Genomic DNA, 144,179 nt, shown 5'->3' with positions numbered 1-144,179 from the left:
AAAGAACTATAAGTGATCCAAGGGAAGCAGATGTGGCTCAAGCGATTGAGCTCCTGTTTACCACATGGGAGGTCCCTGGTTTGGTTCCCAGTGCCTCCTAAAGAAGACAGTGAGTTGGCGCAAATGACAGGTATGGCAAGCTGATGCATAACATAACAAGAGACACAAGAAGAAAAAATAATGAGATGCAACAAAGCAGGGAGTGGAGTTTCCCCATGCCTTCTAAAGAAGATGAGCATGACAGTGAGCTGACACAATGGGCAGGCACAGTAAGCTGATGCAACATGATGACACAACAAGAGGCACAAGAAGAAAAATAAAACATAATGAAAGACACAACAATGCAGGGAAGAGAGGTGGCTCAAGCAATTAGGTGCCTCTGTCCCACACTGGAGGTCCCAGGTTCAGTTTCCAGTGCCTCCTGAAGAAAAGAAACAAGGAAGATGAACAGGCACAGCAAGTGCAAACAATAAGGGGATGGGGAGAAATAAATAAATCTTTGAGAAAATAAAAAGAAGACATTCAAACTAGAAAGGAAAAAGTAAAACTGTTCCTACTCATGGATGACATGATCTTATATATAGAAAATCCAAAAGAAACTACCGGAAAGTTATTAGACCTAATAAATTCAGTAGTCACAAGCTATAAGATCAAAACACAAACACACACAAAAATGTGTGTTTACACTCATGTATTAGTCTGCCAAAGGGCTGCTGATGCAAAGAACCAGAATCTGTTGGCTTATATAAAGGGTATTTATTTGGGGTAAAAGCTTACAGTTACAATGCTGTAAAAAGTTCAGCTCAAGGTTACTTTCTCACCAGTCAGTTACCACATGTTGTAAGAAGATGGTGAATGATCTCTGGCTGGTCTCTGCCTTTCCCGCTAGGCTTCCTTTCCCTCTCGAGGGAGGCTCTTCCGGCCCAGCGTCTTTCTGATTTCAGCTGCAGGCTGGCATAGAACTTCCTTTATCAGTCTCGCCTGTTTTTCCCATCTCAGCTGTAAGCTATCAGGCAGAATGATTTGTACCTCCCCTGAGCTTCATCTATTTGAGCCTTCTTTCTGTCACATGGCCAGATCAAAAATGACAGAGCTCTCTTCCCATGTGTCTGTCTGCCTGTGTGAGTGTCTGTTTATATCAGACCCAGTAAGGGGTGGGGACTCAACCTGAGTCAAAAAACCCTCAAATCAATCTTAACTGGTAATCTAATCAAAGTCCCCTAAACAGAATTTAATATAATTAAAAGGTATCACACCCAGAAGAATAAAATACCTTACAAATATAATCTCTCCCTTTTTGGAATTCATAAAATAACCTCAAAATGCCACAACCCACAATGAACAATATGAACATGAAATCAAGAAAAGAATTCCAGTTATAATAGCAACTAAAAGAATAAAATACCTAAGCAAAACTTAACTAAAGATGCAAAGGACTTGTATATAGAAGACTACAAATCATTACTGAAAGAAATTGAAGAATACCTAAATAAATGGAAAGATATTCCATGTTCATGGATTGGAAGACAATACCATTAAGATGTCAATACTAGCCAAAGTATTCTGCATATTTTACTCAATTCTGATAAAAATTCCAACAATCTTCTTTGCAGAAATGGAAAAGCCAATCCTCAAATTTATATGGAAGGACAAGGGACCCTGAATAACCAAAACTGTTTTGAAAAAGAAGAACGAAATTGGAGTACTCACACTTCCTGATTTCAAAACTTATTACAAAGCTGCATAAGCCTACACATCTTTGGCCAATTGCTTTTGACAAGGGAGCTAAGTCTACCTATTGGTGAAAACAGTTTTTTCAACAAATGATTCTGGGAAAATTGGTAAAAGAATGAATGTGGACCTCTGTCTCATACAATATACAAAAATTAACTCAAAATGAATCAATGACTTAAATAAAACTCATTGAGGAAAACATAGGGAAGTATCTCCTGGAGCTTGTATTAAATAATGGTTTCTTAGACTTTACACAGAAAGCATGAACAACAAAAGAAAAAAAAAAGATAAACAAGACTTCAAAATTAAAAACTTTTGTGCATCTAAGGACAATATCAAGAGTGAAAAGCAACCAACAGATGGAAAATATATGTCTGATAAGGGTTAAATATCCAGACCATATTAATGACTTCTACAACTCAACACAAAGACAAGCAACACAGTTTTAAAATGGGCAAAGCAGTTGGATAGACATTTCTCCAAAGAAAATATGCAATGACCAATAAGCATTAGCCATTAGGGAGATGCAAATCAAAACCATGAAATACCAGCACATACCCCCTAGCATTACTACTATAAAAAATGGAAAATAGCCAAGCTTTGGAGAGGATGTGGAGAAATAGGAATACTCATTCATTGTTGATGAGAATGAAAAATGGTACAGCTACTGTGGAAAACAGTTTGGTAGTATCTCAGAAAGCTAGGTATAGAATTACCATACGGCCCTGTAATCCCACTTCTAGGTATATACCCTAAAGAATTGAAAGCAGGAATTCAGTTATTTGCACATTGATGTTTATAGGAGCATTATTCACAACAGCAAAAAACTGGAAGCAATTTAAAATGTCCATTAGCATAGGAATGGATAAACAGAACATGATACATACATACAAAGATATATTACTCAGCCTTAAATAGGATTAAAGTCCTGATTCATGCCATTACCTGGATGAATTTTTTTTTTTAAGATATATTTTTATTTATTTTTCTCCCCTTCTTCCCCCCTACCCCCCCCCCCCACCCCAGTTGTCTGTTCTTTGTGTCCATTTGGTGTATGTTCTTCTGTGTCTGCTTCTATTCTGGTCAACGGCACCGGGAATCTGTGTCTCTTTTTGTTGTTGTTGTTGTGTCATCTTGCTGTGTCAGCTCTTCGTGTGTGCGGTGCCACTCCTGGCCAGAATGAAATTTCTTTCACGCTGGGTGGCTCTCCTTAGGGGGCACACTCCTTGCGCTTGAAGCTCCCCTACACAGGGGACACCCCTACATGGCACAGCACTCCTTGCACGCATCAGCACTGCACGTGGGCCAGCTCCACATGGGTCAAGGAGGCCCTGGGTTTGAACCGTGGACTTCCCATGTGGTAGGCAGACACTGTATCCATTGAGCCAAGTTCACTTCCCCTGGATGAATCTTAAGGACATCATGTTGAGTAATTCAGAAACATGATCCTGGAATGGACATAGTAATGGAGGAGTAAAGGCTCAAAAGGACATTACTGGGACATATGAAAAAACTGGATTATAGACTGAAAGCTTTATATCAATGTTTAAGTTCCTAAATTTAATATTAATAGCTGCACCTAAAGTGGTTACATAAGTGGATATTCTTATTCTCTGGAAATGTAAATTGAAATAGTATGTGTTCAATGAACATGACATATACAACCTCAAATATCTGGAAAATTGATAGCTAGCTAGCTAGCCAGCTAGAGAGATAGATAATAGATAGACAGATGTATTGATAGATAGATGGATAGAGAGAATGATAAAGCAAATGTGGCAAATGTTAAAACTGATGGATCTGAGTATCAGGAGTGGGAATGTTGGAGTTCTGTGTGGGTTTTGTATTATTTTTACAATTATCCTGTACGTTTGAAGTTATTTCACAATAGAAAGTTTAAGAAAAAATAATCAGAATAATTTTGCTCCTTTTAAATTTTAAGTTAAGAGCTATTTTGCATGAGTGTAATCTGCACTAATATTAATCCTACCTTAATTAGAATCATTTTGCATAACATTTCAGATTATGATTTATCATGGACCACATTGTCTATCACTTTAGTTTGGTCTAATTCTGGACAAAACTTAGCCTTTACCACTAATAAAGTAAACTTTATTAGTTTTCTATCCTCTATAACAAATTACTACAAATTTAGCAGATTAAAACAACACACATTTATTATATCACAGTTTCCGTGGGTTAGGAGTCCTGGCACAGCTTAGTGGGGTCCTCTGCTTAAAGTCTCAAAGGGTGCAATCAGCTGGGTTGCGTTTTCATATCTGTGATATTACAGGGTCAAAGGGCACACATATTTAAATTTTGATAAGGGTTACCAATTGTCTTCTACAGAGATTACTCATTTACATTCCTACAAATCCCCTCTCCAACAATGGATATCATCAACCATGTAAATGAATTGTACATTTACATTCTGAAAAAGGGTTTCCTTTCCCTTGGCACAGACCTGTGCTTAGCTTTGGTCAACACCCTTATATTAAGGTGGTCCACTAGACCAAAGTTTTTATTTTCTGACAGGGAGGGATAATCTCTCAGGGAACATCCTGAGGAGTTCACCTTTTATGTGACCCTTCATTTGCTGGCTTCCTGCTTCTTTGGGATTTGCTGGTAGATCTTGGCTTAGACTGGGGCACTGGAGGAATCTGGCATAATTCCACTAATTCTTTGTAGGGATCAAAAAACGTGGCCAGATAATTAAGCCTGAAGTCAGAAAGAAAGGGGGAGGGAAGGAAGGAGGGAGGGGGGAGAGAGAGAGAGAGACAGAGAGAGACAGAGGGAGAGAGAGAGAACACAAGATAATTTTTTCACATGGTAATTTTGCTCAGAATTCTACCTTCCCAGGCAGTGTGGAAGTTCTCAACAGGTACCAATGCTCATAAGCATACAAAATGAATGAAATGATCAAATTAGCTATCAATATTAGCTCCTGGGTTCTTGGAAGACATCATCATTTTAGAAAGCACATTAAAGACAGAAATAACATCAGAAATGATATTCAAAATATCGAATGAGTTACAATTGAAAGTAAATGCAGATTTGGTGTAGGGAAAGAAGTTGGACATCGGTACCAGGCCCAATTTTCCACTTTAAGCTCATGAGCAGAGGCAGATTTACCATGCAGTTAATGAAGCTGAAGCTTTGGCACCCTCACTTTACATTTATATAGCAATATAGATATATAAATATTCTGACAGAAAACAAAAGGTGTCCAGATCAGAGAACACAGCATTTATTACTCACATATCCAGTTCCCCATGGGGGAAGCAATAAGGACCATGATTATTCACCTGTGTGCCGTCCGGTTGCACCACAGGAGAGGAATCCCTGAATCATCCTTTCCTGTGTTCTTCCCCTACAGACTTTTACTCTGGAATGTAGACACATCTTGGTGTGGCATTGGGAGTGGGGGAGTTATGAGGGTGGGAAGGTCTCTAGCTTCACCACACTGAATGTAAACAAATGGTTCCAGGAGAGAAGAGCCTCTAAATCTCTCTAGAGCAGCAATACATACTCTCTAGTTTATATGATAGGGACCATAAAAATAGTCCCAGAGAATTGTTTCCCAACAGCCCTTTCAAGGCCTGGGGGTGGGTGGATAATGAGTTCACACGGTAATACTTTTTTTTTTTTTTTTTTGTAAAGGTTTCACAAATAAGATTTCTGTATTCTTTTCTTTCAAGAGAACCCCCAAATTGTATGTTTCAGGTCCCACAAAATCTAGATTTGCCCCTTCTCACAACTGTGCCTGTGTTGTTTACTGAGGAGAAAAAAAACATGGTGGTGAAAGAAGCATAAAATAGCAATCTCAGTTTTCCTTCCTTCTTTTCTCTAACAGAATTTAAGCTTTCTCTCCTGCTCTTTTCCTGCTTCTCCTGCAGCCCTCTCAAGTGATGACTGAGTTTTTACTTCTTCAGCTCTCATACTGTGGTTCTAGAGATGGAATAGTTTCTTCTTGCTCCTCATTGCTGTGTTCAAAATATTTTCTCTCCTTACTCTCTAAAAATAGACATCTCTCATGATTTAGCTCTTGAGCTCAGTCTTACTTCTTTATATTTACTCCTATTAATTCTTCAGTATACAAGTAGATGACCTTTTCTTGGCCTCTCAATCTTGAAAACCTCTCCTTTGATTAACTTGTCCTCTGCCCTCAGGCTCCATGGCCATACTCCAGGTCTTGTCATCACCATTAAATGCAACTTCAGGCCCTCCATAATTTCAATTCCATTCATCATACTCCCTGACCATCACCTCTTCCACCTCTGGCTCACTCCCTTTTGGACCCACCATGACCACTAGTCCATGATTGTACCATCTTTTAACTCTCTCACCCACTTGAAGTCTTCATTCCCTTCTTATCCAGATTAAATGCCATAGTCACCTGTTGAGTCATTTAATCACTTCTTTGCATATACCCTCAAATCTCTTGTTGTCTCTCACTGTTTTATACTCAGCAAAAATCATAATATTGTTTAAATTCAAAGTTCTGCCTAGGCCACATCTGAACCCAGGCAGGCAAATATGGCTTTAAAAAAACCTCTTAGCCCCACTTTACCTGCCAACTATCAACCATCTGTACCCATTTCAGAAAATGGAGCACTAGAAAACACTGGGAAACTAAACAATCTACTTCTAAATAATACATGGGTCAAAGGGGAAGTTTCAAGGTAAATAGTCTGTTGGAACTGAATGAAAAGGTAAAGGCCACATATGCAAAAGCATTGCTAAGAGGCAAATTTATAACACTAAATGCAGACATTAGAAAAAAGAAAAAAATCTCAAATCAATAATCTAAGATCATACCTTAAGAAACTAGAATAAGAACAAAATAAACCCAAAGGAATTAGAAGAAATGAAATAAAAATGATAATAAAACTGAAAACAGAAAGCTAATTAGAGAAAATCAATGAAAGAAAAAGCTGGTTCTGTGAAAAAAGTTTTAAAAATTGACATATCTCTGACAAGCAAGACATTGACAAACCTTTGGTCAACAAAACTAAAAAAGAAAAATAAAGAGAAGATGCAAGTTACCAATATCGGGAATGAATCAGGGACTACCTGAGGACCCTACAGATATCAAAAGGAAAAGGAGAGAATACTACAAAGAAATCTGTATATATAAATTTGGTAACTTAGAGGAAATGGAATAATTCCTCCAAAAACACAAACTACCATAACTCATTCAATATCAAATATATAATTTGAATAGCCCTACAAAAATTAAGGATATGGAACTTATAATTTTAAAATTCCCAAAAGAAATCTCCAGGCCCAGATGGTTTCCCTGGAAAATTCAACCAATATTTAAAGAAGAATTAACACTAATTCTACACAATCTTCTCCAGAAAACAGAAGATACAGGAACACTTCCCAATTCATTTTGTGAAGCTAGTATTACTCTGATACCCAAACCAGACAAGGATACTACATAAAAAGAGACTACATACCAATATTTCTGATGAACCTAGAAGCAAAAACTCTTAAAAATATTAGCAAGTAGATGTCAGGAATATATAAAAATAATTATAAACCAAGACAAAGTGGGACTTATTTCAGGATGTAAGGATGGTTCAATATACAAAAATATTAAATAATCAATGTATCTACCATATAAACAACTAAAAAAGAAAAAATACATGATCATAGCAATCAATGCTGAAAAAGTATTTGACAAAATTCAATAGCTATTCATGATTAAAAAAACAACTTTCAGAAAATAGGAATACAGGGAGAAAAGAACATCTACAAAAAGAAACTATGATGTATATCATACTTAATGGTGAAAGACTGAATGCTTTCCCCCTAAGAGTGGGAATAAAGTAAGGATGTCCACTCTCATCACTCTTTTACAATAAGGCTCAAAGTTCTAGCTAAGGCAGTAAGGAAAGAAAGGGAAATAAAAATACAGATCAGAAAGGAAGAAATAAAACTGTCCCTATTTGCATATGACATGACTGACCATGTAGAAAATCCTAAGACATCTACAAAAAACACCTCCTAAAACTAGTAAGTGAGTTCAGGAAGTCACAGGATACAAGATAAAAGTACAAAAGTCAATTGTTTTCCTATATACTAACAATAAACACATGGACACTGAAATTAAAAATATATTTACGGTTCAAAAAAAGAGGAAATATTTAGGTATAAGTATGTTAAAATGTGTCACACACCATGCTGAAAACTATTCAACACTGATTAAAGATATTAAAGTAGACGTAAATAAATGGAGAGAAAGACTGTGTTCATTAATTGAAAGAATGTGTAAGATGTTAATTCTTTCCAAATTGATAAACAGGTTTAATGTAATTCCTATTGATATCCCAGTAAGATATTTTGTATGTATAGACAAGTTTATTTGAAAATTTATTTGTAAAGGCAAAGAAACTGGAATAGCAAAAACAATTTTGAAAAAGACGACAAAAATGGGAGGGATCCATCTGCCTTATTATTAAACAGATACAGTGGTAAGACTACATCATATTGGTAAAAGCATAGAAAACAGATTAGTGGAACAGAATAGAGAATCCAGAAACAGAACCACACAAATATGCACAAATGATTTTTGACAAAAAATGCAAAAACAATCCAAGGGAGGAAAGATTGCAATTTCAGCAGATGGCACTGGAGCAATTTGGCCAACCATAGGAAAAAAACAAACCTTGACCCAAGTCACACACATCATACAACAGTTAACTCAAAATGAATCACAACCTTAAATACAAAATGTAAAACTATAAAACTTGTAGAAAATAATATAGGAGAAAATTTTTGGGGTCTAAAGCTAGGCAAAGACTTTTTGAACTTGACACCCAAACAAAACCCATAAAAATAAAAAACTGCCAAATTATATTTCATCAAAATTAAAACTTTTGCTATGTGAAATTTCCAGTTAAGAAAATGAAAAGGCAAGTGACAGAGTGATATAAAACATTTTCAAACTACATATTTGACAAAGGTCTAGTATTTAGGATATATAAGGAACATGAGTAAAATGTATGGAGACATATTTTACAGAAAAGGATATGCAGATAGCCAATTATCACATAAAAATATGTTCTATATCATTAGCTATTAGGGAAATTAGTTAAAACCAAAAATTGAAACAATAATGAGATATTGCTACACACCTATCAGAATGACTAAAAGAAAAACAGTAACACCACCAAATGCTGGCGAGGATGTGGAGAAATTGGAACACTTAGACATTGCTGGTGGGAATGTAAAAATGGTACAGCCAGAAAGCTGCTGTGGCTCAATCAGTTGGGCTCCCGTTTAGCATTTGGGAGGTCCTGAGTTCACGTCCCGGGACCTCCTTGTGAATGCAGGCTCACCTGCACACTGCGGAGAACCGCCCAGCCCGCAGACGGCACAGGAGCACCGCCTGGCCCACAAGTGCCACAGAGAGCCTACTCAGCAAGGTGATACAACAAAAAGGGAGACAAGCAAAAACGCAGAAGAGCACGCAGTGAATGGACACAGGGAGCAGACAGCAAGCAAGCCTCAAGGTGAGAGGGGAAATAAATAAATACAGACACAGAAGAACGCACAGCTAATGGACACAGAGCAGATGGCATGCAAAAAGCCACAAGTGGGGGAGGAAACAAAAAAAATGGCAGTCACTCTAGCAAATAGTTCAGCAGTTATTTTAAAACTAAATGTGAAAGTAACACATGAACCAGCAATTGCACTGCTGGGCATGTGTCCCTGAGAAATAAAGATTTATATTGACATAAAACCTATATATGGATAAACTGGAAACAGCTCAGATGTCTTCAACAGGCAAATGGTTATACAAACTGCACTACATCCGTACTTTGCAAACTATTCAGCCAAAAAAAGGAACATGTTGGCAACAACCTGAATGAACATCCAGAGAATTATACTGATTGAAAAATCAGATTTCCATAGTTTACATACTATATGGTTCCCTTTTTGTAACATTCTTGAAATGACAAAATTACAGAAATGGAGAACATGTCAATGGTTGCTAGGAGTTATGGCAGAGGTGGGGCAGGAAGAATGGGTGTGGCTATAAAAGGGCAACAAAAGGGATCCTGTGGTGATGGAAATGTTCTGGATCTTGACTATCAATGTTAATATTCTAATTGTGCTATTGTTCTATAGTTTGGCAAGATGTTACCCTTGGGGGAAACTGGGTAAAGGGTACCAGGGATCTCTCTGTATAATTTCGAGAATTGTCTGTGAATCAACAATTATTTTTTAAAAATTTAAAGTGTAATCTAAAAAATAGAATAAAATAAACTTGAAATATTTTAAAAGATGGATCAATGATTTCCTTGGGTGGACAGATTAAAGGAAATTTAAAACTTTTCCTTGTGAATTTGATATACCTTTAAAATTCTCTGCAAAACCAAAGTACTTTTGTATTAATAGTAATATTTATAAGAAAGGATAGTCTGAAATCTAAGCAACCCATTTGAGAAACAGTGATAGCCCTATTTTATTATAAACAAACTAGTAAGCATTAAGAATATTATGTGACAATCTCTACAGGTCTAGGCCAGGTACATTAGAATCTAATACAAAATAAAACACTGCTGGTCACCATTGTGTTTTTGCTGTCTAGCCAAAATCTTGATTAGTGGACCCTTGTATCTGGCATTGTGCTTAGTTATCACATGCTGTTTCTTCAACAAGCATTTTGAACTTCGCTCCACCCTGACCTCAATTATATTCCTCCACAGACTCACACACCCTCAAGTAATGGAAAACACCTGTGACTTAATATTAGTTTCAATTGCTGGGTTCGGCTTTCAGTTGCCAGGCTCTTTTGCTTGAATTACTGTCAACTATTCTTTGACAGGAAAAGTGATGATGCAACTTTTTTTCTTCTTAAAAAGAAAGTGTTTTTAAAGTCAGCAGAATTCAGCATATATTCTGGTAACTCTTCTTTCCATTGATTTATGATTTATATTGCTCCTGGTGACATATATGTGGTTAGACTAGTGATTGTTCTTTTGTAGGGAATGTTATCCTTACTTTTTTTTTTAAAAAAATATTTATCCCTACACCTCCCACCTCTCCTCATGGTTTTGTGCTTGCTGTCTGCTCTCTGTGTCCATTAGCTGTGGTTCTTCTGTGTCTGCTTGTCTTCTCTTTAGGTGGCACCTGGAAACAATCTTGGGACCTTCCAGAGTGGGAGAGAGGTGCTCAGTCTCTTGTGCTACCTCAGCATCCTGATATGCAGCATCTCTTATTGTCTCTCCTCTGTGTGTCTTTTTGTTGCGTCATCTTGATATGCCAGCTCTCCACTTGGACCACCTTCCCTGCAGGCCAGCACTCTTGCATGGGCCAGCTCTCCATATGGGCTAGCTTGCCTTCACCAGGAGGCCTCTTGCCCTCACCAGAAGGCCCCAGGAATTGAACCCTGGGTCTCCCATATGGTAGACAGGAGCCCAATCGCTTGAGCCACATCCGCTTCTTCTTAGTTGCTTTTAAGAATATTATTTTTCTTTATTTTTTTTTTAAGATTTATTTATTTATTTCTCTCCCCTCCTCCCCATCCCGCTTACCTGTTCTCTGTGTCTATTTGCTGCATCTTGTTTCTTTGTCCGCTTCTGATTTTGTCAGCGGCATGGGAATCTGTTTCTTTTTGTTGCGCCATCTTGTTGTGTCAGCTCTCTGTGTGTGTGGTGCCACTCCTGGGCAGGCTGCACTTTCTTTCCCACTGGGCGGCTCTCCTTTCGGGGCGCACTCCTTGCACGTGGGGCTCCCCTATGCGGGGGACACCCCTGTGTGGCACGGCACTCCCTGCGTGCATCAGCACTGCGTGTGGGCCAGCTCCACACGGGTCCAGGAGGCCCGGGGTTTGAACCGCGGACCTCCCATGTGGTAGACGGATGCCCTAACCACTCGGCCAAGTCCATTTCCCTTATTTTTCTTTAAAATTCTTCAGTTTCTCTACCATTTATTCAGGTATGAAATTGATTTAATTTTTCCCGCTTGGAGTTATTTTACTTCCTGAGTATAAGGTTTCAAGTTTTTACATTTCTTTAAACTAACATTCCTATTAGACTTTGTCAAATCTTCTTACTTCATGTCTTTTTTTTTTTTAAGATGTATTTTTTTATTTCTTTCTCTTCTCTTCCCTCCCCCCCCCCAGTTGTCTGCTCTCTATGTCCATTTGCTGTGTGTTCTTCTGTGTCCACTTCTATTCATGCATGGGAATCTGTGTCTTTTTGTTGTGTCATCTTGCTGCATCAGCTCGTTGTGTGCGCCACTCCTATGCAGGCTGGACTTTGTTTCACGCTGGGCAGCTCTCCTTATGGGGCGCACTCCTTGCACGTGGGGCTCACCTATGCGGGGGACACCTCTTCGTGGCACGGCACTCCTTGCATGCATCAGTGCTGAGCATGGGCCAGCTCCACATGGGTCAAGGAGGTCCTGGGTTTGAACCGTGGACCTCCCATGTGGTAGGCAGACGCTCTATCCATTGAACCAAGTCCACTTCCCCTTCATGTCTCTTAATAACTCTTCCATGTTCTCTTTCATTCCCTCTTCCTTTCTCCCTCCCTTCCTCTCCCTAGGCTGCATTCTGTGAAATTTATCCCGGATTCTTCTGGTCTATTATCCAGTTTTCCAGTTCCCTCTTTAGTTGTGTTCAATCTGCTCTTCAACCCTTCCAGTGAATTTTTAGTGACTGTATTTTTCATTTCTACAGTTCTACTTTGTTTATATCAAAAATAACTTTAAAAACAATGATATATTTTCTTTTTATCACATTTTCATTTCTTTGACATCTTAAACTTATTAGACAATTTGAGTTGATATTTCTGTTATGTCAAGTTCTTAATAATGGCTAACTCTTTATCAGCTGACATTTTCCTTCGGAAGATTGTTTCCGTTTTTGAATTTTATATTTTGAGGAAATGGGTTCAGTTTAAGTGGGGCTTATTCATAAAAATTCTATGTAGCATGGTATGGCAGTTTGAAGTTCTTTTATGAACCCCAAAAAGGAAAAGATTATGTTCTTGAACTAATCAAGTGATGTCGATGTGGCGCCCTTTTGATTGGACTAATTCAGTGAGGTGTCTCAGGTTGGGTCTCCACAATCTTACTGAAGCTTTATATAAAGGGAGACATAGAAGTTGAGACACAGAGAAGGGAAGCTGCCATTTTTTGACCCTGCCATGTGAGAGACGACTAGAGGATTGCTAGCAGCCAAAACTGAGGCACAAAGCCCCCAAGAAGCTGGGCCTATGGAACAGCTCAAGACTGAAGAGATGAGTCATATGACTTATTTTCTACTGCTGGGCTCTGAAAAACAGTGAGCCCAGAGGGGAAGGCAGGGATCTCAGCCCAGATAAGCTGTCATGTTGCTTTACAATGTGGCAGGACACCAGGATTACCAGTAGCTGACTTTGGTGAGAAAGCATCTCTGATGGTGCCTTGATTTGGATATTTCATGGCATCAGAACTATAAGCTCTTATACTAATAAATGTTCCATTGTAAAAGCCAACACATTTCTGGTACCTTGCATTGGAAGACCTTTGGCAAACTAAGAAACATGGTTTTTAGGTGAATTCCTCCAAAGTAATTTTGCATCTATTTTCTTTCAAGCATCATAAGAATTTACCAGCCTGTAACCAGTTATCAAGTTAATTTTATGGCTTGGAGGTACTCAGAGCATGCAACTAAAATACACTCGAATGCCAAACCCACTTGGAGACAGACTTTTTCACAAGGGATGTTTTCCTTACCCAAAACTACTTGTGGCAACAAGCAACACAATCTTATGCATTGTAATCTCTCTTTGAAATATTTTCTAGGTCCTCTTGGTCTACAGTTTATAACTCTTTAAGGATTCTGATTCTCTGTGGGGATTTCAATTCTGATTCCTTGCTTTTTTGTCTCAAGACCTTGTTTTCATCAGTGACAATTATAACCCAAACTCTTGATTCCTGAAATCAGAAGCTCCCCTTCCCATTCACTTGCTGCTTTGTTTTTACTCCCGTCTTGTTTTGAGGTCTTGGGAATTCTTTCACTTTATTCACTTCTCACCTATGAACTTAATAGAATGTTTGCTATATTTTGTTCATCATTTCTAGCTTTTTGTAGTGAAAGATTTTCACATTTTCTAGTTTTCTATATTCCAAGAAATGACAGTTATTTTTTTGGTAACTAGAAATATTAAAGTAAATTTTGGAGGAAAAATCATCAACCTAAACCAAGAGTTTTTCTCAAAGTATGTTGCCTTTACTTTCTTGCCTTATATGTAAAATGCAGGCTATTCACTAAAGAATAATGAGTAGACCCAAATATTATATTAGCATTCAGCAATTTTATATTTTCCACCATGAAATGACAATTTCTGGACAAAGAATGTTGATCCTAGATGTTCTAAGTAGGTTGGGCGAATTACATGTTGAAAAGTTGGTGCTTAAAAAATCCTTATTAATCAGCAGCAACAGTGACCAAAACAATTTTTTATGAATCAGTTAACTCTTTTTGCCCTGAAAATTTTCACTACTTCATCCTGACTATGATGTCTCATGTCTATATTTCTTTTTAGCAAGCCAGGATAGTCTACCTTGGTGGTGTGAAGTGACACATGCAGTGCCTGCCTGGGTTCCTGGAGCAAGAGCAGCAGAGAAGAGAGTTTGGCAAAGGTAGGGAGAGAAGTCCAGAGTGCCCCTGGGACAGATGGCAGCTCTGTGAGCAGCCAAAAAAGACTCTGCTCAGTGGTTTTCATGTCTTCTCTTTCCAGTAGCATTTCCCTCTAATTCCACATGTTAATGGAGGGCATTATTTTAGATACTGGTTCAGGGTTGGATCTGGAGATTTTTTTCTCAGTCTTGGTTATATGTTTCAGGCTACCTTTCCCATGTAAGAAAGGGATCATCATTCCTTAGCAAGCCTATGCGTACTTCACCATCACTCACTGGCAGCCATACTCTGGATATACTCCCACTATATCCACCTTCTGAAATAGCCTGCAACCGAAGTCATCCAATGAAGCAGGCTCCATTCAATGCTATAGAAAGAAACAGGCAATATTGAATCCTCCTTCCTAGCGTAAACCACTGCCCACAGAAGAAAGACCCATTCTGAGGTGATAGGGCATCTAATTTGAATTGGTCTTCTTTCCAATAGGTTTTATTTTATTTTTTAAGGATTTATTTATTTATTTCTCCGCCCCTCCCACCAGTTGTCTGCTCTGTGTCCATTTGCTGCGTATTCTTCTTTTGTCTGCTTCTGTTGTTGTCAGTGGCATGGGAATCTGTGTCTCTTTTTGTTGCATCATCTTGCTGTGTCAGCTCTCCGTGTGTGCGGCGCCATTCTTGGGCAGGCTGCACTTTCTTTCGTGCTGGGCAGCTCTCCTTACGGGGTGCACTCCTTGCATGTGGCGCTCCCCTACATGGGGACACCCCTGCATGGCGGGGCACTCCTTGCGCGCATCAGCACTGTGCATGGGCCAGCTCCACCTGGATCAAGGAGGCCCGGGGATTGAACCGGGGGCCTCCCATGCGGTAGATGGATGTCCTATCCACTGGGCCAATTCTGCTTCCCTCCAATAAATTTTATATTTCAGAAGAAACCTTAGATGTAATAAAAAGGATTTGCTATTCTAGTCACTCCTTTAGGCATTGAGTTCTATCCTTGGGTCAATGTAAATTGACTCAAGAAAGCTACACATTTGGATGTATTTAAGAGCCCTTTCTGGCCACATTAAATATTAAGGTTGGTGCAAAAGTAACTGCAGTTTTACATTGTTGAAATTTGCTGTTTGATATTGTCATACATTCTTAAATAAATGTGGTTACGTTATACATCATTTTAATGTGCATTTCTCGCTTTATTTTTTTTGCTAACGACTTATTACTTGCTGTTTATTTTACATTTATTTTAGACTATGGAAACGATGTTAGACAAAAAGCAAATTTGAGTGATTTTCTTTTTTTTTTTTAAAGATTTATTTATTTATTTAATTCCCCCCCTCCCCCCCCTTCCCCGGTTGTCTGTTCTCTGTGTCTATTTGCTGCGTCTTGTTTCTTTGTCCGCTTCTGTTGTCGTCAGCAGCACGGGAAGTATGGGCGGCACCATTCCTGGGCAGGCTGCACTTTCCTTCGCGCTGGGCGGCTCTCCTTACGGGGTGCACTCCTTGTGCGTGGGGCTCCCCTACGCGGGGGACACCCCTGTGTGGTGCGGCACTCCTTGCGCGCATCAGCACTGTGCATGGGCCAGCTGCACACGGGTCAAGGAGGCCCGGGGTTTGAACCTCAGACCTCCCATGTGGTAGATGGATGCCCTAACCACTGGGCCAAGTCCGTTTCCCTGAGTGATTTTCTTATTTGAGTTCAAAATGGGTTGTAAAGCAGAGGAGACAACTCACAACATCAACAATGCATTTGGCCCAGGATCTGTTAATTAACATACAGCGCAGTGGTGGTTCAAGAAGTTTTGTGAAGTTGACAACGACCAATGGAGAGCAATCAAGGCTGATCCTCTTAAACTACACGAGAAGTTGCCAAAGAACTCAATTTCGACCATTCTATGGTCATTCAGCATTTGAAGCAAATCGAAAAGGTGAAAAAGCTCGATAAGTGGGTGCCTCAGGAGCTGACTGAAAATCCAAAAAATTTTCGTTTTGAAGTGTTGTCTTCTCTTACTCTACGCAACAACAAACTGTTTCTCCATCAGATTGTGATGTGTGATGAAAAGTGGATTTTATATGACAACTGGCAACAACCAGCTTAGTGGTTGGACTGAGAAGAAGCTCCAAAGCACTTCCTAAAGCCAAACTTGCACCAAAAAGTCATGGTCACACTTTGGTGGTCTGCTGCCGGTCTGACCCATTACAGCTTTCTGAATCCAGGTGAAACCATTACATCTGAGAAATATGCTCAGCAAATCAACGAGATGCACCGAAAACTGCAACACCTGCAGCCAGCATTGGTGAACAGAAAGGGCCCAATTCTCCACAACAATGCCTGACAGCATGTCACACAGCCCACTCTTCAAATATTGAAAGAATTGGGCTGTGAAGTTTTGCCACGTCTGCCATATTCACCTGACCTCTCGCGAACCACCTACCACTTCTTCAAGCACCTCAACAACATTTTGCAGGGAAAATGCTTCCACAATCAGCAGGATGCAGAAAATGCTTTCCAAGAGTTCACTGAATCCTGAAGCATGGATTTTTATGCTACAGGAATAAACAAACTTATTTCTTGTTGGCAAAATGTGTTGATTGTAATGTTTCCTATTTTAATTAATAAAAATGTGTTTGAGCCTAGTTATAATGATTTAAAATTCATGGTCCAAAACTGCAATTCCTTTTGCACTCATCTATAAATACATTATTGAATTGAGAATAGTTAGGTCAGTAAGTCAATATGGGCACAAGTAACTACTTTTCAAACTTTACTTTAAGCTCTTCCCAAGATTGACTTCATTGATTTTACAGAAAACTCAGAAGTGTATGATATATAGTTACTGTTGAGGAGATTTGTGATTTGTTTTGGCTGCCCAGCAGCAGAACTACTTTTTATGTTTGGGGAATTACTAACCTTATAAATATTTGGTTTGAATGGGAGGGGTGGGTGTATGCTTCACAAAAGGAGCTAAACATGCTAGCTACTTGCTTTCTCAGCTTCCTGTACAACTAGGGCAGGCATGTGACACTGGCTCTACCAGTCAGAAGCTGTCAGATGAGATTTGACTCTCCAGCTAGTAACAGAAGAAACAAGAGTTTAAGAGAACACTTGCTCTGCAGATGCGAGTAGCAGTCCAGTATTGTGGCACTGGAGGGAACAATTTTTCCTTAGACCAATCCAAAAACATGCTTCATTTTTCCTAGTGGCTTGAGCCTGTATCTTCATCCCTTCTGGAGATTCTTTGAGCTATCCCAATATCTGTTTAGTAAATTACTTTCTGGCTTGACTCAGCAGGAGATGGTATCTGTTTCTTGCAAGTAAGAACCCAGGCTGTTAGCTACTTGTTATACACTTTATTTAAGGTTTAATGAGGATTTAACATGCTGCCTCATTTTCAATAATGAGCACTACAACATTATTCATAATTTATAAAATTTTTTGACTGTTAGAAAGCTCAGAATCAAATTTAGAACTTGATCATAGCACTGAAAGTAACTCTACAATTAATAGCTTATTTGCATTTCCTTTTTTCTGTTCCTATTATATTAGTATTTTGATGTCATTGGTTGTAAGCAGCCTATCAGAAAACTCTACAGGTCTTTTCCAGCCTACTTGGGTTCCCCATATTCTAATTCCTTAGGCTGCCAGGTCCCTAGGACTCAGTTTCCCTTGCTTTTGAAGCTTTTACCACAGGTGTTTTTTGTTTTTGTTTGTTTGTTTGTTTCAGTTACTAGGGTGGGGGATTAACCAGGACCTCATATGTGGGAAAACAGCACTCAACCACTTGAGCCACTTTAGCTCCCACATTATTTTTTATGCACACATTTTTTTCTCAACAGAGGAGGTTAATGTAGCCTCTCCTTCACACTCTTCGCAGTTCCTTCACTCTCTTCTCTTTGACTCATAATAATAGCTTATTTAAGGGTCTTATAATTAAGAACCACAGGAAAATTTTTAGCAAAGTGTAAGCACCCAAGATTCTATAGTCCAACAATTTTTTGTACCTGATGTCTGATTCTTTCTGAGATGGTCAGTGTTATTAGGATTCTGCCTCCCTTTTAATTTTCAAGCTTCACCAAACACCCTGTTCCTCCTCTATTAAACTTAAAATTGTTTCTGTTATGAAATAATACAAAAATTTTAACTGCTCAACTGTGTTGAAAGCTTTTATTGATACTACATTAGATTGATAGTTGACCTTGAGAAGTGACATTTTTATTACTGTTTCTTTCTATCCATGAAGACTTCACTATTTATTTAGGTGTTCTTTAATGTCTTTCAATAACTTTGATAATTTTCTTCATAAATCCATTATACATTTTTCCCTTAGATTTTTTTCCAAGACCTTATTTTGATGAGGTTATGTAAATGTGATTGTCGATTGTTTATAGAGTACAATAGGTTTTTTAATAGCAATCTTATAATCCAGTAAAGTTGTTGAACTCTCATATTAATTCTCATAACTTGTTTTCAGGGCTTCTTGGATTTTCTATTTTTATAGCCATGTTGTCTGTTAATAATAACAGTTTGATTCTTCTTTTTAATCTTTATACCATTATTGACATTGATTGATTAGACTGATTGCATTGGCTAAGCTCTCTAGGACAGTGTTGCATAAAAACTGTCACCAGCCATCCATGTTTCATTGCTGATGTTAAAGGAGCTTCTTCTAATGTTCACAATTAGCTATTATGCTATTATTCAAAATAATTTTTATTAATATATGCAATTTCCTTTCTGTTAATAGTTACAATAGTTTTTGTCAAATTTTATCCACATCTGTTGAGATGATCATATGGGCTTTTCCCTTTAACCCCTTAAAGTAATTAATAGATTTTTAAAAATATTGAACTGTTCTTGCATTCCTGGGGTAAAGTCTATGTACATAATTCTCATAACATCCATGATTAAGTTTTCCATTGAAGTTACATTAAATCGATGGTTCTCAAAGTATGGTCCCTGGACCAGGAGCATCAGAATTACCTGCGAACTTGTTAGAAAAGCAAATTCTTGGGTCCCACTTGAAACCTACTGAATAAAAAAACTTTGAGGGCAAGGCACCTCCAGGTGGTACCCATATGTGCTAAACCTTCCACTGTGTTGGACTGTAATGATCTCAAGAAAAGCCTTCTCTTCTCTATTCTTTGGGCCCATTTGCATGGTAGAATGTACCTGTAAACCTGACGCCTGGCAGATTTGCTTTGTTTTGTTTTGGTCTTTTTATAAAATATAATATATACATAGAAAAGCACATAGAACTTATATGTATAGAATTATTTATAAACACACATTTATAAAGCAAATAGCAGTTTAGCCATCACCAGATTAGGAAGGAGAATAGTTCTCCTTGAAAGACCCTGGTGTAATCCTCCTCCATCATAACCACATCCCCTCCTGTCCCCAAAGGTTAGTATAATACTGAAGTTTATGGTAGTAGCTTCCTTGCTTCTCTACAGTTTTACCAACTGTGTATGCATCCCTGAATATAGTAGTATAGCTTTGCCTGTTTTGGGACTTGATATAGAGTCATGCAATTTGTATTATTTTGTGTCTTGCTTTTTTCACTTAATATTATGTTTGTAAGGTTCACTTAAGATTATGTTTGTATGTGTGTACAGCATGTTGCTGCACATCGCCCTAGTTTATTTTAACTGCTGATAGTTTTCCATTATATATCATAATTTAAAAAATCAGTTCTGATTTTGTGCCCAGTTTGGGGCAATTATGAACAAGGCTATCATGAACATTCTTATACTTATATACTGATGCAACACATTTATGCATTTCAGATTGCAGGGTCACAGGTTGTGTCAGGTTCCCAGTTGCCTGACAACTCTGAATGCACTGTTCAATATATGCTCTACAGTATACAACAATTTCTTTAAGCATATCTCCTGCAAAGTGGGGCAATTATTAACCTTTTCCAATGGTGGGTGTTGAAGGGACACTGCAAAAGAAGCTTCCTGAAATTTCTGGGTGGGCCATGGGAGGTGTAGGGGTTTTTAAAATTTCCATTTCTTTGGGCACTATTGAGGTTGAGCACTTTTTCATTAGCTAACAGGCCATTCTAATTTCCACATTTATTGATGGGGCTATTTAAATCTTTTGTTCCCAATCACTTCTCCTTTTGGCTAAGATCAAGTATAAATCTTTTGTTCTCTTTATCTTTGCTTCTCTTTTTGTCTTTGATTTGTAGGGGTTCTTTGTATATTTTGGGTACTAGTCCTTTGTCAATTATAAGTGTTGCAAATATCTTCTTCCTGTTTGTTTTCTATTTCTTTAATTAAATTCTGCTCTTCTCTTCAAATCACTTTTTAAGGATATTAACACAAACTTTTTTATTATATTAAAATCAGGCAATGGTTCGACAATAAAAAGGCTGCTTATGGAATACTGTTAACTTAAACTTTACTTACAGGATGTTAAATCCTTAGAACTAAGGTTTTCCCCAGAAAAAGATAAATGGAAATACCAATTGCTTTCCATTCTTGATATTTGCTACTTTGAAAGGTGGTTTACACAAATACTACATTTAAAAAAACGAGGATAAAACGCATTGCTTTTATTTCAGTATGCACCCACATTTTAGCATTTAGTGGCCCTTAACAGAAAAGTTGAAAAAGGTAGCAATTTGTCAGGAAGTCAAGCCCATCAATTTTAGGTATCTGCCGTGCATACTGAGTTGTTTCTTTCTTTCTCTCTTTTTTTAAAGATCTATCTATCTATCTATCTATCTATCTATCTATCTATCTATCTATCTATCTATCCAATCTTTATTATTTATCCTTCCCTCCCCCAGATGGTTCTCTCATCTGTTTGCTCATTGTTTGCTTGCCTTCTCCAGGAGGCACAGAGAACTGAATCCAGGACCTCCCACATGGGAGGCGAGTGCCCAGTGGCCTGAGCCACATCCGCTCCCCTTGGGCTGTGGCTTCTGTTCATTTACGTGTCTGCTCATTGAGGCAGGTGTGGCACCTAACCTGTTGTGGCAGGGTGTGGGTGTCTAGCTTGTTGCAGCAGGGTGTGGCATCTAACTCATTGCAGTGGGTGCAGCATCTGCTTGTCTTCTTTAGGAGGCACTAGGACCCAAATCCTGGACCTCCCATGTGGTAGGCAGGTGCCCAACGGGTTGAGCCACATCTGCTTCCCCTAAATTGTTTCTTAATCCTCCTGAGTACTGTGAAAGGCAGCTGCACCAAAATCAAAGTATGTACCGAATTCAAGGTTCTTTTTTCCCCAGCTGTCAGATTCCGAACTACTCTCAAATGCATTCCAAAGCTGACCACATGAAAGCCCTGTTTGTTTAAAACTTTTCCAATTTTTAAAAGCAAAAGCAATGGTAAGAAAAGAAAACAATTCATTCAGAAGGATTGTGTGTTCACAAGTGTCTTCATGTGGCCTTTCTCCCAAGTTTAACCTCCAAGGATTCGGTGTGAGCTGGCAGTTCTGAGTAACCCTGGTGATTTTTCTTTTCACTATATCAAAACCTGAGCTAAAAAAACACATCAGCTGATGATGACAGCAGACCGTGGCAGGGCTGAGGACCCAATTTTCATTTCCCAGGCTGGTGGAGTAAAGAAATGTGCTTCCAGAACTACCTGAGGGAAGTCAGAGACTCTTTCCAACCTTACCTGATGGCTTCTGACAAAAGCAAGGAAAGGTCATGGAAAGTGTTGGGTGGTGATGGTGCAGGAAGGGACTTCCGGAGGAGGAAGAAAAAAGCAGCACCCCTCAATAAGGAGAGGGGAGTGGGAAGAGATGGGGGACAGCCTGGAAAAATTCCTCACCAAAGGCCAGTTTCAGAGTGGAACTGAGGCAGTAGCAATCTCTTCTTCAGCCAAGGTAGTGGGAAAGGGGAGGGGACAGGATGATGGTTTGGAAGGGGGGAGTCATTTAGGACCTAAGGAAAAGAACCCGGGGGGTGCAGATGAAGCACCTACACACACCCAGCAGTCCCACAGGCTGTGACCTGAAACGGTCACATCTATTCTAATAAACCACCCCAATCCAGAGAGGGCTCTCGCAGGGAGGGAGGGAAGGAGGAAGGTAGGGGGAAGGGATGCGGAGGAGGTAGAGCCCCCAGGCCATGTAATCAGCAGCGAGGTCATTGTGTGATGTGTCTTTTTTTTTTTTAAAGATTTATTTTTATTTATTTCTCCCCCACCCCGAGCCCCGGTTGTCTGTTCTCTGTGTCCATTTGCTTCGTAGTTCTTTGTCTGCTTCTGTTGTTGTCAGCAGCACGGGAATCTGTGTTTCTTTCTGTTGCATCATCTTTCTCCGTGTGTGTGGCACCATTCCTGGGCAGGCTGCACTTTCTTTCGCGCTGGGTGGCTCTCCTTACGGGGCGGACTTGTGCGCATCAGCACTGCGCATGGGTCAGCTCCACACGGGTCAAGGAGGCCCGGGGTTTGAACCGTGGACCTCCCATGTGGTAGACGGACGCCCTATCCACTGGGCCAAGTCCGGTTCCCTGATGTGTCTTTTGACAGTTGAGTTAGATGTACCCCACCCATTGTGATGGGAACCAATTTAAATATACTTTCTTGATACCAGACGTTCAACTACATGGACAGTGATTACAATGATTATGTGGACAGTATTATTTGTTATAACACAGTTTAATTAATTCAAATGGACAAAAAAGTAGGATCATTTACAGTAACTTAAGATAAAATGCCTTTGAATGGGAGCTTCCTTTCTAGTACGTTGAGGTCTACAAGATACATTTAGAAATTTTACTACTGTGGGAAATGAAGAGTGTTTAAATCAACTGTGGTTTTTCTTTTTGATTAATTGCCTAGACATCCCTAGCACTGAAGTTCTTGCAGGACAACTTTGATGCTATATGAATTCTGCCATTTTTCTAGCATTATTATGGCTCTTGGTTCCACTACTACATTAGAACTATTAACTCCATTCATGTTAATTTTTGTTACAAATCTTACAAAGGGAGGTGTTTTGGGTATTTAGGTCCACATTCTATTTTTTTTTTTTTCTTTTGAGGCAGTGGGTGCTGGGGATTGACTGGGACCTCATATGCGGAAAGCAGGCACTCAACCACTGAACCACATCAGCTTCCCTGAGTTGGTTTTTTCATTTGTTTTTATTTTGTTGTTTTTATTTTTTTCAGGAGGCACCAGAAACCGAATCTGGGACCTCTCATGTGGGAGGCAGGTGCTCAACTGCTCAAGCCATAGCCACTCCCCACATTCTATTTTAAGGCTGTTTTCATAAATTGTTCTGGAAGGCTCAATTATCATTGCTATCTATCTTGTGTCTTGTCTTCATCATCTTCTAGACCCCAGCTAACTGTGTCATCTCTTATTCCTTTCTGGCCCTCTTCAAGTTCTTCCAACAGTTGAAAATTGCGAGGGACATTTACTCCCGAGCTGTGGTGGCTGCCATCTTTCAGCACTGTTGCTCAAAGCCTGGTTCCTTCTTTACCCTTTCATTTGTTTTTTCATTTTATTATATTTTTTTAACTTCTTGAGCTGAGACCCTAGCTTATTAATTTTTTATCTTTCTTCTTTCCTAGCATAAGCATTTAAGGCCATAAATTTTCTTCTAATCAAAAGAATTACCTGCATCTTAAAAATTTTGATAGGTATTCAAATTTTCCAGTTGTACTTTTTCAATATACGAATTATTTAGAAGTATTTTTAAACTTCCAAATGAAGTTGTAATTATGATTTTTATTGTTATTAAAGCTTACTTTCGTATTGTGATTAGAGGATAAAGCCTCTGATACAGTTACTTTAAAATACTTGAATTGTGATTTTTGCCTTAAAATGTCATCAGTTCCTGTACATGTTCCATGTGTTCTTGAAAAGAATAATATTTTCTAAATCTTGCATGGAGAATATGTTTATTTAATCAAGTTTGTTAAATGTGTTGTCCAAATCTTCTTATATTAACTAAAGATTTTTGTCTGTTTGACATATCCTCATTTGACATAAGCAGAAACAGAAGGAAAGAGAAGTTAAAGAACTGGTTTTGAGCTATTTAATTGGCTATTAAATAGCATAATCGGTTTACAAACACAGGCCAAGAACTTTGCTCTTAACCACTATCCAGTGCTATCCAAAAGACCTGTTAGCCAGGATTTCTAGTTTCTAATTTAATTTTTACTTATTTATTTAAGTAAATAATTTTTAATTAAAAAATCTTATTATCCATTCTTATTGTCAGAAATCAGTGTTTTGCCCCATTTGGAGAATAGTCCAACTGGATTAGTCTGCCAAAGGACTGCCAATGCACTATACCAGAAATGTGTTGGCTTTTATAAAGGGAATTTATTTGGGGTAAAAACTTGCAGTTATGAGGCTCTGAAAGGTTCCAATCAAGGCACCATCAGATGTGCTTTCTCACCAAAGGTGAGCTGCTGGGGCAGATCCTGGAGACCTGCCATGTGGAATGGCAAGTCCTGCCATTCCTGAAATCTCTTTCACACAGCAGGGTCAAAATGGTGGCTTCCTTTTTCTCTGTGTTTCTGTTTCAAGTTCTCAGTTTACACAAGACGGCAGCAAGGGGGCAGAGACCCAACCTGGATCACACGTCACTGATGTAGTCCAATCAAAGGCCCTAAAACAATCCAATTAGACGATCTAACCAAAGGTCCCTTAGCTGAATCTAATCAAACAGCAACATCTACGCTGCATTTACAGGCACAGGTATGGGCTAGCTTAAGAATATATTTTTTGTGACCTATGTATCTTTTAAAAAAAGATAATTTAAAAAATGAAAAAAAAAAAAAAGAATGTAATTTCATGGGGTCCACCAAAGACAAACCTGGACATTTCACCCCCTGGACCCCAACAATACATGTTCTTTCCATAAGCAAAATACATTCATTCCACCACAATATTTCAAAAAGCCTTACATCATTTCAGTAACAATGCTAAGTACAAAATCTCATAATAATCAGATATAGGAATGCAGTTTGTCCTTGGGGAAAAATTCCCCTCTGGCTGTAGATCTGTGAAACTTACAAAACAAGTTATCTGCTTCCAATACACAAAGGAGTGACAGTCATAGAAGAAACATTTACATTGCCATAGGGAGACACTGGAAGGAAAACAGGTTGCCACTGGTCCCAAACAGTTCTGAAAACCTGCAGGGCATTCTCCATTAGATTTCAAAGTCTGATCATATCCATAGAATGATGGATTCTTCTCTTTGGGCATCATGGGGGTCCATCCCTTCCAAGGCTTGCCTGGTGGCAATCTTCTCTGTTCCACCCTCATCAAGCATGTGGGTGACCCAAGCTCTAGGCCTCATCCTCCAAGGGCACTGGGGTGATAACCACCACCTCTCCAATCTCTGGGGCACCGTCTCAACCCCCTTAGCACAATGGAATGGCAGCAACTTTCTCCCTAATCTCTGGCACATAGGCCCAAGCCCCTCAGAACAGTGAGGTGGTTACCTAACTCTCCTCATTCTCTGGGGAATGTGCCCCATTCTCTCAGTAGCCTAGGATGGCTGAACTCTCCCTGAAACAACTGGGCAGAAGTCCTGCCCTCTCCAAGCCCCCAGGTATACTCAACCCCTCTGCACACATGGGTGGGGTCCCTCTCTTGGTCTGAGATGTCTTAAGCCCAGACCTCAGCTTCTACAGTTTTTTCTCGTGAAGTAATTTTTCCTTCCATCTCTCTCATTCCTGTCCCTTTTAGTCAATGTTGACAGTGGTTTCGTTCATACAGAGCTCATAAAAACCTTGTTCGTTTTGCATGAAGTTCACAGGGTTCAAAACCATCAGACAGCAAGACTTGCCACAAATCCTTCCTAGATAACTGCATTTCCTATCCTGATTTGCAAGGAAATGGCTGCCTAATTCCCTGTTCAGTTAAATCCTCACATGGGGCACTATCCTCTGGGGAGTCAATTTTTGAAAGCTTGGAATTTCTTAAATCATCAGTTACTGGTTTCTTTGTGCCCAGGAGTTTAGTTCTCAGCTTATCTCTTTTATCTCACATTTTACTACAAGCTGTGATAAGCCAGGCTGTATTTTCCACATTTAGTTTGGAAATATTTTCAGCTAAATGTCCATGTTCACCACTTTCAGACATCTAACATCAGGACATCAGACATCTAACATCAGGAGTCGATTTTGCCAAGTTCTCTGCAACTTTAAAGCAAGAGTCACCTTCCTTCCAGCCACTATTTCTATCTAAGCCCTCATTGGAAGTATCTTTATTGTCCATATTTTTACAACAGTCTCTTCAAAGCAATCTAGGCCTTTTCTAACAAGCATCTCACAGTTTCTCCAGAATCCTCCCCTCTATCGTTGACATACTGTTCCACTATTCTTGGTATTTGCATTTGCAGCACCACCTGACTCTCTCAGTACCAATTTCTGCTTTGGTTTGCTAAAGCTGATGATGCAAAATTACCAGAAATGGATTGGCTTTTATTAAGGGAATTTGTTCGGGGGTAAAAGTTTACAGTTTCCAAGGCTGTGAAATGTCCCAATCAAGGCACCATCAGAGATGCTTACTCACCAAAGATCGGGTGCTAGGGTGGATCCTGGAGTTCTGCCATGTGCAAAGTCAGATGGTGGCAGATTTCTGCCATTCCTGAAATTCTCCTCTCACATGGCAGAGTCAGAATGGCAACTTCCTTTCTGTCTGTGTTTCTGTTTCCAATTCTCAGGAAAAAAAGACCACAGCAAGAGGGCAGAGACCCAACCTGGGCCACTCCTCATTGATGTAGCCCAATCAAAGACCCTAAAGTAATCTAATTAAGTGATCTAATCGAAGTTCCCTTAACTGAATCTAAACAAATGATCCCATCTACACTGCATTTTCAGGCACAGGTATGGGTTAGCCTAAAAACGGAATTTCCTTGGAACCACCAAAGATATACCAGGACACCAACTGTTCTGATTACCACCTTTCTAAAGTATCAGGTTTCCATCCATTTGAATTTTAGGATTAATGTGGTGCATATCACCATTTAAAAAAATAAAAAAATTGAGATTTTGACTAAATTGTATTGAATATAGATTGAGTTGGCAAGACTGCCATCATTTACTTACACATTTAAAAAAAGATAGATTACATAAATATTACATAAAATATATAGGGGATTCCCATATGCCCTACTCCCTAGCCCTCCCATATTTTTTTTCCCACATTAACATCCTTCAAAAATATGCAATGCTTCATGAATTTGCATGTCATCCTTGTGCAGGGGTCATGCTAATCTTCTCTGTATCATTCCAATTTTAGTGTATGTGCTGCCAAAGCAAGTACAAGAATGCCATCTTTTATGTCCTTTGATGTATGATGTTAATTTCTTCAAAAAGTGTTTGTGCATTGTGGTTGGATTATTAACTAGATCATTTGTAAATTTTTTGTGTGTTGCTTTGATACTTTTAGCATATTTTCTATTTGGTCATTTCCATATCTAAGGAAGCTATTAATTTTAATATTTTGAGCTTATATCCAGTGAATACTGAACTCTATGAATGATTCTGATCATTTTTTGTGTAAATTCCATTAGATTTTCTATGTAGAAAATCATATCATCTGCAAATGGTAAAAATTTTCTCTCTTTCTTCCTTTGCAACTTTTTTGTCTTTTTTCTTTTGTCATGCCACATTGGCTCAGGCTGCCCAGTCTGTATTGAATGGAAGAGGCCATAGTGGCATTCCCACTGTCCTAACATTATTGGAAAGGCTTCTAATGCTTCATCACTACTTAATCTGTTTGTTGAAGGCTTGATAACCTATATTGTGACAGAAGCTCCATTCCTATTTCTGAGGAATTTCTATTCCTTGTTTACTAAATTTGTTATGAATGCTGTTAAATTTTCTGAAATGCTTTGTATTTTTTATTATTTGTAGGATTGTTTCTTTTTTAATTTGATAAAGCAGTATATTTCATTAATAGATTTCCTGATATTGAACCATCTTTGCATTCCTGAGATAAATGCAGGAATTCTCTATTCCCATTTTTATGCAATGTTTAATTTGCTACTTTATTTTGCATTTCTTTTCATAAGGAAGATTGGTCTATATTTTCTTTTCTTGAACCATCTTTGTGGAAAGACTGGAACAGAAAATTGCTGTTCTTTTATTATTATACAGTATGTGAAACTAGTTAATCTTTAGTACTATTTACATGTATACCTTTAATAAAAATAAACATTGAAAAACAAAGCACTAAATATGTGAAACAGTTCCACATGGGGCCTGGAAGCTGTCAATGTACATTTTATGTGTTTAAGTAGTGGAGATTTTGAATTGAGGTATTCTTCTGAAATTCCTATTGAATTAATGGACAGAAAAATTAAATGTTAATGGCTGTTGAACATCAAAGATATTGTGTGACTCCTGATGGGAAAATATACCACGACCTCTGAAGTAGCCTTGAAAAAAAAATATAAACACCATAAGTCTGTCCAATTTCAATTTAAAGTTAGAGGAAATACAAGGGACAGAGGACTATGTAAAACTACATTGGGGATGTAGTTAGCAGAATCTAGACTGGTGGAAACTCTCCGGAACAACTGGATTCCTTCAACCAATAAATATCAAGGAGAGTCAGTGAAAGTTGGGAAGAGGGAGAAGGTGAAAGCAATAGAGAGCAAGGGAGAGGAAAAAGAACCATAGATGAACAGAAATGTAACATGCATATTATTCAAATGCAGTGTGTGGACTTTGGCTCCTGATTCAAATTAAATAAGGTGTAAAAGATGGCCTTTATGAGCCATTTGAACTTTTGAACACTAACTGCACATTTGATGACTTTAGGAATTTCTAAGATTAAATTTTTAGGTATGCTAATGATATTGTGACTATCTTAAAATCCTTATTTCAGATAGAACATTGAAATAGTCATGGATGATATTAAATGATACATGAGAATTACTACAAAACAATGTGGAAGGAATGTAGTGGGTGGGGAATAGTGAAGAAACAGATTGGCTGTGAGATAATTCTTGAAGCTAGATGATAGATAAGCAGTTCATTATACTGTTCTTTGTATTTTTATGTTGTTTAAAATGGGCTTTTTTATAATTAATGCTTTAGCTTTGTAGTCAAGTTTCTTACAGATAAAAAATTTGTAAACCAGTGAGATTAAAAAAGAGCAGCTAACAAACACATCATCACATTCCGATGTGCAGACTTTTTAAGACTGAATTATCTGTAAAACTGAGAGCATTGTTTGAAAACACTGATTTCCTGTTAATCTTGCCTAAATGAAATGATCAAATGTTTTTATTTTTTATTCTGAAAAAAATGTGCTCTGCAACAAAGCAGTTATGAATTCGGGCTCATGCCCCTTACTCAGTTATATGCTAAATTTTGAAACACCTGATGTTTGCACTTTAAAAAAAATCATTTCCTAAGGATCCTGTTAGTGTGACTGGCCCTTCAATTCCCATGGCTGTCCAGTTCAAACTTCAGTTTCAAATAAAACAACAACTTTTTATTGGCTGCTCACTAAGTGTAAGGCATAAGCTGGAACTAGGGAGTGGAATCTAAATCAGTCCCTAATTTAAAAGAGCTTACAGTTACTTGGGAAGACAAAAGTACATGATTTTATGAACAACAGAAAGATGTAAGTATCTGTCAATGCAACAGAATAGATTTTGTGATTTTTTGCCAACTCAGAGATACATTACCTAGAACTAATTCCCTCCAGCCTAAGTACTTTTTCAACCTGCCCCCCTACTAAGATAAAAAGGGGCATGAATTGGAAAAATAGGAGAATAAGAAGGGAGCTCAAGTGGCAATAACTAAGGCACCAACATAATATCTGCAGCAAACCTATTCTTTTCCTCTTGGATAACATGGGCTTTGTTTCTGCCACGCTGGGACGCTGTGATCCTGATCATGGATTGAACCACTGCGGATCTGGACACCAGGCTCACATCCACCCAGGACGCAGACCCCATATTGCCTCTAGAGTTCTTTGTTGTTAGGACTATAGCCACAAAATGTGAAAAAAGGAAAAGTTCTGATTTCTCTACAATAACTGTACTCACCCATTTCTCCTCCAATATTTAAAAGAGAAAACATTATTAATGCTCGCTTGAAAATACATAAAAAAGGTCTTGGTAGCAGTTTTACAATTCAGTTTACTTTTGCCCCCCTTTAACTTAGCTCATTATGCAAATGAGAGCAATAAATTTTGTTCTTAAATGATGATTTAGGATCAAGCTCATCAGTCACATATAAAACAAATGAAGCTTAGTATATAAATGACACTTTGATGAGTGATTCACTCCATTTCTATCTGCAGACAGTGTGGATATGCTACCTGAATATAGAATAGACAAGGAATCAGGTCTGACCAGGTTCCTAGGAAGAAGGGATTTAGCTCCTCATAGCTAAATGAAATGAAGTTTGGTAAATTGCACTTTTTTAAAAAAAGATTTATTTAATTCTCTCTATCCCTTCACTGTCTGCTCTCCGTGTCCATTTGCTGTGCATTCCTCTGTGTCTGCTTGTCTTCTCTTTAGGCGGCACTGGGACCTTTGGGAGTGGGAGAGAAGTGCTCTCAATCTCTTGCGCCACCTGAGCTCTATCTGTTGCATCTCTTATTGTCTCTCCTCCGTGTCTCTTTTTGTTGCATCATCTTGCTGAGCCAGCTTGCCTTTATCAGGAGGCCCTGGGAATTGAACCCTGGACCTCCCATTCAAGAGACAGGAGCCCAATGCTTGAGCCACATCTGCTTCCCAGTAAATGGCATTTTGACGAATGATTGACTTCATGTATTAAAGGCAGATGGTGTCATTCAGGAAGTAATTTTCCTTTTTTTTGAAATGTTATATTTTAAAATCCAATCAAAAGACTGAGAACAGATAAATAGAGCAAGTACATCATAGTCAGAACAGGAAAAAAATATTTAATTGGATGATCCAAGGAAAAGCAATCACTGAGTACAAAAATCAAACCAGGCAATGAATTTAATAACCAGGCAATACATTTAATAATTCATCAGAAATTTATTGAACACTTAAATATGTGTTACTTTTTTTCCCAGAATCCCTGCTCTTCCAGTGTTTATCATTAGGGGAGGTAGAATTAGTACATAAGTAAAACCATGTATGATAAATGGCTTGGTGAGTAACAAGGACTCTAAGTGATGTGGGAATACAAGGGAGGGAATATTTACTGTGGGCCGACGTGACCAGGTTCCTTAAGAAGAAATCTGTGCTGGGAGTGGAAGGATGGCTAAAATTTCAATAGGAAGAAATTGGGTGAGTTTATACATTTATTTAATAAATACATATAATACTGCTTATCTGTTAGTCATTATGCTAAGTGTCTGGGAATATATTCACTGCCTCTAAAATAAATGACGAATCTAGCAATTATAAGACAGTGTGACAAGTACTGTAATAGAATAGGGTTTTTGGGGAGCACAGAAGCTATCTAATTCAGAGAGCAAGTGAGCCAAATAAAGGAGGGTGGTGGTGAAACAAAGAGGCCAATGTTCCAAGTTAAGAGACAACAGTTATAAATGGCCTGAGGCAAGAGGAAGCATGCTGTGCTTGGGGCTGGAGTCTAAGAGCTGTGCGGTCCAAACGTAGCCACTATCTACACGCAGCTATTGAGCACTTGGAATGTGGCTAGTGAGACTGCAAAACAGAATTTAAAATTTTATTTAATAGTAATTACTTTAAATTTAAAAATGAATGTTGATTCAATATATATGGAACAACTTGAGTGTGGGCATCTACTTCTTGAATGTAACTTTTACAAAATTTAAAGTCAACGGCAAATTATTTCTGATGAAAATTAAGCATCGAATTGAGAAAATGACAAGTGTAAAATGCATAGTGGATTTCAAAGAATCAGCATTTATGAAAGAATGCAAAATCTCCTAATTTTATATTGATTACATTTAACATAACATTTTGGATACATTAAGTAAAATTATATTAGGTTAAGTAAAAATGCCAGGTACTGTTCTGGGATTTTGGGATATATTATCAGTGAGTGACAAAATTCTTGTTCTCACAGAGTGTACGTTCTAGCAGGAGTAGGGGATCAATAAACAATAAATACAATAAGCGAACAAATAAACACAAGTAAATACTCAAGTATGTAGGGAGGTGTTAAGACCACGGAGAAGAAAAGTTTTCTATGCAGGGGCATGGAGCAGGGGTAGGGGTGGAATTGTCCTTCCATTAAAGTAGGATGCTCAGAGTTGACCCATTGTGGTGATTTTTGAGCAAAATTTGAAGGCAGTGACAGAGTGAGCCCTATGATTATCGGGGAAATTTTCCTGATAAGGGTATCACAAACACTCTTGTCTGACGCAGGAGTGGGCCTGTTATATTTTAAGAGCAAGAAGGTCAGTTGGACTCATTGTAGAAGAGTGAGTTAGAGGAACGCTAGTGAGAGAGGAAGTCAGAGAGATAAGCGACAAGTGCAGATCACATGGGGATTCAATGGTTGTTGAGGATTTGGGCTTTTATTCTGAGTGAAATAAGAGTGTGCAGAGGACTGACATGCTTTAATAGGCTCATTCTGGCTCCTGGGTTGCCACAGCAGCCAAGAGTAGAAGCAGGAAGACCATTTAGGAGTATTGGAGTACCCATGTGAAGATGAGAGTGGTTCAGATCAGGATGGAGGGTGTAGCTGGGGTGAGGAATAGGCAGGTTCTGGGTAAATTTTGATGGTAAAGTGAGTACAATTTACCTGATGGTTTGAATGTGGGTTGTGAAGAGAGGAGTCAAGGATGACTCAAGTTTTTGGCCTGGGGAACTGGAAGAATAGAACTGCCAACAACTGAGATGGGAGAGTGCTGAGAGAGCAGATTTGGGGGGAAGATGAAGAAAGAGCAGCAAGAAATGAGTGAAGACAGAGAAGTCCAAGTATTGGGCCCTGGAGCAGATATTAGAAGGTCAGGGAGAAGAGGAAGAGGCAGCAAAGGAGGAGCAACTGTTTGGGTAGAAGGAAAATCAAATGTGGTATCCCTGGAAGCAAAGTGAAGAAAGTTTATCAAGAAGGAGGGTATGATCAAGTGTATCAAATGCTGCTGAAAGGAAAAGAATGATGCCAGAGAACTGACCATTAGATGTAGTGGAGGAGAGATCTTGCAAATAACTTTGGTGGTGTTGGGGGATGTGATGGTTAGGATATTGTTGTCAACTTGGCCAGGTAATTGTCCCAGTTGTTTGGTCAAGCAAGCACTGGGCTAATTGTAATACAAGGGCATTTATGGACTTCAGTCACCATTGACTTTACTGCAGTGGTAAATCATAGATAACTGATTACAGTTACATCAATCAGGGAGATTGCCATCAGCAATGAGTGATGCTTAACCCAATCAGTTGAATGCCTTAAAAGGGGAAGTGATTCCAGCATTGAGAGAGAATTTCCCAGCTCGTCTTTGTACAGCCAACATCTCCCAGAACTTGTCAAGAATCTTCACTGGACTTTCATCAGAGCTCCTGGTTGCAGTCTGCCTGTAGAACCTGGACTTGTGCATCCCCACGGCTGCGTGGGAGACTCTGGTAAGTCTCTTACTATTGACAGATAGCCCTTGTTGACTCTGATTCCCTAGAGAACCCTAATACAGGGGAGAAAAGGGATTGACTAAAATCTGCATTGGGAGTGGGTTTAAGAATGGAGTAGAGAAACGAGATAAGAACAGAGGAGTCTTCAAGGAGTTTTATCCCAATGACAAAAGAAGAAATTACATACGGCTAATAGAATTGGAGTCAAGAAACTTTTTTTAACAAGAGAAATAACAGCATATTTGTGTGCTGATAGAAATGAACTGATTAAGGGAAATTAGATAATGTAGGAGAAAGGAGCAATAGTTAGAATGATGTCCTTCAGCAGGTACAGAGTAGATGCAGGGAGAAAACATCTGGTTCTCAAAGTGTGGTTCCTGGACCAACAGCATTGCCATCTCCTGGGAACCTGGTAGAAATGCAAATCTATCCAGCAACCCTTCCTGCCCCCAAACTCAAAGCCGGGTGGTGTCACTGCAATTTGTATTTAAGCAAGCCTTCCAGATGATGCTGATGCCTACTCAAGTTTGGGAAGCAAAGTCACAGATGGTAATAGGAGGGAAAGCAGAGTATGCAAGTGCGGGAGGGGTAGGTGTGGTGGCAAGCATCCTTGCAAGTTCTCTGCTGATGCTTCAGTTTTGTGGTGACAAAGGACCTAGGATCACCCACTAAAAGTGAAGACGGGAGGATGGGGTTGAGGAAGGACAGATAAAGGGTTTTACATAGGAAAAAGATAACAGGTTTTCAATTATACAAATACTTGTCGAATTTATACTATGTTTAAGGCACAGAGACCCCATGCTATGTCAAAGAAAGGACATGGCACCTGCCTTCAAAGAAGTTTACAGAACAATGAGGGAGACAGGTTGTCTATAATTGAATGGCAGCCCTTTAATTATTTGAAATTCTCACTCAAAGTTCTTTCTTACATGGTTAGACTCCATTCCTTTAACCACTGCTTATGGAGCATGGGTTTCCCAGCCCTTTTACCTTTCTATTCGTCTTTTTAAAAATTATAGATAGTCCATGTTCCCCTGAATGTGTTGTGCCAAGAACTGGATTCAGTATCCCAGACATGACCTATCAGAATTCAATGCCCAATTAAGATTTCAATTTTTTATATCTCATTTTACATGAACTGCTATGAAGTCATGTTTCCTCTTTTTCAAATGCATAAATTAAATAAATCAAAGGAGTAGATGTTTATGGTACAAAGACAAAACAGTACAGAACTGTGGGAAGTAGGGAGGTTTCTCAATTCATACATTAGAGGTTATCATTACGTTTCTTCCCAGAAACCATGAACATAAAGCATATATTTGCTATCCACATACCCACACAAACTGTGTACTTATTTCACTTTACATATTTTTCTGTGATTTCTACTTGTATTGCAGATGATATTTCATACTTGCATATAAGTATCTTTGTTGTTTTTGAAAACTGCACGTTACTCATTTGAATTAAGAACCGTACTTAGTTTACTTAGACCAACCCTACTAATGAGAATTTTAACCATTCCTGAGCAATTGCTTGTCATCAACAATTCCAGGATTCACTTAATTTGTGAAATATTTTCAGATCTCAATCGTAACCCTGCTCTCTCAGCCTTCTCCACTGTCTTGGTTAAAACTCTGCATAGTAATTATTTTTCCTCAAAATCTGAAAAACAATGCCAAACAGAACAGTAGTTTATCATGTCAACAGAGTTCTCTTTAGGTAGAGGCAAATTCATTAATCAATCATTCGGTGCTCTTCCAAGGGGCTACATCACCAAGCCTGACCTGTCCCCATTTATGCCCACAATTCATTGGGAAAACCTGACCATGGTGTTCATTTAATTTAGCAGCTTAAAAAAAAAAAAAGCAAAGTTTCATAGAAACAAAATGTATTTTGGGAAGAAATTATCAGCAAAATCCTCAAGAATGAGGTTTGAGGAAAATCACCTTGTCTTTGCATAAGGAGTGACTGGTAAGAAGACAGAGTATTCTCCATTCATTTAAGAAGTTTGAAAATGAGGCTGTTAGAAAGGGTTGCTAATGGATTAGGAAATGTACCTTCACTTGCTGGGGAAAACTGTACTTTCTGAAGGCAGCAGGAAGAATGCCCACATGTTTTCAACTTAACATTCTCAGATACACACTAAAAATGAGAACAAGTATGATACAGAGTATATTATGGTGTAGTGAAAACAATCATGGATTACAGAGCCAGGATACTTGAGTTTAGACGCCATGCATCGCTGTCATGCAGAGTTCACACCACTGCACCCGGAAATCCAAGAGTCATACTCCCATGGAACCCAAACAGCTCAATATTAAAGCAGGAGGGGTCACTGGTTTATTTATTGTTGACAACTGGAAGGTTATTATCCTGAAGGCAATCTCATAGATGCACAATTGACTTTACAGATTTTTTAAACAGACAAGACAAAAGATACACCACTAATGTACCCTGGAAAAGACCACAGTGAAAAGTAAAGTAATACATCTGAAGGAAAAAATAAGATCTCCTTGTGATAAGAAGCTTTCAAAAACAAAAAGAAAAGGCATTCCTATAAAATTGACAATAAACATAGAGGAAAAACAAGCTTCTACTTTATATATTAAAAAACAAAAATCACCAATTCACAGAAAATAATTCAACTCATAACTGGAATAGAAACAGAGTCAAATATTAATTTTTTAAATACCTGGCACACTATAATGTGTGTATACAGTCTATTAAGTAATTTAAGTTTTAGACCAAATCAGTATGGAACACCTAGTTTTTCTTGCAAACACAAGCTCAGATTAACAACCCTCTTTAATGAAATGAAGATGTCGCTTACATAGTGCTACTGATAGTCTCAAATCTTGTTTCATTACCAGAAATTGTTTTCAAGACCTGGCTTTAAAAGTCCATTTTTATTTTTAAAACAACTTTATTATTTGATGACATCAAATGTCAATAATGTGAAGACACAGAAAAATATAAATAAAATAGAAATTATCCAGTAGGCCTCCCCCAAATCCAATAATGAAGATTATATATATTTCTTTCTAATCCTTTTGTATGGTTACACAGAATTTTAAAGCAAAATTGGAACTGTACAATGCTTACATATCCCTTTTTCACTTCATATTACAGAGCAACATTTCTCTAGGACATTAACTATTTTGTGAGAATATGATCCTCAGCTGGCTGCTTTAAAATCTAATTATAGCTAAATCTAAGTTACCTCCAATTGTTGGCTATTTAGATTGTTTTGAATTTTTGCTATTATAACTAACACTATAATGAACACCCTTCTTTGTATATAGTTCTTTGTATGCATCTCTGATAGCTTTGAAAGATAAATTCTTAGGAATAGTTTCCAATTCAAAGAGTATAAATATTTTCAAGCCTCTTGATATAATTTACCGAACTATCTTCCAGAAAGATTGTACCAATTTAGTCACACCAATAAATAGTCCAAGAGTCCCAGTTTTTCTTTGTATTCCTTGACATTATGGGAAACCAGATGTTACTCCTCCCATTTTAGTGTTGGAAATTTGTGTTTACAGAAGAGATGGGGGATGATCTATCTTCTTGTCTGTTTTCTAAAATGTAATATTTTCCCAGATGTTTACTTGCCATTTACTTTTCTGCTATTTTTCCAAGAAGCCCAAATTCTGTAGGAGTTGCTAATATGTGCAGTTTCTTATCTTTATCACATTATTCTTAAGTGCCAAGGACAAGAAAGGTACATGTATTTTCCATGTCTTTAGAGTTAACCAGGAATTCCTGAAATGGCCAGAATGACAAGTCTTCTCTTCTCCTGGGCAACCATGCTATTTTAATGTCTTGGTAATAAAACAGAAAACTGGGCCATATTCTGAAAAGCAAAAAGTAGGAACAGATTAAAATTAAGCAGTTACTGTGGGCAGTGGTTCTTACAATTGGGTAAACATGATAATCACCTGTAGGAATGCTTGTTAAAAATTAGATTCTGATTTGACAGATTATAGAGTAATGACTCCAGGGACATGTACTTTTAGGAGGCTTGCCTGATAATTTTCATGTTCACTGAAGACTAAAAGCAGACATGGGACTTCAGGCATAACTCTCTTGGATCCTCATCTGCCTTTCCTGTAGAGTGAGGTTAATAATGGTTATCTCCTGATTCTCACTTATTCTTATCCTCTTTTACATCCACTAAGCAGATGCATTTTATAAACCACACCCTATGCCAGGTTATTGTTTATGCCACCTCTATCATTCACTTCTTCCCACTGTAAAAAAATCACTAAAATTTAATGTGTATCTTCTTTTCTTCAACTCGGAATCATATGTATCTTTGTAAGCTGGGCCTACAATGGGTGCTCGTTAAATGTTTCTGAAATGAATTTGTGATTGAATGAATGATTTACATTTTAGTGTGTAGGAGACTGAAACACACCCCCAGAATAAGACATTATTAGTATTGTGTTCCTTAATGCTACAAAATGGATGCCACAGTTCTCAATTTTGTCCGGAGCAGTGATTCCTAGTTTTCTTTCTTTTCTTATTAATGCTTGAGAAATTATCTTCAAGTTCAAGAGACTATGGACAAAATGGGGAAGTTGGGAAATCTAAAATAGAAACCCATTGCATTTTGCAGGTTTCTTGATATATTAACTCCCCTTGCACTGGCCTCAGCAGCAGCAAAAAGTATGAGTTTCATTTTCAGAGAACCAACAGTTTCTTTAGTTAGCAAAGCCAAATTTGTGCTGCTGCACCACAAACTGGTAACACTCAGCTGACAAATGCTAACAGCTTTTAAAATGGAACAGTAACAACAACAAAAAAGCCAGTTATTTCTACTCCAAACCAACATTCCCTAATTCACAGAATTTATTTTCTTCTTTTTCCTTTTCTTCATAAGCAATAGGGGCTCTTCCTTTATTTTAAAGTATAATGACACACTTTGTGGGGAAAGAGTACTATTTATTCATTAAGCAATATTTCTATTCTAAGTGTAAAGTGTTGAAACCAATAGATGTGCTCCCTGCAATTCAGAGACTTGAAGTCAGGTGGGAGGATTTCTGGGAAGATGGCAGACTAGAAAGACAGGGTTTAGGACACCAAACGAAGGCTGAACACTACCCAGAGAAGACAGGGACAAAAGAAGGGAATCATGACGAAACTCACACACACTCCAACAGGCACTGAACTGAGAGGGCTGTCAAAGAGTGCTATCTTCTGGCAGACCAAGGAAGTGCACACGAGAAAATTAAAAATAAATGAGATGCTTTTTTACAGCCTTTATAACCTGCCCAGTTTTGAGCAACTAGCAGGGACAATCCAAACGATCCACGTTGAGACAAGAATCAAAGAGTGGTGGTAACACACAGACTCCAGTCACTAAATCCCTACAAAAGAGAAAGAAATTGAGCATCTGAGTAAACTACATCATAATCTGATGTCTAGACATCAGCAAAAAATTATGAGCCATAATAAGGAAATTGAAGACATGGCCCAAGAAAAGGAATATATTGAAGCTCCAGAAGAGATGCAGGATTTGAGAGAACTAATTAGTGAGATGTGCAAATTTCCAAATTCAAATTAGGGAGTTCTAAGACAATATGGCTAAAGAGATAAAGGACATTAAGAAGACACTGAGTGGGAAACGATGTGGTTCAAGCAGTTGAGCTCCCATTTATCATACAGGAGGTCCAGGATTTGGTGCCCAGGGCCTCCTGGAGAGGGAAAGCTCGCCTGTGTGGCGAGCTGGGCCACGCAGAGTGCTGGCCACGCAGGAGTGCTGCCCCGTGCGGGAATGCCGCCCTGAGCAGGAGTACAGGCTGATGTGGAGAGCTGGCGCAGCCAGATGATGGAACAAGAGACATAGAGGAGAAACAATAAGACATAGCAGACCAGGGAGCTGAGGTTGTACAAGAGAATGATCGCCTCTCTCCCACTCTGGAAGGTCCCAGAATTGGTTCCTGGAGCCACCTAAGGAAAATACAAGCAGACACAGAAACAATAGACAGTGAATGAACACAGAGAGCAGACAACAGAGGTGGGGAGATAAATAAAATAAATCTTGGGAAAAAAAAAGACACTGAGCGAGCACAAAGAAGAATTTCAATCTTTGAATCCTCAAGAGAAAGTAACAGAGCTCATGGGAATGAAAGACACAATAGATAAGATCAAAAACACATTAGAGGGAAGCAGATGTGGCTCAACTGATAGACCATTCCCCTACCATATAGGAGGTCCAGGATTCAAACCCAGGGCCTCGTGGTCCATGCGGTGAGCTGGCCCACGCGCAGTGCTGCTGTGTGCAAGGAGTGCTGTGCCACAGAGGGGTGTCCCCCGCATAGGGGAGCCCTATGTGCAAGGAGTGCGTCCCGCAAGGAGAGCTGCCCCATGTGAAAAGTATGCTCAGGAGTGGCGCTGCACACATGGAGAGCTGACGCAGCAAGATGACACAACAAAAGAGACGCAGATTCTCAGTGTCGCTGAGAATGCAAGTGGACACAGAAGAACACACAGCGAATGGACACAAGAGAGCAGACAACAGTGGGGAAGGGGAGAATAAAATGAATCTTAAAAAAACAAAAAACACATTAAGGGCATGCAACAGCAGATGTGAACTGATAGAAGAAAGAATAAGTGATACTGAAGACAGAACAGCTGAAACTGAAGAGAGAAAAGAATGGAAAAAATTGAGCAGGGCCTCAAGGAATTGAATGACAACATGAAACCCAACAACATACATGTCCTGGGAGTTCCAGAAGGAGAAGATAAGGGAAAAGGGGCAGAAAGAATATTTGAGGAAATATCAGCAGAAAATTTCCCAACGCTTATGAAAGAAATGAACTTAATGTCCCAGAAGTGCACCATACACCAATCCAGAATAAATCCGAATAGACCTATTCCAAGACACAGACTACTCAGAATGTCAAACGTGAATGATAAAGAGAAAATTCTGAGAGCAGTAAGGGAGAAGCAAACCATGACATACCAGGGATGCTCAGTAAGACTGTGTGGATTTCTCATCAGAAACCATGGAAGCAAAAAGATAGTGGTATGATATAACTAGGATACTTAAAGAGAAAAACTGCAGGTCTGTCTTCAGGGCCAGCAAGGGGACTTTACCATTTACAGTGAGCCAGGCTGCTAAGAACAGGGACCCCCACCCTGCAGTCCCCCTGCAGTCCCAGGAGTGCGTGTGGAAGCTGGATGCAGGGACCATCAAGGTCCTGCCAGCTGACTAAAAAGCATCCACACAGCTCTCCAAGAAAGACCCACATGGACCCCAGGACTGGCTGAGTGGTGACACGATCCTGAAGGAGGTGTCTGATTGTCGATCTGGAGAGACTGCGACAAAATTAGTGTTTCCACAAGGTAAAACTGCGGTTTTCTAACACTGAACTTGGAATTTGTGGGATGGTAAATCCCTTCCCCCTGGGGCAAAGGGCTGGAGCTTCCCTTGAGAACTACCAGCCACAAGGCAGAGTAAACAAGCCCCGTGTTCCCCTAAACGAGTGAGCCCTAAGTCCGTGTTCCCTGAACCCCCGTAACCCACATCTCACAGACCCATGTACCCTGAATCCACATTCTCCCAGGCTTCTGTTTCCCAAACCCAGTACTCCCGGAAATCTGGCATTGCCCTAGCTGCCGGGCTAACTCCGGGAGTGGGAGGGTTTAGGTGGGAGGTGCGGAGGGGCCCAAGGAGTGCAGGTTCAATTTTCTGGTCCCCTCCTTTTAATGAGTTTGGAGGAGCATATTAGCTGACTTGGGGAGAGCCTAGGAAGAGAGGAGAGAAGAATCTGCTGAGAGAGCCTGATTTACCTAAATGCCCTGGGATAGGAAACTTGGTCTGGGAGAAGGTGGAGTCAGAAAACTAACTAGCCCCTCTGTAGCACACCTAAGGGACAGGGACAGTAGGTGATGCTTTGCAGGCTTACAAAAGCATATTTAGGGTCCCTGGCAAGGATTGGGTGCGCTCTCTCAAGAAATTAGGAAACATTATTTTCTGAGATGAGTTGGTTCACCAGGGACCCATTTGAATCTCCTCTGGGAGCGCTCACACAGCGTTCCTGCTGTCAGGGAAGTAAGGAAGGGAGAAAGGGGAAAGATCAGACTCCTAAGCAATTTATTCAACTGCAAAGAGGAGTCCTTCCTTGAGGACTTGCCTCGTCTTTCTTGCTGGCTTGTTTTCTTGTTTGTCCTTCCTCTTTATCCCCCCACGGTCCTTTTATTTCTTTTTTTCCTTTCTCTTTCTGGCTTTTTTTCCCTCCTTCTTTTCTCTTTTATTAATATCAGGTACTGCAGGCAACAATTCTTATTTGCTGTGCTTCTTTGCCCTCAATTTCCTACTTCCTGTGTGTACTGATTTTGGCTACCAACTCTATCCCCTGTCCTTTACACCTTTCTAACCTCCATCATTTATTGTTTCTCTTACATTCCACCTCTTTTCATTTATTCTCCAATATTTTTTTACTTTTTATCTCTAATACCTCTATTCTGTTTTCTATCTTTTATTCACTCTTTAGATTATTGTCCTTTCTTTTCTCTTTACCTCTCTCCAGAGCACACTGGCCTTTTAATTCATACCATACTCCTCCCCATAATCAGTTTACTATCCCATTACAGGTACTCCACTTTTTTACTGTTATACCCCACACAGCTTACATGAGTTCAATATCCATTCTCCTAGATCTCACATTGCTCTTTTGCTAACATCCACTATCAATACTACTGTTATCTTTTTCTTTTCTTACCCCTTTTGCTATCTCTGGCCCTAATATTTTCTTTCAAGGGAACTTACCCAACAACAAGGAAATAGAATAAGAAGAATAAAGTGACAAAGGGAGACTTAACACACACAAAAGAACAACTAACTGAACCCTGACATGAAAAAACTAATCACCTTAATAAACCCATCAAGATACAATGATGACCAGACAACAACAAAAAACTACAAACCATACCGAAAATCAGGAAAACACGATCCAATCCAATGAACAAACTAAAAACAAGGAAGAGAAGTGGAACACCGAACAACTAATTAAAGCTCTCAAAACATGTATCATGGATCAATTTAATGAAATGAAGGAAGAAATTAAGGATATTAAGAAAACACTTGGGGAGCATACATAAAAAATTATAATCATGCACAAAAAGATACCGGATATGATGGGGATGAACAGCACAATCCAAGAAATAAAGAATACACTTTCAGCAAATAACAGGAGATTTGAAGAGGCAGAGGAAAGAATTAGTGATCTGGAAGACAGTACATCTGAAATATAACAGATAGTAGAAATGATCAATAAAAAGATAGAAAAAATCCAGCAGGGACTTAGGGACCTGAATGACAATGCAAAACGTGCAAACATATGCATTATAGGCATCCCAGAAGGAGAAGAGAAGGGAAAGGGGACAAAATCTGTACATCAGCTTCAGCAAATGTAACACGGACATGTAAAAAGATCAGTGCAGGGGAAGGGGGATAGGGTTTGATATTGGATATATGGGAGTTCCCTATACTATATACGTGAGTTACTGTGATCTAAAACTTTTTTGAAGACAAAATTAAAAATTAGAAAAAAAATTTTTTTTTTAAAGGAATGGATGTAGACACTGAGGATGAAATGAAAGAAAGTGCCTTGACACTGTACATACAGGGCAACACCTATTACGGTGATGAAAGGCAAAACATTAAAAGCAAATCTTTATAATACTGTTCATTTTTATTAATACACCAATTTATTTTTATTTTATCTTAGTATTTCTAAATTAGTATGTATACTTCTGATCTTTAAACCCATCACTATATTTCATTTTCCTGTTAATTGAATTTGGCAATATATTAGGCTTCATTGCTGAAGAAGTTTTGGACCACAGAGAGGTTCAACTACGGCAGGGGAGGAACACTGGTGTGGGGTATTATTAATGGGGGGGGGGGAGCCCATGGTTGGTAGGGAGTTCTCCAGGGCATGTATATTGAGGATAAAAATGTTTGGGCAGTGGACTTGGCCCAGTGGTTAGGGAGTCCGTCTACCACATGGGAGGTCTGCGGTTCAAACCCTGGGCCTCCTTTGACCCCTGTGGAGCTGGCCCACGTGCAGTGCTGATGCGTGCAGGGAGTGTCGTCCCACACAGGGGTGTCCCCCATGTAGGGGAGCCCCACACGCAAGGAGTACACCCCGTAAGGAGAGCCGCCCAGCGCGAAAGAAAGTGCAGCCTGCCCCGGAGTGGCGCCGCACACTCACAGAGCTGATGCAGCAAGATGATGCCACAAAAAGAAACACAGATTCCCGTGCCGCTGACAAGAACAGAAGCGGACAAAGAAGATGCAGCAAACAGATACAGAGAACAGACAACTGGGGTGGGGGGGGGAAGGGGAGAGAAATAAATAAATAAATCTAAAAAAAAAAAAAGTTTGGATAACAGTTACAAACAACAACTGAAGGAATGCTGAGTTCCTAGCCAGGGGAGCTCTATCACATTCCCCAATGGAACAGCAACAATCCTCCAAGTGCAACAGCAAAGATCAACAAAGAAGGATTTTCCAACAATGAGCCCTTGATACTGATGACCATGCTTATGAGTCTGTGTGCCTGAAATATGAAGTAGGCCTAGAACTGCAGGGTGCCTGAGAGTTACCTCCTAAGAACCTCCATGTTACTCAAATGTGGCCACTCTCTAAGCCAAACTCAGCTTGTAAATGCATTACATTCCCCCCAGTGTGGGACATGACTCCCGGGGATGAGCTTTCCTGGCGCTGAGGGATTACTACCAAGCACCAGCTGGTGACGTAAATAGAAAAAGACCTTGAATAAAAGGATCAACTCAGACCAGCAGAATATCTCAGTCCACATGTAGGATCATGTGTTAAAAACTGCTTTTTAACCTTGAATAAAAGGGGGAAATGGCAAAGACAAATGAGTTTATACAGCTAAGAGTCTTCAAAAAAGAGTCAGGAGGTCATTCGAGGGGTTAAGCTTACACACTCCTTGGGAAGACCGCAGAAAAAGCCAAAGTGGATACAACCCCAGGTACTGGTGCTCCTGAGGGCTACTGAGGCCCACAGGGATATGGTCATGGCAGATAGCTCTGGAGCTCAGTACCAAGTCAGTGGGTCCTATTTTGGAATTTGTGTCCCTGAGTGTGATGGAGTTGGATTCAGATGTGACCTTTCTACACATGCCTCTTCTGTCACTTTTACTGAACCTTTGGTTGGTGCTAGTATTGGTATATACTCAGGATACTTGAATCTGAGGACTGTGCATGTGCCAGCTGGGCCCTGAGCCTTGGCAGAGTTGCAACTCCTACTCTCTGGTTCATTGGACTTACAGAGGTCAGCTAACAGAGAGGTGAAGATGATCAATCACCACACCAGGAAACTGAGAGTGCCTACAACTGCAAGCAGGAGAATTGCATCCATAATCCATGTGGAATCTATATAGAGGTAGAGTGGACATCACCATCCCAGGGCCCACAGAATGGAGGAATACAATACAGATTAGAGTGGACTTACTGATATTCCACTATAAACTTTTTGTGACTACTAATAGAAGAAATTGTATCATTGATGGGGACAAAGTGACCACAGTAGTTGCTGAGGGCAGGGAGAGGGAAGAAGAGATGTGATGAGGGGGCATTTTTGGGACTTTGGAGTTGTCCTAAATGATACTGCAGGGTTAGATGCTGGACATTATATATCCTGCCAAAACCCACTGAATGTACTGGGGGAGAGTGTGAACTACAGAGTAAACTATTATCCACGTGGTGCAGCAGTGCTCCAGAATGTTTTCACCAAGTGCGATGAGTGTGCCACAATGATGGGGGAGGTTGTTGGTGTGGGAGGAGTGGGGTGGGGGGATGGGGGGGTATATGAGAACCTCTTATGTTTTTTATAATGTAACCTTTTTTGTGATGTATGTATCTTCATAAAAACACAATTTACAAAAACGATGGGGGTGGGGGGAGTGGGCTGTGCTTTATATGGGAACCTCATGTTTTTTTTAATGTAACATTCTATGTGATCTATTAACTTTAATAAAAACTTTTTTTAAAAAAGAGAAAAACTGCAAACCGAGAATTCTTTATCTAGCAAAACTGTCCTTTGAATATGAAGGCAAGTAGAAAATATTCACAAATAAACTGAGAGTTTGTAAAAAAGAATCCGCCTTGCAGGAAATATTAAAGGAAGCCTTAGAGCCTGGAAGAAAAAGATAGGAGAGAGCAGCCTGGAGGAAGGTATAGAAGAAAGAATAGCAGAAAGGATAACCAAAAGAGTAAAAAGACAAAAATATGATATGACATCCAAAGAATAAAATGGTGAAAGTAAATAATGCGTTTACAGTAATATCATTGAATGTGAATGGATTAAATGCCCTAATGAAAAGATACAGGGTAACAGAATGGATAAAAAAACAATCCATTTATATGCTGCTGACAAGAGACTCATCTTAGACCCAGGGATACAAACTGGCTGAAAGTGAAAGGTTGGAAAAAGATACACTCCATACAAACAGTAACCAAAAAAGAGCAGGGGTACCTATACTAATATTGGACAAAACAGAGTTTAAATGCAAAAAGTCATAAGAAATCTAAAAGGCCATTATATATTAATAAAAGGGACAATCCACTAGGATGATATAACAGTAATAAATATCTCTGCACCTAACCAGGGTGCTCCAAAATATGTAAGACAAACTCTGGGAAAACTGAAGGAGAAATAGACACCTCTGCAAATCACTGGAGACTTCAACCTACTCACATCATTAGATAGAACAACTAGATAGGAGATCTGTAAGGAAACAGAAAACCTGAACAGTATGATAAATGAGCTAGACCTAACAAATATACAGAACATTGCATCCAAACTCAGAGGGTTATATAAGTGCCCATGATCTTTCTCCAGGATAGATCACATGCTAGGGCACAACACAGATCTCAATAAATAAAAAAGACTGAAGTTATACAAAGCACCTTCTCAAATCATATTGGAATGAAACTGGAAATTAATAATAGACAGGAAAAAGGTAAAATTGCAAACATGTGGAGGCTAAATAACACACTCTTAAATAATCAGTGGGTCAAAGAAAAAGTTGCAAGTGAAATCAGTAAATTTATTGAGATAAATGAAAACAAGAACACAACTTACCAAAAATTATGGGATACAGCAAAGGTAGTCTTTTTTTTTTTTTTTTTAAATATAAGATAAGACAGTCTTGAAGGGAAACTTATAGCCCTAAACACCTATATTAAAAGAGAATAAAGAGCTAAACTCAAAGGTTTAACTGAACTACTAGAGAAAAGAACAGCAAAGCAATCCTAAAGCAAGCAGAAGGAAAGAAATAATAAAGATTAGAGCTGAAATAAATGAAATTAGAGAACAAAAAATCAAGAGAGAAAAATCAACAAAACCAAAAGCTGGTTCACTGAGAAGAGCAATAAAATTTACAAACCCCTAGCTAGATTAACAAAGAAAAAAGAGAGAGAATGCAAATAAAAACAATCAGACATGAAAGGGGGGAAGTTACGACTGACCCCACAGAAATAAAAAGGATCATAAAGGGAACCGAGAGTGTCTATAACTGCAAGCAGGAGAATCCCATCATCAGCCATGTGGAATCTAAGCCCCCTCTCTATTTAGAGGTGGAGTGGACATCGCCATCCCAGGGTCCTCAGGATGGAGGAATAAAATATGGATTTAGAGTAGACTTACTGGTATTCTTCTATAGAACTACTTTGACTCTAGCAATAGAAGAAACTGTATCATTGATGTGGGGACAGTGGCCATGGGAGTTGCTGAGGGCAGGGAGTGGGAAGAAGAGGTGTGATATGGGGTATTTTCAGGACCTAGAGTTGTCCTGAATGATACTGCAGGCGCAGATGCAGGATATTATATATCATGCCATAACCCACTGAAAGGACTGGAAGAGAGTGTAATCTACAATGTAAGCTGTAATCCATGCTGTGTAGCAGTCTTCCAAAATGTATTCATCAAATGAAACAAATGTGTCACACCAATGAAAGAGGTTGCTGATGTGGGAGGAGTGGAGGTGGAGGTGGGAAGTGGGGGGAACCTCTTATATTTTTTAATGTAACATTTTGAGTTACATTTTGATCTATGTATCTTTAAAAAAAAAATTTTTTTTAAAGTATCATAAGAGGATATTGTGAGAAACTGTATGCCAACAAACTTGACAACCTAGGTGAAATAGAAATTTCCTAGAAATGCACAACCATACCTGACGCTACAGGAAATACAAGAACAAACCAATCACACTGAAAAATATTGAATTCATTACAGAAAATCTACCAGCAAAGATGGTTTCACAGGTGGATTTTACCAAGAATTTGGAAAGAATTAACATCAATCCTGTTTAAATTCCTCCAAAAAATTGAAAAGGAGGGAAAACTACCCTATGCATTTTATGAAGCCAACATCACCCTAATATCAAAGCCAGATAAAGACTACTACAAGAAAAAAAAAAATTCAGACCAATCTCTCTATGAACACAGATGCAAAAATTCTCAACAAAATACTTGCAAATTGAATCTAAGAGCATATTAAAAAACTAATACATAGTGACCAAGTGGGATTTATTCCTGGTATACGAGGCTGGTTCAACATAAGAAAATCAATCAACATAATACACCTCATTAACAAATTGAAGGAAAAAACACACGATCATCTCAATTGACATAGAAAAGACAGTCAACAAAATCCAGTATCCTTCCTTGAGAGAAACACTTCAAAAGATAGGAGTAGAGGGAAAATCCGCAATGATAAAAGGTATATATGAAAAACCCACCCCTAACATAGTACTCAATGGGGAAAGGTTGAAAGCTTTCCCTCAAAGATCAGGAACAAGACAAGGATGCCCACTGTCACTCACCACTGTTAATCAGCATTGTACTAGAAGTTCTAGCTAGAGCAAATGGACAAGAAAAAAAATTAAAGGTATCCAAATAGGAAAAGAGGAAGTAAAACTCACACCATTTGCAAATGACATGATCCTGTATTTAGAAAATTCTGAAGTATCCATGACAAAGCTACTTGAACTAATAAATGAATTCAGCAAAGTGGCAGAATGTAAGATTAACACACAAATGTGTGTAATCAATAATGTTTTTGTACACTAGTACTGAACAATCTGAGGAGGAAATCAGGGGAAAAATTCCATTTACAATAGCAAGAAAAAGACTCAAATACTTAGGAATCAATTTAACCAAAGAAGTACATGCCTCTATGCAGAAAACTATAAAACAGTGCTAAAAGAAATCAATGAAGACCAAATAAATGGAAAGACATCCCATGTTCATGGACTAGAAGATTAAATATCATGAAGATGTCAATCCTACCCTAACTGAGTTATAGATTCAACGTAATACCAGTCAACATTTCAACAGCCTATGTTACAGAAATAGGAAAGGCAATTACCAAATTCATTTGGAAGGGAAAGTACACCCAAATAGCTAAAAGCATTCTAAAAAAGAAGAGCAACATGAGAGGAATTTCACTGCCTGACCTTGAAACATATTACAAAGCTATGGTCAAAACAGCATGATACTGGGATAAAGACAGACACATCAATCAGTGGAATAGAACTGAAAGTCCAGAAATAAACTCTCCCCCATACAGTCAACTATTTTTGACAAACCTATCAAATCCATGTTAATGGGACAAAACAGTGTCTTCAATAAATGGTGCTGGGTGAAGTGGGTATCTATAACCAAAAGAATGAGACAAGACCTATATTTCACTCCCTATATAAGAATTCACTGAAAATGGATCAAGGACCTAAATATAAAAGCCAGCGCCATAAAACTACTAGAAGAAAATGTAGCAAAATATCTTCAAGATCTTGTAGTAGGTGGGTAGTTTCTTGGACCTTACACCCAAAGTGTGTCCAACGAAAGAAAAAACAGATGAGACCTCCTCAAAAGTAAACACTTCTGCACCTCACAGGACTTTGTCAAAAGGGTGAAAAGGCAGCCAACTCAATGGAGAAAATATTTGGAAATCACATGTCTGATATGGGTTTAGTATCTATGATATTAATATAAAGTGATGTTACAATTCAACAATAAAGACAAAAGACCCAATTAAAAAATGGACAAAAGTTTTGAACAGACATTTGTACAAATATAAAAGACAAATGGCAAAAAAAACCACATGAAAAAATGCTCAACATCACTAATGATTAGGGAAATGCAAACCAAATCGACAGTGAGATATCATTTCACACCTATCAGAATGACCAGTATTAAAAAGACAGAGAACTGTAAGTGCTGGAGAAGATGTGGAGAGATAGGAACACTTATTCTCTGTTAGTGGGAATGCAGAATAATACAGCCACTGTGAAGGATCTAAAGAAGTTGAATACAGATTTGCCGCATGACCCTGCAACACCACTACTGGATATATACCCGGAAGAACTGAGAGCAGTGACACAAACAGATATCTGCACCTATGTTCACAGCAATGTTATTCATGATTGCCAAAAGTTGGAAACAACCCAGGTGTCCTTCAACCAATGAACAGATAAACAAACTGTGTGGCATAGTCACACGATGGAATATTATGCAGCTGTAAGAAGAAATGAAGTCATAAAGCATATGACAACATGGATGAACCTGGAGGACATTATGCTGAGTGAAACAAGCCAGACAAAAAATAACAAATACTGTATGATTGTGTTACTATGAACCAAATATATTGTGCACTATATTATTTGATTAAAAAAAAAAAGTGTATGTATCCAAGTACATTTAACTGAGAAATGTTTTTATTCAACTGTACTTTCTTTTTCTTTTAAAGTTATTGTTTATATTTTCCATTTTTAAATGGACAAAATAAAGTTAAAAATACAAGAAAAAAAATAAAGTCAGGTGGGAAAGATAGATGACAAATTCCGTTATTTCTGACTTTGCCAGATCTAAAGGCTGAGAGACTCCTAGACACATTAGAGTGCTGGAGCCTGCTTGTATCAGCTGGCAAAAGTGATTGTATGTATCACAATCCAACTAATCAGGGACTTCATGTTAGTACCCTGAAATTGGCCAAGCTGGGGCATTCACGACTCAGAAATCAGACATTACAAATCAGGCCTTCCATGGCTCCAGTGGTTGTTAATAATTTATCAGCACACCTATGTCTCCACTTCATTAAAATTGTGGCTCTAATTCCCGGACTTGTAGGTAGGAATTCAGGAAGGAAGGGCTATATCAATCTTTCAAGTCCTTTATCGACTGGTGCTGTAAGATCCAATAGCAGAGGTCTGTTCAAAGAGAGATACCAGGTCCTTAGATCTAAGAGAGATGTGTTCTAAGGATACGCTGCTTACTCTCTTTGGATATAAGGCGAAGGCAATCTCTTAAGGCGGCAATTCTTTAATTAGTGTGTTACCCAAGTGTCACACAATATCCAAATAAATATCATGCATTTCTGAGCTTATCAGTCAGTTTTAATGGTCTTCTGGGAATTACTACTAGAGTTGGAAAGTTACCAGTCTATAATCCACCCCCTGCCCCATGCTTATCCTCAATTACTTGTCTTAGTTTGATGCAACATTGACCATAAGCAGACATTCCCTGGCATCGTTTTGGTATCGTTATGCCAGCATTTTGGCTTTTAATGCTTGCTGACACTTTGTATGACTCTGCCAAAGAGAAGATAGTTTTGTCAACAATGTAGGCCTTTAACAAACACTATCAATCTTCTAAAGTAAGGCTCAGGAGTACACTGCAGAGCAGGACAAGCTAAGAACCCAGTACACAAGATGATATCACCTCCACTTCCAATGGATTTATATTAGCAGCCAAGGTATGACCACTCAGTTTCACAAACGGTTAGCATGGAAGTAAATGGCATGAAAACTTGTTGAAAACATTTAGACCATCATAAAATACATAGGTGATAGTCCAAGGGTAAAATGCGAAAAAGAGGAAAAGGTAGTTGAGGATCTCTGGAATTGTCTGCTCCCGGATAGCTGAGGATCCTTACCTTCAGGGTATGGAGGGTTTCTGACCATTCCATGGACCCTATCTGAGGTATGGTAGTGAGGAGTAAACTTTTCGCTTTATTTGCATTTTCTTTCAGGATCTTTAAGACCTTGTCCACTGAAACCTAGAGAAACAACAGCACAGCATGTTACCAGCAATTTAAATTTCCACTGCTTTTGGCAGAATACAGTTCCACTTTTTCCTATGTCCCAACCTCATCTGTGAAGTTGGCTTACTCCAATTTCAGTCCCCTGATCCCAAGCTCTTTTATTAGGACTAGTCTAGGTCCATGGGGGGAGGTCTTGGAGAAACTCCATAACATCTGTGAAAAGCACTGAAGGGTTTCAATATGGTGTGTGAGAAATTATCTCAGATGTATAATGTATTAGCACGGTCTAGAAAGACACAGGCATTCTCTATGTACAAAGGAGATCTGATGCAAGTCTTGAAACTTTTGTTACATTAGGTAAACAAACAGACGATAAGCACATTTTTCTTTAGAGAAATATTCTAGCTGACAAAGAAAAATGATGGAATCAAAGTATCACTATTTTCATAGCCCATAAAGAATTAATGGCAGGAAGACAGTGGAGCAGGAAGCTCTGGGTGGAGCAGTTTCACTACCAAAACAACTACTGAACTGGCAGAAACTGCCTAACTCAACTATTTGGAAACTCTGGAGTCTAGTGGAACACTGTGCAGCACCTAAGGAAAAGCTGGAGGAAGAAGCTGGTAAATTTCATTAAATATGGAATTTAACTCTCCCTGCAGGGGTTACCATCCTTCATCCCCTGTGATGAGAGACAAAGAAGGTGATTATATACTGATTAATGGGTCAATTCAACAGGAAGACATAACAGTTATAAATACATAGGCATCTAATGGCAGAACTATAAAATATATGAAGCAAATATTGATGGATTTGAAGTGATAAATAAGACTCTACATTAATAGCAGAAGACTACAATACACCACTTTCAACAAAAGATAGAATATCTAGACAGTTTATCAGTAAGGAAATAAAATACTTGACTGATAATTTAAACCAACCAGACCCAACAGACATATGAAGAACATTTTACCCAACAGTAGCAGAATACATTCTTCTCCAGTGTACACAGATCATTCTCCAGTATAAACCTATGCCAGGTCATAAGATCACACTCCAGGTCACAAAACAAGTCACAATAAATTAAAAAATATTGAAATCATACAATGTATCTTTTCTGAGCACAATGGAATGAAGCTAGAGGTAGAAATGGAAAATCCATAAATATGTGGAAATTAAACAACATACTCTTAAATAACCAATGGGTCAAAGAAGAAATCGAAGGGACATTAGGAAATATCTTGAGGAGAAAGAAAATGAACACAACATATCAAAACTTATGGTATGAAGCAAAGGCAATGCTAGACTGAAAAAAAAGTGGACATAGATAACTAAAATCAGAAACGAGAAGGGGTACATTACTACTGACTCCACAGAAGCAGAAAATATTAGAAGATGATATTATGAACTACTGTACATCAACAAATTAGTTAACAGAAATGAAATGAACAAATTCCTAGAAACACACCAACTATCTACACTGTCTTAAGAAGAAACAGAATAATCAACAGACCATTAACTGGTAAAGACCTTGAATCAGAAATCAAAAGCCTCCCAGAAAGAAAAGTCTATCACCAGATGGTTTCACTGGCAAATTTTACCAAACACTGCAAGAAAAACCAATACTAATGCTGCTCAAAATCTTCCAAAAAAATTGAAGAGGAGGGAACACTACTAATTTATTCCATGAGGCCAACATCACCTTCTTGCCAAAGCCAGAAAAGGATGCCACAAGAAAATTACAGACCAATATCACTTTTATAAATACAGATGCAAAAATCCTCAACAAAATATTAGCAAACCAAATCCAATATCACATTAAAAGTGTTACTGAGTGAGATTTATCCCAGGTACACAAGGGTGGTTCAATATAAGAAAATCAATTAATGTAATATACCATATTAAAAGAACAAAGGAAAAAACCCACATGATCATCTCAACTGATGCAGAAAGGGCATTTGACAAAATTCAGCACCACATCTTGATAAAAACACTTAGAAAACTAGGACTAGAAGGAAACTTTTATGGAAAAACCCACTATTAACATTATACCCAATGGTGGAAAAACGAAACCTTTTCCTTTATGGTCTGGAACAAGACAAGGATGTCCACTGTCACCACTGTTATTCAACATTGTACTATATATTCTAGCCACAGTAATTAGGTAAGTGAAAAAATAGAAAGGCATCCAAATTGGAAAGGGAGAAGTGAAACTTTCCTTATTTGTAGACTACATGGTCCTATATGCAGAAAATCTGGAAAAATCCACAACAAAGCTAACAGAACTGATAAAGGAATTGAGCAAAGTAGCAGGGTACAAAATCAATACGCAAAAAATCAGTAGTGTGTCTATACACTAGCAATGAAGAATCAAAAGAAGAAATCAAGGAAAAAATTGCATTTACAATGGCAACTAAAATAATCAAGTATCTAGAAATAAATCTAACCAAGGATGTAGAGGACTTGTACATAAAAAACTATAAAACATTGCCAAAAGTAATCTAAGACGATCTAAATGAGAGGAAAGACATTTTATATTAATGGATTAGAAGACTAAATACTATTAAGATGTCAATTCTACCTAAAATGATTTACGGATTTAACACAATCCCAATCAAAATTCCAACAGCCTTCTTTGCAGAAATGGAAAAGCCAATCATTAAATTTATACGGAAGAGTAAGGGCCCCAAAGAGCTAAAGCTATGTTGAAAAAGAAAATTGAAGTTGGGGACTCGCACTTCCTAATCTTAAAACTTATTACAAGGGCAAAGTAATCAAAACAGCATGGTACTGGCACAAAGGCCAATGCAAATGTACTGAGAGGTCAGAAATCAACCCTCACATTTATGGCCAACTGATTTTTGACGAGGTGTCAAGTCCTCTCAATCCATAAAGTGTAGTCTCTTCAACAAATTGTGCTGGGAAAACTGGATGTCTATTATGTAGAATGAAGGTGGACCCCTACCTCATGCCACATAAAAATTTAACTCAAAATGGACAAAGGACCTTTTTATAAGTACAAGAACTATTAAACTCCTAGAATAAAACATAGGGAGGCATCTTCAGAACCTTTTGCTAGGCAATAATTTCTTAGACTTTACACCCCAAGCACAAGCAACAAATAAAAAAATAAACGGGAACTCCTTAAAACAAAAGACTTTCGCACATCAAAGGACTTCATCGTGAAAAAAAAAAAGACGACCTACACAATGGGAAAAAATATTTGGAAACCACATATCCAATAAGGGTTTAATATCCAGAATATATAAAGAAATCCTACAACTCAACAACAAAAAGACAAAAACTCCAATTTAAAAAATGGGCAAAAGACCTGAATAGACATTACTCAAAAAAGATAAACAAATGGCTAAAGAGCTTATGAAAAGAGATTCAATATTGTTATTAAGGAAATGCAAATCAAAACCATGAGACACCATTCCAGATCCACTAGAATGGCTTCAATACATATAAAAACTGAAAATTATAAGTGCTGGAGAGGATGCAGAGAAACTGAAACACTTGTTCATTGTTGGTGGGAATGTAAAATGGTACCACCGCTGTGGAAGACAATTTGGTGGTTCCTAAGAAAATTAAATATAGGATTACCATATGACCCAGCAATCCTACTTCTAGGCATATACCCCTAAAATTGAAAAAGCAGGGATTTAAACAGATACTCGCACAGTATTGTTCATGGTGGCATTATACACAAATACCAAAAGATGGACGCAATTCAAGTGTCCATCAACCAATAAATGGATACACAAAATATGGAATGTATTAACAAGAGATTCTTAATTCAGTCATAAAAAGGAATTAAACTCAGATATATGGGACAACCTGGATGAACCTTGAAGGAATCGTGCAGAGAGAAATAAGCCAGACATAAAAGGACAAATATTGTATGATCTCACTGATGTGAAATAATTACAGCAAGCAAATTTATAGTCGGAAACTAGAACATAGGTTACTAAGGGCTGTGGGGTAGAAAATGGAGAGTTAATGCTTAAATTGTACAGCTTTCCTACTTGGAACAATGGAAACTTTTTGGTCATGGATGGTGGTGACAATACCACAATACTGTGAGCATGACTAAGAGCAATGAATTACATATTTGAATGTAGTTTAAAGGGAAAATTTTAGGTTGTACATGTTACTAGCATAAATTTTTATTTTTTAAAAAGCAAAACAGAGCCATAGGGCTGTACAAAACAAACAGTGAAGGTCTAATGCAAACCATTAGGTACAATAATATTTTTCACTGCTTGTAAGAAAGGTACCACACTAATGCAAGGTGCTATTAATGGTGTGTGTATGGTACTACGGGAACTCTCTTTTATGCATGATTTTTTTTAAGCCTATAACTTCTCTAAAAAAATAAAAGAATTAATAGATCTGGCTGCTAATCTCACACAGAAAAAATACAGTTGTTAAGTGCTTCCTGATAGAAAACAAAACACTACTTATGGCACTGAAGGTGATCAAATCTCTAGATGCAACTATCAATTTACAGTAAGTACAGAGGACACCTCCTGCCCCCATCCCACCTCCATTTTACAGAAGAGGAAACAGCTTTAAAATCTTACCCATGGTCATTAATGGGCAAAACTAAAGGGAGACCCTGGATTTTGAAGGTCAATTTAGGCAACTCCAAAATTCTTCCTACCACGTCAGGCTGCAGACCTGGTTAAAGCTCATGACTCGCATGGCTGACCGAAATCATGCCATCTTTTATCTGTGCCTTTCTTATGGCATTTAATATTGTGTGTCTTTAAAACTACTTCTTACATAGATGTTTCTTTAAGTAAAATAGGTCCAGCTGCATTTCAAACCTTATTTGACCAACTAAAGGAAAGCACTCCTAGCTCTGAAAAGGTGAGGACAAACGTCCACATAGAAGGCCATAGCAGGCAGCAATCTGCTAACAGGGAGTGGCAGCGGATGGAATTTCCTATTAATTGGAAGCAGCCACTCAATACCATGAGGTTCAGTTGTTCCTTAAGTTACCAAAGCTGCCAAATCAGATATTATGTTGGCCAGGATTTACAAATCTCTTCCTAATAAATGGTGCTGCTTAATTAAAAAAATACACATGCAACTTCTAACATTAACACGGTAATGACATTAAAAAACTTCTAAAATTGAAGTTATAAAACATGGTGATTTAGTTTTCTAGGATGCTCAAACCAGATACCATGAGATGGGTTGGCTTTAAACAACGGGAATTTATTAGCTTATAGGTTAAGGCTGTGAGAATGCCCACATCGAGACACCGTCCCACACCCACTTTCTTCCAGACCAGCTGCTGGTGATCCTTGGTTCCTCTGCCACATGGCAAGGTTCATGGCAGCATCTGCTGGTCTCTCCATTCTCTTTCAGGTTTCACTGCTTTTAGTGTGTTGCTTCCACAGTTTTCTTTCTTTCTATATATATTCATTCCATTTACAAAGGACTCTAATAAGAGGATTAAGACTCATCTTGAATGAGGTGGGTCACCTTAACTTAGGTAGCCTCATCAAAAGATCCTAATTACAATGAGTCCATTACTACAGGAATGAATTAGATTTAAGAACATGTCTTTCTGGGGTACACAGAGCTTCAGTCTACCACAATTCACTCTCTGGACCCCAAAAAGACATGTTCTTTCCATATGTAAAATACATTCATTCTATCACAATATCCCAAAAGCCTAAAATCATTTCAATAAAACTTTAAGTATAAAGTCTCATTAAAATTGGTTATGGATGTGGTCTGCCCTGGCGCACAATTCCCTTTGTGGAACTATGATACCTACAGAGCAAGTTATCTGCTTCTAATATGCAAAGCAAGGACAGGCACAGGATAAACATTTCCATTCCAGAAGAGAGAAATTGGAAGGAAAACAGGGATCATGGGTCCCAAAAAATTCTGAAACCCTCCAGGTTATACTACATTAAGAGTTTTTTTTAAAAAAGATTTATGTATTTATTTATTTTCCCCCCTTTCCCTCCTCCCACCCTGCTGTTTTCGCGGTCTGTGAAGTCTTCTCATTTTCTCTCCTCTAAGATTGACCGGGATTCTATCCTGGAGAACTCTGATGTGGACAGAGGTTCCCTGTCAATTGTGCCACCTCAGTTACTGGTTTTTGCTGCACTTCACCTTGATTCTCCCTTTGTCTCTCTCTTGATGCATCATCATCTTGTTGTGTGACTTATTTGCGTGGGGCACGGGCTCGGCACGGGGTACATTAGAGTTTTGAGAGACATCTAAGGAAGGATTTTTATCCTCTGGTCCTGACAGAGCAGCAGCCCCACCCCTTCTCATGCTATCCGCAAAACACTAGGGTGAAGGCTCTATACTCATCGGGGTGACAGCCAGACTCTAATCTCCAGGGCACAGATGCAACACTCTCAGAACAGAGGGGTGGTGGCCAGAATTTCTGCAATCCCTGGGGAATATGCTTCACCCTCTGTGAAGACTAGGTGGCAGCACTCCTCCTGAACAAACAAGGTCTGCACTCTCCAAGTGCCAGGGTATACTCACCCTTTCCACACAAATGGGTGCGGTCTGCTCTCTTGGCCCGAGAAGATGTCAATGCAGACCTCAGCTTCCATCGTCCTGCCTTTGAAGTGATTTTAACTTCAGTCAGTCCCTTTAATTCCAGGCTGGAAGTGATTCCATTCATACAGATCTTGCAAAATTTTTTTTTCAGTTTTCCATGTAGTACACAGAGGTCCAAACCACCAGACAGTAGGACTTTCCACAGATCCTTCCTGGATAACTGCATCTCCAATCCCGACTTGCACTGAAATGGCTGACTGGTTCCAAGTTCAGTTAAACCCTCACATGGAGCACTACTCTCTCGGTACTCAGTTTCTGGAAGCTCACCATTTTCTAAACTATTAGTTTCTGGTTTATGCCCAAGAGTATTCCTCAGCTTATCCCTTTCCTCCTGCATTTTACTATAAGCTGAAAGGACAAACCAGCTGCACTATCCACACACACTTAGGCTGGAAATCTCCTCAGCTAAATTTCCAAGCCATTACTTTCAAATTGCCTTCCATCTGACGTCAGAACTCAATTTAGCCAGATTCTCTACCACTTTATTACAAGGGTCATCTTTCTTCCATTTTCTAATAACACTTTCATCATTTCTTTCTAAGGCCTCATTGGAAGTACCTTTAGTGTCCTTTTTTCTCCCAACAGTCTCTTCAAAGCAATCCAAGCCTTTTCTATCAAACAGCTCACAATTTTTCTAGTCCATTACCCAATTCCAAAATCATTTCCACATTTAGCAGCACCCCATTCCTGGTACCAAAATCTGTTTTAGTTTCTTAGGTTGCTCAAACCAGATTCCATGAAATGGGTTGGTTTTAAACAAAGGGAATTTATTAGCTTACAGTTTGAGGCTGTGAGAAAGTCCAAATCAAGGCATCATCCAGGCAATACTTTCTTCCAGAAAATCAACTGCTCTTGATCCTTGGCTCCTCTACCACATGGCAAGGCACATAGTGACATCAGCTAGTCTTTCCCTTCTCTTCCAGGTTTCCGTGCATTGTTTGCTTCCGTGGCTTTCTCTCTTTCTCTGTATTCATTCCATTTATAAAGGACTACAATAAGAGGATTAAGACCTATCCTGAATGAGGTGCATCACAACTTACCTGAAGTAGCCTCATCGAAAGTTTCTACTTAGAATGGATCCACACTTAGAGGAATGAATGAGATTTAAGCACAAGTCTTTCTCAGGTACATACATCTTCAAACTACCATACTTGGGGATTAACATTTCATAAGCAGAAAGAATATTGTCAAGGGCTAAAAATCTGGAAGTGGGAACAGATGGAATTTCCCAGAGCAGGATCTAAAACATTACTGTGGTGCGATGCCCTGAGAATCTCCTTTATTCCTCTCCAGTTATGAGCCCAGACCAACCGTCCCCACCCACTTCTTCCTAAAAAGTTACTTGATTGTAGTTTTATCTTTTTCTCTACTTTAAAATGAGAAGAATAATAGGACAAATGATCTTGTTTCTACAAATAAAATGCAAAGAATGAAAAGAGCAATGGGAATATCACAATGAAAGAAACTTAGGTATAGCATTAAAATGCGATGCATGGACATAAAGGATCCTGATTTGAAAAAACAAATTGTTAAACCCCTCATAAACTTCCCATGTGAAATCTCTGCCATGGCCCTGCCATATTTGATCCCAGCTGCTCTCTCCCGTCTCCCTACTCAATCATATCTATCTTTCCCCTCACACTTAAACCAGGAAACCTTTCTAGACCTCAAACACTTGGTTCACTCAATTGGATAGGCACTCCTGTAACTCACTAAATGATTTCTTTATAACCCTTAGTTTTATTACAATGGTTTGCTTACCCTCTTCTTCTGCCCTCCCATCATTAGAATGTTGGCCCCTTAAGAACTTGTCTGTGTGCTCTTGTAATCTTATACCAATCAGACTATCCAGTCACAGCAGGTCAAATGGATGGATATAAGGTTAGAGCCTTCAACCAAGCAGGCTGATAATATTTTTTCCCCTTTGAAAACAACCACAATAACTGATAAAACAGCATACAGAAATTACATACTGAATTTTATCCTTAAAGTAAGGCCCAAGTATTTACAGGGTGCCCAGTACACCTGCATGCCAACAATATACTGTCTATGTTGACCCTAGGATAAAAGTGTCTTCTTTACTATGAAGATCTTCCTGTTTCTACTTTTCAAAATGGGAGCTTTAGAAAATATCTCTTAATACCTAATGACAATGTATAAAAAAACTGACTTTGAAACCTTGTAGAAAGGCACTTTCTGGAACTAATCAATAGAGACAAACAGTTAAGACACCTCTTAATGGTTCTCATGGTGCTCAGAAGAGACTTCCACCTACCGCTTCCTCATGCTCTTTCCAGCAATCAAAATCTGTTGCCATGGCGATACTTGCATAACAAATGCCCGCTTCCTTAGCAAGAACCACTTCTGGAACAGTGGTCATATTGATAACATCTGCCCCCCATGTACGGAACATCAAGCTTTCTGCTCGGGAGCTAAAACGAGGTCCCTCAATTGTGATCATTGTCCCTTTTGAGTGACACCGGAGTCCTAGCTTCTTGGCAGTCTCTATGAGGACCTAGAAAAGAAAGAACCACAAACTCAAAACATATACATGTGAACAATTTAAGATTTGTTCCTGATGTTCCAATTAGTTAATTACAAAGGTTTTTGAAATTTCTCATGGCTTCAAATACCATCTATACATTAAAAATTCCCAAGTTTTTATCTTAAGGCTCTGATCTTTCTCCTGAGCATCACTCACATATAAAAGTTCCTATTTGAAATTTCCACCTGGATATCTAATAGCTATCTCAAACCTAACAAAGCCAAACTAGAATTATTTGTCCATCCACCAATGCCACATGGGCTTGACCATTATTTTCCTATCTCTAATAACAGTATAATCATGAATACAGTTGGGTCAAAAGTGTGGAAAATGTTCCTTTCTTTTCCTTCCTCATTCTTCTTTTTTAAATATGCAATACCTGTAGCTTTTATTTTATTTTAAATTTTTTATTACAGAAGTTGTGAGTTTACTAAACAATCATGCATAACATACAGGATGCCCACACACTAATTCACCACCAACACCTTGCTTAGGTATGGAACACGTTATAATTGATGAAAGCATTAAAAAATTTTTTTTAACAGTAGTTACCTTTGTGACAATATTTGAAAGACCATTAAAAGAGTTCTATTGTCCCTTGTTTATATTATGTGCATTTTCCCATTTAACATCCTATTAACACATTGTATTAGCATCATAGGTTTGTTAAAATTCACAAAAGAATATCTTGTTTTTTTAAAAGATTTTTCTTTCTTTCTTTCTTTTTCTCCCCTTCCCCCACATTGTCTGCTCTCTGTGTCTATTTGCTGTGTGTTCTTTATCAGCTTATATTCTTGTCAGTGGCAGCGGGAATCTGTCTCTTTTTGTTGTGTCATCTTGCTGCATAAGCTTTCTGTGTGTGTGGCACCACTCCTGGTCAGGCTGTGCTTTTTCCAAGTGGGGCAGTTGGGTCAGCTTGTGCAGGGGTCAGCTCAACACACGGGTCAACAGGCCTGGGTTTGAACCCTGGACCTCCTATGTGGTAGGCAGATGCTCTATAAGTTGAGCCAAATCTGCTTTCCAGAATGTTCTTATATTTATACTATTAACTACTCTACAGTCTACAATACTGTGTTGTATAGTCCTATGCTTCACCTTTTAATTATTTTTGTAATATACATATATTTAGATCCTTTCTAATCATATTCACCTATGTAGCTCAGTGCTGTTGATTACACTCACAATAATGAACTATCATCACCACAATCCATTTCCAAACCTTTACCATTAGCTTAAATAGAAATTCTGTACAAGTTAAGCATCAACTCCCCATGCTATAACCCCTATCAATCTACTGGTAACCTATATTCTAGATTCTATCTCTATCAGTTTGCTCATTATAATTCATATCAGTGAGAAATTCAGTTTGCCCTTTTGTGTCTGACTTATTTCAATATAATGTCCTCCAAGGTTCACCCATGTTGCACATGCATCAGGACTTCATTCCTTTTTTATGGCTGAATATGATTCTATTTTGTGTACACACCACATTTTATTTATCCATTTATTGGCTGATGGAAACTTAGGTGGCTTCCATTTTTTGGCAATTGAAAATAATGCCACTATGAACATCAGTGTGTGAATATCAGTTTGAGTTCCTGCTTTCAGTTCTAGCAGTGGAATTTCCAGATCATATAAGTCTATACTAAGCTTCCTGAGACACTGCCAAAATGTCTTCCACAGCAGCTGCACCTTTTTACATTCCCACCAGTGATGAATGAGTGTTCTTTTTACTCCATATCCTCTCCAACACTTGTTGCTTTCTGTGTTATTTTTAATAGTGGCTCTTCCAGTGAGTGCTAAATATCTCATTGTGGTTTTGATTTGTGTTTCCCTAATAGCTAATGATGTTGAACATCTTTTCGTTTGCTTTTTAGCCATATGTATTTCCTTTTTAGAGAAATGTCTATTCAAGTCTTTTGCCCATTTTTAAATTGGGTTGTTCTTTTATTATTGAGTTTTAGGATTTCTTTATATATTGTGGATATTAAACCAGTATCATATATGTTATTTCCAAATATTTTCTCCCACTGAATAGGTTGTCTTTTCAATTTCTTGACAAAGTCATTTGATGCAAAAAAGTATTTTGAGGAGGTCCCATTTATCTATTTTTTTTCTTTTGTTGCTGGTGCTTTCGGTGTAAAGTCTAAGATACCATTGCCTACCACAAGATCTTGAAGATGCGTCCCTATATTTTCTTCTAGGAGTTTTATTGTCCTGGTTCTTATACTTAGGCTTTGACCCATTTTGAATTAATTTTTGTTTATTGTGTGAGATTAAGGGTCTTCTTTCATTCTTTTGTATATGGATATCTAGTTCTCCCAGCACCATTTGTTGGAGACTGTTCTTTTTCAGTTGAGTGGACATGACAGCTTTGTCAAAAGTCAGTTGGCCAGAGATGTAAAGATCTATTTCTGAGCTCTGAATCTGATTCATGGGTCAATAGATCTATCCGTATGACAGCACCATACTACAGCTTTGTAATAGGCTTTAAAGTCAGGAAATGTTAGTCCTCCAACTTCACTTTTCTTTTTCAAGATATTTTTGGCCATTTGGGGCCATGTGCCCTTCCAAAGAAATGTCATAATTGGCTTTACCATTTCTGCAAAGTAGGCTGTTGATTGATTGGGATTGTGCTGAATGTGTAAATCATTTTGGGTAGAACTGACATCTTAGTGATATTTAGTTTTCCATTCCATTATTAACATGGAATGTCTTTCCATTTAGTTAGGTCTTCTTTGATTTTTTTAAGCAATATTTTGTAATTTTCTGTGTACAAGTCCTTTATATCCTTGGCTAAATTTATTGCAGGTATTTGATTTTTTAGTTTCTATTGTAAATGGGTGTTTTTTGTTGATTTCCTCCTCAGATTGTTCATAACTACTGTATAGAAACACTACTGATTTTTGCATGTTGATCCTGTATACCACTTTGCTGAATTTATTTATTAGCTCTAATAGCTTTTGTTGTATATTTTTGGGGACTTTCTATATATAGGATCGTATCATCTGCAAATAGTGAAAATTTTACTTCTTCCATTCAACACATATATTTTTATTTCTTTTTCTTGCCTAACTGCTTTGCTAGAATGTCTAGCACAAATTTGAATAACGGGTGACAGTGGGCATATGTGTCTTGTTCCAGATTTTAGAGGAAAAGCTTTGTCTTTCACCATGGAGCACAATGTTAACAGTGAGCTTTTTGAATATGCCCATTGTTTTGAGGAAATTTCTTCTGAATCTTCAGTGTTTTTATGAAGAAAGGAAGCTGGATTTTGTCAAATGATTTTTCTGTTAGCTGAGATGATCGAATGGTTTTACCCCCTTTATTTTGTTAATGTGTTTCATTACATTGATTTTCTTGTGTTAAACCACAATTGCATACCTGAGATAAAACTCACTTGATCATGGTCTATAGTTCTTTTAATGGGCTGTTGGATTCAATTTGCAAGTATTTTGGTGAGGATTTTGACATATATAATTATAAGAGAAACTGGCCTATAATTTAATTTTCTTGTAATATCTTTATCTGATTTTGGTATTAGGGAAATGTTGGCCTCATACAATGATGATTGGTAGAATTCACCTGTGAAGTGTTCTGGTCCTGGGCTTTTCTTTGGTGGGAGGTTTTGATGACTAATTCGATTTCTTTCCTTGTGACTGGTTTGTTGAGGTCTTCTATATCTTCTTGAGTCAGTGTAGGTTGGGTGTTTGTTTCTAGGAATTTGTTCATTTCATCTAGGGTGTCAAATCTGTTGGCATACAGTTATTTAAAATGCCCTCTTATGATCCTTTACATTTCTGTGGGGTTAGAAGTAATGTCCCCCTTCTCATTTCTGATTTTATTTTTTTGATTCTTCTTTTTTCCTTTGTCATTCTAGCTAAGTTTTACTGATCTTCTCAAAGAACCACCTTTCAGTTTCATTAATTCTATTTCTTTAAATTCTTATTTTTACTTTAGTCTTTGTTATTTTTCTTTCTGCTTGTGTTGGGATTAGTTTGCTGTTCTTTTTTCAGTTCCTCCAGGTGTACAGTTAAGTAGGGCTTTGATTTCATCTCTTTCTTATCAATTTAAGTGTTGAGAGCTATAAATTTCCCTCAGCAGCTTCTTTGCTGCATCCCATAAGTTACAATATATTGTCTTCTTGTTTTCATTCATCTCAAGATATTTAATGGTTTCCCTTGTAATTTCTTCTTTGACCTACTGATTGTTTAAGAGTGTGTTGTTTAACTTCCACATATTTGTGAATTTTCGAGTGCTTCATCTAAGTCAGAGAAAGTGCTTGGTATGATTTCAGTCTTTTAAAATTTGAGGGTTGTTTTGTGACCCAACATGTGACTTATCCTAGAGAATGATCCATGTGCACTTGAGAAAAAGGTATATCCTCCTGTTTGGGAATGCAATGTTCTATATATGTCTGTTAGATCTAGTTCATTTATCATATTATTCAACTTCTCTGTTTCCTTATTGATCCTCTGTCTAGATGTTCTATCTAGGTCCTCTATCTAGATGAAGAGTGGTGAGCTGAAGTCTCCAACAATTATTGTAGATGTCTATTTCTCTCTTCAGTTTTGCCAGTGTTTGCCTCAGGTATTTTGGGGCACCATGTTTTGGTGCATAAGTATTTATGATTATTTCTTTTTGATGGTCCCCCTTTTATAATATATATATATTATATATATACTATATATATAATAGTATATAATCTCCTTCTTTGTCTCAATGAGTTTTGCATTCAAGACTATTTTTTCTGATATTAATATAGTTACTCCAGCTTTTTCTTTTGGGGGGGGTACTATTTGCATGGGATATCTTTTTCCATCCTATCACTTTTAAACTACTTGTGTCTTTGGGTCTAAGGTGAGTCTCTTATAAACAGCATATAGTTGGATCATGCTTTTAAAAAAAAAAATCCATTCTGCCAATCTCTGCCTCTTGATTGGGGAGTTTAATCCGTAACATTCAGTGTTATTACTCCCTTCACTATTTCTTGTAAGGCAGGCCTTTTGGTGACAAACACTCTCAGTTTGTTTATTTCTGAATATTTTAAACTTTCCCTCATTTTAAGAGGACAGTTTTGCTGGATAAGAATTTTTGGCTAGTATTCTCTTTTGGTACCTTAAATATATCATACCAATGTCTTCTCAGCTCCATGGTTTCTGATGAAAAATCGGCACTTAAGTCTTTCTGTGGATCCTTTGTATGTGATGAATCACTTTTCTCTTGCTGATTTCAGAATTCTGTCTTTATCTTTGGCATTTGACACTCTGATTAGTATGTGTTTTGGAGTAGGTCTATTAGAATGTATTGTTTAGAGTACACTGTGCTTCCTGGACATCTATGTCTTTTATAAGAGATGGTTAATTTTAAGCTATTAGTTCCTCAAATATTCTACCACTTTTTCCTTCACTTTCTGGGACACCCATGATACATATGTTTCTCTACTTTGTGCCATCACTCAAATCCCCAATACAATGCTAGATTTTTTATATTCTTTTCCCCATCAGTTCCTGTCTGCAAGGTTTTGATTGTCCTATCTCCTAGTTTGCTTATTCTTTCTTCTGCCTGTTCAAGCCTGCTGTTGTATGCCTCTGGTGTATTTTTAATAGCTTATACTGTCTTTCATGTCCAGAATTTGTTTTTCTATTTATACTTTCAAATTCTTCTCTATACTCACTATCTTAATAGCTTTTACCTTTTTAGTCACATTTTTCTTCATCTCCTTGAACTGATTTAGATTTGTTTGAACATGTTTGATAAGTTGTTCCAAATTCAGTGTCTCCTTTGAAGTCTGAATTTGTTTCCTTGACTCAGCCATATCTTCCTGTTTCTTAGTATTATCTTGTAATGTTTTGCTGATGCCTACGCATCTGATTATCTTGATGCTTTTACTCGGAAGGTCAGTTTCTCTCTCCTGCCTAGGAATTTATTGTTGATTGGCTTTGTGTTAAGGATCTCCTATGACATTAGTCCACCTTATTCTAGACCTTTAGAATGGCTAAAATCTTTAACTGATCAGATTTTTTCAGCTCTTCTTCTGATTTTTGCCCTAGATATGCAGTACAATTTTTAAAGTTTGCACCTTTTGTGCAACTGTTTCAGCTCCAGGAGAAAGCTTCCTTCTTCTGTTCCTTCTCATGGAATTTTGATCTGTTCTACTAGTTTTTGTTTTGATTCTTTATATTTGCTTTTTCCTGGAGGGCAAATTCTGGGGGAAGAGTCACCGTGAAGAGAATTTTCCCAAGTCAGCACTTACCAGCCAAAACTGGCCCAGGGACTCACAAAGGGGGTGCAGACAGGCTCCAAAGTGCCTTGTGGAGGGGATGAATAATGGCACAAAGGCCTCTGTGATGGCCCCCCAAGCTGAGCTTTCCTGGCCTGCCCAGCAAATGCAGCTCCTGCACTAAAAATTCCCTGCAGCCCCAAGAAAAGCCTCAGCCCCTGGGCAGAGTTGAAACAATGGCTGCAATCACCTTTGTCTAGGATGGAAAGTAAACAGTAGCTCAATCCTGGGACCCAGCAATCTGAATTCACTAACTGAAAGCCATGATTGCCCAAACCCTATTCTTGGGGAAGAGAATTCCTATGTCCCTTTCTGTCATTAGCGAGCCAGCTAGGACTGGACCCTGCATGGCCTGGCATGGGTATGGTGGTGGGTGCCAGATGCCATGGTACAGAGAAAGCAACTCACTGTTTTCTATCGCTGTTCATCAGTCTCTTCCTCCTGCTTTTACCCAGACACTGTACCATATTATTCTGGCATCTAGGCTTTCAGAATAGTTGTTTCAGTCAGTTCTTCCTTGTTTAATAGTTGCCTTGGTGGAAGGAACTCCATGGAGCATGCCATCATTCCACAATCCTCATCCCTGTATTCTTTTTTAATTTTTTTTTTTTTTTTGAGGCACTGGGGACAGAACCTGGGGCTTTGTATGAGGGAAGCTGGTGCTCAACCATTGAGCCACACTGGCTTCCCTGAATTAGAGTTTTCATTTGCTTGTTGTTCATTTTAGTTTTTTCCAGAAGGCACCAGAACCTGAACCTGGGACCTCCCATGCAGGAAGTGGGAGCGCAACCACTTGAGCCACAAAAGTTTTATAAATACTTCTCCTCCCCTCAAGTCCTGGTAACCTCTAATACCTTCTATCTATATGAATTTATTATTTCTATCATCTAAGTTATATACAATATTTGTACTTATGTGCATTGCTAATTTCACTAAGTATATTTTCAAGGTTCTTTCCTGTTGTAGCATGTTTCAGAATTTCATTTTTTCTTACAGTCAAATACTATTTTGAGTATGTACCATGTTTTTGTTATCTATTCATTTGTTGATGGGCACTTGGATTTATCCAGTTTTTGGCTATTCTGAATAATGCTGCTATAAACACTGGTGCACAAATATATATTTGAGACCCTGTTTTCACTCTGGTTTTATATCTAGAAGTGGAATTGCCATATCATAAGGAAATTTCATATAACTTTTTAGGAATCATCCTATTGCTTTCCAGAGTGGACAAACCATTTTACATTTCCACCAAAAATGTACTAGAATTTCAATTTCTCCATATCCTCTCCAACACTTTTTTTTTAGCCACCCTTATGGGTGTGAAATGGCATATCACTGTGGTTTTGATTTGCATTTCCTTAGAGCAAATGATGTGGAGCATCTTTTCAAATACTTATTGGCCATTTTTAAAATTGGGTTGTCTTTCTGTATTGCACTGTAAATTTCTTTATATATTCTGGATATTAAGCCCTTAGCTGATAAATGGTTTGCAACCACTTTCTCCTATTACGGAGGTTATCTTTTCATTTTCTTGATAATTTCCTTTGATGCACAGAAGTTTTTAATTTGGATGATATCAAATTTATGTTTATTTTACTGCACATGCTTTTAGTGTCATATCTAAGAATCCATTGCCAAATGCTAGGTCATGAATATTAGTCCCTATGTTATCATCTAAGATTTTTATAGTTTTAGCTCTTATATTTAGGTTCTTGATCCTTTGGGTTGATTTTTGTATACGATGTGATGTAAAGATTTAACTTCATTCTATTACATGCATATAACCCATTTTCCCAGCACCATTTGTTAAAGAAACCACTCTGTCAACACTGCATATACAAGGCACCCTTGTGAAAAATCAGATGGGGTCCCAGAACTGGTGTAGACCCAGAGAAGGCAGTGGCAAGATGGCTTCCTGGATCAGGTGAAGGTGCTGGTGTTAGTGTTCTCAGGTGTTGGGAAATCTTCACTCATTCATCTTCTATTTCCAAATCATGTACTGGGAGATTCTTCCTGGACTGTGGACTGCTCAGTGGATGTCAGAGTTCATGATTACAAAGAAGAACTCAAGAAGAAAAGACTTTACAGAACTCTGGGATGTTGGAGGCTTTGTGGGCAGTGCCAGCAGTATGAAAATCACAAGGGCAGTATTCTACAACTCTGTAAATGATATTATTTTAGTACATGACAAAGAAATCATCGCAAAATTTGTATTGTTGATCATAGGAAGCACTCAATAGGGATTTGGGCCCAGAGTCTTTTTTTTTAAAGATTTATTTACTTTAAAAAAAAAAGATTTATTTAATTATTTCTCTCCCCTTCTCCCCCCTACCCCCCACCCCAGTTGTCTGCTCTCTGTGTCTATTTGCTGCATCTTCTTTGTCCACTTCTGTTGTTGTCAGCAGCACGGGAATCTGTTTCTTTTTGTTGCGTCATCTTGTTGTGTCAGCTCTCCGTGTGTGTGGCACCATTCCTGGGCAGGCTGCACTTTCTTTCACGCTGGGCGGCTCTCCTTACGGGGCACACTCCTTGCATGTGGGGCTCCCCTACGCGGGGGACACCCCTGTATGGCAGGGCACTCCTTGCATGCATCAGCACCGCGCATGGGTCAGCTCCACACGGGTGAAGTAGGCCCGGGGTTTGAACCGCGGCCCTCCCATGTGGTAGGCAGACGCCCTACCCACTTGGCCAAGTCCGCCACCCCTAAAGATTTATTTTATCTATCTCTCCCCTTCTCCCCCATTGTCTGCTCTATGTGTCCATTCACTGTGTGTTCTTCTGTGTCCGCTTGCATTCTTGTCATATGGTATGAGGAAACTGTATTGCTTTTTTTGTTGCGTCATCTTGCTGTGTCAGCTCTCCATGTGTGCAGTGCCACTCCTGGGCAGGATGTGCTTTTTTAGTGTGAGGCGGCTTTCCTTGTGGGGTGCACTCCTTGCACTTGGGGCACCCCTATGCAGGAGACACACCTGCATGGTGCAGCACTCCTTGTGCGTAGCAGCACTGCATATGGGCCAGCTCACCACATGTGTCAGGAGGCCCTGGGTATCGAACCCTGGACCCTCCATATGGTAGGTGGATGCTCTATCACTTAAGCCAAAACCGCTTCCCTGGGTCCAGAGTCTTGGTAACAAATGGGGATTATATGATTGGGAATAGTCTGCCAACAATCAAATCCCACTGTTGGTAGTAGTAACTAAACTGGACCAGATTCATGAAACCAAGTGCCATGATGTTTTAACCAGGACTGCTTTCCTGGCTGAAGATTTCAATGCAGAAGTGATTAATTTGGATTGCACAAATCCACAATACTTAGCTGCAGGTTTTTCCAATGCTGACAAGCTTTTTGATATATGAAGGTCACAGACGAGAGATACTTTTAAAGCGAGGGTAATCAGATTCCAGGCTTTCCTGATCAAAAAAGGTTTGGAGGAGGAACATTAAAGAGACTTCATTATGACTGAGTACTGCAGAGAAAATTTACTCTTGCCTAAAACTGGAGGGTTTGAATAGATCTGTAATTTTCCCATACTTATTGCTGAAGGTTTAATTAAGTACTTCAAAAAATGTATCTCTATTGTTTTACCTTCTTGAGGGAAAGGTTATTTTAACCAGCCCTAAGTTGTCTACCCCAAACAATCTCTTTGTCAGAAGCAAAATGTTTGTAGCAGTATGATATAGTTATGAATTCTAAAAATAGATATTGGATTATATTTGTAAACTGGTCTGCACCTGGGTGTGATTAAATTATGATTAGGGCTTTGGTTGGGCCACGTCAGGATGGTAGTGAGACCCCGCCCCTTGGTGGGTGGGGACACACAGATAAAAGGCATGGCAAAGGACAGAGCTGGAGGGTTTTGATGTTAGAGTTTGATGCTTAAGTCTTAAGCCAGAGACCTGGGAAGTAAGCACACAGAGGAAAGAGTAGCCCTGGAAAGAGGGGAACCCAGGAAGCCTGAACCCTGGCAGATATCGGCAGACATCTTGTTTCAACACATGAAAACAGACTATAGTGAGGGAAGTAACTTATGCTTTATGGCCTGGTATCTGTAAGCTCCTACCCCAAATAAATACCCTTTATAAAAATCAATAGACTTCTGGTATTTTGCATCAGCACCCCTTGGGTTGTTATTTAACTGTCTTCACCCTCATCACATAGTGGGATGCCTAATAAGTGCAACCTTGTCTACCTCTCTTTTTCTTCTTTGCAAATAGCTCAGGAGCTGAAAGAGACAGACTAACAGATAAATACAGGTTAATAATAGAGAACAGCAGTACTAAAAAAGGATTCTGTGAAAATTGATAGTTCACTAAAAATCCTTCACTCTTTATAGATTACAGCTGTCTGCTGTAACAGTCTCTTACTGTTTCTGTTTTAAAAACAGGTAGGGTGAAATCCGAGACCTGCAGAGGGTCAGTGTGGCAGTTTGAGATTATTTTATGAATCCCAGAAAGGGAAATATTATGTTTCCAAACTAAGCTATAACTCTGGGTGCAATACCCTTGGATTACTTTAAATTCAGCTCAGGGGACTTTGATTAGATTACTTGATAAGATTGCTGTAGGGCTTTTTATTGGACTATGTCCGTGAAGCATGACATGGGTTGAGTCCCCACCTCCCTCCTGGGTGTGATATAAACGGACTCACTCAGACATACAGACAAAAGAGAGAGCGCTGCCATTTTGATCCCGCCATGTGACAGAAAGGCTCAAACAGCTGAGGTCCCAGGGAGAGATGAACCATATGTCTGATAGCTTACAGCTGAAATTAGGAAGAGAGCAGAACAACAGAGACTGATACAGGAGTCCAGGAAAGAACAAGCCCTATGCAGGGAGAGAGTGTACTACAAGAAGCATGGAGCCCTAAAAGGCTGAGCCCACAGAACAACTCAAGAGGAAAAGGAGGGCCCAGAGGTGAAGGCTAAACCTGGGCAGAGATTGGTGGCCATCTTGCTTCACTACGTGGCAATGTGCCAAGATCAACATTAACTGACCTGAGTGAGAAAGTATCTTTGATGGTATGTTGTCCCCGTCTCCTTCCCGCCCAGTATTGGCAGCCGGCGCTGCCCCTCCTTCTCTCCTTCTCCGTCTTCCGCCTAGCCGTTATCTAGACAGCCCACACTTTCCCCTTCCCCTCCCTTGCTCCTAACCCCTTAGCCGCCTACTGTCCAGTAGCCGCCTACTGTCCAGTAACCGCCTACGCAAGCAACAGCACCCGCCGGCACCAATCAAGTCCCTTTACGTATCCCTAGACCCTATAAAACCATGTCCCCTTCTACAATAAATCAGACTTGTGCCTAGAGCTTGTCTCCGTGGTGTTTTTGCTTGCACTGCGCGTCCCCCGTGCCTGAGCGAAGAGAGTGAGGGCCCAACGGCTTCGTGCCGACTCCCCTCCTCTCCTTTAACCGTGGGCAGCCCCCGTCCGGAGAGCTCACCCGACCATCCGCGTCGACCCTCCCGGAGGCCCGCAGCTGCCCACAGTATGTCAGTTTGGACTTTTCATGGCATTGGGTAAGGTTTTACCCTAAATAAATTCCCTCTATAAAAACCAACAGATTTATGGTATTTTGCATCGGCAACCTTAGGTAAGCTAATACAGGCAGTAAAGAAATCTATAGCCTCTTGAATTTTTATTTGTTTGAAGGAAAAGTCAACTCCTGAAATGCCACTAAAACAAAGTTAGTAAACTAAGAAAACTATTCTTTGTGTCAACAATGTTTTTACAGAGAAAAGTAAGAATAAGTTTCACACCAACACATTTACATGAATTACGGAAAATTCTTGGATTTCATAATTACTCCAATAACATATTTACTATCACATTGGTTTTTTTATGTGTTTGGGGTGGGTTTTGCTTCAGAAGGTTGACGTTTTTGGAGGTCATGTGTGTGTATTCATATCATTCTTATTTTTTACCCATCTATTTTGCTTGCTTAATTCTCTCACCACCATACTTCCTTACTAAATAAAGCTGGTTCCCCAAAACTAAAATAATAAAATAAAATAAAATAAACTGGCCATAGATGTGTGAGTCTATTTCTGGATTTTCAATTCAGTTCCACTCATGAATTTGTCTATCTTTATGCCAGGACCGGAAGTGCGAGACCTCCAACTTTGTTCTTCTTTTTCAAAATGTTTTGGCTATCTGGGGCCCCCGTGGTTGCACATAAATTTGAAGACCAGTTTTCCCATTTCTGCAAAAAAGGCTGCTGAAACTGTGAGAGGGAGTGCATTAAGTCTGTATATTGCTTTAGGCAGTACTGACATAGCAACGATGTTAACTCTTCCAGTCTATAAACATGGGATATCTTGCCATTTTTTTAGGTCTTCTTTAATTTCTTCGAGCAGTTTTGTAACTTTCATTGTACAAGTCTTTTATATTCTTGGTTAAATTTATTCCCAGAAATTTTATTTTTTTAAGATGATATTGTAAATGGAATTTTCTTAATTTCTTTTTTGGGTTGTTCAGTGCTAGTTTATAGGAAACCAACTGATTTTTGTTGTTGATTTTGTACCCTGCCTGCCACTCTGTTGAGCTCATTCAATAGCTGTAATAAGTTTTGTGTGTGTTTGTGTGTATTCTTCTGGATTTTTTATATTTAAGATCATGTCATCTACAAATAGAGATAGGTTTACTTCTTACTTTGCTACCTTTTTTTTTCTTGCCTTAGTGCCCTGGCAAGAATATCCAGTACAATACTGAATAGCAATGGTGAAAGTAGGAGTTTTAGTTTCCTGGCTGCTAAAATACCATGTGGTGGGATGGTTTAAACAACAGGAATTTATTGGCTCCTGGTTTTGAGGCCAGGTCCGAAATCAAGGCATCACCCCAGGTGATGCTTTCTCCTAGAAGACTGATATATTCCGGAACTGACTACCAGCAATTCTTGGTCCTTGGCTTTCTATGACACTGTAATGCACATGGCAGCCTCCCCTGTCTTCTCCCTTCTCTTTAAAGTACTATTGATATTCAGTTTCTGCCTTTCTCCCTCCTGTGTCTGAGTTTCATTCCTCTTATAAAGGACCAGTAATAGTAATAAGACTCATCTTGATTAAGCTGGGCTATACCTTAACTGAAATAACCTCCTCAAAAGTCCCATTTACACTGGGTTCACACCCAAATAAAGGATTAAGGTTAAGAACACATTTTTCTGTAGCTCTAAACCACACAGCAGTCATTTGTGTCTTGTTCCTGATCTTAGGGGGAAAGCTTTAAGTCTTTCACCACTCAGTATATTAGCTGTGGGTTTTTCACGGCCACATAAATTACCTATATCACGTTGAATAAGTTCCATTCTATCTACTTTTTTGAGTGCTTTTTATTAAGAAGGGATACTGGATTTTGTTGAATGCCTTTTCTATGTCAACTGAGACAACCAGGTGGCTGTTTTTTTCTTCATTCTATTTATGTAGTGTTTTATATTGATTTTCATATGTTAGACCACTTTTTCATTCCTGGGATAAATCCCACTTGGTCATGGTGCATGATCTTTTCAAAATGCTGTTGGATTTGGTTAGCTAGTATTTTGTTAAGGATCCCTGCATCTATACTCATAAGGGAAATTGCTCCATAATGTTTTTTTGTAATGTCTTTACCAGACTAGTATCAGAGTTATGCTGTCCTCACAGAATGAAGTGTTCCCTATTGTTGAATGCTTTGGAAGAGTCTGAGAAACCAGTAAAACCATCTGGTTATGGGATTTTCTTTGGTGAAAGGTTTTTGATCACTGAGTCAATCTCTGTACTTGTTATACATTCATTGAGGTTTTCTATTTCTTCTTGAGTCAATTAAGGTAACTGATATATATCTAGGAATTTTCCCTTTTTTCTAGATTCCCTAATTTGATTGTACATAATTGTTTACAGATTCACTTATAATCTTTTTAAAATTTCTGTAAGGTTAGTAGTGATATTATATATTACTTTCTGGTCTCAGTTATTTACATCTTTTCTATTTTTGTCAGTCTTGCTAAAGTTTTGTCAGTTTTCCTGATTTTTCCAAATAGCCAACTTTTTTATTATTTTCATTGTCTATTTTCTATTTTATTTATCACCACTCTATGTCCTTTCTCCTATACTCTATTTCCTTTCTTCTGCTACCTTTGGGTTTACTTTGCTTATCTTTTTCAAGATGTAACTGTGAATGTCTGGTATCTGCCAGGTCCTCAGACAGAACCTGGAGGAAGCTCACAGAGGGTCTTTCCCAGACCCCTACACGTTTACATATTCCTTCTTTCCCCTACCTTCTTGCACAGATAACTCACAGATTTAATCTCATTTACCTAACAACTTTAAGACACAGACAACTTGGTTTTTAATCTCTAAGGCTATGCTAAGGCATTTAGATCTCCTCAAAGAAATGACCTAAGAATGGTTCCTGTTCTTGTCCTTTTATTCAAAATCTGAAGACTTTTGTAAAAGCTCTTTTGGTTAGAAAGTGATTTCTTCATAATCTCTTTTGCCTGTCACCTCTCTCCAAAGACAGAATGTGGCTGTGATATTTTTCTGTCCAAGGATAAACTTATCTTAGCATTCCTTTAGTAGCAAGGCATGCGTGGACCTTAGAAACACTATTAAAATGTTTGATCACTTTGTTCAGTGTTTTAATTAATAATCCACAACTAACCTTGAGGTTAATTAATTTCCCTTTTTTAAAAGTCTGTGTTTCAACAATTCCTTTTTAACTACAAAAATTAGTCTTTTTTTAAAAAAAACACAAGTTAACTTACTCTAACACTGCTGAAAAGTCACTTAACCTCTGAATGCCTTAGTTTTTTTAATCTGTAAAATGGGAATAACAACATTAAAAAACTCAGAGATGTTAAAAGGATTAAGGTTAAAAATGGTACAGAATTGTACCAGGGACACTGTAAACACTACATAAATGCTACGCTGGTTTTATTACAATTATTATTATTGGCAGCTTCTACATGTTTGAAAAATAATTGACAAAGGTTCCTGGGATACTATATGTATATAGAAGGCTCCTATCTGGGCCAAAATCTTGCCTGCTCATGTTTCAACTACATAAGCAAATTCACCAAGAAGAGTTTTAACAAGAGCCAAAACAATGCCAAATTTAGAACTAAAGACAAATCATGTCTATTCATAGACAATGAATAGCTGGTGCTATATCATGTGTATTAATCTGAACACTGAAAATAAGATTATGCTTTACCACAAAACTTTTCCCTAAAGAGTATAAGTCATAAATGCAAAAGCCTGAATATCTTTTTTTCCAAATTAAGATATAACCAGTTCAGTTTTGTCTTCATTAAATGTCTTTAAAGACCCCAAATCACTGAGCCAAACTTGTCTTGGCCAACATTCTGAGAGCTTCTAGAGGTATATGGTGACGAATGAAGGATATTATAATATTAAGTCTTCCCCATCCTTCTGGGAGTTAGGTACCATTTGCAGGGGAGTGGGGGTGAATGGAAGCTTACTGACACAAGTGTGCCAGTCAGGGACTTTGGAGGTTACACCAACTGACCCAGAACTTCCCAGAACCGTGAGAGCAGATAAGGCCAGTATCACCGTAGCAGAGATAAAAACTGCAGTGTTCATGATCTGTAGGTCTGAGGCCAAGATGATTTCATTTCCTTGTCTTGAGTAATCATAACGGAACTACTGTAACTGCCACAAAGGTCCTAGCAATATTGGATCACCAGGCTAAAAATGTATTTCATGTGTCAGAACTTTCAGGAGTTTGTTTCAGATTAACTTCTAAAAAGATAGAAAGTGACGATTTTTGGAATAGGTTAAGACTTGAAAACTGGTACAGAATGTAAGCGGGACAAGTATTATTTTGTGAGAAATATTTCTCCCACCCCTGCCAGTTCATCTTCCCAAGGGAAACCACTATTAGCAGCTTTTTTGTTTACCTTTCCAGAAATACTATTTGGTTATTTCTCTATCTATAGGCATATTTCAACAGAAATGGTAGGACTCGTACAATTGTGCATCTTGCTGCTCACTTGGCAATCCATCCTTCCTTATCAGTACAGGAAAAATCATGTGGATGTTCAAAGTTAAAGTGGTAATTACCAAAGCAGAGGTGCTATCTACTCTTTTCATTTTTTGACAATATTTTAAGAATCTCTTTTAGGGTGTTTAGAAGAAAGTATTATTCTGCAGGCTTATTTCCTCCATTTTCCTAAACGTCCTTCAGAAGTATTTTCTCAGACTTTATATGGGTGGCTGCCTTGGCTAGCCTAGTATTAGCTGTATTAGTTTGGCCTTAAGAGACCAACTTATACTACAGGAAACTATCACCCAACCACCATATTTACATGTGTTACATCTGTATCATTAGCACTTTCCTGCCCATGTCTACCCAGGATCCCCAAGTCACTATATCTGCCTGAGACAACATCTCAGGTTTTATATTAACATGATTATTCTTTCCCTAGTCTATTTCTTCCCAAGTTGCCCCAATTTTGAAATGGACAAGCTCTTTTTCCACACTTAATTTCCATCAGAGGGCAAAGTTAGTTATTACATGGACAGATCTGTGTTTCAGAGGTAAGACTTTACCATTCCAATATTTTCTGCTGGTAACTATCCATAAACTATACATATTTATATCCATGCATACAAACTTAAACTGCCATTAAAAAAACCAACAGGTTAAAAAGAAACATGCTTTCAGGAAGTTAGACAACAGCATCAAAGTGCAATAGCTTCCCTACCACTGGCTTTGGGTTTTTCTGTTTGAAACTGGAGTGAGATTAAGGTATCTTGCTATTAGTAATGAGAGAACTGGTTTTCTGTGGTTACATAGGGCTACACATAAAGGTGAAATGTACATATTAAAATTATCCAAATGACTAACATTTTCAAGTACTTATGGTCTCTGAATTAACTTATTTTATAAAGTAGATTCTACCAGGCAGTTCACCTCTGATAACACTTATCTTTGGGATAACCTGACTTAAAAATCAGGATTATGGGAGAAGATGTGGCTCAAGAGGTTGAGCACCTGCTTCCCACATGGGAGGCCCTGGGTTCAGTTTCTGATGCCTCCTAAAATCAAAAACAAAAACAAATGAAAAAAACAACTCAGGGGAGCCGATGTGGCTCAGTGGTTGAGCATTGGCTTTCCACATACGAGGTCGCATGTTCAATCTCTGGGCCCAAGAACCTCAAAAAAATAAGAAAAAATTTTAAAAATCAGGATTGTAAGGAATATACCATGTGTGGACCTGTGATCAACTTTTGGGTTGTGGTAACTGTTTTTATTCCCTAGGACAGACCTTATGCTGACTCCTCAGTTTATACCACAGTTGGCCTTTGTGGAGCCCTACCCTCAATTCTGAGATTTTACTATAACCTAAGAGAGGGGGCTACACAGTAATGGCCAAATTCAGTTCAAAGGCAAGAGATGCCACACTGACAATTTTTAGATTATCAATAACAATTTTCTTTTTTTTTGGAGATACTAGGGGCCAAGGATTGAATCCAGGACCTCATGTGTGGGAAGCCAGCACTCAACCACTGAGCCACGCTGGCTTCCCTGAGTTGTTTTTTTTAGTTAGTTGTTTTTGTTTTTTTCCGGAGGCACTGAGAACCAAACCCAGAACCTCCAATGTGGGAGGCAGGTGCTCAACCACTTGAGCCACATTCATTCCCACAACAATATAATTTAATTAACGAGAACAATTACCAGGCATTGGCTGCTGTATAACTGATATTCTTTAAAGCCTTTTATAGGCATTAACTGTTTTATTCCTCACAACAATCCTATAATGTACATACTATCATTAACTTCATTTTACAAATGAAGAAACTGAAGCCCAGAGTGTTAAGTAAGTTGTGTAATGACACATAACCAGTAAGCTAAAGAGCAAGGATTTGATGCTAAGTAATCTGGTTCTAGACTATGTACTTTTGACCAATATGCTATCCTATACTAAATGATTTAAAAGGTATCTTAACAGAAAAATTAAAATCTAACTGCAGATACCACCCTAAATCCTTAACAATTCATTTTGGTATAATTTCCAGAAGGGCTACTAACCTCTCTTGTCTTAGGGCAGAACGGCTCTGCCATTGGAATATGGCACACTCCTCTGGTACAGGAATGACTTCCATCGTAGAAGGTCTGAGGCCTTACGGTGGTCCTGCAAAATAAAGCAAAAAGGTTTTTGTTTTGTTTTTCTAAAGACCATCTCTCTATTATCTGGGGGCTGGTGATCCAATTTCATCTAGGTTTTACATCTTAGTACTCACTGTAGAATCAATAACTCTGGATAAACTGAAGGCAATAGTTCAAAATGCAGCTTTGGGATGGAATTTGATTTTTCAGGCTCTGGGTTGGTGGCAACCTACTACACAGAAGGAATAAAAGTGCCTGTGACCTGGCTGCTAGGCAAATAACCACATTTGTTTGTAGGTACAATTCAACTGTGGGCCACGTTTAAGAAGTGAACATGAAAAATTTTAATCACCCCAGAAGTAGAGGACTAGTATAGTGAACCCTATATACTCATCACCCAGATGTATTTCAAGATTTTGTCAAACTTGCTTCATCTGTTAGCTTTTTCATGGTTACAAGTCTCAGACCTTATGTCACCGTAGTTCAGATACATCAAAACGTGGATGATTTCTCACCACAATGTCACTATCATACCGGATGAAAATAAACAGTAATTCTTCAGTATCTCCTGATACTCAGGCCTTATGTAAATTTCCCTGATGGCCTTGAAAAATATCTTGTGTGTTGCTTTTTTGGTTTCAGAGTCTAAACAAGGTTCTTACCATGCACTTGGATTGTCATATTTCTAAAGTGAGAATAATTCCTGCCCTCCACTCCCAAACTTACTTCTTCATGACATAGACCCATTAAAGAACATGGCCATTTGTCATCCTTCACATTCAAAAATTTGTCTCTTTGGTGCCAAGTTTAGTTTGTTCCTCTGTCCATCACTGTTAATTCTAAATTTCCTTAGTTCAACTTTTTGGTGAAACACTTGATTCAATAAGAGAGGTTAAAATTTACTCGAGTGCCAAGCCATCTAACTATTTTTCACCAGAAGTTCTCAGAGTAAACCATGTTGTATGTCCAGTCAACTGACATGCACTAGAACTCTTGAGTGAGATATGAATCAGAAAGTCTTCATCTTTCCTACAGAGGGAAGGAGATCATGGGAGGAACATGGCAAGGGAAAGCCAACAGGGGAAGATAAAAAGTCACTAGCTGTCCTCTTCCCATGGGTGGAAAGATGGATGACAGCACTAGAAATAGTGTTGCTAGTCTGGAATAAGCGGCGCATGGCTGGCATGTCTAGCTACCAAAATCAACCACTACTTTCACACCATCACACAAAAAACAGTAACATGGGCTGGCACCAAAGCCTCCTTGCTCAGAGATGAGACTTCAGTGCTTTGAAGCAATGACAACCCTGTCTGTGCTCCTCCCAAACCTTTGTCAAATGTGTCCTAAGGGAAAGCCTCAGTTATCCCAAAGTACTTCCAGAAGGGGTTAAAAAACAGGTCAAATGACTGTTTCAGACTCTATAAACAGAGGCTTTTTTTTTTTTCGTTTTGTAAAAGAGAGCAACAAAACAGTGTTATGTGCTTAACTCTAACTCTGGCTTGGTTTCAGCTTTTGATGAGTCAAGTATTAGTAACACCACAACTTACACCCCTGATAAGTTTGAAAAACAGGGCTGCAAAACCCTACAGCAGCTACATCCCAGTAGGTCCAATCAGTAACATCCCTATCTTCTCTATCTCCATCCCTTCTCTCTTCTGTCTCTTCTCTGCCTAGTCCTTCCTTTTATTTTGAACTTTTACATCAAGACAACATTTATTACGTTATACATTATGTTATGTTATGTGCATGTGATATATACCAACTACTGGTTGAAATTCCTTCTCTCAGGTGCAACAAGTTATACTTTCTTTTTAAACAAAATTTGCTAACTACTATCCGTATGACTTTGAGGCAACTGGCTGATTTTTTTTTTTTTCAGATTTTTAAAATTATTTTTTATTTATTTCTCTCCCCTCCCCCCCACCCCCATTGTCTGCTCTCTCTATCCATTCGCTGTGTGTTCTTCTGTGTCCACTTGCATGCTTGTCTCACCAGAAACCTGTGTCTCTTTTTGTTGCATTATCTTGCTACCTCAGCTCTCTGTGTGTGTAGTGCCACTCCTGGGCAGGCTGCACTTTTTTGTTTTCTCGTGTGGGGCAGCTCTCCTTGCGCGTGGCGCTCCCCAACATGGGGGACGCCCCCGTGTGGCATGGCACTCCTTGCATACATCAAGACTGCATGTGGGTCAGCTCACCACATGGGCCAGAAGGCCCTGGATTTGAACCCTGGACCTCCTATATGGTAGGCGGACACTCTACCAGTTGAGCCAGATCTGCTTCCCTGGCTGATCTTTATTATTCTCCATTTTCCAATTATTAGTCCACCCATCAGTAAAGATGTCCACATAATCCATATCCGTTCAGAAATGAGGTCTGGGCCAAAGACAGAACTGGGAATCAGAATCAAGGTAAAACCTATACAATGAAAAACACTGTGGCAGGAGGATGACACCTCAGAGCACCCAAGCTTGTACGGGACAAGTGAAGGGGGTAGCTTCATGGAAAAAAAAATGAGGGCTTTAAAACCATTTCCAATGGTTCCAGGGCTATACTGTCAAGACACTGCAAGGGAAAATACAATGAAAAATACTTTTCCACACAGCCTGCCCACCTATTTGAGTGATACAGCTTAACTAATTTAAGTGTCACATTCAACAAAATGACTGATGATCTAAACTTTGCATTATAAATAGCAACACATATTCAGCAGAAAACGATGAGGCAGCATATAAAGTTGAATTTCTGAGCAAGGCAATGGGGCTTACAACCACAGCTAATGAGAGAACAAACCACCAAAGGCAAGTTCTAGAATGAAAATGTGTGCTATTTTAAGAGCTCCTGCCCACCCTCTGAAGGTCTTTATCTCAATCAGAGTTTTTACCACTCAAAAAGAAACTGAGAATAAACTTTACAGTTAAATTCCATATGCATACAGTTAAATTCCTTAGTGCCTGCCAGTTCATGCCACACAGGCACTGCAATTTCCAGTCAAAATATCTCTTCTATAAAAAGAATCGCAGTCATTCTCATGCTGAATTTTCTGAGTAGAATGGGGAAAATAGAGAAAATATACTTTTGTACTTGGACTTCAATCTTATTACTGAATTTCTTGAGCAAGCTACTTAACCTCTGAGTTCATTTCTTCATGAGGCAAGTATTAGCAACATCCCCACTGGCACCCTTGATTAAAAATGTAAACAAGGCCGAAAAGCCTCCAGTGGCTATATTCAAATGGACTTTGACACAATGATTTCCCGATTTTATATGCTAAACATGTAAATTTGGGGGTGGGTAATATTTGTTGCCAAGCATTACTGCCTTGTGATTTAATGAGGTAGAAGACCAGGCACGAGACAACAGTATTCTGTCAAACCACATCACAGATGGACTCATGTGAGGGACACCAACTCGTAGGAGAAATCTTTTAGAGCAGGTCAATGAAGTACACCTGCAGAGAGATTCTGTAAGGTTTTTCAGGATATAAACTAGGTCTGCAACAGAGCCCAGGCAAGCACCTTTCACTAATAAATGGGGCCTTTAGTGGGATCTGTTCTTCCTTCCTTCAAGAAATGTCTATACTTGGGCCCATAGATAAGATTCACCTCAGATGACATCAAATTCTCACTGACTGTCAAGACACTATAAGAAGCTGTGTTCCAACTTGTGGCTGACAGGAATGAGGAAGGCTCACATGCTTCACCAAAACAACCTACACCCGGGACAAGGATTCTGGGGTGGAGGCTCTGTATCACTGAGATGTGGCAGAGGCAAGCTGTAGTAAGCAGAATAAAGGCCTACCAAAGACCTCTGGGACCTGTGAATGCTCCCTTACATGTAAAGGGGAATGAAGGGAGCAGAATGAATTAAGGTTGCTAATCAAGTGACCATAAAGATTATTCTGGATTCTCTGGGTGGGTCTAATGTCATCATCACAAGGGCTCTGAAATGTGGAAGGATGAGGCAGAATTGTCAGCATCAGAATGCTGAGCTATGAGGAGGACTCAACCTGCCACTGCCAGCTTTGAAGGTGGAGGAAGAGCCACGAATGAAGGAATACAGGAGGCCTTTAGAAGTTGGGAAGTGCAAGGAAATGGATTCTCCCACAGAGTATCCAGAAGGGAAGCCCTGATGACACCTTCACTTTAGTTCAGTGAGAGCCATGGTAAGAGTCTGGATCTAGAGAACTATAAGATGATAAATCTGTGTTGTTTAGGCTACTAAGTCTGGGCCATTTGTCACGGCAGTGATAAGAAATTAATACACCTACTTTTGTGACCTGAAACATGATAATCTCTGCTTTGGTTTCATCAGCAATAAATGACTGGTGCTGAGGGTCTACCCTACTCTTGCTTCAACCAGTAAATCATCCCAGCTGGGCAAGAGAGCCGCTCCTCTCACCTCCCTGCTGGCTTAGGACCCCACTGGAAACAAAGACTTCAGGGACTGACCGATCTGCCTGGCTTTACCATTCACTCAAGACCTATGTGCCCTTGGGCGAGTCACTCTGATCTCTCTACACCTCAAATTATACCAGTTTCCTCATCTTTAAAATGGAGACTACCACCCCCCTCCCTTATGTGGCAGACGTGAGGACTGAATGAGGTAACATGAAACAAGTGCCTAGCCCAGGTAACTTCATACTTCTTACATGCCAGCCTCAGAGAGTGACACCTTTATGGGTCTCAAGTCAAGGGCATGCCCCCAAATTGCTTAAGGTTGTCAAACAGGGATATGTGCTAAGAAAGGTTCCTGCATGCACAGGCACACACACACACACACACACACACTCCTACACACACACTGCCCAAGGAGGGATGCAGACCAAATTATGTTGTGTTCCTGCAAGAGAAATGAATTCAAGACAGTCCAGGAAAAAACACCACGCACTTTCAGACACAAGAAGAGAAAAGATGGGTAGGTAGGTTGCTTCTTGAATTGAGACTCTGAGAGCCATCTATTAATATTTTTCATGTGAGGCAATACCAACTGCAAACAAGGTGATAGAAAAAACTTGTCTGTCAGCAGAAGCAAACATAACCACAAACACCCGAGGAAGTTTCAAAGCACCTGGTGTGCCCGTGTCAAGAATGGCATACAGGTTCCTCTGAGACCTTGCTTTATTGCTTTGTTCATTGTCTAGAGGTCAGGGAGTGATGGAGAAAAGCTAATAAGACAGAATAAAAATAAAAATGTATCATGAGGAAAAAAAAAAAAAGAATGGCATACAGGAATGTGAACCAGTTAACTTACTGGCAAAGCAGGACTAAGACTGCTCATAAGGAGGGTGACTTGGGGGCACTGATTCTACCCTCATTATTGAAAAAAGATCCAAAAAGTGGTGTGCATGGACAGAAATGAGTTTAAGAAAACTCATCTCTGTCTTTAAGAAAAATGAAACAAGACAAAAAACTCTCTAAGCTTGGGGGGCAGGGGGAAAAGGAGTGCTCTACATAGGCAGTCCAGGGCAGACTCTGTAACACTGCCACAGCAAATGCCCCTACCTTCATGCCCAGCAGTTCTTTCACTAGGAATGTCTCCCGTAGGTATGTTTATAAATACAAAGGTAAGAGGCACAAGAAGTGTGTTAGCTGAAGCGTGGGTAATCAAAGTAGGAAACAGAAACAACCAAGTTTCCTGCTTATAGAGCTGTTTAAATAAATGACACATTCAACAGTGGGACACTGAAGCTGGTAGGAAGAGCATGTTAGGTGTCTGACTACTGACATGGAAAGCTAAGCAGCCTTCCTTAAAAAGGAATACAGCAAGTTGTAAAATAGTATAAGACAACCTCTAATAATTCATATATACAAAAACATAAATATAGCTTTCCTTACTGTTAAAAAATTACCTAATATATAAAATGGATTTTTTTTACAATGTGCTTCATTTAGTTCACATATCTTGGATACATTTCTGTATTAGCATAAAAATCTATTTGGCTCTTTCAAAAGTGCTGTGTAAAATCTCATGGATAGAGTTTAATTATTATACAATGTATGATAAAAACTGTTAGAACCATTATCTTTGCACAAGCTCCCTAATACATGTTTCTTAAGGCCAAATACCAAGAGGAATTGCTGGGTCAATGGACACGCACATTTTGACGTTTAATAGATAGACATGAGGAAAAGGCCACAGCAAGGCAAACACCTACCGAAGTTATAGGAGGGTTTTGCTTTTCACCACATACCCTGACACATTACTTGAATTTTATTTTATTCTATTACAAACATCAATTATTATTTTTATAATCTACTTTGAAACTTATTTATGTTGCTCCACAATGTTACATGGATGTGCATGTTGGGTATCGTTTTTAATTTTAGCACACTGTATTAGAAGATCTAAGATAATTTAAATGGGGGGAAAAAAAAGGAAACAAAGGGGTGAAGATGGCAAAACAAATTTAAAGCCTAATTCCACCAACAAAGCTATTTAGCCCAAAGCAATCTGCATAGTTTTGGGATAAATAGGATTAAGAATGCACTTTCTAAATTTCTAGATATATATTTGTGTATTTATTTATTTATGGACAGTACTATCATGAGCGTGCTTATAAGTGAAGGGCAAATCTGAGAGGAGTCATGATAAGGAGTCAGGGAGCAAAGGGTTCTCATCTAGGGAAAGAAGGTGGATAGTTTACTCAGCCCAGGCCAAGGAGCAGAGGATGTGTTTATCAAACCAAGACAGGGAGATGTAGGTGATGTTTTGAAATGAACAGTGAGTCTCTAAGAAGTGGAATGAGTGTTCTATTAACCAGAGGAACTGAAAAGTTACCAATTTGGAGCAAGATCTCTCAGATCCTCCCACGGTTCCAATCTAATGAATCCTCCTAACTGGTTATGATACCACAAGCAAGGAGAAAACCCATTTAACGTTCATATTGTGATAACGTGACCTTCTCAATAAATGAGTTAGATAGTTTTTCCTCCATATTTCTATTATTGTTCATGATATCTTACCAAACAGAATATAAAGAGCTACAGCAAGGGAAAAATTCTGCCTCTGACACAGGTGGCAAGTTACAATCTCTTTGGGCCTCAGTTTGCTCACCTATAAAAGGGGGGATGCCTCCTAGTGATGTGATAATTAGCAGCACCAGGCACCTAGTAAGAGCTGTAAAAGTATTTTCTAGTCTTACTACAAAGCAGCTTCATCTTCACGTTGTATCACGGACTCTACTCAGAGTCAACAGACGTAGCTCTAAAGAATCCTTTTTTTGCTTCATGACACCCCACAGGATGGTTATTCAACCACTGCCTCAAGAGACAACATGCACACATCCCTGTACATGAGTCTAGAAAAACACACCATTTAGTCTTTTATTTTTAGAACAAAACTGCAAAAGGGGAAATCTGGTTGTGTCAGATTACCTTTTCAAAAGGGATCTAAACCTTTCTGCTATCAAGTTATCTGAATGTAAATTTTCCAGGGTCTAACAGCATCTGACATATAGTAAGAGCTCAATAAAATTTTTTCTAACTTCCAAATTATCCAGAGAAAACCTGACTTGATTGTTCAGAAGACCCAATGTGACCAGACAAGAAAGGTTAGTATTTCACTGTGGAGAGGGAAACAAGCCAGGATACTAGGACTTTCTAAGCATAAAACCAATGGAAGAAACCAACACAAATGTGCTAAGATATTTTAAAGTAGAATGTCGAAGACCATCATCGAAGTCAAAAGAAACTAGGAAAAAAATTACAACAAATTACAGGAAGAGCTGATGTTTTCTACAAAGCATACATTAGGACGATCCCTCTTCCTCTGACTGTGCTGCTAACTCAGAAGACTGAGTATGAGCTGGTGCCAATCACTGCTGAATGACCCCCACAAAAGTCAGATTATAGGCCAGTTCTCCCAGATGACAGCAAATGCTTCGTTTCCAGCAATTCTGTGCCTGTATCTTTGTTAAGCTGCAGAGAGTCATACGGCATCCAGCCTCCAGGTAAGAGTCAAGTTGGAGAAAAGAAATGTTAAGTTAAGCACTGACTCTGATGAGGGCAGGGGTGATACAGAAAAGAGGGTGGATTCAAGGCATACACAGGTGACAAAACCAGCAGGTCTTGGAGACTGACCAGATATACAGATGATGCAGGATCTTAACAATGAGAGTTAGATGAAGGGTAAAGGAAGATGGAGTGGGGGCTTGGAGGTAGGGGAGGGTGGAGCTATAAGACAACAAAGGGAGATGATTTAATCTTGAATTACAAAGTTTGAATTACCTTTGGGACTGCCAGCTGTATCTAGCCAGTATGGATCTTGTGGGGAGAGGTCAGTGGGAAGCATATGTACAAGGGATAGTTGAGGGCACAGGCTTTGGAGACTGACCTGAGTTCAAACCCCACAGGACCCAGTTACTAGCCAATGACTAGCATCTTGAGCCTAACTTTCAACTAAAAACTGCAGTAACTATTGCTGCATGTAGTAAATGGGACCAACTGGGACCCCTAGTAGGAACTCAAAAACTGGTAGCTTAGTGTAGGCTGTGGAGCAGAATATGAGAAGAAGGGTTAAGTTCATTCAGGGTAGCTGTTTTAGCCCCTCTTCAAGGGCAGTGATGGGAAGGAAGATGGCAAAGAACAAGGATGCAGGTAACTGGTGAAAGGGAGGGCGAGGAAGATGGTAGGTTTGTGCCTGAGAGTTTTCTCTGAGTAGGGAGGCAATGTCCCTAGCTAAGACTGATGGAGATGGAGAAGAAGCTGTGAGAGGACAGTAAGGGTTTAAAACAGCTGCTGACAGGAAAGGGAGGAACGAAGCCAAGTGTTCCTGTGTTATCCTTAGACATTAACTCCATTTCTACTCATCAGAACCCATCCTGTTCAAAGAGAGGAAAAGGGTCACGTGGTTTTTGGATAAAGCTCAGCCCCGGGGCAGTCCTGTGGAGGGTGGGGAAGACTAACTTTCAAATGACATCATGGGGGAAGGCCAAGGCGGGGCTGGCTCTCTGGGAAGGGGAAGTAGACTGACATAATCCCCTACTCCTTCATGTTTATAGTGGGACTTTCCTGATGAGTAAGCACACAATCTCAACAAACGCTTCCAGAACCTCTCGCCATTCTTCCAGCAAGAAAATGATTCTCTTAAAAAGGGAGAATATCAAATTTTATGAGTTGTTCCAATATGAGTTGTCAATTTAGTAGATGAGGACACTGAATGACAAACAAATTAGGGGACAAATCCACAAAACATTTTGGGATTTCCTTTCTTCCAAGCTGTGTCTTCTGCCACTGCTTTCTTCAAGCAGTACTTAACCAAGAACCTCAGGTACAACAGGCCAACGTTTGCCTGCATCTTACAGAAATCACATCTGCCTCTTTTTAATCTTAATTTTTAAGTCATATTTCTCTTATTTAAAAAAAAAAATCCTTATCTGCAAAACAGCCCCAACAGAGACCAGGTCCTAGGAGCAGGCATTCTTTTTTTCTTTTCTTTTTTAACTTAACATAATGTGAGCATATTTCCAGGTTACAGACCTACCTATTCCTTCTAATACTTGAATAACATAGTGAATTGAATTATTTTCACTGATAATTATCAGGATTGACAGCAAAGAGGATAAAGTTCATGTGTGAAAATTGCTGGCAGCCGCCCTGGCCAATGTGCCTTGCGTGGCACAACAGTTAAGAGTCAGAGGTGAAAAAAGGCCGTATCATCAGCCCTCCCACGTGGACAAATGAATCTGTAATAACTATCACACAAAAATCAAGTTAGGAAATGGAGGGCCTGGGCACCATGAGGAAAACAGAAAGATATCACAATATGCCTCATGCTTTGAAAAAAGCAGCTAGTGGGGAAACCATCTTGCTTTGTTCCAACAATAAAAAAGTCTTAGAAAGCAGTCTAAGGTGCCACTTGTTAATAAATCTTAAAACGGGAGTGGTGTGGGAAGCAGGAGATGGTTCTCCCTTCAGCTGTGAGGGTGACGAGCAAGAATAAAACAGATGCCAAGCAAACCAAGTTTCATCTCAGAATTTGGTTCGGTTTACAAGGGACCCCTATCAAGCCAAGGGTAGGAAGGAGGCACAACAAACACCAGGCTTCATAAAATACCAATCACCAATCTTGCCAGGCTCAAAGAAGGGAGCTGCACTTTTAAAGTCATTTTTGGAAAGTATAGTTACCATCAGGAGAGAAGGAAATTGAAACTACAAAGCAAGTGAGGGGACAGGCAACTGTTCTCTGGAAAGGGGGGAAATACTTAGTCATGGAAGAGAAATTAATGCAAACACAAAAGGACCTCACAAGTATAAAGGCTGACACAGAAACCATCTAAAAAACTGGAACAATGGGTGACAGTTTTCAGTATACCATCATGGTTCAATGTAGCAAAGCCAAATTCTGAGAAGAGGATCTAGTGCTCCTCCCTCAATCACAGAACATCTTGTATTAAGTTTCCCATGAGTGATGTGGTCAGAGCTAGATGTACCTGGCACATACAGGGGTTTCTACCATGGAAGGGGAACTCCGAAACTATGATTCTCAGAGCCATACCATCTCAGGGCTTTTTAAAGTATAAATAAGCACCACTTTCTCTCAGAGGAAAATGTCATGTAAGAAATTCTTTCCCCAGTTCAAACGGACTCTTTTGTGAGTGCCAAAAGTGGAACAAGTCCATTCTTAACCATGTTTTACACTGAATTGTCAGATGACCTGTGGCTCTGACAACAGAGACCTTCTACAAGGTAAAAGGATTCATTAGTCCCAATCCGGCAGAAGTCAGACCCTCAGGGAACCTACTGTGGTCCAACCTCCCACAACCCCTCAGAATTTCTCTGACCAGAACTGCAGGAGACTTCACAGACTCCACACTGGAGATGCAGATATGGCAGAATTCCCCATTTTTTATTTTTGGTTATGAAGAATGCCACGCACAGGGCCCAGGACCTAGGGCAATGGAAGAGTCAGGAAACCAGTCATCATACGATAAAAATGGCAAAAGGGCAAAGACAGCACATGCTTTCGGCATATAAGTTCCAGACCAAGATCCACCTTGCTTTCCACTGCCAGAATCACAAATGAAAGATATTTACTTCCATTTTAATTATCAGCTAAGTCCTTTCCTTGCATGTTTGGGAAGCAAAGCCACAAGAACTGACTGCACACACCCCAGAATACTTGGAACCACACCCCTTTCCACCTGGTCCCTGTGCCTGAATTAATTATACCCGGATTTCCCCTTTGTCACACCCAGGCTTTCCACTTACCATGTGCTGGGATGTAGCATGAGAGAAAAAACAGTGTTCAGCCAAGAATGACCATGTTTCTTAAAGAGCTTCTAGCCTGTCAGACTCTTTCAAGGGTTTATTTCTTTTGTGGAGTAAGAATCCAATGTTTGCCAACTCAATTATAAAAATCAGATCCACCCATCACTTATACATCTCTATGAACTCTAAAGTGTGCATGGCCTGGTGGATGTGCCAGATGGGTAGTTTTTTTCTCTATTGAGCACAAAGGACAGAGAAAGTGATATGCTTTAGTTCACTATCTATAAAATAAGAACAGCCATACTCCTCCATCTCCACTCTTCGTTAATAACTAACTTATATTAAGGGGATTAAAACCATCCTTCCTGCTTTTGAAGACCACGTTAGCATGAGGATATTCTGAGACAACATGCTGGCAAAATTATGGCCACAGGCAAAATGTGTATTTCTAGATCAGCTCCTGGAGAGGAACACACCAGCAGTGAGAGAAAAGGTGCTAAGAGGCCATGGAGACCAACCCTTGACTGCAGAGGGAGACTAAGGCTCTGGAAGGTGAAGTGATTTACCCCAGACCATACTGAACCAAGACAGAACCACTTAACTCAGCCCCCCTGCTGCACTTTTTCCCCCTGGGCAGCTTGTCTGAGCATGAAAATTTCCAAGCAAGTTAGGCCTGCGGCTATGGCTGGGAACCTCAGGCTCAGAATAGCCTGTAGCTCCCCATTCCATGCCTTACAACAGCACCGAGTGGGGTTATCAGGCACCTACCTCAACACGGGGCATCACAATACATCCCCAGGTTCTACTTGATAATAAAATACACTGCTACCAATATTACACACTGGAGCAGTTTGATATTGTTTATGAAGCCCCAAATAGATATTGGATTATGTCTGTGAACTGGTCTGTCCCCTGGGTATTTTTCATTGGAATGGATTCCAGTTTCACTTTTACTTGATTAAATAATGATTAAGGCTTTGACTGGGTCATGTCAGTATGATGTTGAGACCCCATCTCCTTGGTGGGTGGGGACGCTCAGAGAAACTGCATCACAGAGAAGGGAGGTTGAAGTTTTGAGCTGGAGCCCAGGAAGCAAACACATAGGAGAGAACACAAAGAGCAGATATGTGAGGAAAGACAGAAGGCTTCATTAGACACAACAGAAGCCCTGGTAGGTTACAGCTGGCCCTGTGGCGTGAGTAGAGCAGCTGAGTCCAAAAAAAAACAAGCCCTGAGAAGAGAGATGAGACTTATCCCAGGCTACAGCTGATATTGGAAGAAGCTGGGACCATGAAGCCTTATGAGGAAGAGGAAGCCTGAACCCTTGCAGACTTTGGCAGCCATCTTGCTCCAATACGTGGCAAAAGATTTTGGTGAGGGAAGTAATTTATGCTTTATGAGCTGTTAACTGTATGCTTCTATCCCAAACAAATACCCTTTATAAAAGCCAACAGATTGCTAGTACTTTGCATCAGCACCTCTTTGACTGACTAATACACACACATAGGGCATTACCCATGTGGCAAATGGCCCTGATTTCCTTCTCCTATGTAACATTCAACCACACTCATGCTGAACTATATATGTGGCTGAGCTTGGTTAAGGACACAACATGGCTCACCGATGACAGTGTTCTTAGAACAGTGCCATCCAATAGAAACTAGATATGAATCACATATGTCATTTTAAATTTTCTAATGGTCAAGTTAAAAAAGTAAAAAGGAACAGGTGAAATTTGCTTTAATATCTTATTTAACCTATTTATCTAAAATTGTATCACTGCCATATGTAGTCAATAAAATAATTAATGAGATTTCATTTTTTTATACTTACTATTATTCTGGTAGGTGCTTTCCTCTTGTTACCAAGAAATGTTAACTACTGGACCCCTTCAGCCCACAGGCACACACTCATGACAGCTCCCACTGGTGGGCAGGTAACATATGATAGATCCCATAAAAGGCCCTTGCTAGATGACTTTGAACTTTTGTGACAACACTAACGATGCAGGTTATCCACATGTTGCAAAAGAGAAAACAGGCACCAAAATATTCAGCAGCTCACCACCAAGGTTACAGAGCTAACAAGTGCCAAGGGCAGGACCAGATCTGACAACAATGCCTGTTCTCTTTCTACTCTCCATCTTTCTGGCCCAACTGCTTCTTTGAAGGAGTAAGTACGTGTAGCACTTACGCTTCCTATACACGGGAGAAAGATGTATGAAGTGCGAAACTCTACAGCATTAGATAACAAATTAATCCAAGCATTACCACCCAATTCAGACTTTTCTTTCCAGTATCATGTATCAAATCTGATCATTCTGGATGTGTAATTTTGTACTCTGCTTTTTAAAAACTATCATTTTACAATCATTTTCTTAAATCATTAGCCTCCAAACACATGGACTTGAACCTAGAGATTCCAATTAAGATGATCCTTGAACACGAACCCCAGCCTGCCCCTCGCTGCAAATGATCATGTTCGTTCAATCACTCAAAATATACTGACTGAGCAACTACAGACCAGGTACTGTCCTGGGTGCTGGGGCAAAAGTGACAAAATAGGATAGCTAAGGTTCTCGCCCTCAATAAGGTCACGTTCTAGGGGGAAGATGGATAATAAATGACAAAACAAATCAACTAACAGTTGCAAAAAAATGACAGGGAAAAAAGGCAAAGCTTTAAGGAACATATGATTTTAGTCTACCCTCCATTAAACATTACACTGAATCACATAAAATTGCTGATATTTAATCATTTCTGACCTACAAAATATGGGCGATTTCATATAGTTCAATTCAATATAGTTTCATTTCATCAGGAAATAATCAAGAATATTCTGATGAACCAGAATTGATATGAATCCTGAAATGCAGAAGACATATAGAACTGATCTGAATACACTTCCCTCCCATAGCAGAAGAGGTAGGAGAAGCTTCAGGGTGTAGTACATGCAGAGATAATGTGAGGAGGATGGACTGGGTGGGGGGACAGGGATACGAGCCACCAAGTGTTCACACCTGGTGGAACCCTCCAGCTGGGCTGCAGAGCAGAGAGCAGAGGCACCTGTGCCCATCCAGAGCACACTGGGAAGCAGTGGCTGCCACCAGGAAGTGGGGGTGAGGAGGGAGTCCTAGGAGAATACTACTTTCTTCTGTGATGTCTAAATGTAGAAAAAGCTCAGGATCTTGGCAGTCCATGATTACATTTGTGGAAAATGAGCATTACATATTACTTGTGTCATATTGCAAAATCCCTAGCATCTGGTCAATCTTATCACAAAAAGCAATCGGATATTACGTTCCCCTGAAGTTTTGCGGAAGAAAATATCCTTGCCTAGAAATCAAACCTGTCTGATCAGGACTCTAGATCTAATTATCAGTTTATGGGAAATACTAGGGATAGAGGAAGACACTAAAGACACTTAGGGATCCAATCAGTAAAATCCAGACTGTGGGGAGACTCCATAAGACAAAAAGAGGGAATGGAGACCTCAAGACCCCCACCTGTGTAATGACTGGAGGACCTCCTCTGGACCCTTATCTGAATAAACCAACTGTTGAAAAATATTTTGTGTATGTTTAGAATTGCCCATAATAAAGAGGATAAAACATGTCTGTGGCCCCACCCCCACCCTAAGGTTCCCACAGATCATCCACTTGGGATGGGAGAGACCTTAGAATGTCTGCTCACCTGTCGATGAACTGATCAATAATGACGATATCACCAGGCTGAATCTCCTCCCTCAAGGAGCCACAAGCTGTGGTCACAATGACATGAGAACAGCCCTCCTCCTTCAAGGCCCAGATATTTGCCTGGTAGTTGACTTTTGAAGGCATGATGGTGTGCTGCCTCCCATGCCTAAGGGAAGGAGAGTGAAAAGGCAGATGAGAGCTCAGGCATTTTAAGACTATCAGCAAAGAAGCCTAACACACAGAAGTGCTTTCCAGCCCCTTCAACCAAAGCGCTGTTACTGGCAAAGCGAAGTGAGAAGAAGGACTACAAATCTTGGGGGAGGCTGAGCAAAAACCAGCCTACCACAAGTACAAACAATCTGGTCTTTTTTTTTTTTTTTTAAAAGATTTATTTATTTATTTATTTCTCTCCCCTTCCCCCCACCCGCCCCGGTTGTCTGTTCTCTGTGTCTATTTGCTGCGTCTTCTTCTTTGTCCGCTTCTGTTGTTGTCAGCGGCATGTGAATCTGTGTTTCTTTTTGTTGCGTCATCTTGTTGTGTCAGCTCTCCGTGTGTGCGGCACCATTCCTGGGCAGGCTGAACTTCTTTTGCACTGGGCGGCTCTCCTTACGGGGCGCACTCCTTGCACGTGGGGCTCCCCTACGCGGGGGACACCCCTGCGTGGCAGGGCACTCCTTGCGCGCATCAACACTGCACATGGGCCAGCTCCACACGGGTCAAGGAGGCCTGGGGTTTGAACCACAGACCTCCCATGTGGTAGACGGATGTCCTAACCACTGGGCCAAGTCCGATTCCCTATCTGTGTTAAACACAGGCTAAGTTGACACCTATGCATCTCCTTTCCTTTCTCACTCCAGGAAGATGTGCCGCTCTGTCCTGTGGGTCATGGAAGCCCCAGGGCCTGAGGCATCTGGCCGGACATGCCTCACAGCACATCAAACAGAGGCACCAATGAAGACGCAAAATAGAAACAGAAATTCAAGTTCCCAGCTGAATCCCTCCATTCCTTTCTGCCTGATCAGTCAAATAAGTTAATGTGAACTACTTTTAAAACAGTAGAGCTCCCAGTTGTTTGACAATGCTAGTAGGTTTTGCCCAAGAACTCATCACCTCACTCATGACCCACCAATGATTTTCTATCACGTCATCTTACCCAAAGTTTCTACCATGGCCCTAATGTGATAGGGCCACACCTACTAACAAAACCACAGTTCTTACTCCTTGATCCCTTCCTGATGCACCTTTGCCCGCTGGCCTTCTTCCTGCTCCTCCAAGCTCAAGGCTTTGTGAACCTCTGACTTTCTTTAGCTCTCAGCTTCAATGTCACTGTCTACTGCATCTAAGTTACACACCTCCACTACCCCATCCCCTGACCTTATCTTCCTTTCCACCACACCTACCACCAACAACCAGTTTCCCTCCTAGAGCCTAAAAAAAAAATCGTGATTCTCTAGCAATGATCACAGACCAACTAAGAAGGTTGCCTGAAATCTACCCTGTGTGGCTATCTAAAACTACTATTTAGTTTTACTGAATTCATTGAAACCACTTTATTACAAAAATACAGTGTGGTATAAACAGCCCCCAGTGTGGCCCCTGTATTCATGCTCTGGGTAGCCCGCTCCCTTTTGAGTGTAGAGGGATCCAAGACTTGCTCCCAACCAAGGGAAACTGGCAAAGGTGCCAGGATGTCACTCCCATGATTAGGATCCACTTCGCCAGTTGCCAGGTGAGCCACCTACAGAGTGGCCTCATTTCCACAATGGCAAAGAGCTGCATTTACCCAGTAATGACGTGAGCTCATGCAGTCTTCTGTGACCCTGGACAAAGGACCCAGCGAAGCCATGCCCAGAAACTGAGATAATAAACACGCCTTTTTTTAAACAGCTAAATTTGTGGTATTGGTTATGCATCAACAGAAAAGTAATCCATACAGTTTGACTATTTCCAAATATGTGTGGTAGTTTCAAGCTGTATGTACCCCAGAAAACCATGTTCTTAAAGCTAAACCATTCCTGAGGGTATAAACCTATTTTAAGTAAGAACTTTTGATTAGGTTACTTCAGTTAAGATGTAATCCAGGGTGGGTTCATTATCTCCCTGGAGTCCTTTATAAACGGGGTGAATACAGAGAGAGAGCCACAGAGACAAGAAACTGAAAGGGAGGAAACCCAGAAGAGAAGGGAAGAGACCAGCACAGACAGAGGAATCCTGGATCCCTGGCAGTCAGTCTTCAGGAAGAAAGCATTGGGCACTTTCATGCCCGCAAAAGTATAAACTTATAAGCTATAAATTCCCATAGGTAAAGTCAATGCATTTTATGGTATCTGCTTTTAGCAACTAGCAAACTAAAACACTATGTGATTAATCATTTTTTTAAAAGATAAAGACGTAATAAATTTAGAATGCATTTTAAAAACTTCATTCACAGAAAGACTGAGGGAAAGAATCGAAGAGAATGAACTAGATTAAGCATTTTATGGAAAGAACCGCTACGCAAAGAAAACACAGTAGGTAGAAGACAGTAAATGTCTGAAACAAACTCTGATTTGTAGAATGCAAACCACCCAGCTGTGGTATCCTACTCTATAAAATGAGGGAGCACAAGCCTTGTCAAGGAAACAAGGGTGAGACAGTGTAAGCAGCCCACCTCAGAGACCCTAAACCCATCACCCACAAACACACAACTACTACTACAGAAGGGACATGGATAGACTATCATCTTTCATTACTTGATAATGACAAGAAAGCTTTAAAAAAGAACTGAAGAAAACATTTCCTCTTGCAGTTTAAACTGAAATCAGAACTTCAATCTTAGTCCAACCCATTGTACCCACTGGCCTGTTGTTTCCACTTTCCTGATCTAAGGGAAGTAAGCTCTTTGGTCTCCAAAGTCCACATAGCCCAAAACCTGTGTTAGAAAGGTGACTAAGATGCTCTGGCTCCATGAACAGAAAATAACTCATATCTTCAAAATCTTTGCTTCCAGGATTTAAGTTTAAATTTTCTTTTAGTAGGAACATCGAAAAAGCTTAAAATACCTTACCTTGCAAGAAGGACACAATCAACATTTTTTATCTTCCCCAAAATTAAGGCATCAGATGGCTGCACATAAAGAAGATAGTTCCAAATTAGTGACTTTAAAACACACATATACACATATATACACAAAATCTAAAAAGTGCCATTTGATTTAATCACCCATAAGAGGATTCATAGGAACCTGCAGTTTGAAAATACACCTTAGAGAAGTAAAAGGAGAGCCCACATTTGAAGGGATCAACTTAATTAACCATTCCGTGAATATTTATTGAGCCCTCTGTAGGTGTAAGGGATTCAGCAGGCTCCTGAAGTTAGGTACCATTTAGCAAGATCTAAGTGAGCAAGCACCCCAGGGGACTCTGATGATCCAATGGGGATGTGCCAGGGTTCTTTGGCAAGTTCAAGAACAGAGGTAAGAGTGAAAGGCACAAAGGATAGGAGGCCAGTGTCATGGAAGTATGAACTCAGCACTGGGCTATCTGCTCCAGTTAAACAGGCCAAGACGGCTGTGGAGTGCCTCCAGGGAATTGAGGGTAAGGCCCTTAGAAGCAAGCGGTTTGAGAACATGTGAGGTTGAGGGGCCAAGCTGATGGCAGGAATTGAAGTACACAAGGCCAATCTAAGGACTCAGCTGAAAGGGAGGATGTGGTTGGGAAGGCCAGATGCAGGGATCCCCAGATGTGGATTAGCTTAACTGTGATGTTAGGAAGCCACAATATGGAATGAGAAGAACCCCATACGGCATGACTCAGCTCCTTGCAGTTGTGGAACACTCCACCCGGGTCCAGGCTGGTGACACAGGAGCATGGAGAACTAACAGCCCCTACTATTTCCAGTGCAGTCATGCATTCAGCTAAAGCCAACTGCTTTCTGGATTTCCAAAAACACCCTCCTTTGAGCCAGAGCTCACTCGGAACATGCCACTTTGTAATGATTTCCTCCCAAGTCATCAGCCTATCTCCTAAATTAGGGTGGTGTAACTCAAAGAGCTAAAATAGAATAAGCTGATTTGAATGCAAATCTGAAATGTACATTTGCCTTGTCTGTATTGGCTTCTAGCAATATAAGCTGAGAAGTTACTTGTGCATGCTCAAGAGCCTTGTTCTCACCACGGCAAAGCTGGAGGCACCCTTGTGGTCTGCTCTCAGGTGACAGAACCTAACGGCAAGACTCCTGGTTCTCCCACCATGGGGGCAAACAGCCCTGCACCACCAAGACAAAAGCAAGCTATATTTCTTAACTTGAATTAAGCCAGCAAGGAGAAGAAAAAAAGCTAATTATGTCTCCACTAATTGGATACTGACCTTGCCAAATGGAGTATCCACATATTTTTCAGTTCTTCCTTCTAAAATATCTGGATCATCTAGGCCTGTTCCACCAATTATTCCAATCTAAGGGAGAGAAAGGAAGAGGAAATAAAAGTTATTGTATGTAACTTTTTCACTAGAAACAAAATCATTATTTCAAGCAAATTCATTTACACATATTCTTCATTCCTACTAAGCCCTTGTTATTTACAAAAATCTGAAAATTACTACGGAACACTTACTTGTTTAACAAACATGCCAGAATCTTCTATACTCTAGAAACAATTAACTATGGGTGACCTCTCTGGACTACATCACATTTATTTCTGACTCGTGGAATTATAATAAGCACAGAGAGGTATTTTAACTAGCTGAAATCAGAAAGCCAAACCTAAAAATAGGCAATGTGTATGCAGAAAGTATTTTATAACCAACTTCATTTTCTCACCAAAAGGGCTAGGTAATTAAAAAAAAATGGTTAGAAGACTGCTGGAATATCAAATAATAGTTATATCTATTTGGTAAACATTTCCCATTTCATAGAGAATTAGAGAGATTTTCTTTCCCATGCCTGTAGAAACAATCACAGAGCTGAACAGACCACAGGGAGAGTAGTCTGGAATACCATGAAAAGTCAGCCTCATATATTTATGAAATCAGACTATGATTTATACATAAATATAAATACAAGTAAGTAATTCAGTAGTAGTTCTAAAAAACTTCTTTTAAATTCTAGTGTTGTAATACATTTTTCAGAGATTAACTCTACAGTGCTTGTCCTCATGGACTAACGTGAGTTAAAGAAACCTGACACACGTGTTCACCAAGCGCAGTGTGTGTCCCATGATGTTGGAGGAGGTTGTTGTTGTAGGAGGAGTGGGGTGAGGGGGGTAGGAGGGTATACTGGACCTCATATTTTTTTAATGTAACATTAAAAAATAAATAAAGACCAAAAAAAAAGAAAGAAAGGGTAGGTAAGGGAAGAAACAAAATTGTAACTTCAAACAGCGTATTATAAAGCAACTTGGTTTGAATGGATTTTATATAGTTCTTATCCCAACTACGTATGGAAATAAATGTTCTTAACAATGAAAAGGCTTCAAATGCTATATTAAACTCCTTGGCAGTCATCACAAAAAAAAAAAAAAAAAAAAAAGAGAGAGAAATGCAGACATGTTCTTTCCTTGACAAGTGACTTAATAGATTTGAAACTTGACTTTCTATTAAAAAAAAATTAAAACACAACTGAGTTAAAAAAAAAAAAAGAAACCTGACACTACCCTCCAGGAATTAGTAATTGAATCAGATGACTAAAATATAGAAACAAGACTACAATTACAAAAATAACTAAATATTAAATAAACCATCAAAACCAAAGACTAAGTAACTGAAATCATTAGTAAGACTTCTCTAGGCCAATACTTCCTAAAGGAAGAAGGATACTTACACATAACAGGTCAAAGAGATGACACCAGAAACTAGCCCTAAGGGAAAGCAACCTGAGCCTTTTTTTTTTTTTAATTGAAAAGCTTTAAACCTAATGTTAAGGGTGAAAATTTCTACTGAATAAAAGAAAGTAACTCCTTGAGAGAAAAAAATAAATAAATGGGAGTCAGTATCAGAATTAACTGAATATCTGAATTAAATACTTTTCAGATAAGTTTACAAAAATTGATTTTATCTCAATATGTGGGAAAATGATTACCTCTCTGGTCCTATTTCCTGAAAAAATTCAACAAAATAAGAAAAGGGCATTTAAGTAAAATTTTACTGAAGATTATTTTATGCAATTTAGAACTGCCCTTTATGGGGAAATCATCTCCCTCTTTTCCCTCTTTTAATAAAGACTTTACCTCTGAAAATAGAAATGGCAACTTTGCCAGAATCCCATTGATTTGAAAATTTGTGAAAAGGGTAATGGACTCTATCTTTAAAATTTTAATCCTATAGAATAAATTCAAAGGTATACAAATTCAAGTGCTTCCAAGGGCAACTTTTTGACATCACAAAGCTTTCTTTCATCACGGTATCTCTGCTTAGTATGTAATAACATGTTTTAGAACTTGAAACTTGAGTTTCCACAATTTCCTTAAGTGGTTAAACCAGTTTTTGAAGTTGGTGCCACCTTGTGGTACACTGTAGCCACAGCAAGTTACATATTCATGAACCCAGCATTTATCTCCGACCTTGTCACAATATTAAAGTAAAAACCAACCAATATTACTGTTTTCAAATCAACAGAGGTGCTCACATGTCAGTACTCTTAAATCATGCCAGCTCGTAGAAATAAATTAAAAAAATCACTCTTTCATCTGATTCTATCCCTTCCTCTAGCCTGGCTTCTCCTTTTATCCCTCATCATTTCACATATTCCTGAAGCACTACAGATCATGTAGAGGCTAATAAACTGTCCAGTCCAGTCCATCACTCTGGACGATGGACCAGAATAGTTTACTTGGAAGTGATTCTCAGGGTAATTCTGCCTTGGGGATTCTGCTTTATATGAACATTTTGGTTTTCTGATCTATTACCCCCTTGACTTGGCTATTTCTGGATATTCACTGGGTCATGGCATCTTAGATTCTGAACTTAATACTGGACCCTCCAGCTTGTTTGTACTTGACTGTTATAGAACCACCCTCTCAATTTAGAAGACCTCGCCCAGCATCACAGCAGTAGTTAGAAATGCTAACTTGGGTCCTGCTGAAGTTCAGAGTCCTTGAACCCACCCTTCTCAGTCCCAAACTTCAGTCCACACCACTGTGGCTGCACAATGAACCTGCACGTGGTAGCTGGCAGCTAAGCCTCGGCATGGAAGCAGCAGCTGGCCACTGCTTGCCAGTAAAGTCCAGGAATGGGGTGGGTCTGTGGGGCTGGAATGGCTTGCAAGTCAGCCATCCAGTCACCAAACTGGCTGTAGCTGCTTATGGAAACCCATATTTTGCAAAGGGATACAGGACAAATGTCCCTACTGAGTACTGCCACACCAGGGAAATGAACCTCAAATCCTTTTCCTGGAGCTGATGGAAGCCTACAGAGCCAAGAAGTGGCCAATGTCGCCACCTGCTGGCGCCATGGCAAAGGACAGTCAGGAGGAAATCCACAAGCACTGAAGACCCAATTCTGTCCACATCCACACTCATTTGAGTCTCTGAGTTGAACAGAGTCAACTCAGTACCTGGTTTCATAATAAAGTGACTGTGTCTGAGCACATACGTGTCACAGGAACTGTGCTAAGTGCTTCAGTGGCCTTACCTCACTTGATCAGCACAGCCACAACGTGAGAATGGCACTATATTATTATATTAATTTTACTAACAAGGAAAAAGAAGGCAGAACTTGTCCCAGAGCAAATCATAAGGAGCAAAGCTGGGAAAGGAACCCAGGTCTTTCACTCTTAACCAGTATGTTGTGTACCTCCCCCAATCCCCTGGAATCCTTCACATCATCATATATACTGTTAGGAAAGCTTTATCCCCTCGGCCCTATGAAGAATTTGATGTTCATGGTTCTTGAGAACTGATGTTCTTGATCAAGGCTAGAGAGCAAGCATAGAAAATGACTCCGGTTGTCTCAGGGGAAAGGGGTCTCTTCATCGATGACATCACCCACACTCAAGAAGCAATGACAAGACCTTGCCAGCCTTCCTAGGCTGGGAGTATCTGTCCTCAGACATGCAGATATGCAGTTATAGACTGCCAAGGAAATGTGACTGGGGCCCGAAGACAGAATTTCGGGCCAATTCTGCCCAGCCAGATCTTCTTCACTACACAAGATAAAGTTTTGAAATAGGGGGTCCCTAGCCAGTTAAGGTCATTGTCAGGTTTCTGACCAACAAGGCAACCTCTTCAAAAAGAGAAGAGGGGTTACCTTCCTCTCTGAGACTTTGAAAGCATTTTATCCAATCGCTGGCCCACCTGGCCAGAATGGGCACTTCCAGTTATGCCAGAAGGGGGCATGCTAATCCCTACCATGTGTCTATTTCCCCAGGCACCGGGATCCAGGAGACTGCACCTTCCCCAATTGCTTTCAGGAACCATTCACCATCACATTGAGACCTAGCTACTTCCCTTAAGGAGCTCTCTACAGTAGTGTTTTCAGAACGCCAGAACCCAGAGCAATTGAGACCAGCTCATGCCAGGGAAATGGGCTACCTCTGAGTGTTTCCAGCTCACCATGGAGGCAGTCCCTGACCCGAGCACTTCAGTCCTTCAACTCTGGCTGACAGGAACAAGTTTGGCAATAGCAGCCAACAGAGACTCTCACTGTTGGGCTGACCTGGCTTCATGGCCTCCTGGGGCGCCCAGAGAGAGCAGCAGAATCTGGAAGCCCAGATGGATGGGGATAGAGTGGCCACATGTCTCAATCTGTGAGGCCAGTTCAAACCTGTAACATGGTCTATAGAAAGAGCTGGTTGCTCCACCTCTAACAAGAGACCCCACTCCAGTAAGTTACCCCTGTAGGTGGGGCTAGAGAACCTGGACTCTTAAGAAGTTCCCAGGCAGAGCTGCTCTAGCTCACACTTCTAAAGAGGCATGATTTTAGTTGCTTCTGAGGCACATTCAGGGCTCATACAACCATGACACCAGGATTATAAACACCATTAAGGACCTAGGGTTCACTGTATGCAAAAATTTATTTTATCTCAGCTTCCTCATCTGTACTTTGTAAGGGTAAAATTTTTACTTAGGTCAAAGTATTATTAAGAGAATCAAACAAAACAATGCATATATGGCTTTAAAAGATACAGGCTACTATTTCTGTCCAAAGTGATGGTGCATTCAGAGGTGATATACCTTCCCATCTTCCCAGCCAAGGCACAAAAAACAACAAAAACAAACTAAACTTCCTCAAAGCAACCAAAAAACCCTTAATTCCTTGTTTTGCTCTGCAGGTCAGGACATGAACATGGCTGCTTCTACAGCTCCTCCCGGCGCAGTCTTTCAGTCAGTCTCCCTCTCTTAGGGATTTAGCTTTTTTTTCCCGAGGACAAAATTTTATTGTCATTTCATTCACAATTGAATTGTACAAATATTTGAGGGGAACTCAAGGTTTTCCTTTTTTTATTGGTGGGAAGAGACATTTGTTGGTTCCTTTTTTTTTTTTGCCTCTGTAAGTTTTTAAAAATTTATTATCTTTTTCTTTAAAGATACATAGATCACACAAAATGTTACATTAAAAAATATAAAAGGTTCCCATTTACCCCACTCCCCAAGCCCCCCAACTCCTCCCACATCAACAACCTCTTTCATCAGTGTGACACATTCACTGTATTTGATGAATACATTTTGGAGCACTGCTACACAGCATGGGTTATAGTTTACATTATAGTTTACTCTCCCTAAGTCCATTCAGTGGGTTATGGCAGGATATATAAGGTCTTGCATCTGTCCCGGCAATATCAATCATTCAGGACAACTCCAACTCCCAAAAATGCCCCCATATCACATTCTCCTTCCCTTTCCCTGCCCCCAGCAACTCATGGCTATTGTCTCCACATCAATGATAGAGTTTCTTCCATTGCTAGAGTCACAATAATTCTATAGTAGAATACCAGTAAGTCCACTCTAATCCATATTTTATTCCTCCATCCTGAGGACCCTGGGATGGCGATGTCCACTCTACCTCTAAATCAAGAAGGGGCTTAGATCCACATGGCTAATGGATGGGATTCGCCTGCTTGCAGCTGCAGACTCTCTTGGTTCCCTGGTGTGGTGGGTGACCATCCTCACCTCCCTGTTAGCTGACCTGGGTTAAGTCCAATGAACTGGAGAGTAGGTGTTACGACTCTGCTGAGGCTCAGGGCGCAGCTGGCACATGGACAGTCTAGAGATTCAAGTCTCCTGAGCATACACCTATCCCAGGGCCAACCATAGATACGTTCAGTATAAGTGACAGAAGAGGCCTGTGTAGAGCGGTCACATCTGAGTCTGACTCCATCACACTCAGGAGCACAAATTCCAAAGCAGGGCCCACTGGCAAGGCACTGAACTTCAGAACCATGTGCCATGACTGTAGGACCTGAGTGTCTCCATAGCCCTCAGGAGCACCACTACCTGGGATTGTATCTACTTTGCTGTCTCTAAGATTCTGCCAAGATGTGCATAAGTATGACCCCTCTGATGACCTCCTGACTCATTGTGAAGTCTCTTAGTCATAAAAACTCTTTATCTTTACCATTTCCCCCTTTTTTCCAAGGTCTTTTTCTAATTGCAATACCAGCTGGTGCAGGACAGTAATCCCTCAGTACCAGGGAGGCTCATCCCCAGGAGTCATGTCCCACGCTGGCAGGAAGATGATGCATTTACAAGCTGAGTTTGGCTTACAGAGTGGCCATATTTGAGCAACATGGAGGCTCTCAGGAGGTAACCCTTAGGCACTGCCCCAGGGATTCTTGACTAGTGAGAGTCAGCTCTCCTAGGGGGTGGCTGCAAATACATGGGGCATGTCTGGTCATCGCAGTGACATGGGGAGTGAGACAGGCCTTTCGATGGGAAAAACCAAAGATGTGCCACATGCCCTGCAATGCTCAGGACAGTCCCACAAAATGAAGAAATGTCCTGCCCCAAATGCCCTGGTGGTTCTCAGTGAACCAATGTGTGCTTGCTGGTTGTCTGATTTCAACCAGGGTCCTGCTCCCCTGAAACTTGAGGCCTTTCAGTGAGAAGGCCTTTGCCTGCTGCACTCAGACAGCCAAAAGGAGAGCCTAGAAGACCTATGCTCTACAATTCAGATTCCACAATGTACCCCTCTCTCTCAATACCATTTTGTTGACAGTCTAAGGCCTAACCACAAGGGGACCGTAGGCCCTCTTCATAGCAACTATGATTACCACCATGACCAAAGCAGGGCAGCAGCCTGGGGTGGGGGCTGGGAGCATGGGAAGAGCCACAGTCCAGTCAAAGAGCCCTCCAGAATGCCCTGTGTGGATGCCATGCTGGTTCAACCCTCCTTGTGGTCAGGCATACCCCCATCCAGGGCTGATGTTGGAGGATGACGTCTCCCTGAGGTCCCCAAAGACAAGGGCAGTTATTACCCCATGGCTTCTGGCTGCCTCCTGCCCTTCCTGGACCACTTCCTGCTGCACTGAGCCACAGAAGGGATGCTCTGTAATTCCTACTCCTGGCACCTCTCTCCTCCAACCTGCCACCTGCTCTCTTTTTTTTTTTTTAAAGATTTATTTCTATTTATTTAATTCCCCTCCCCTCCCCCGGTTGTCTGTTTTCTGTGTCTTTTTGCTGCATCTTGTTTCTTTGTCCGCTTCTGTTGTCGTCAGCGGCACGGGAAGTGTGGGCGGCGCCATTCCTCGGCAGGCTGCTCCCTCCTTCGCGCTGGGCAGCTCTCCTTATGGGTGCACTCCTTGTGCGTGGGGCTCCCCTACGTGGGGGACACCCCTGCGTGGCACGGCACTCCTTGCACGCATCAGCACTGCACATGGGCCAGCTCCACACGGGTCAAGGAGGCCCGGGGCTTGAACCGCGGACCTCCCATGTGGTAGAGGGACGCCCTAACCACTGGGCCAAAGTCCGTTTCCCACCTGCTCTCTTTCTATGGCAAAGAGATCCCTTGGTGTCTCATGCCCTGAGCCTCCTAACCAGGTGAGAAGTATTCTGAAGGAAGGAATCCTACAATTATCTTCCTTGATCCTGAAGAGTCATTCAATATCTCCTGGTTTGAAATGATTTACAAGCTCTACCACCTAGTGGGCTTTTCAAGTAAAAACTAGAATGATCTCATTCTTCTTCTTGTACTTCCTACATCTCAGCCATCTCTCTGTTCTACCTGAAAAATACATTCCAATCCACAATTTCTCATTCTATCTAAAGCTCCCACCTAAACTTCAGTACCAGCACCATGGCTTCTGGCCTTGACTAGCCATCTACCCACCATCCAGTCTATTCTATACCCATCAAATAACATTACCCTCCCCCCACCATAATCCTTTAAAGGCTTCCAAAACATTAAGAATAACAGTGGCTTTTTTTACAATGGTCCACAGGGAAGGCCCTGTGAGTTGTGCCTGCCCCATTCTCTGGGTATGCCAGCCACTGACATCTCTATTCTACAACATCAAGTTCACGTCCTCTTTAGAACCCACATGCTATTGTCCCTGCTTCCCATCTCTTCACCCAGCTCTTAACATGGCTTTTTACATGCACCAAGCTTAAAATTCTCCTACCCAAAGGCTTTATCTGGCCCTTCTCCCCCACCATTCACCCTCATTAGTGTGTTTTTTTTCATATTTGTTAGTCTCACACTCACCACTAGACTACAAGCCTAAAAAAAACTGAGACTTTGTTTTACTCATAAATATATTACAAGTATCTGGGAGGTACTCAACAAGTATTTTTAAATAAATGGTATTCTGGAGATTCAAGATGGCAGAGTAGGAAGTGGTAGGCTGCTCTCTTCCTCCAGAAACTGCTGGAAGGTAGGCAGGTCTCCTGGCAGAAGGGAAGCCACAGGACTGCAAGGGCAATCAGAGAGGGCAGCTAGAGAGAGGACCTAGGTGGCTGGGGGAGAGGGAAGCCATGGGAAACAGGGCAGGCAAGCCAGCACACAACCGGCTTGGAGGGAGAGAAGTCAAGGAAGGGAATTGGTTGGAAGACTAGGGCTCAGTTGGATCCAAGAGTGAGAAAAGCCACTGGGCGATCCAGGGTGCATCCTGATACCCAGCTAGCACAGGGGCAGAGAGAAGGAAGGGGAGAGGAGATAGAGTAGGTGAACCAGATCGCAGCCAGTTCCCAGGAAAAGGAAAGACACCAGTCAGTGCTAAAGTGGCTCCAGGAAGAGGGGAGGGAGGAGCTGATCAGGCAGGCTGTCATACCCACCCACCCTGGGAGAGGGAGGAACAGGGTCGGTGAGGGGGTGACCTGAGGGGCATCCAACAGCCCAGGTGAGAAGGGAGCTGAGAGGTAGCCTGAGAGCTGTCAGATGCCCAAGTGACCTGAGGGAAAGGGAGTCAGAATTAGCAGCTTTGGAGCCATCAGAGACTAACTGGCCTGATGGAAGGGGCAGTGAGGAGAGGCAGCTGGAAAGCTGTCAGGTACTCAACGTACTCAACCAGCCTGAAGAGAAGGGCTCCAAAGAGTGAGCCAGGTGGTCTAGGACTCCTGTGAAGAAAAGCTGAATAATTAGGGGGGGGGGGGGGAAAAAAAAAAAAAAAAGAAAAAAATAGGATGTGGAATTTTTTCAAGTCAACATTCTTTATCTAAGTTCTTTATCTAACTTTATCCAAGTTCTTTATCTATCCTTTAAACTCATCGCTATATGCCATTCCCTAGTAAGGGACCATGACATTATATTGGGCTTCAAATTTCGGGGAGTTCTGGATCCCAGAGTGTTTCAACAATGGCAATGGAGGGATACTGGTATGGGATACCAATGACAGGTGATATATGACTGACAGGGAGCTGTACAGAACATATGTCCAGGGTGCATGGTAATGTTTGGATATACTCATAGTGGCAACAATTAAAAACCACAGTAGGGGGGGTACTGGGTTCCTGGCCAGTGGTGCTCTGTCGTGGTCCCTAGGGGAGCAGCGACAGTCTCCCAGGTACAGTGGTGGGGACCGGGAGGGAGTGAGGGTTCAACAGTGAGCCCCTGATACTAATGACTATGCTTGTGAGCTGATAAACCCAAAATAATAACAAGGCCTAGAGCAACTTTGTGCCTGGGAATTTCCTTCTGTCAGCCTTCATGCTACTCAAATGTGGCCAGTCTCGAAGCCAAACTCAGCATGTAAATGCAATGCCTTCCCCCCAGCGTGGGACATGACACCCGGGGATGAGCCTCCCTGGCAACGAGGGACCACTATCAACTACCAACTGATGATGCAACTGGAAAATGACCTTATACGGAAGGTTCAATGCGGATCAGCAGAATATCCATGTCTACATAAAATACCATGACTTTAAAATGCTGTTTGACCTAAAGTAAGGGGGAAATGGAAAGGAGAAATGAGTTTATATGGCTACGAGTTTCTAAAAAAGAGTCTGGAGGCTGGCAGAAGGTTTGCCCTCATGCACAACTGAGCAGAGTCAGAGAGACAGATAAAGCAGATACAACCCCCAGATATTGGTTCCTTTGAGGGCTAAAGAGACCCATGGGAGTTATGGTCATGGCCGATGGGGTTAACTACCAGGGCAGATGGCCCCTCTTTGGAAATGGTGTTTATGTGTGATGAATCTGGACTCAGATGGGATCTCCCTTCATAAGACTTTCATGCTAATGTGCTGGAGGTGCAGTTAATGTTGGGGTTTAAGATATATTTAGGGGATTTGAATCTCTGGACTGACAATGTGATAGCCAGATCCTGAGCCTCAACAGACTCCAGCACCTACAATCTGATTTATTGGACTTACCACACTCAGCTAAGATGGAGGTGAAGAAGGACAACCACCACACCATGGAGCCTAGAGTGATTACAACTGAAAATGGGAGGATTGCATCCAGCATCCAGGTGGAATCTGAGCCTCCTCTTGACATAAAGGTGCAATGGACACAACCAATCCAGTGTCCACATAGAAGAGGTGGCATTGGATTGGGAAAAGTGGACATAATGGACAAAGGGTATGGGGAAAGGCAGGAAGAGATGAGAGGTGGAGGCGTCTTCGGGACATGGAGCTGCCCTGGATGGTGCTTCAGAGGTAATCACCGGACATTGTAAATCCTCACAGGGCCTACATGATGGAATAGAGGAGAGTATGGGCCATGATGTGAACCAATGTATATGAGGTGCAGAGGTGCCCAAAGATGTACTTACCAAATCCAATGGATGTGTCATGATGATGGGAACGAGTGTTGTTGGGGGGGCGGAGAGGGGGGGGGTGGGGGGGTGGGGTTGAATGGGACCTCACATATATATTTTTAATGTAATATTATTACAAAGTCAATAAAAAATAAAAAAATTAAAAAAAAAAAAAAAAAAAAAAGAATATAAGCATTAAAAAAAAAAAAAAAAAAGAGTGAGCCAGCGGGTGATCAGGCACCTGAAGGCTCCCTGGGGGAGGGGGAGCAGTGGGATAAGCAGCCTTGATACAGGGAATTTAGACTAAGACTTTTAAAATTTTCATTTTGTTTATTTAATTATTTTTCCTCTACACTGCAGGGTGATTGGTAAGCACTGGGAGTTTGAGACAGTTGCTAGCGGCCTGAGAGGGGAGGCCTGTTTTTTTTTTTTTCTTTCCCCTTATTTTATTTCTGCTCTTTCTTTCATCTTTCCCTCTTCCCTTGCTTTTCTTCTCTTATTTTGCCTTCATTTTCTTTCTTCACTTCTCATCTTTCTAGATTTTTCTTTTTTTTCTTCAACTTTTTTATTCTTACTCTTTTTAATTTTTTTAATGGTTTTTCACTCTCAGTACTTACTTTTTCCTTGGCTTTTTTATGGTTCTTTCCCCCTCCTTTTATTACTATTATTTTTCACTTCTTCCTTTCCTTTTCTATGGTCTTAATATTGTTTCACGGGAAGACAGACAACTACAAGGAAAAGTGGAACCAAGTGTCTAAGAGGAGTCCTAACACAAAACAAAACCCTAAGTAGAAAGAGAAGCTAACTAACTGAATAAGCTCATCAAGATAAGCAGATGCCTAGACACCAGCAAAAAATTACAAGCCATACTAAGAAACAGGAAGACAGGCCCAGTCTAACAAACAAACAAAAAGCAGAAGGAGATGCCAAACACGGAACTAATCAAGGATGTCCAAACAAATATCATGAATCAACTTAATGAAGTGAAAGAAGCAATAAAGGATATTAAGAAGACACTGTAGTAACATACAGTAGAAATCGTAAACATACATAAAAAGATAACAGATCTGATGGTGATGAAGGGCACAATACAAAGAATTAAAGATACAGTGGAAGCACAGAGCAGAGGAAAGATTTGAACAGGCAGAGAAGAATTAGCAACATTGAAGATGACATCTGAAATTGCACAGATAGGACAGATAGATAAAAAGATAAGAAAAAATTCAGCAAGGACTCAGGGAATTGAATGACAACACGAAATGCACAAACATACACATTATCGGCATCCTGGAGGGAAAAGGGGGAAGAAGAAGTGTTGGAGGAAATAATGGCTGAAAATGTCCAAATTGCATGAGCGACATTTATGTACCTGTCCAGGAAGTACAGCTCATGCCCAACAGTGTAAATCCTAACAGACCTATCCCTAGAAGCATACTTACCAGACTGTCAAATGCTCAAGACAAAGAGAATTCTGAAAGCAGCAAGAGAAAAGAGATCCATCATATATAAGGGAAGTTTGATAAGATTAAGCACTGATTTCTCATTGAAACCATGGAGATGAGAAGGCAGTGGTATGAAGGGGCTAAAGGAAAAAACTGCCAGCCAAGAATTTTGTATCCACAAACCTGGCATTGAAAAATGAGGGAAAGTGTAAATATTCATAGATAAACAGTAATTGAGTTTGTCAACAAGAAAAGGGTCTTGCCATTCAAGAAATACTAAAGAGAGTTCTGCAAGTTGAAAGGAAAAAACAGGGGAGAGAAGTTTAGAAGAGAGTATAGAAATGAAAATTATTGGTAAGAATAACTAAAAGTATAAAAAGAGAAATAAAAACAAAATATGACATATATAAACCTAAAGAAAAAATGGCTAATTTAAGTCCTGCCTTGACAGTAGTAACACTGAATGTAAATGATTAAACTCTCCAATTAAATGACATCAATTGGCAGAATGGATAAGGAAATATGATCCATTTATATGCTGTCCACAAGAAACTCATCTTAGAAACAAAGATGCTAGAAGGCTGCAAGTAAAAGGTTGTAAACAATTTCATGCAAACAATAACCAAAGAAGAGGGAGAGCAGCTATACTAAAATCAGACAAAATAGACTTTAAATGCACAACTATGTTAAGAGACAAAGAAGGACATTATATATTAATAAAAAGAGTAATCTATCAAAAAGAAAGAGCAATCATAAATATCTGTGCACCTAACAGGGTGCCCTAAAATATAAGAGGCAAACAATGGAAAAACTAAGGGGAGAAATAGATGCCTCTACAATCATAGCAGGGGACTTTAATACACCATTATCACCATTAGTCAGAACATTTCGACAGAACGTTAACAAAGAAATAGAGACCTTGAATAATACATTAAAGGAACTAGATCTAATAGACATATACAGTCTTTTCAAGCACACATTCTCTCATTCTTCAGGACAGACCACAGAACAAGTCTCAATGAATTTACAAAGATTAAAATTACACAAAGTAATTTCTCTGACCACAATGGAAGGAAGCTGGAAATTAATAAGGGGCACAGAACCAGAATACGCATATAGAGGGGGAAGTCAAACAACACATTCTTAAATAATCAGTGGGTCAAGGAGGGAACTGCAAAAAAAAATCATTAACCTCAAAACTAATGAAAATGAGAACACAACATATCAAAATTTAAGGGATGCAGCTAAAGCAGTGATGAGTGGGAAATTTATAGCCATGAGTGCTTTTATTTTTTTTAAAAAAAGAGCTAAAATCAAAGACCTAACTGCATACCTGGAGGAACTAGAAAAAGAACAATAAACTAATCCCAAAGCAAACAGAAAAAAGGAAATAACAAATATTAGAGCAGAAGTAAATAAAACAGAATAAAAAACAGAATACAAGAAAAAAATACAAAAATCAAAAGTCAGTTCTTTGAGAAGATTAATTAAACTGACAAACCCTTAGCTAGACTAACAAAGAAAAAAAGAAAGAAGATGCAAATAAAATTAAAAAAATGAGAGAGGTGATACCACAACTGATCCCACAGAAATAAAAAATATGGTAATAGGATACTCTAAAAAACTATGCCAAGAAGATGGATAACTTTGATGAAACAGACAAATTTCTGAAGACATAAAAGCAACCTACACTGATAAAAGAAGAAATACAAGAAATGAATAAACGTATCACAAGTAGGGAGATTGAATTAGCCATCAAAAACCTCCCAACCATGGGGAGTGGATGTGGCTCAAACAGTTGAGTGTTGCTTCCCATATGGGAGGTCCTGTTTGGTTCCCAGTTCCTCCTAAAAACAAAACAACAACAAACAAACAAAAAAACAACTCAGGGGAGCCGATATGGCTCAGTAGTTGAGCACTAGCTTACCACATACAAGGTCCCAGGTTCAATCCCTGGCCATGGTACCTTAAAAAAAAACACCTCCCAACCAAGAAAAGCTCAGGACCAAATGGCTTTATGGGTGAGTTCTACCAATCATTCCAAAAAGAACTAACACCAATACTGCTTAAACCTTCAAAATCTATGATGCCAACATCACCTTAATAACAAAGACATACAAAGATGCCACAAGAAAACTATAGACCAATCTCTCTTGTGAACTTAGATGCTAAAATCCTCAACAAAATACTTGCTAATAGTATTCAACAGCACATCAAACAAATTATATACCATGATCAAATGGGTTTTATCCCAGGTATGGCAAGGACGGTTCAAATAAGAAAATCAATTAATGTAATATACCATATTAACAGAGCAAAGGTAAAAAATTTTTTATTGACACACAAAGCATTTGACAAGGTATAGCATCCTTTCTTGATAAAAACACTTTGAAAGATAGGAAGGGAAGCAGATGTGACTTAAGCAATTGGGGTCCCATCTACCATACAGGTGAAGGCAAGCTGGCCCATGCTGCCACAGAGAGCTAAAAGCAGACAGCAAATGCAAACAACAAGGCGGGGGGTGGGGGGGGATAAATAAATAAAATAAATAAACCTTTTTTTAAAAAAAGAATAGAAAGAAATTTCTATTTTTTATAAAGAAAAACTAGATAAATGGGTTCTCCTCAAAATTAAACACTTTTGCATTTCAAAAGAGTCTGTCAAGAAAGTGAAAAGGCAGCCTACTCAATGGGAGAAAGTATTTGGGAACAATTTATCTGATAAGGGCCTAAAACCAGCATATATAAAGAAACCCTACACCTCGTAAATGAAAAGACTAACAACTCATTTAAAAAAATGGCAAAGAGGAGGGAGGAGCAGTGAGTCAAGAGGAGAGTTCAGCTGCGGAGGCATCAGCAGCAGCAGCAAACTCTTTGGGCCAGAATTTGAGTGGAATCAAGGTTAAAAGAGACTAAAGAATGAACAAACCATCAGAAACCAGTAAACTGTCTGTGGAGAGTGGAGATGGCAATACAGGCACACAAACAAATGGTCTGGACTTTCAGAAACAGCCTGTGCCTAGCGGAGGAGCCATCTCAACAGCCCAGGCCCAGGTTTTCCTTGGACATCTTCATCAGGTCCAGCTCACTGGAACAAGTTTAGAGGCTGCTGCTCAGTCTCTAAATGTACAGTCAAAATCTAATCAAGAATCGGGGGATTCACAGCAGCCAAGCCAGCCTTCCCAGCAGCCTTCTGTGCAGGCAGCCAACCCCCAGACCCAGCTTATGCTGGCTGGAGGACAAATAACTGGGCTTACTTTGATGCCAGCCCAACAGTAGTTATTGCTACAGCAGCCACAAGCACAGGCACAGCTGCTGGCTGCGGCTGTGCAGCAGCATTCCGCCAGCCAACAGCACAGTGCTGCAGGGGCCACCATCTCAGCTTCCACCACCACACCCACCAGGCAGATCCCCGTTTCAGCCCCATGCAGATTGCACAGGATCTGCAAAAGCTACAACAGCAGAATCTCAACTTGCAACAGTTTGTGTTGGTACATCTGACCACCAACTTGCAACCTGTGCAGTTATCATCTCACAGGGCCAGTAGGGTTTGAACAGGAGAGGATATTATATTAGGAACTGTGCAAATTTTGTGAGTTATTAAAAAAAAAATCTTCCAGGCCTCTTAGTGGTACATACTGGTGTGTAATTTCTGTATCAAACAATATTAAAGTGCAATCGTGTTTGTAAGTTTGGTTAATATAATTATTGTGGAAATTATCAGGTTATGAGCCCAAGGAATGTTAGTGTATCTACTGATGGCTCATTATTTGAGTTTTTGTTTCAAACCTTTTTTTCTTAATCATTCATTGTAAAATCTTTGATTGTGTAAATATATATTCCAGTATATGCTTGAGATTCAAAGATGAATAAATCAGTTTTTAGTCTTCAGAGAGCTCACAACCAAGTGGCAAGGAGACAGACCTATTTTAAGTTTTGCACTTGATATGTACAGAATACTATGGGAGTCCACCAGATAGAACCCTTGTAGTTTTGATTTCCACAAAGACTTCACAGTGAATTTTGGAGAATGCATTCATAGGTTTACAAAGGAGAGAATATCAGTTTCAGAAAAGGGAATCACATTTACAAAGCTCAGAGACATGGATGGAAAATCAATAAGCTGTGTTTACAGAGCTCTAAAATAATCCTTACAATTAGAATGTAAGATGTATATGAGGGGATTAGTGAAATTTGAGGTCAGAAAGTTTGGCAGAGAATATAGATCATTAAAGAACCTTATGTGAAGTTTCCAGAAGCTTGACTTTATTTATTTATTTATTTTATTTTTGTTTTTATTTATTTTTTTAATGTTACATTAAAAAAATATGAGGTGCCCATTTTACCGCCATCCCCATCCCCCTCACCCCACTCCTCCCCCCATAACAACAACCTCCTCCATTATCATGAGACATTCATTGCATTTGGTGAATACATCTCTGAGCACCACTGCACCCCATGGTCAATGGTCCACACCATAGCTCACACTCTCCCATAGTCCACCCAGTGGGCCATGGGAGGACATACAATGTCCGGTAACTGTCCCTGCAACACCACCCAGGACAACTCCAACACCTGAAAATGTCCCCACATAACATCTCTTCCTCCCACTCCCTACCCCCAGAAGCCACCATGGCCACTTTCTCCATACCAATGCCACATTTTCTTCGATTACTAATCACAATAGTTCATGAATAGAATATCAGTAAGTCCAATCTAATCCATACTCTATTCCTTCATCCTGTGGACCTTAGAATGGTTGTGTCAACTCCACATCTGTATCAAGAGGGGGCTTAGATTCCACATGGATGCTGGATGCAATTCTCCTGCTTTCAGTTGTAGGCACTCTTGGCTCCCTGGTGTTGTGGTTGACCTTCTTCTCCTCCATGTTAGCTAAGTGGGGTAAGTCCAAAAAACCAGAGTGGAGGAGTTGCAAGTCTGTTGAGGCTCAGGGACTGGCTATCACATGGTCAGTCCAGAGATTCAGGTCCCCTGGGTATACACTGATCCCCAGCACCAATTACAGATCCGTTAAAAGTAACAGGAGAGCAGGAGCTTGACTTTAAATCCTACAGTTTCCGAGGTTCAGTTGCATTAGACGCTCTTGAGGGGTTAGCAAAGTCATTTCTTGAGCTCTACCCCCAAAATTTCAACAAGCATATTGGGCTTCTGATATGAATGACATAATACCATACTTTAAGGAAGTCTTCTGTAGGTGGTAAGAAACCACAGAAGGTTTAGGCAGAAAAGTGACGTTTTCAAATATGCGCTGAAGAAAAATACACTGAAACCTTGGGGGAGGGAGGGTGGGTAGAATTAAAATGGTTAAAGATAAAGAGAGTAATGTACTGGTTAGGAGACTATTGTAACTGACTATTGAGGTGTGATAATGGTTGAACTGCAACTGTGGGATAGAAAAGACAAGCTGATTTGAGAAGTGGATAGACAGGACCTGGTGGCCAGGTACATTTGACTAATGATAGGAAAAGGCATCTAGGTAACTCCTGGGTTTTTAGGAAACAATAAGGGTTGATGGCATCATGCAGAAAAGAATGTGTAGCATTCAAAGGGCCTTTATAAAACCAACCCTTTATGTAGTAAGAATAAGTAGGTCAAAAGGAGATGCTATGATTTCTTCAGAGGTCAAAAAATAGAAACTGGTACAACTTTTCTATACACTTATTGTCTATGTATGTTCATGTATGAATAATACACTTCAACAAAATCTTATTAAAAAAAAATGGGCAAGAGGACAGCCAGCAAGATGGCAGCAGAGTAAGAAATGCCTAGAGCAACTTCATCCTACTGGGCAGTTAGTAATCACCCAAGGCTATCTAAAGCACCTGTCTGGGGACTCCAGGAGACCAGAAGAGGATTCTGCAACATCCTTGAAAGAATGGAAGGAGGAGGCTGCCCATCTGCAGAGAAGATTAGTAAGCAGAGAGTTTCACATGGCCAGGGCTGGTGCCCATCCCCCACTGGTGGCACAAGCTGTCTTGGGAGCTATTCCGTGGCTGGAAGTGGAAGCTTCACTTCCCAAAAACGGGGGAGGAAGAGACAGTGGGGCACCAACTTTAGCTATTGATTAGTAAATTCAGTGGGCTAAAGTATAACCCTAAGAACAGCTAAAGTTTGTGCCTGTATAAGTCAGAAAGAGGCTGGTAGCCACCATTTTAACTCAGCCCCTGACACAAGGGGAAGCAGGGTAGACTGAAAATCACAGTGCTGGTAGGGACTGCCTTCTTTCCATTCAGATCAGACGGCAGCTATAGTATAAGCCCCAGTCCCACCTCTGGCAGGGAGGAAACTAGGGGGACCTGCACCAGCCTCTCTGGGAAAATACTGGCCACGCCACAGAAGCCGGTGATCATCCTACTCTGGTGGCACAAGCCACCTCAGGAGCTATTCTGTGGCTGGAAGTGCAAGTTCCATTTCCCAAAAACGGGGAAGGAAGATACGGCTAGTCACCAATTTCAGCTAATGATTAGTAAATTCACCTGGCTAATGTATACTCTAAGAACAGCTAAGTCTGAACCTCTCTAAGTTGGAAAGAGGCTGGTAGCTGCCATTTTAACTCTGCCCCCAGCAAAAGGGAAAGTCAGGCTGACTGAAAATCACAGTGACAGAAGGGATTGGCTTCTTTCACTTAGATGGCCCTGTAGCCCTAGTCAAGGCTTCAGCCCCACCTCTAGCAGAGAGGAAGCTGGCAGGTCCTGCCCTCTCCAGGTAACTGCACGTATATTTGATTGGCACAGACTGAATAGTAAGAGGTCTACTGGGACAAATACAGTCATCTTGGACCCACACTGCATAGACTGCTGCCCATACCAGCAGCTACATCCCCAGCCCAGGCAGGGGAGAAAGGGATGTGAAGTATTATTAGTCTCTGAGAAACAGTCTAGGCTTAGATTATTACACATGGCTGTGGCTCTGCTCTGTCTCTACCCCTGGCAAAGGAGAAAGTTGGGAGAAGCTTCATTGGTCCCTGGGGCAATGAGGGCAGCTTGAGCCTCCACAGCTTACAGCACCAATTATATCCTTGGCTCCTACCATACAATCAGCAAGGGAGAAAGGGCAAGAAAGCCCTACACTAAAGAGAGAAACTTCCCCCAGAATAAATACATCTAGTAAGTCAGATGCCAAGATACCAACAAAAAAATTACAGTTCACATCAAGAAACAGGAAGATACGACCCAGTTAAAGGATATATATCCTGTTGACATGAAGGAGTTGAGACAACTAATCACAGATGTTCAAACAAATCTCCTTAATAAATTCAATGAGATGGCTAAAGAAAGTAAGGATATTAAGAAGGCATTTAATGAACACAAAGAAGAATTTGAAAGCATACATAGAAAAATAGCAGATCTTATGGGAATGAAAGGCATAATAAATGAAATTAACAATACACCGGAATCATATAATAGCAGATTTGAGGAGGCAGAAGGAAGGATTGGTGAGCTTGAAGAAATGGCCTCTGAAAGTGAACATACAAAAGAACAGATGAAGAATGGAAAAAATTGAATAAGGTTTTAGGGAACTAAGTGACAGCAAGAGATGTGCAAATATATGTCATGGGTATCCCAGAAGGAGAAGAGAAGGGAAAAGGGGCAGAAGGGATATTTAAATAAATAATGGTAGAAAATTTCCCAACCCTATTGAATGGCATAGAAATTCATGTCCAAGAAGCACAACGAACTCCCATCTGAAAAAATCCAAATAGACCAACTCTAAGACACATAATCATCAGAATGCCAAAGGCCAAAGACAAAGAGAGAATTCTGAGAACACCAAGAGAAAAGTGATACATAACATATAAGGGATACCCAATTAGATTAAGTTTTGATTTTTGATCAGAAAAAAAGGGAGGCAAGAAGACAGTGGATTGATGTATTTAAGATACTGTAAGAGAAAATTTTCCAGCCAAGAATCCTACAACCAGCAAGATTGTCTTTCAAAAACGAGGGCAAGATTAGAATATTCACAGATAAACAGAAACTGAGAGAGTTTGTAACTGAGAGACCAGCTTTGCAGGAAATACTAAAGGGAGGACTATAGCCTGAAAAGAAAAGACAGGAGCGAGGGGTCTAGAAAGTCTAGAAATGAAGATTTTATCAATAAACATAACTAAAAGTGTCAAAAGAGTGGTGAAAATAAAACATTATAATAGCCAAATATATGGGAATAAACTTAACCAATGATGTATAGTGCTTGTATTCAGAAAACTATAACTCATTGTTAAAAGAAATCAAAAAAAGACCTAAATTGGAAGAACATTCTATGCTCACAGGTTGTAAGTCTAAATATCATTAAGATGTCAGTTCTACTCAAATTGATATACAGATTTAATGCAATCCCAACAAAAATTCCACCAGCATTTTAAAAATAAATGGAAAACATGATTAACAAATTCATTTGGAAGGGTAAGGGGTCCTGAATAGCCAGAAACATCTTAAAAAGCAAAAGTGAACTTGGAGGACTCTTACTTTTGGACTTTACATCATATTACCTAGCTACAGTAGTAAAAATACCATAGTACTGGCAAAAAGACAGACACACCAAGCAATGGAACTGAACTGATGGTTCAGAAACACATCCTCCCATCCATGGTCAAATGATTTTTGACGAGCCTGTGAAACCCACCCAGCTCAGGCAGAACAGTCCATTCAACAAATGGTGCTGAGCAACTGGATATCCATAGCCAAAAGAAGGAAAGAAGACCCCTATCTTACAACTTATACAAAAATTAACTCAAAATGGATCAAAAACCTAAATATAAAAGCAAGAATCATAGGGAAGCAGTTGTGGTTCAACTGATAGAGCATCCACCTACCATATGGAGGGTCCAGGATTCTATACCAGGGCCTCCTGACCCGTGTGGTGAGCTGGCCCACGTGCAGTGTTGCCGCACAAGGAGTACGCCCTGCAAGGAAAGCCATCCTGTGCAAAAAAAAGCACAGCCCGCCCAGGAGTAGCACCACACACACAGAGAGCTGGCGCAGCAAGATGGCACATCAAAAAGAGACACAGTTTCCTGGTGCTGCATGACAAGAATGCAAGCGAACATGGAAGAATACACAGCGAATGGACACAAAGAGCAGACAATGGGGAGGGAGGGGAGAGAAATAAATAAAATCTTAAAAAAAAAAAAAAAAGCAAGAAGCATAATGCTTCTAGAAGAAAATGTAGGAAAACATCTTCAAGACCTGGTGGTAGGTAGAAGATTCTTACAGGAGGCAAGGGGAGGACTGAAGTTGACTACTGAGGTTTAATGTATGTAGAAGTTTTAATTAACTTTATTGTAAAAGTGTGGAAACGTATAGAGTGGATAGTAACACATTATAGTGAGTAACAGATAGTTTATAAATGGGAATGTGGCTGACCGTGGTGGTTTAGGGATGTAAATGCCAGCTGACAGAAAGCTAGAGAATAATCTAGGGACTAAGTAACACAGTAAACTCAGAGATGGATGAGATTTGTGGTTGATGGTACAGATGCAAGAGTGTCCTTTGTGAATTAGAGCAGATGTACATCACTATTGCAGGGAGGTGGGAATGTGGAGAAGCATGGGAAAAATACAACTGGAGCGACCTATGGACTGTGGTTAAAAGTAATAATGTAATATTCATGCATCTATGCCAAAGATGTACTGTTGATGGGGGAGTATGGAAAAAATGTGCCAAATGTACACAATGGACCATGGTTGGTGGTAATAGTCTCATGATATTATCTCATAATCTATAAATCTATAACCAATGTTCCACCATAGTGTGGTGTGTTGATAGAGGGGTGTTGTATGGGAATTCTGCATATGTACATGATTGTTTTCTAAGTTTACAACTTCTGTCATGAAAATATATGTAAAAAATAATAATAGGGTGGGCTGGGGGGAAAATACACCAAAGATAAGATAAGGACTATAGTTAATAGTAAGTTTTTGACAATATTCTTTCATAATTTGTAACAAATGTCTCACAACAATGCAAGGTGTTGGCGGTGGGTTGATGTTTGTGCTAGGCATGTTTGCTTTATAAGTTCACAACTTTTACTATACACTTATTGTTTATGTATGTTCATGTATAAATGATGATAATAGGGTGGGTTGGAGGAAAATACTTTGGTTAGTACTAATAGCTTGAGGATACTCTTCAATCATTAGTTAAAAATGTTTCACAACAGTACAAGGTGGTGGTGGTGGAGTGAGATATGAGAGCCCTGTATGATGTTATGTATGTGTGTTTTTTGTAAGTTCACAACTATTACTATACACTTACTGTTTATATACATATGTTTATACATGAGTGATAAACTTAATAAACTTTTAAAAATTGAAAAAAAAAATGGGCAAGAGATTGAATAGACACTTTTCTAAAGAGGAAATACAAATGGCTAAAAGGCACAGGAGAAGATGCTCAATATCACTAGCTACTAGGGAAATGCAAATCAAAACTGCAGTGAGATGTCATTTTACACCTATTAGACTGGTAGCTATTAAAAATAACAATAGAAAACTACAAGTGTTGGAGAGGATGTAGAGGAAAGGAAACACTTATCACTACTGGTAAGAATGTAGAATGGTGCAGCCACTGTGGAGGACTTGGTGATTTCTCAGGAAGCTAACTCTAGAACTGCCTTAGGATCCAGAAATCACACTACTAGCTACACAGCAGAAGAACTGAAAACATGCATACATACATGCAAACCAATGTTCTTAGTGGCATTATTCACTATTGCCAAAAGTGGGAAGCAACACAAGTATCTATCAACAGAAGAAGGGATAAGCAAAACGTGTTCTATACATACAATGGAATATTACTCAGCTATAAGAAGGAATAAAATATTGACATGCGACAACATGGATCAATCTCGAAGACCTTATGTTGAGTGAAGTAAGCCAGTCATTAAAGGACAACTATTGAGTGACCTCACTGATTTGACCTAAGTATATTGAGCAAACCCACAGAAACAGAGATAGAAGACAGAAAGGGAGTAGAGAGTAGTGCTGATGTTCAATCTGGGCAGAACCTGAGATAAGGTGGAAGGGCACAGTTTGACAGCAGATGGGATGACAGTAACACAGGGATGCTGGAGTGTGAGGGTGAGCAGGGTTGGGGGTGGGTTGGACTATCCATGGAACTGGGAGGAGGGCTGGAGGAAGTAAAAGGTGAACTTTGGGGAGTTGAAGGTCTGTGGCTGAAAATACAATTGTAATGTTCTTTTGGAAAATACGGCAGGGTAGGGTCACTGGTACAGGATGTCGGTGGTGGGGGAATGTTTGGGAAAGGGTGCGTGCTTCTATGAAATAGGAACATGCTCACCTTGTCATAGGGCATTATTTCAGTGGCTGGAGACCCACACAATAAACATCAAAATATTAAACTCCCATCCTGGGGAGTCCTGCTATGTTCTCAAGTAGAGAAGGCAAGAATCTCTCAAGTACACAGGCAGTGCCTAACAAAAGAACACAGACCAATATGCCAAGTCCTCAATATTAACACATGTAACTATGAACCTTAACTTGAAAAACTGCACGTTAGTGTTTACCATAGGTTAAGGGGAAGGAAAGGGAAGAAAAGGTGGAACACAGGCATTTTTAGGGCATTGAAATTGTTTTGCATGAGTTTGCTATGATGGATACAGGTCATTCTATGTACATTTTATCAAAACCTATAAAACTAAATAGTGCAAAGTGTAAACCACAATGTAAACTATTAATCATGGTTACTAGCAATGTTTCAATATTTGTTCATCAATTATAACAAATATACCATACTCATACAAGATGTTATCAATAGGGGGAAATGTAACAGAGGGAAGGGAATATATGAGAATCCCCTATGTTTTCTATGTAACTTTTCTGTAACCTAGATCTTCTTTTTAAATAAAGTGAGGGGAAAAAGACGACACTGGGAGAACATACAGAAGAAATTGCAAACATACATAAAAGATCTTACGGTAACAAAAAGCACACTGCAAGAAAATTTTTTGGCTTTATTTTTGGGGAGGTTTTAGATTACATAAAGTTCCAACTATGGCAGGGGAGGATCACTGAGGCAGGATGTCTGTGGTGGAGGGATGTGTAGAGAAAGACGCACCCTGGGCATGCCTCCATGGGATATAAATGTGCTCATATGGTCATGGGATGTTATCCCAGTGGGTGGAGACTCACACAATAACAAAAAAATATTAAATTCCCATCCTGGGAAGTCTGGCAACATTCTCTAATAGAGTGGCAAGAATCTCTAGAGTACACAGGCAGTGCCTAGCAAAAAGAGGACAGACCAATATGCCAAGCACCTGATAATAATGCTTGTACTTAAGAACCTTATTCTTGTAAAATCAAAGCTTAGCCTAGTAATATATATTGTCTCAGTTATCTCCTGAAAACCTCCTTGTTGCTCTAATGTGAACTTTCTCTAAGCCAAAGTCAGCAAATAAACTCACTACATTCTCCCCGGCATGGGACATGACTGACTCCTGGAACTCGGCCTCCCTGGCAATGAGGGATGATTACCAAGCACCAACTAGTGATGCATCTGATAAAAAGGAAGAAATATAAAATAAAATAGTTTTTACGCCTAAAAGATTTCAAAGTGAGTTAAGAGGTCATTCGAGAACTTAAATTTATGCTTGTTTCAGGAAGATTTCACTGACTGCCACAGAAAACAGTACCTCAAGCAGGGATGCTCCCAAGGGCTCTAGAGACATCTGGACACTATAGGCAGGGCACATAATCCCAGTAAATCAGCTCCCTGTCGGCAGGCCTTACCTTGGAATATGTGTTTAACCTATTTCCCCAATGTAACAGAGTTTGACTCATTTATAATTTCCCTATACGTGGTTCTTCTGCCTCTTTTATTTTAACCTATAATTAGCACTATACCCATTAAATATATGTCCCAGAGACTTGAATATTTGGTCTGTTCTTATGCTGGTTGAGCCCTGAATCTCAGCAGAGTTGCAGCCAACACCTACTCTCCAGTTCATTGGACTCACCCAGGACAACCAACAAAATGATGATGATGGACAAGACCCTTCCCCAAAAACCAGAGAATCTACAACTGCAAGCAAGACAGTTCCATCCACCTGCCTCATGGGATCTAAGCCCCTTCTCAGTTAGAAGCAGAGTAGGCATCACCATCCCCAAATGCTCAAGAATGAGGAATGAACAAACATAAGTGTAGGAGGCAATCATGGTCCAAAATAGACGTTATTATTCTAGTAATGGAAGAATTTGTTAACACTGATATACAGATAGTGGTCATCAGAGGTTGAGGGGAGAAGGGAAAAATAGGTGGAAAATGGGGCATTTTGGGGACATTGGAATTGTTCTGTATGGTATTGCAATGATGGATACAAGCCACTATACATTTTGTCTAAACCTATAAAATTGTACAGTACAAAGTGTAAACCATAAAGTAAACTATATATCATGGTTAGTAGCAATGCTTCAATATAGGTTCATTAATTGTAACAAATGTATTATAATAATGAAAGATGTTATTAATAGGGGAAAATGTGAGAAGGGAAAGGAGTAGAGTATATGGGAACACCTTACATTTTTTTTTAAGATTTATTTATTTATTTTTCCCCCTCCCCTCCTCCTACCCTGCTGTTTTTGCTGTCTGTATTGTCTGCTCTTCTCATTTTCTCTCCTCTAGGATTCACCAGGATTTGATCCTGGAGACCCCTGATTTGGAGAGAGGTTCCCAGTCAATTGCACCACCTCAGTTCCTGGTTTCTGCTGCACTTCACCTTGACTCTCCCCTTGTCTCTCTTTTGAAGCATCATCACCGTCCTGCGTGACTAACTTGTGCGGGCATTGGTTCACCAGGCGGACATTCACGTGGGCATCGGCTCACCATGCAGGCACTCGCACAGGCACTGCCTCACCGTGTAGGCACACTTTCTCTTCTTCTTTTTCACCAGGAGGCCCTAGGGATTGAATCCAGGTCCTCCCATATGGTAGGCAGAAGCTCTATCACTTAAGCCACATCTGCTTCCCCCCTCATATTTTGATGTAACTTATCTGTAGTCTAAAAACAAAATGTTAATATCAGACAAAAAAATTAAACATTATACTAAGTGAAGGAGATCAGACAAAGAGTACTACATATTGTATGATTCCTTTTATATAAAATGTAAAAAGAAATCAATGTATAAAGATGAAACTTGATTATTGGTTATGTAGGACTAGGGAAAGAATGCTAAGGGGTATGCAGTGTTTCTTTTTGGAGTATTGAAATTGCTCTAAAATTTTTGAGATGATGAATGTACAACATTGTGATTATACTAAAAGCCACTATTACACACTTTGGATAGATATGGTATGTGAATATATCTTAATAAACCTGCTTAATAAACATATAAATAATTGTGCAAGAATAGCCAGCAACAGCAGCTATGTACAGCAGAGGAAAGAGAGAGATCCTTGTTTGGTTTTTTTTATTATTGAAATAATGAAAATGCTCTAATAATGATTAAAAGGATGAATGCACAACTATGTGATTATACCAAATAAACTGATTGTACACTTTGGATGAACTTTATGTTTTATTAATATGTATCAATAAAATTGATTTGTTTTTTAAAAAAAAGTTAAAAAAATAAATGAGTAAATAAATAAATGGAATTCTGCCAGTAGACAGCTTTGAACAATAAACCAAATATTATAACATCAATCCAAAAGTCAATGGTGGTTTTCACCTGAACATAAACTCAATCCCCTGTGAGCTTTCAGAAATGCCTTCATACCAAGTTGGTGGAAAGCCAGGCTCTGGGCCCAACTCCATCCATCACTAACCAGGTCCAGCTCTGTAACTCTGGGTCCACTGGGTGGCCTTGCTGAGCTTTGGCTTTGTGCCTGCAGAAAGGGGGAGATTGCTATCTGACCTGACAGGAGCATTCCAGCTCCACTATTTATGATGTTTGTTCTTTCTGGTTACTAGTACCTCATGTTTTCTGTATAGGATGTTGCCTCAGCAGTCTCAAGGGTATAGCATTGGCATCGTGGATTCTCAACAGCAAAGGTGTCACCCTGTTCTATCCTAAAAGAAAAAAATAAGTAGGCAGGCTAGTACAATTTGGGCCTCTTAAAGTCAGCCACTTGCCAAGACAAAAAGTTTCTATCATTCAATTTACATAGATCTCTAATCACGGTGCCCACTCTGCACTTAAATGCACTGCATTAATTTTACAGGGAAACTATGTGGCAGGGAGAATACTGGACCAGATTAAAGTGAGACTTAAAACACTATCTCTGTGTGTGTGTATGTGTGTTTAAAGGCATTTTAAATGTATTCTTGTAAGGGAAATGTGACACCTTCTTTGTCCATTGAAATCTGTGGCCTAATGACATTTACCATAATAATTTAACTACTTGTTGGGAATTGAATCATATCCCCCATAAAGAAATAGTCAAGTCTTAATCTGCATTATCTTATTTGTAAATAAGGTCTTCAAAGATATTATTAGGTAAGGTGTGGACTCATTTGTGAAGAGGGTCTTGGAAGATCCTATTTAGATAGACAAGGCAAAATTGAATCAGGGTGGGCCTTATCCATACTACTGGAGTTCTTATAAGGCAGAGGAAATTCGGACAGTCAAGACAAAGCCACAGAAGGGGACCAAGGAGACAGACTGCCATGTGACAGAGGCAGAGATGTGAGCAAAGGATCCCCCTGGATTGTGGCAAGCTGGCACTAGAACACTAGACTCTAGGAGAAAGCATGGCCTGCAGAGACCTTGATTTTGGACTTCCAGCCTCTAAAATCCTTTAACAATAAATTCCTGTTGTTTAAGCCAACCCATTGTGTGGTATTTGTCAGAGTAACCATAGCAAACTAAGATATTGTTGGAGAAATAGACGCAAAATTAATTCAGGATCAGTGTATTAGGATTTAATAGGCTCCAACTACTTGTTGGACAGACAATACAATTCTAACCCTCCCAGCAAACCCCTCAGTACTGTCCCCACTTGATGGATGGACACCTAAGGGACTCACATACTTTGCACATGAGCTTCATTAAACTCCTTGTTCCCTAGTGCCCAGCACACGTGACAAAGGAGGCATTCTGTAAATAGCGAATGCCAGACTCTCTTCAAAACGGCAAAAGAAGTTTCATCCCCCGGTCGACTGCAACACACCCCCTTTCCCACCACCCTCACCTTTGCTCTCATCCTAAGTAGCTCATTAGCTGCAAAGGCCAAATAAAGCAATCACTCAGATTGATTACACACCAACCATACAGAGATTTCAAAGAACACAAAGCGATGGGTATCAAAACAGATATTTGGAGAAGCCATGGATCTTGCTGTCCTACCAGCCAAGAATCTCTAAAAGTTAAGCAAGTTAAAACCGTGTTCTAAGCCAATAATAACCTATAAGTCTTAAGTTGAACATCAATTTTCTCTCTCTCTCGGACACCAGCCAGAAAAGAAGTGTTTAAAAGCTCTAGGGAAACGAGTAGAAACCTCAGAACTCGAGACCGCCTCTGGCCAAAAGTTCCCCACCACACAAAGATCCCTTGTGTAGACATCTCTGAAGACCGTGTGCACAAGGAAACTGAACTATAACTTTCAAGGTAGCAAACAAAGCCGTTTAACAGGGAGCGACGCTAAGGGGCGCCTGCACTCTTCTAAGGCGTCTTTTTTTTTTTTTTTTTTTTTAAATACAGTCTCGGAATCCCCAGAGCACTGCGCTGCAGGGGAAAACTTCAGCTCAGTGAAGGCCTCAGAAGAGGCCGGAAGCTTGCAAAAGAGCGAGTACGCAGATCTTCCACGTGGGCCGCCGGCAGCCAGCGGAGTCCGGGAGCGGAAGCGCAGTCGGGAAAGGCACGCGGAGATGGTGCCACCAAAAGACACCCAGCACTTGGGACACCTCCAGCCAGGCGTACCTCCAGGGGGAGGAGGGGCTGCTCAGGAAGGACTGGGGCGCAGGGCAGCCTCGCGCACTGCCCCTCTCCAGGTGACCTGCCTAAGCCACGAGGGGTGCAGATGCAGGTGAAGCCAAGGGTGGGGACGAGTCGGACCCGGGTGCCACGCTGCAGCGCCCCAGACCATCCCTACCGCGGCAAGACGCAAGGCTGCGAGGCGCGGTCCCCCTGGGCGGGGGAAGAGGGCACCGGGAGGGGTGGACTGCAGGAGCCGGGCCAGCTAATCTTACCTTCACGGCCGTGGTGGCGGCGCCTGAGGCCATGTCCGCGGTCGGAAGGCGCGGCGCCCGGGAGGTGGCGGCGGTGGGAGAGCGAGCCGCGGTAAGCTGGCGGGGAAGCGAGAGCGGGTTCAAAGCGCAGCGCGGGAGTGAGCGGCTTCGAGTCCAGGGGCCAGGCTCAGGCTCCTCCTCTTCCTCCCAGATTTGGATTGGCTGGTTGCGTGGAATCGCCCCCACCACCCCCCTCCTCAAAAAGAGGTTCCCGCACCCCGCCCTCTTTTGCAGACCTTCCCGGTTCTCTGGTTCTTTTCCAGCCCTAGTAGTAACTAGTATGTTCATGTCAGAGACCAATTTTAGAGCACTGGTATTATGCCATACTCTGTGCTTTGTATTTTTAGCTCCGTTAACTTTCACAAAAACCCTAAAAGGAAGAGCAGCACTGCCTGCTCTGCCCAGTATTAGCTGCGTCCTTGGCCTCATCTGTAAAATCAGGCCCGACGCGTTCAGAAGTTCTCGCGGGAAAGAGTCATCACAGGAGGGAACTGCCAGCGCGCGGAGATTCTCCCCGGCCTCTAACACCGGGCGGGGACGGGGGCGCTGTTTGTTCTTCCTATTGCAGAGACCCAAACCCGGGTTTGTGCATTTCCCTTCGCCTGAAGGACAAAGCCCGGAGGGTGTAATCCAAGACTACCTTAATTCAGATTTTAGTGATGACAAAAGGAAAACTGACAAAAAAAGAGTAACGCTACTTGGTCAACCTTTCTGATTTACACACTAGTTTACTCACCATCAACTCGGGAGGTGGGCGGGACGAGGGGCGTGGGCGGGGACCTTGGGACTCTTAAGGGGACATGACTGTGCTAAGCTCCCAGGCTGACAATACGGGGTAAGGCCACTCTTACCACCTCTCACGCCAAAGCTGCGTCCAGTTCACCTAAATTCAGAATCCAGACCCAGGTCTCCATCGTTCAACACTGACAGAGGCACCTCCTGTCCCAGTTCTCCGCTAAAATAATCCCCGGCTCTCAAAATGTCTATCCCCACCCTAGCGAGAAAATCCAATGTAACCTTAACATGGGTGGTAGTGATTATGGGGATGTCCTCTGTGACACAGAGGTGCTATGAACACTCGGGATTGGGGTGGAAGGAAAGCTGTGAAGCTTCCTGATGGCAGCAAAACACTAAAACAAGACACAAGTACAATTTTTTCAGTATCTCATTGTCTTACACTATCCTGCTAACCCGCCCATATAACCTGTTTTCTTAAACAATAAAGACTTTTACAATCTGGTTATTTGCTTTAGATTTAAATTTTTTCTTTCTTCTAAGAAAAAAATATAACTTTTAAGTTATAAAATGAAATGGCAATGGGCCCTACTTTTAGAGTTTATGCTTCCCAGGGTGACAAAATTGGACTCAGTTGTGGTTTCCCTACTCATGGCTTTTCTGATCTTCTGTTTGAACCTATTAATTAGTACTAGACTCGGTAGGTGTACATCTAAGAGACTTAAATCTTTGGGCTGTTCATGCGCCATCTGGGCCCTGAATCTCAATGGAGTTGCAACACCTACTCTCCAGATCATTGGACTCACCCAGGACAACTAACAAGGAGGTGATGGTGGACAAGTACACCGTAACAAGGAATCAAGAGAGTCTACAACTGCAAGCAAGAGAGTCCTATCCGTGGGCCCTACTGGATCACAGCCGCCTCTCAATTGGAGGTGGAGTGGACATTACCATCCCAGAATCCTCAGGTTTGGCAAATGAGCTACAGACTGGAGTGGACTTACTAGTATTCTACTATAGACTTACTGTGATTCTAGCAATGGAAGAAATTATATCATTGATGTGGCGGCAGTGGCCACTGGAGGTTCTAAGAACAGAAAGAGGGAAAAACAGGGACAATGCAGGGGCATTTTTGGGACTTGGGAATTGTCCTGAATACCATTGCAATGACAGATACAGGCTATTATATATCTTGCCATAACCTACAGAATTGGGTGGGAGAGAGTGTAAACTACAATGTAAATTGTAAACCATGCTTAGTGGCAATGCTCCAAAATGTGTTCATCAATTGCAATGAATGTACCACACTAATGAAGGATGTTGTTAATGTGGGAAAGTGTGGAAGAGGTAGGGAGTGGGGCATGTGGGAATCCCCTACATTTTTAATGTAACATTTATGTAATCTAAGTATCTTTAAAGAAATAAAAAAAAATTTTTTAATGAAATGGCAAAAGAGGAATAAAAGAAGATCAGGGCACTCTTTTGAAAGAATGAATTGGTAGAGGCTGTAGTCCTTGGTGGATTGCAGTTTCCTGGGAGCCTTTCTGCTGATTTTCCTTTTGGAAAGAAGAGTAACATCAAAGGAGGCACGGGTGCCCTGGGTCTATGGCTGCTGCATAAGCAGGAGACATTGACCATCTTATGCCCTTTGATGGGATAAGCAGGCCCAGTTTCTACTCAGCACTGCCTCTCTCCCACCAGTTACAAGAGCCACTCTACACCCTTGTAAGCACAAAAGAGCACTGGACAGAGGAGTTGGAAACTTGAGGGGGTTAAACTGGACTTCTGGTCTCATCAACTATTTATTTGCAGCTCAAAGCTTAAGCAATTGCTCTTGAGCATGTGATATGTCTGAAGAAAAAATTATTCCTAGCATGGGCTGGTTTTTTGAGTGATGTAATTCACAAGCTATCTCTGGGAAGAGTGTAGGGAGTTTTGATGTTGGAGTTTGATGCTGAAGCCTTAAGCTGGAGCCCTGGGAAGTAAACTCACAGAGGAAAGAGAGGCAAGCCCTAGGAAGAGAAGAACCTGAACCCAGGAAGAAGCAAGCCCTGGGGAGAGAGGAACCCTGAACGCAGAGAGAAGACCCTGGAAGGAAGGAACCCAGGAAGCCCAAACCCTCGAAGATGTTGGCAGCCATCTTGCTCCAACACATGAAAATAGACTTTGGTGAGAAGAATAACTTACGCTTTATGGCCTGGTACCTGTAAGCTCCTACCCCAAATAAATAGCCTATATAAAACCGACCAATTTCTGGTATTTCACATCATCACCCCTTTGGCTGACTAATACAGCTCACATCAAAGATATATTTAAGTCATTAATGAAAGAACCAGCAGAAACAAAACAAAACAAAAAAAGAACCAACAGGATGGCAAAACTGACTCAAAGGAGGCTATAGTAAACTGAAACAGTCAGTAGAAAAGTGAATGCTAGAATAAGATTGAAAAATGCAAAACTAGTTTATATTTACAAGGCAGTAAAACTGTAGTCTTTCTTTGGGATTAGCTTTTACATGAAGAGATAGCAATTGCATTTCTAAATTAGAAAAAAAAAAGTAATTTCTTAATCTTCTACAGGATTGCATTTAACACCACAGAGTCTGAACTCTTACCAATAAGGAACAATAAGACAAAGTTACATTTCCTAGAGCAGGTGTTTTAGTTTCCTAGGCTGCTTAAAGCAAATAATATTATGAAAAGGGTCAAGTTAAATAATGGGAATTTATTTGCTCATGATTTTGAGGTTGGAAAAGGCATCATCAAGGCGATGTTTTCTTCCTGAAGACCAGCTGCTGGCAATCCTTGGCTCCTCTGTCACAGGGCAAAGCACATGGCTGCATCTGCTGACCTCTCCCTTCTCTTCTGGGTTTCTTTGATTTCAACTGCTTGCTTCTATGACTTCCTCTTTCTTTGTCTGAATTTCATTCTTTCATAAAGGATTCCAGTGAAAGGACTAAGACCCATCCTGATTGGGCTGGACCACACCTTAACTGAAGTAACCTTATCTAAAGATCCTACTTATAATGGGTTCACATCCACAGGAATGAAATAGATTTAAGAACATTTTTTTCCTGGGGTACATACAGCTTCAAACCATCACATCAGGAGTGGCCAAACTTAGTATGCCAAAAGGCAAGAATCATGAAGCAGTATGAAGCTCAACTCTGCCTTATAGCATGAAGGCATAGACAATACCTAATTGAATGAGCATGGCTATATTCCAGTAATACTTTATTTATAGACACAAAATTTTGAATTCTATTTAATTTTCACAATTTTCACATGTGACCAATATTATTATTCTTTTGATCCCACCCCCTCCCCCTGTGATGGTTAGACTAATGTGCCAACTCAGCCAGGTAATGGTGCCCAATGTTTGGTCAAGCAGGTACTGGGCTAACTGTAATACAAGGACATTTCATGGACTTTAGTCATCAGTGAGTTGATTGTGTAGATGGCTGATTACATCTACAATCAACCAAGGAGATTGCTGTCAGCAAAGGGTGATGTCTTATCCAATCAAGTGAAGGCCTTAAAGGGGAAAGTAATTTCAGCATTCAGTGAGAGAATTCCCAGCTCTACTTCAGACAGACAGCCATCTCCTGGGAATTCATCAAGGACCTTCATCAGAGCCCCTGATTTGGAACCTGCCCTGCGGAATTTGGACATGTGACTCCCCAAGGTCACATGAGACAATTTTATAAAATCTCATATAGATATCTCCAGCTGGTTTTATTTCCCTAGATAATGCAGACCAATACCTCTGCCCCCCACCCCCCAACTTAAGATTGAAAACCTATTCTTACTTCATAGCTGTACAAAAACAGGCAGAAAGCCGGATTTGGCCAAGGGTGCTGGCCATTGTTAATCCCTCTTCTCCAGACCTTTGGACAGCCTTGTTATCCAATACTTTGCTGTGTCTTTGAAAAGGCAGGCAGTAATCTTTTTTGCTTTAATTCCAAGTTTTGGATAATTCTTTTTTAATAAGCCCTAGAAAAAAAGGGAGGATAACATTTTGAGTAAACATTTGTCTCCTTTTTCTTTGACTAGTTTGTGGAATCCTTAAAAAGACATGGAGTCTCAAAGATCTTTCCTTGAATCTTGCCCTACCTTTTGTCTTCTTACCTGTATATTCCCCTCTACTATTCCATACCATTGGTAGCCTAAAGGCAGTTTTTAAGAAGTATCCCCTGCCACTTTTCAGCAATTCTGATTGTGAAACTAGGGAAATGTTCCAACAGCATCCTCTTTTGGGAGAATCCAGCTCCTAGCTAATAGCATACTGAGATAGTTTTGCCCATAACTGTCCATACCAAGTTTCAAGCAATGTCCTTTCAGTGTCCCAGGGCCCCTTATGAGGAGAGAACTATATAATTTATGTCTTTAAACATGACTAAATTACATGCTATTCGTGAGGACTTTTCCAGGACCATCAAATATTCAAGAAGCAGTGACACAAATGTGTGAAATGTACCATCTCAGCCAACCCTATCAGCTCTCTCACTGAATATCATATCTCCACTCCCAACCCACATTATGGTGTGTGGACACTGGATGGATACAACAAAGCAAACCCAAACTGGTAACCCATTCTTGTCTGAGGGTGTTAATGCTGTTAGGCTGTCTATAAGTGCTGTCTATAAGTGTCTATAAGAGCAATTTATGTAACTCTACTCCTCCTCTGTTTCTCTTAGAAATTTGGACCAAAATTAAGATCAACCAACTGCATGACTCATCTCTTTGTACTGTGCTCCTGTATTTCAGATGTAATGGGTAGGGACATTTTGGCTGCTGCATTTGTTAATGGATTAGAGCCTGGCACTGGAAGCTCAGTGAAAACGCTAGCATTCTATTAGCAAACAGCCACCCTGGGTGTCGCAGAACATTATCAATAAAATATCTTAAGAAAAAATAAGAAAACTTAAAAAAAATTAAGTAGAAGTAAAAACTTGCACATTTACCAAAAAAAAAAAAAAAAAATTGTTGCCCCTTTAAGTTCAATAACCAGGCAAGCCCAGATAGGCATAAAGACCCAGAGATATCTGAAGTGATATAAATTTAGATTAAAAACCCCAATGTCATCATTGTATACAGGGTGGTCATTGAAAAAAACGTTTATCTCAGACACTGTGGCAAAATTGTGTCAGGATAATTAACTTCTTTTTCCCCTCTCCATGAGGGAAAAAATGTACTCAAAAGGTATTTAATAGGATAAGAAACAAAAGATACCCACATATTTAACAGGCCAGACTTAACAGCAAAAATCTATAAAAGGGGTTAATGCTATTTTGTAAATCAGAGATTTATCTCCCATTCCAAGTTCTTTTAACATTCCTGTTATGTTAAATAAGTAAACAAGTTACATTATTTTATTAAATTATTTAAAAATACAACTATATATCTTCTCTTGCATATAAAGTGTAGGCCATAATACATTTAGTATTAATATTTTAATTAAGGAGATTGAGTTTATTTTCTCACAGAAATCCTAATTATTGGAAATTACTAACTTTCTTATACTTGTCACATAAATCTGTAAGTAATTATTGTTAACACTAAAATTTTAAGAATACAAGAAAAGAAACACTCCATTATATAATTCCTATTACCAGAGTGAGGAAGCATAGTAGTGTGTCTTGGAAGTAAGATTCTTTAAATTTAATTTATAAAAGACATTTATTGCAGGACACTTTATAGAGGGAATTATTAGTGATATGCTGGAAAACTTCACAAACAAATTGTTAGTAAATTTTAGGACAGTGCCACTGGCCTCTTGTGAATCTTTATCTGGTTTCAACAGTGTTTTGGGCTGGATCCAAGGACTATCAACCCCTTAGCCTCTAGCCTCCTCTCTAGATGCAACCTTCAAGACCATCTACCCCACCATCTTCTGCTTTCAGATGGATAAAAAGGAGCTAATCATAACAAAATGGTTAGCTCCTTTTTTAGCTACCTACTGTGAGCTCCCAGATCCCATCAGAACTATTCCACCAAAGTGGAGGCCATGGTCAACCACCTGCTCAACCTGCATCTGCAGACCTCCTACTTCTCTCTGAGCTTTTATTTCCACCATGATGATGTGGCCCCAGAGGGCATGTATCACTTTGGAGATTTGATGAAAGAGAAGCACAAGAGTACTGAGCATCTATTGAAGATGCAAAAACCCCTGTAGCAGCTGCACACTCTTCTAGGAAGGTGCTATAACCATGGAGAAGAACCGGAACCAGGCCTTTCTAGATCTACATGCCCTGGGTTCTTTCTAGACAGACCTTCATCTCTGTGTCTTCCAGGAAAACCATTTCCAGAAGATGGGCGATCACCTGAACAAACCTCTGCAGGCAGGTCCGGATGAGTTTCTTTTTGAAAGGCTCACCCGCAAATATGACTAGGAATCTCTGGAGCCCTGAGATCTTTGAGAATGCCTCTGCATTCCCCTGGCATCCAGGCTTCTGCCTAAGCCTCTCCCTCAGCCAGGAGCCATCTTTCTAACCACTTTGTAGCCCTCCAACAAGCTGTGGACCAAGTGTAAATAATAAAACCTTTACAGCAAAACAAAACAAACCCAAAATCAGGTGGTGATTTCTCATCATGACCTTTAATGAAAGTGGAGTGTGGTCTTCTGCACATTCTCAACAGGAGATGGCATTACTCCCTGTGGAGAGTGACTTTTGAAAATATTCCTAGGAAGTGTTTTTGGATGACACAATGAGAGGATCTACTGGTAATTATTGCTGAGGGGCCAATGATGCTAAACATCCTATAGTGTGCGGGACAGTCCCAGACAATGAAATGAAAATTTGCCCAACTAAAAATGTCCATATGGCATACATTGAGAAATACTCCAAGGGTAGCATTTGAATCACCCAGAGGTATGTCCCTAAGGTGAGCTTCCCTTAACATCACTTCCTTTATCTGGGTTTAGATGGCACCCAGGGGCAGGAGGAACTGAGTGCTACTGGTATCTATAATTCTGCCTGAGGGTACAGTCACTTGCTTTGAAATGACATAAGCCAAAGTCAAGTTTGTCAGTCTCTTTTAAACTTAGTGTGCCCAGATGTAGGGGGTTCCCCTGACTCTAATTCCTTGTTGCAGACTAATCAAATTCAAGTCCTTTAGTTTTCTCCATTCCTTCCTTTCATTCTAAGTCCGTTTGACCTAGAATTGGCTCCCATTCCAAGTCAAATTGTCTGCTTCTTCAAAGCTCACTTTAAAATATATTTGTTTGGTTTTTTTTTAAAGATTTATTTTTATTTATTTAATTCCCCTCCCCTCCCCCGGTTGTCTGTTTTCTGTGTCTTTTTGCTGCGTCTTGTTTCTTTGTCCACTTCTGTTGTCAGCGGCATGGGAAGTGTGGGTGGCGCCATTCCTGGGCAGGCTGCTCCCTCCTTTGCGCTGGGCGGCTCTCCTCACGGGCGCACTCCTTGCGCGTGGGGCTCCCCTACGCGGGGGACACCCCTGTGTGGCAGGGCACTCCTTGCGCGCATCAGCACTGCGCATGGGCCAGCTCCACACGGGTCAAGGAGGCCCGGGTTTGAACCGCAGACCTCCCATGTGGTAGACGGACGCCCTAACCACTGGACCAAAGTCCGTTTCCCTAAAATATATTTGTCATATCACTTCAGGAGCCCATTGAAGATAACTTAAGTTGTGAGTAATTTTGCCTTGTCCAGTTTTCCACTCTGCCTAGAATGGAAAATAAGTGCACATAAAGGGAGGCGGGGCAAGATGGCATCTGAGAGAGTGCTCCTCATAAAATCTCCTGCAAAGAAGCGGCTGAGTAGGGTTGGAGTCCTGCTGGACCGGGATGTTTCAGGTGCTTGCAGGGCAGGAGGTGTCTGGACGTCAATTTAGTGGGACAGTGACAGAGGAGATTCTTACAAGAAGTAGAATTTTGGGTCTCTTTCACAGAGGTCAGGGTTGTGGGCAGGACCCTTCCCCCTGGGGCTGGTGGCCTGGCGGCACTGATTCCCAAAGGCTTTGCTGTGCTGGGGAGTTCCCAATCCCTGAGCAGGCTGTTTTTGGGGGCCTGCAGGGCGGGAGGTGTCTGGAAGTTGATTTGGTGAGACAGTGACGGAGGAGATTCTTGCGAGATGTGGAATTTTGGGTTTCTGACACGGAGATCAGAGGTTCTGGGTGGAGCCCCTGTCCCTAGGGCTGGCAGCCAGGCCGCGGTGATCCTGGGATTTTTGTTGTATGGGATTTTCCCAAACCCTGAGTGGGTTGTTTCAGGGGCCTGCAGGGCAGGAAGTGTCTGGATGTCAATTTGGTGAGACAGTGACAGAAGAGATTCTTGCAAGAGGTGGAACTTTCAGTTTCTGACATGGAGGTCAGAAGTTGTAGGCGGAACCCCTCCACCTAGGGCTGGCGGCCCATCCGCGGCAGTCCCTGAAATCTTTGTAGTGCAGTGGCCTCCCCAGCGGGCTGTTTTGGGGACTTGCAGGGCAGGAGGTGTCTGGATATTGATTTGGTGAGACAGTGACAGAAGAGATTCTTGTGAGAGGTGGAATTTTGGGTTTCTGACACAGAGGTCAGAGGTTGCAGGTGAGACCCCTCCCCTAGGGCTGGTGTCCACCGGCAGGGATCCCTGAAGGCTGTGTTGTGCTGCGGTGCTCCCAGGCCCCCTGTTAACCCGATGCATGGTTCCCAGGTCTGTGTCCCCTAAACCCTTGTGGCCCATGCTCCAGAGAGTCACACACCTTGAGTCTGCAATATCATGGACTTCCCATCCCTGAATCCACCATGCCCTGAGGTCCATCTGATGTCCTTGATTACCCTAGCCCTCAGCATTTGCGGTTTTTTTTTCTTTTATCTTTTTTCTTTTTGTGTCTTGGTTGCCAGTATTGCATTGTCTCCTTGAGGGCAAGCATGCAAAAGTTTGGCTCTCAGAACTGGCCGCCTCCGAGGTCTGAGGCATGGAATACGCCTCCCTTGGTTGGCCCCTCAGGACGAGGTATGCACCTACGCCTCCCCGCAGGGGAAACTCACGCAAGCCCCCTCACACCACCTCCGTCTGGGCCAATCTCAGGGCCTCCTACCTCGTAAAGACACGCCTGCTCTCTTCCACCTATCAGCGAGCTATCCAGCTCAGCCCTCTCAAATTTAAGCTCTTCCTAGTAACTACTGACCAGCCTAGTAGACGAGTTCTGCTTCTATGCCCTTATAAGGTAACAACAGCTAATCTAGCCTATCAGAACCCAATCACCCTCCACCAATCCCCTCTCTTCATACTCTATAAAACTGCTTGTACTTCCTCAATAAAGTAGACCTGCGCCATCCGCCTTGTCTCCACAGTTGTCCTTCGAGCCACTGTGCGTCCTCTCACGCCTGCGCCTCCCCACCCCGAGCCCCCTGTCTAGAGAAGCGGGGGCTCCTCACCTCACTCCTGATCTTTACTCCTGTTTTATCCCCCAAGGTCCTTTTTCATTTATTTAGCTTATTTTCTCCTTTTCTTTTTCTGCTTGTTTCCCCCCATTTTCTTTGTCCACCCATTTTTCCCTTCTCTTTTTTCTTTTCTCTCTTTTTCTTCTTATTTTATCTTCTTTATATAATAGGTGCTGCAGGGAGCACTTCACACTTGCTGTGTTTCCTCATCCTCCATTTCCTTTTTTCTGTGTGTATTGATTTTGGCCACCTACACCTATACCTATCCCCCACATCTTTCTATCCTCCATCATCTACTGTTTATCTTACATTCTACCTCCCTTTCTTTGGCCCCCAAATTGTCTGACTTTTTATATCTAATACCTTTGTTCTGTTTTCTGTCTTTTATCCACTCTTGATATTATGGTCTTTCTTTTCTCTTTCCCTCTCTCATGAAAACACTGGCTTTTTAATTCATACTATATTCCTCCCCATATTCAGTTGACTGTCTCATTATAGGTACTCTACTTACTGCTATAACTCTACACAACTTATGTGAGTCTAATACCCATTCTCCCAGATCTCACATTGTTGCTCTGTTAACATTTATTACCAATACTACTTAATACATTTTCTTTTCTTACTTATTTTGCTTTCCCTGGCCCTAATATTTTCCTTCAAAGTGAACTTAGCCAGCAACAAGAAAATAGAGTAAGAAGAACAAAGTGACAAAGAGAAGACATAGCACTTACACACAAACAACAACTAATTAATCCCCAAGACTAGGCAAAGAAGCTAAGGAACCGATTAAACCCATCAAGATAAAATGATGACCAGACAGCAACAAAAAACTACAAACCAAACCAATAATCAGGAAAACATGGCTGAATCCAATGAACAAACTAAAAACCAGGAAGGGGAGCAGAACATCAGACAAGTAATTAAAGATCTCAAAACATATATTAGAGACCAACTTAATGACGTAAAGGAAGAGATTAACAATATGAAGAAAACACTTGGAGAGGAAATTGCAGACATACACAAAAAGATAACAGATATGATGGTGATGAACACCACAGTTCAAGAAATCAAAAATACACTCTCAGCAAATAGCAGCAGATTAGAAGAGGCAGAGGAGAGAATTAGTGACATGGAAGTCAGTACATCTGAAATCAAACAGATAGTAGAACTGATCTATAAAAAGATAGAAAAAATCCAGCTAGGACTTAGGGACCTGAATGACAATACAAAATGCATAAATATATGTATTATAGGCATCCCAGAAGGAGAAGAGAAGGGAAAGGAGACAGAAGGGGTGTTGCAGGAAATAATGGCTGAAAACTTCCCAAATCTCCTGAGAGAGATGGATGTACATGTCCAGGAAGCACAACGCAACCCAAACACCATAAATCCCAACAGGCCCACTCCAAGACATATACTTGTTAAATTATCCAATGCTCAAGACAAAGAGAAAATTCTAAAAGCAGCAAGAGAAAAGAGAACCATCACATACAAGGGAGGCTCCATAAGATTAAGTGCTGATTTCTCATCTGAAACCATGGAGGCAAGAAGGCAGTGGTATGATATAGTCAAGGTACCAAAAGCAAAAAATTTCCAACCAAGAATACTCTACCCAGATAAGCTAGCATTCAAAAATGATGGAGAGTTCAAAATATTTACAGATAAACAGAAATTGAAAGAGTATGCCAACAAGAACCCTGCCCTTCAAGAAATATTAAAGGGAGTTCTCCAGGAACAAAGGAAAAAACAGGAGGGGCAGATTGGAGGATAGTGTAAGAGCAACAAAAAAGACAAAAAGAGAAGGAAATGAACAAACAAATTATGACAAACACAAGTCCAAACAAAATATGGTTAACAAATAATTCCTTGAAAGTAATAACACTGAATGTCAATGGATTAAACTCACCTGTCAAAATATTCAGACTGGGAGATTGGATAAGGAAATATAACCCATCTATATGCTGTCTACAAGAAACACATCTTAGACCCAGGGATTCAAGAAGGTTGAAAGTGAATGGCTGGAAAACAATCTTACAAGCAAACAATAACCAAAAAAAGGCAGGAGTAGCTATATTAATATCAGACAAAATAGACTTTAAATGCAAAACAACTGTGAGAGACAAAGATGGATACTACGTATTAGTGAAAGGGATAATCTTTCAAGAAGAATGATAAATCATAAATATTTATGCTCCTAACAAGGGCATCTCCAAATACATGAGGCAAACACTGGAAAAATTAAGTGAAAGAATAGATGCCTCTACGATTATAGTGGGAGACTTTAATACACCACTATCAACTTTGGACAGAACATCTCAAAAAAGAATGAATAAAGAAACAAAAAGTTTGAACAGTATATTAGAGGAGCTGGATCTAATAGACATATACAGATCATTACACCTGATTACAGCAGGATATACATTTTTCTCAAGTGCACATGGATCATTCTCCAAGATAGACCATATGCTAGGCCACAAAGAAAGGCTCAATGAATTCAGAAAGATTGAAATCATACTAAATAATATCTCTGACCACAGTGGAGTGAAGCTGGAAATCTGCAAGGGCCAGAGGCCCAGATATCACACCAAGATATGGAAATTAAACAGCACACTCTTAGAAAAACAGTGGGTCAAAGAGGAAATCCCAAAAGAAATTAATAAGGACCTTGAAACTAATGAAAATGGTAACACAACATATCAAAACTTATGGGATGCAGCAAAAGCAGTATTGAGAGGGAAATTTAAAGCCATAAATTCATACATCAAAAAAGAAGAAAGAGCAAAAATTAAAGAACTGTACATTTGGAAGAATTAGTGAAAAAACAATAAGGTAACCCCACAGGAAGAAGAAAGAAAGAAATAACAAAGATAAGAGCAGAACTAAATGAAATAGAAAATAAGAAAACACTTGAAAAGATAGACAAGACCAAGAGCTGGTTCTTTGAGAAGATCAATAAAATTGACAAATGCTTAGTGAGACTAACAAAGAAAAAAAGAGAGAAGATGCAAATACACAAAATAAGAAATGAGAAAGGAGGTATCACCACTGACCCCACAGAAATAAAGACTATCATAAGAGGATACTTTGAAAAACTATATCCCAACAAAAATGACAATTCAGAGGAAATGAACAAATTCCTAGAAACACATAAGCAGCCTATATTGATGAAAGAAGAAATTGATGATCTCAACAAACCAATCACAAGTAAAGATATAGAATCAGTCATTAAAACCTCCCAACTAAGAAGAGTCCAGGGTCAGTTGGCTTCACAGGTGAATTCCACAAAACATTCCAGAAAGAACTAACACCAATCCGGCTGAAACTCTTCCAAAAAATTGAAACAGAAGGAACATTACCTAATTCATTCTATGATGCCAGCATTACCCTAATACCAAAGCCAAACAAAGACACCACAAGAAAGGAAAATTACAGACCAATTTCTCTAATGAACATAGACGCAAAAATCCTCAACAAAATACTTGCTAACCATATTCAACAACACATTAAGCGAATTATACACCATGACCAACTGGAATTCATTCTGGGTATGTAAGAATGGTTCAACATAAGAAAATCAATCAATGTAATACACCATATAAACAGATTGAAGGAAAAAAATCACATGATTATATCTATAGATGCAGAAAAAGCATTTGACAAAACACAGCACACTTTCTTGATAAAAACACTGCGAAAGATTGGAATACAAGGAAATTTTCTGAACATGATAAAGAGTATATATGAAAAACCCACAGCCAACAGCATTTACAATGGTGAAATCCTAAAATCCTTTCCTCTAAGATCAGGAACAAGACAAGGATGCCCACTCTCACCTCTTCTATTTAACATTGTCATAGAAGTACTTGCTGGAGCACTGAGGCAAGAAACAGATATAAAAGGCAATCAAATTGGAAAGGAAGAAGTCAAAATTTCATTATTTGCAGATGACATGATCCTATACATAGAATACCCTGAAAGGTCTACAACAAAGCTTCTAGAACTCATGCATGAGTTTAGTAAAGTCACAGGTTATAAGATCAATGTGCAAAAATTAGTAGCATTTCTGTACACCAATAATGAGCAAGCTCAGGAGGAAATCAAGAAACAAATACCATTTACAATAGTAAATAAAAAAATCAAATACCTAGGAATAAATTTAACTAAAGATGTAAAACACTTATACACAGAGAACTACACAACGCTGTTCAAGGAAATCAAAGAAGACCTAAACAAATGGAAGAATATTCCCTGTTCATGGATAGGAAGACTAAATATTATTAAGGTGTCTATCCTACCAAAACTGATCTACACATTCAATGCAATCGCAATAAAAATCAACACAGCATTCTTTAAGGAACTAGAAAAACTAGCTATGAAATTTATTTGGAAAGGAAAGAGGCCCCAAGTAGCCAAAGACATATGGAAAAAGAAAAACGAAATTGGAGGAATCACACTACCTGACTTCAAAACATACTACAAAGCTACAGTAGTGAAAACAGCATGGTATTGGCACAAGGAGAGACACACAGACCAATGGAACTGAATTGAGAGTTCTGATATAGATCCTCATATGTATAGTCATATAATATTTGATAAAGCCACCAAACCCTCTCAACTGGGAGAGAATGGCCTATTCAACAAATGGTGCCTGGAGAACTGGATATCCATATGTAAAAGAATGAAAGAGGATTACCTTCTCACACTTTATATAAAAATCAACTCAGGATGGATCAAAGACCTAAATATAAGAGCCAAGACCATAAAGACTTTGGAAAGCAGTGTAGGGAAGCATATATAAGACCTTGTAGTAGGAAATGGCTTCATGAAATTCACACCAAAAGCACGAGCAGCAAAAGAACAAATAGATAAATGGGACTTCCTCAAAATTAAATCCTTCTGCACCTCAAAGGAGTTTGCCAAGAAAATGAAAAGAGAGCCTACACAATGGGAGAAAATATTTGGTAACCATATATCTGATACGAGACTTATAAACTGCATATATAAAAAACTCCTATATCTTGAAAATAAAAAGTATAAACAACCTATTTAAAAAATGGGAAAAAGATTTAAACAGACACTTCCCCAAAGAAGAAATACAAATGGCTAAAAAGCACATGAGAAAGTGCTCCAAATCTCTAGCTATCAGGGAAATGCAAATCAAAACTACAATGAGATACCATCTTACTCCCATAAAATTGGCAGCTATGAAAAAAACAGAAGACTACAAATGCTGGAGAGGATGTGGAGGAATGGGAACACTCATCCACTGCTGGTGGGAATGCAAAAGGATCCAGCCATTCTGGAGGACAGTTTGGCGGTTTCTCAAAAAAGTAGCCATAGATTTGCCATATGACCCAGAAATTCTACTGCTGGGTATATACCCAGTAGAACTGAAAACAAGGACACAAACCAATATATGCACACCAATGTTCATAGCAGCATTGTTCACTATTGCCAAAAGTTGGAATCAACCCAAATGCCCATCAACAGATGAATGGATAAATAAAATGTGGTATATACATACAATGGAATACTACTCAGCTTTAAGAATGAATACACTACAAACACACTTGATAACATGAATCAATCTTGAGAACCTTATGTTGAGTGAAGCAACCCAGGCATTGAAGGACAAATACTACATGACCTCAATGATATGAAATAAGTAAACCAAGCTGCCTCAGAGAGCTAGAGACTGGATGATAGGCTTACAGAAAATTGGGGGGTAGAGGAAGGATGTAAGCTGACATCTACACGGGTGAAATCTATGATAAGCTGGAGGTAAGTATTTGTACAAGGAAGGGATAAAATGGGGGCATAGGGTTACCTTTGGGTGGGGCTTTGCAGGCTTGAGGGGGGCTAGGGATGGAAGGATGGGTAATATTGCCCAAGAAATTGGGGGGAGGGTGGGGGAACATATGAACATAGGAGATTGTCAGATATTTGGTTAAGAATATA

The 144,179-nt window shown here is 40.0% G+C and overlaps 1 protein-coding gene, 1 non-coding gene and 1 pseudogene across 6 annotated transcripts; 1 reads left to right on the top strand and 2 right to left on the bottom strand.

The window, feature by feature from the left end:
• Positions 1-27,510: 27,510 nt before the first annotated feature.
• On the bottom strand, positions 27,511-27,617 carry LOC111763593 (U6 spliceosomal RNA). The gene has a single exon (XR_002796430.1). It is a non-coding gene; the product is annotated as a U6 spliceosomal RNA (small nuclear RNA).
• A 3,582-nt stretch (positions 27,618-31,199) lies between these two features.
• Positions 31,200-128,554, bottom strand: MTAP (methylthioadenosine phosphorylase). Of its 5 annotated transcripts, XM_058301937.2 has the most exons (9): positions 128,065-128,552; positions 98,703-98,789; positions 97,403-97,461; positions 94,355-94,522; positions 79,379-79,481; positions 60,804-61,043; positions 51,821-51,943; positions 37,785-37,953; positions 31,200-37,699 (listed from the first exon to the last, which is right to left on the bottom strand). In XM_058301937.2, exons 1-8 carry the CDS (start codon positions 128,530-128,532, stop codon positions 37,918-37,920), a joined length of 1,284 nt encoding a protein of 427 aa, XP_058157920.1. In that variant the 5' UTR covers positions 128,533-128,552; the 3' UTR covers positions 31,200-37,699; positions 37,785-37,917. The 5 variants fall into 5 exon arrangements, with proteins under 5 accessions (XP_058157920.1, XP_058157919.1, XP_058157923.1 ...); XM_058301936.2 differs by lacking the exon at positions 37,785-37,953 and having other exon boundaries at positions 128,065-128,547; XM_058301940.1 differs by lacking the exons at positions 37,785-37,953; positions 128,065-128,552 and adding an exon at positions 98,948-99,034.
• LOC139439449 (rab-like protein 3 pseudogene) lies at positions 65,583-70,823 on the top strand (annotated as a pseudogene).
• Positions 128,555-144,179: the final 15,625 nt, after the last annotated feature.

The sequence above is a fragment of the Dasypus novemcinctus genome, chromosome 8 (assembly GCF_030445035.2).
Source record: "Dasypus novemcinctus isolate mDasNov1 chromosome 8, mDasNov1.1.hap2, whole genome shotgun sequence".
In the NCBI taxonomy this organism is placed as follows: domain Eukaryota; kingdom Metazoa; phylum Chordata; class Mammalia; order Cingulata; family Dasypodidae; genus Dasypus; species Dasypus novemcinctus.
The sequence above is the reverse complement of the archived record's forward strand: the minus strand, read 5'-3'. Positions and strand labels throughout refer to the sequence as shown.

Excerpts from the sequence above, each read along its gene's own strand:
- MTAP (XM_058301936.2), bottom strand. The coding sequence starts at position 128,532 with ATGAGGCCAAGGACGCAGCTAATACTGGGCAGAGCAGGCAGTGCTGCT. Across the intron at positions 61,044-79,378 it reads TCTGCCCTAAGACAAGAGAG|GTCCTCATAGAGACTGCCAA; the intron begins GTTAGTAGCCCT and ends TTTCTTTTCTAG. Across the intron at positions 37,700-51,820 it reads AAACCCTCCATACCCTGAAG|AATATGGCCCAGTTTTCTGT; the intron begins GTAAGGATCCTC and ends TTTGCTTTTCAG.